This window comes from Hordeum vulgare, chromosome 6H, assembly GCF_904849725.1.
Source record: "Hordeum vulgare subsp. vulgare chromosome 6H, MorexV3_pseudomolecules_assembly, whole genome shotgun sequence".
NCBI classification, from domain to species: Eukaryota; Viridiplantae; Streptophyta; class Magnoliopsida; order Poales; family Poaceae; genus Hordeum; species Hordeum vulgare.
Window position 1 is genome coordinate 413484777 of NC_058523.1, and position 144179 is coordinate 413628955.

At 45.2% G+C, this 144179-nt stretch overlaps 1 protein-coding gene across 1 annotated transcript; it reads right to left on the bottom strand.

Annotated features, from left to right (window-relative positions):
• Positions 1 to 134821: 134821 nt before the first annotated feature.
• LOC123402793 lies at positions 134822 to 135781 on the bottom strand. Its single transcript, XM_045096755.1, has 2 exons — positions 135536 to 135781; positions 134822 to 135426 (listed from the first exon to the last, which is right to left on the bottom strand). Exons 1-2 carry the CDS (start codon positions 135625 to 135627, stop codon positions 135171 to 135173), a joined length of 348 nt encoding a protein of 115 aa, XP_044952690.1. The 5' UTR covers positions 135628 to 135781; the 3' UTR covers positions 134822 to 135170.
• Positions 135782 to 144179: the final 8398 nt, after the last annotated feature.

Below are 144179 nucleotides of genomic sequence, written 5' to 3' on the forward strand. Positions count from 1 at the left end.
AGTCTCCATCTTCTCTCATAAAGCACCAACTAAGGGGCACTATGATCGTATTTGAGCATTGGGTATAGCTAATATTCGAGTGTGTTTCATGAATGGATCAATGATTGAGCATAATGGGCTAGGGATAACTTCCTTTAGTGTTGATATTTTGAAAGACAAGATTGCTTGCTGGTATGCTTGAGTATTAAAGTCTTCATGTCAAACTAGACTATTACTTTGAATGATATAAAAGTACAAATGTTAATGTTATAAAGAAAATAAATGTGATGAAAATGTTAGGCAACATTGCACATAAAAAATTCTGTTTTTATCATTTACCTACTCGAGGACGAGCAGGAATTAAGCTTGGGGATGCTGATACGTCTCCAACGTATCTATAATTTTTTATTGTTCCATGGTGTTATATTATCATTCCTGGGTGTTTTACAATCATTTTATAGTCATTTTATATCATTTTTTGGCACTAACCTATTGACATAGTTCCTAGTGCTAGTTGTTGTTCTCTGCATGTTTTTTACATCGCAGGAAATCAATACCAAACGGAGTCCAAATGCAGCAAAACTTTTTGTGGATTGTTTTGGGCCAGAAGACATCCAGTGTGCCAGGAACGCACCTGAGGGGAGATCCGAGGGGAGCACAATCCACCAGGGTGTGCTTGGGGGGCCAAGCGTGCCCCGGTGGGTTCTGCCCTCCTCGCTGGCCTCCCGCACCGCCTCTTTGCTATATTAATACCCCCAGTGTTCTAGAAACCCTAAAGAGGGGGACGAAAATCAATTCCAGCCGTCGCAGAGTCCAGAAACACCAAATCCAATCTAGACACCATCACGGAGGGATTCATCATGTCCATTGGTGCCTCTTTGATGATGCGTGAGTAGTTCTTTGTAGACCTATGGGTCCGTAGTTAGTAGCAAGATGGCTTCCTCTCTCTCTCTCTTGATTATCAATACAATGGTCTCTTGGAGATCCATATGATGTAAGTCTTTTTGCGGTGTGTTTGTTGGGATCCGATGAACATTGAGTTTATGATCAGATCTATGTTTTTATCCATGAAAGTTATTTGAGTCTTCTTTGATCTCTTATATGTGTGATTGATTATAGCCTCGTATTTCTTCTCCAATATTTGGGTTTTGTTTGGCCAACTTGATATATTTATCTTGCAATGGGAAGAGGTGCTTTGTGATGGCTTCGATTTTACGGTGCTTGACCCCAGTGGCAGAAAGGGAAACGACACGTATGTATTGTTGCTATTAAGGATAACAAGATGGGGTCTATTTATACATAAATAGATCTTGTCTACATCATGTCATCCTTCTTATTGGATTGCTCCGTTTTTCCATGAACTTAATACACTCGATGCATGCTCGATAGCGGTCGATGTGTGGAGTAATAGTAGTAGATGCATGCAGGAGTCGGTCTACTAATCTTGGACGTGATGCCTATATAATGATCATTGCCTAGATATCGTCATGGATTATTTGAAGTTCTATCAATTGCCCAACAGTAATTGTTTTCCCACAGTTTGCTATTTTTCTCGAGAGAAGCCACTAGTGAAACCTACGACCCCGGGTCTCTTTTCATCATATTTGCCTTTGCGATCTATATTTCTTTGCATTTATTTTCAGATCTATTAACCAAAAATACAAAAATACCTTGCTGCCATTTATTTGTTCCGCGATCTGTTTATCCTATCTACTGCTTTTACCTCACGTTATTTGCCTATCTTGAGGCGCCGTACCCGAAAGGGATTGACAACCCCTTTAACACGCCGGGTTGCGAGTATTTGTTATTTGTGTGCAGGTGCTGTTTGCGTGGTGTGAGAAGGTTCTTCTACTTGTTCGATACCCTTGGTATCATCATTGAGGGAAATACCTACCGTCGCTATAGTGCATCATCCCTTCCTCTTTGGGGAAATACCGAGGTAGTTCTAGCAAACATCAGCAATGAACTAAGAAAGAGAGGCACGAGCCTCGAAAGAAATATTACCCTGCGCCAAGGGGGATCTAGCAGGGCCTTCGCCTAAGCCTCCTCTGCACTGCGGAGGGGTGCCAGCTGGCAGGACTGCCGACCTAGTCTTCTTCGGCGGGCGGGACATCGGTCAAACAGTCGGACGACCGCTTATCACGGCGGCGCTCTTCCGCCGTCTGGCGACGGGCCGGCTGGGTGACAGCCAGCCAGCCTCCAGCTGGTAGCTCCGTGCTCCTTCCGTGGCATGGGGCCGTGGGCGGCCCCGTCATAGTCGGCGGCGCCGTCTCCAGCACATCCAACTCATCATCATCATCCGTCCAGTCCTTGATGGATCTTTCGGGGAGCATGACACGATGTCCCTCCCCGCCAGCCGCGGCGCCGGCCGGCTTGTACGTCTCGTCGTCCTCGTCGTCGTCCTCCTGCTCATCCTCCTTGGCCTCATCCTCGTCCGAGCCTATGAGGCCATCGGGGCCATCCCCGTCTGACTCAAAGTTCTCGGCGTCGGACCCCTCCAGGTCTGTGTCGAAGCGCTCCGGGTTCGGGCCGTTCGGGGTGTTCTGCCGAACAAAGATCTGAGGGGTGTCATGGTCATGCGTCAAATATTACTAACAAGAAAAAAGGTTACAACCCCAGCTGGCCGAGGACTTACCGCCAGTCCCATGTTGTCGCGGTGGTACGACCCCACTTGAAAGCTCCACTCCTCCTCGTCGAGCTGGAAATTGGTGATTTTGTTCACCCGAGCGGCCACCTTATGCAGCGGCAGCTCCACCGTCGACAGCCGACTCGGATCTTTGCGGCCACTCATGTTACACATCCGGTGCGGCCCCGCCTGCAGCAACAACACTCGGCGGGCGATGAAGGCCGCCACCAGGTCCGGGGCCACCAGCCCCAACGAAGACACGAGCTGCTGCATCCGGCCGGCGATGACTGCCAGTTCGTCATTGTGTAGGTCGAGGTCCCAGTGCACCATAGTCGGCGGCTCATCGGAGAAGGGAGGGAGGTTGACCCAATCGTATCCTAGGACGATGTTGCGGACGTAGAAAAAGATACACTGCCACTTCTTGAAGGATTCCTTGAAGGGCATCCTCGGAAGCAGCCCGCTGACCCGTGTGTACACCATCACGCCGCCGTAGGAGTACGGCCCGAGGCTGTGTGTCTGGGACCGGAAATGGAAGAGGTGGCAAAAGAAAGATGGGAAGGGCAAGAAGCCCAGATATGCTTTGCACGGCGTCTCGAAGACCGCAAGGTACAAGACAGGATCGGGCACCAGATGGTGCATCTGGAGCTCCCCGGCAGCCCGAAGCCAACCAAGAAGTGTGTACCGAAGATGACACGTTCGCCGGGATGGGGCTCCGGCACGATCTCTTCCCCGGGTGCGCGAGCCTCGACGAGCTCCACTGACGGGAGCTTTCGCGTTCGCCGGAGGTGGTCGATGTGTGCCTCGGTGATGACGGACCCCTCCCACGAGCTGGAGGGAAGCTTCGGCATCTCGCCGCCCATCGCCAACGAGTTGAGCGAGAGAAGACGGGAGAGACGCCCCCAGCGGACCGACCGCAGGGAAGCGCTGCAGATGCGAGGAGGAAGGAAGGAGGCGGAGAAGCAATGACGTGAGAGAAGAAGTGCGGGAGTAAGCGGAGACAATGGCGAAACCGGCCTCCCCCATCCCCTTTTTAAGCCCCGGGGAGACGGGGGGGGGGGGTGTGGGATCGGTTGTGTCCATAACCCCCCACTTCCCCACGACCCCCATGCATTAAAACCGCACGGGGAACCCAAACCGACGGCCTGCGGCCGAAGTAAATCCGCGTGTGGGACGAAGCGCGTCTAGCTGGGCTTGTAGCGTCATCCCATCGCGCGGGTAGTGACGGGCCCGCCGTCTGTCGTGGGCCGGCACATGGCGTGCCCGAGCCGGTGCTAGAACCGAGGCGACACTGCGGAGCTCGAGGCGCTGCGGCGGCCGGCTGGATCACGGCCAGCTGCAGTCGTAGCCAACTGTCACACCAATCGAACGGAAGACACTTCGCCGCCGGCCAGCTCCAGCAGGCCGGCCGGCCACGACAAATCCCTTCGGGTGCATGGCTAAAACCGTTGGCCCCCTCGTCCGGAAGCCTCCGGACCCCAACAGTTTTGGGGGCTACTGATGGGGATACTACCCGTGGGTATACCAAAGACGGAGATTAGCTGTCTCCAAGACATTTGGGGGGCGCGTGCCCCCCCAAGCCGGCCGGCGATAGGTGGCCCTATAAGCCCACGTGTGCACGTTCGGCTGGCAACAACCGGCCCTCTTGACCGACGCACACACGGCCGACTGGCGATAGCCGACCCACCTATCCAAAGCACCCCGGCCGACTGGCGGGATTCAGCCGGACGGTTGGCCCTGTCCCATCCGGTCGTACCATTGTACGTAGACAAGACAAGACAGATGATTCAGAGCCCATCACGGCAGCAGTGCGCGCTGACACGCGGCATGGTCGTGGCGTGATGATGAAGGGTCAGCAAGGCTACACGGGTGACAGGGGCCATGTAGCCACGCTCCCCCTTTTCCCGCGCCCTGACGACTCGGCGCGTCAGCCACTGATGCACACGGCTGGCGAGCCCCGCGAGAAGACTCGACAGCCGGCGGGCCCCGCATCCAGCCGGAGAGGCTGCCAGCCGGACCCCACCTTCTGTCCTACCCATACTACTGTACCCCCTGGCTACACTATAAAGCCTCACTCCTGCCTACCGAGAGAGGCAGGTTCCCTCAGGTCACAACGGTGCAACACATCTACAACACACACATGTAGAACACCATAAAGGTAGTGAGGCCGGCAGCCAGAGCTCCGTCTCCCTCCTCTCAAAACAGCTCTAGGAGCACCATTTGTATTGTGATTCTCATATAGTCACAAAGGCAGGACCAAGGATTTTACCTCACCGGAGAGCCCTGAACCTGGGTACATCGGCGCCATGTGCGTTACGCCTAAACTCGCTCCCACACGCTGCCGGCGCTCATTGGTCCCAAACCACGAGCTAAGCCACCCCTTGACATCTGTCCCGAAAATACCATGACACAAAGCCGTGGCGGGGGATCGATGGTATACGATGACGGGTGACACGCGGTTCATTCGGTGACCCGTAGTAACGTCAATCTCACCTTGTTTTCTACCATTGTTCATCACGGGAGTCGAAGCTGCGTTGCCTAGTATGGGTTGTTTCGAGTGTTAGGCTGCAGCTTTTTAGGGCTGCTATTTTTCTTTTCTTTGATCTTTGGATCTTTTGGTCCTAGTACCTTCACCACCTTGTTGTTTTCTGTTGCTTCCTGCTATTACCAATGAGTGCCAACGATGTTGGATTAAAGAAACGTCTACCACCTTTAATAATAGAGAATTGTCAAACAAAAGTATAAATCGAATCAATCCATCACTTTTCTGGATGTGCCAACCAGATCCATCACTTTTTATCTCCCACATCCATAGCGTCAACCTTCCATCTGGACTCTCGAGTCGTTACACCAAACACGAACAATAGGAACATCACAAGACTTGTCTCTCGAGTCCTAGTTAAACTCGTCCATTCTTCCCGATTACTATCGCATCACATCGCCGGACGGTTCATGCTTATCCTTCCAACTCCGGCGCAGGGTTTTACGTGTGAGCGATGACTGATGCTGTCCACTACATCGTTCATCCCCGCGGTACGCCATGCATCGATCCATCGCCTAGAAAAAAGAGTGGCCACTGTAATGACTAATGAGTATTTGATCAATTTAAAACAATGTGTACGCAGTTGAAGCAGGTGACTATGAAATTTTATTAATATGGATAACATCATAGTCCTTGAATCAATTCAACACCATCTTTACTATAGACATAATATCGAAAAAGCTAGCTAGCTATCTGGGCATGTGCAAGTGTTGTCCTCGCACGTTTGGCAGTGAGGACGTGTACGTTCCATCGTACCGATCACCTCCATCCATCACTCCGATGGACGCTTCACGCATATGACATGACCGGCTGTGGCTGTTCAGGGCCTCGTTTTCTGTTTCGTTTCATGGCGATCGACATGCATGTCGTGGCGCGTGCACGCACGTGCGTGAACCGTCGTCCACCATACAACCATCTGGCCCCGCTGCTACGCGTGTAGGGGTGGAAACTGCGCTGCGATGGCTGGGCTAGACGGGTACGTGTAGACTAGAGAGTTGTGGCTGTCGGCCCCGAGCGTGATGGTCCAGACGTCCGGATCGACCGGTAAAATGATCTTTAGTTAATTGGAGGAGAATGTGCAGATTTCGTTTGTTGCACATGGGTGAGGCCTCTCGTCTACTAGCTACCCACGTTGCACTGCGTGGACAGCAAGTCTTTCTTTGGGGCGACGAAGAAGGTCCGGCCGGCCGGTCGCACAGATCTAGAGATCGGCTGAAAAAAGGATGGGAAATTAACTTCAATAAACCTTCGAAGCTCGGTCCTTTTGACCAGACTTTTGCCACGTATAAAGTTGTATTGGCCAGATCATCATGTGCATGGTAGGCCCATCAATCACCATATTGTGTAAAGTAGAACAGATCTTCATGCCACGCACCACCGGCAAGAACAGAACATGGTTTGAGTTTTGGCCCTTGGGGCTGTACAAGCATGTGCCGTGTATGACGTGTAAAGCATCTACCTCAAGACCTAGCAATTCCAGGCATTCAAACGCCTGATCGGACATGTCCTATATGTTGGCTTTTACATCCACATTTCTCTTATTCCAGACCTTAAAATCATGCAACACATACAACGCTATGTACAATACGACCAAACAATTTATCGGATCAACATTTCATTGCTGGACAAAGAAAAACATAGTCCATCAGAGTTCAAAGACAACTGCAAATTCATACTACAAGCTACTTAAAATATAGATAAAATATAAACAGAACGGGAAGGGCGAGGAAATCATCATTGCCTCATCAGCCCTTTCTCCTTCCGGTCGTCGGCGTGGCTATGACCCTCCTCCATGTAGGCGTTAGCGTGCAAAGGTGCGTCGTTGTCGAATCTAGAGATGGAGCCGTCCGTCACGTCACAATCGGAGATGCACCTTTTGCCTGACAGCATGCAGAGCAGGCGGTCCTGCTCCTTCGCATGGCGGGCCGTCTTTGTCTTCGCCGCCGCCTCCTTACTTGCCTCGCACTCCGACAACTCGATGGCGAGTCGGAGCGCCTTAGCATTCTTGCGTCAGAGGCGCCACACATTCTTCTCTGATATCATGAGAGAGCAGTAGAGGATCGACACGAGGAGTGCGGCCTTGGGATCGACCGACATGCTCGTGCATGACCAGCGCATGGGCAACGACTCCCATGCCGCTGCCTTCTCTCTCGCCCGCTCCTGCTCACGCAGGGCTGCTCGTGTCTTGGACTCGGGTGTCCTCGTGTGCGCTATCCCCTGTCGGTGTCAAAATAGGAAGATCTCGAGTAGGGGGTCCTGATCTGTGGACCTTGGATCGATGGATTGCGGGAGAAAAGGGGAGACCGTATTTACTCACGTTCGGGCCCTCGTGAGGAGGTAAAACCCTACGTCCTGCTTGATTATATTGATGTGGATGATGATTACAGAGTTGATCTACCTCGATATCGTATGAGCTAAACCCTAGATGAGTCAACCTGCCTACACGCATGAGAACCTCTGGTTTATATAGACACCAGGGTTCCTAGGGTTACATATTACCGACCTCAGCCGGGGATAAATGGGCCGATCTGGTCTTCTTAACTTGGAGTGCACGCCAGTCTTCGGAGCATTCCATCTCGATCATAAAGTCGTCAAACAATCCGATCTTTAATGATGTGGCACATATGGTCGGTCCATAAGGGATAAGCCCACTGCCCGAGGACCCCTTAAACCAGGACTCCCTTAGTAGACCCCGAACTGGCCTCCAACGCCGATGCGTACGGTCTTCGGTAGCCGTACACTTAGAATAATCGGCTTGCATGGCGAGTTCCCGTTATGTTCGCTGGCTTTGGTTTGGTCGCTCTAGTGACAACATGTTCTAAAGGCTTAAAAGCCCAGAGGTGAACAGTCCCTCATCTAGCAACCCTTCTGACAAAAAGTCACGATAACCAATTGCGAAAAAACTCGAACCGCGGCTCAAGGCCACTTTACCTTGGGCACGTCCTATCAACAAGGAGATCGTGTTCCGTATTTAAGAGGATTCAAATAATGACCCGAGCTAGCCCACACACGTTCAACGGTGTGGTCGTTTCGGGAAGTGGCGGTGCGAGCGGTGCAGTAAGTGGGAACCCTTGGTTTTACGACCTCCCATAAAAGGGGAAAAATATCCAAAGCCCACCACAGGCATTCCAAACTGGACTCCTCATTCTTTCAAGCTGGAGTGCCCAGTACCATTTCATCTCCCACCGTTTCCAGCCGCCCCTTTTCCAAGCTCAACAATGGCCAGCTCGGGCTCTCAAGGCAAGTGGGAGATCTCCAATGTCTTCGACGAGGACATCTAGGAGCTGAAGCGCTCCGGCTATGTCCCGGCCGACATCGCCCACCGTGCACCGGAGAAGGGCCACGTGGTGCCTACACCATGGCCTAGTGAGCGGGTGGTATTCGTCCCCCACTTCATCCGAGGGCCAGGCTTCCTGCTCCACCCCTTTGTCAGGGGCCTGATGTTCTACTATGGATTAGATTTTCACGATCTTCCCCCGAATTCAGTCACGCACATCTCCACCTTCATTACTGTTTGCGAGGTCTTCCTGCGGGTTCATCTGCACTTCGGCCTTTGGCTTAAAACCTTCAACCTAAGGCCGAAGTCGGTCAACAATCAACATGCCAACTCCGGTGGGGCCGTGATAAGCAAGCTTTGCCATGTGGTGTGGCCGGAGGGCACCTTGATTGCACCATCAAGGGCTGGCAGAAGGAGTGGTTCTACATCACTGAGCCACGATTGGAACCTTCTCTATGTGGATCCACCTTGTCATTGCAATGAGAGCCTATGCATGTGTTATTTCATGTGTCACCTTGTTTTGTTCTTCCTTTGCATGCATGCATTCCATCCATCTCTTGTCTTTGTGTTTGTTTCCTTGTGATCATATGTGATGGTGTGGTCCATGTGATGTGGTGGTGTGATGTTGGAGGTGTGGAATGATGTGAATGCATTTGAGTGTAGGAGCACTATATGGATTTTCCCTAGGGTTTTAAAAACTTCCTCCTCTCTTTTATCTCAAGGTCAAGTTTCACTTGTTCCTTCCCTGTTTAAAAAATGCCCATGATTTAGGATATTTTATGGTGGATGTGAAGTTATGTATTTGCTGTTTTTTATCTATATTTTAAAGGTGCAAATATTCCCAAAATAGATCATATAAATGCTGTTTTGTAAATATTTAAATGCTCCAAATATTTCTTTCTATTTTATTCAAGTAGGTCATAATTTCTTATGAAGAGGGGTATGTTTGCTTTATTTTTTAGCATCATCACATTTGCCTAGGGTTTATTTTCCTTTCTCTGTTTGTTTAAATTAGTAAAGCCCCAGGAAATTCTTTTCTCTCTTGTTTGGCGCCACTGGTGGGCTTCCTCCCCCCTGCGTGGCCCAACTCCCTCTCTGTCTCCCGTGACAGCCCACGTGCGCGTTCCTTCGTCCTCCTCCTGACGGCGTCTACCCCGTGTCCGCTTTCCGTCTGAGAACAGAGAGAGAGAACGAGAGGCATGATGGCGCCGTCCCGTCGAGGCCTCATATAAGACTTGTCGTCCGTGCCCCCTTCCCCTAGGGTTCCGCGCTTCCCTCTTTGCGCCGCCACCATCTCCCTCCATCTCTCTTCCTCCCCTAAGGTAAGCTCTATAGTACATCTAGCATAGAGAGAGAGAAGTGAGCTGCCGTCGATCCCGTGCTGCCGTCGTCTTCGGCGCCGGCCACCATGTCCAGGGGCTCGGGGCAGGACCCCGCGCTCCATTCCCGCCTCGCTGAGGTCGGGGAGTGACCACACTAACGGCCAGCTCCACGTCTACGGCGAGTTCCCGGCGGCCCAGCTCCTACTTCCGTTCGGCGACAGTACACCTACATCCGCTTCAGATCGTCTCCGTTCATCTTCGTCAGGCTTCGTCCCCGATCGGATCGGCCCTCTTCTTCTTCCCTAGGTGAGCCTAGCCCGTCCTCCCTTCCCCCTTCGGTAGATCCGACGATGATCGAGGCCGTGCCTCTCTGTTCGGAGAAGAGCACGAGGGCAGGTGATGTTGCATGGTTGATCCTGTGTAGGTGCTAGGGCTCGTCCCGGTGCTCGGGACAGTGGCTTCCAACGGTTAGGAGCAGTAGGCGCAGTTGTTTCCCCACGACGCAATAGCTATAGTAGAGACATTCAGGCGCTCGTCGCTGTCGTCGTCTCTGTGTGCAAGCACAGCATCTCTTGCCCGTGGTAGATTACCTTGGTGAGTTCCTGTGTTCTGTCGAGATCCGAAGCGTATCCCAGTGGTTTGCAGTGCATGTGTGGTATGTGTGTTGGCCTGAGGGTGCTGGGTTCGAGTCCCGTAGCGGCCACCCCCCTTTTTGTGTTTTTTCTCTCGACACAGTAGCTTCCGCAGTGGGCATATACTGCTTACCCTGCTCCTTCTGTCGAGCCAGGGTGATGTAGCAGAGTGGTGTGCTCGTGTGTTGTGATACAGGGGATCTAGGGTTCGAAACCCACCCCAAACTTTTATTTTTCTTTTGCATTTTCTTGCTGTATTCCTTTGGCTTGATATATTTGTTGCTGTGGTGTGCTATACACAATGAGGGGTATTTTTATTTCTCTCACAGGAACATGTTGTTCCTAGTGTTTGATGCTAGCAAGTGTAGAGTGCATGTGTAGATGTATCTTGGTAGAAATGCATGTGTAGGTTGTATGCATATGTGTTTTATGAGCTAGTTGCCATGGATGTGAGAGTGTGTGTATGTGTGTTTTGCACTAGCCTAGTGTGGTGCATGTGTGTGTGCTGTTTATCCTCATGGTGATGATTTTTGGGCACTAGTGAGTGCAAGTGTGATGTGAGTATGCGTGTGGGTTCCCCCCCCACATACCTTGTGTTGATGTGTGTGTGTGTGTCTCACACATGCCAAGGCATGATGTGCCTTGATGTGCATGATCAAGCTTGTGTGTCTAGGTGTTGGAATCATGATGTGAGTGAAGTTAGTGTATGTCCTAACTAGCATGTGTAGGACTTGCTATATGATGTGCATGATGCATGTGAGTGTGTGGTGGTGTGCTAAGGCACATGAGCATGAGGTCTACCCCTCATGTGCACCATTGGTGTTGTGGACATGTGAAAGAGCATGTATAAGTGATGAGCTAGTGGAAGCACATGTGATGATGCACTATTCATCTCTATGTGATTCCATGTAGATTTTCTTTTCAAGTTTGTGCCCATTTGTTCTATGCAAGTGCCCATGTATTATATATGTTTTTGGGGTAGAATCATCCCAGGAATCCAATGGGGGTTCAGATTCCACTTTGGAACACTTTCTGGGAATGTCATATTTCAGTTTTGTTCCATGTTTAGAGCTTGGTTGCATGTGATGTGATGAGCCCAAGAGGTTGATTCTTTGTGTTGGGGAACGTCGCATGGGAAAGAAATTTTTTCCTACTCGCACGAAGACCTATCATGATGATGTCCATCTACGAGAGGGGATGTGTGATCTACGTACCCTTGTAGACCGTACAACAGAAGCGTTAGTGAACGCGGTTGATGTTATGGAACGTCCTCACGTCCCTCGATCCGCCCGCGAACCGTCTCGCGATCAGTCCCACGATCTAGTGCCTAACGGACGGCACCTCCGCGTTCAGCACACGTACAGCTCGACGATGATCTCGGCCTTCTTGATCCAGCAAGAGAGACGGAGAGGTAGATGAGTTCTCCGGCAGCGTGACGACGCTCCGGAGGTTGGTGGTGATCTTATCTCAGCAGGGCTCCGCCCGAGCTCCGCAGAAACGCGATCTAGAGGAAAAATCGTGGAGTTATGTGGTCGGGCTGCCGTGGAAAAGTCGTTTCAAATCAGCCCTAAAACCTCCGTATATATAGGGGGAAGAGGGGGAGCCTTGCCTTGGGGTCCAAGGACCCTCAAGGGCTTCGGCCGAGCCAAGGGGGGCAACCCTCCCCTTCCAAACCGAGTCCAACTAGGTTTGAAAGGAGGAGTCCTTCCCCCTTTTCCCACCTCCTTTTTTTTCTCTTTGATTTTCTTCCTATGGCGCATAGGGCCTTCTTGGGCTGTCCCACCAGCCCACTAAGGGCTGGTGCGCCACCCCAAGGCCTATGCGCTTCCCCGGGGTGGGTTGCCCCCCCGGTGAACTCCCGGAACCCATTCGTCATTCCCGGTACATTCCCGGTAACTCCGAAAACCTTCCGGTAATCAAATGAGGTCATCCTATATATCAGTCTTCGTTTCCGGACCATTCCGGAAACCCTCGTGACGTCCGTGATCTCATCCGGGACTCCGAACAACATTCGGTAACCAACCATATAACTCAAATACGCATAAAACAACGTCGAACCTTAAGTGTGCAGACCCTGCGGGTTCGAGAACTATGTAGACATGACCCGAGAGACTCCTCGGTCAATATACAATAGCGGGACCTGGATGCCCATATTGGATCCTACATATTCTACGAAGATCTTATCGTTTGAACCTCAGTGCCAAGGATTCATATAATCCCGTATGTCATTCCCTTTGTCCTTCGGTATGTTACTTGCCCGAGATTCGATCGTCAGTATCCGTATACCTATTTCAATCTCGTTTACCGGCAAGTCTCTTTACTCGTTTTGTAATACAAGATCCCACAACTTACACTGAGTCACATTGCTTGCAAGGCTTGTGTGTGATGTTGTATTACCGAGTGGGCCCCGAGATACCTCTCCTTCACACGGAGTGACAAATCCCAGTCTCGATCCATACTAACTCAACGAACACCTTTGGAGATACCTGTAGAGCATCTTTATAGTCACCCAGTTACGTTGCGATGTTTGATACACACAAAGTATTCCTCCGGTGTCAGTGAGTTATATGATCTCATGGTCATAGGAACAAATACTTGACACGCAGAAAACAGCAGCAACAAAATGACACGATCAACATGCTACATCTATTAGTTTGGGTCTAGTCCATCACGTGATTCTCCTAATGACGTGATCCAGTTATCAAGCAACAACACCTTGTTCATAATCAGAAGACACTGACTATCTTTGATCAACTGGCTAGCCAACTAGAGGCTTGCTAGGGACAGTGTTTTGTCTATGTATCCGCACATGTATATAAGTCTTCATTCAATACAATTATAGCATGGATAATAAACGATTATCTTGATACAGGAATTATAATAATAACTATATTTATCAATGCCTCTAGGGCATAATTCCAACAGTCTCCCACTTGCACTAGAGTCAATAATCTAGCCCTCACATCATCATGCGAATTACATTGTAATAAATCTAACACCCATACAGTTCTGGTGTTGATCATGCTTTTCCCGTGGAAGAGGTTTAGTCAGCGGGTCTGCTACATTCAGATCCGTGTGCACTTTGCATATATTCACGTCCTTCCCTTCGACGTAGTCGCGGATGAGGTTGAAGCGTCGTTTGATGTGTCTGGACTTCTTGTGAAATCGTGGTTCCTTTGCTAAGGCAATGGCACCCGTGTTGTCACAGAACAAGGTTATTGGATTCAGTGCACTTGGCACCACTCCAAGATCCGTCATGAACTGCTTCATCCAGACACCCTCCTTAGCCGCCTCCGAGGCAGCCATGTACTCCGCTTCACATGTAGAATCTGCTACGATGCTTTGCTTGGAACTGCACCAGCTTACCGCACCCCCATTAAGAATAAATACGTATCCGGTCTGCGACTTAGAGTCGTCCGGATCTGTGTCAAAGCTTGCATCGATGTAACCCTTTACGGCGAGCTCTTCGTCACCTCCATACACGAGAAACATCTCCTTAGTCCTTTTCAGGTACTTCAGGATATTCTTGACTGCCGTCCAGTGATCCACTCCTGGATTAATCTGGAACCTGCCTGCCATACATATGGCCAGGCTAACGTCCGGTCTAGTGCACAGCATTGCATACATGATAGAACCTATGGCTGAAGCATAGGGGACGGTGCTCATATGCTCTCTATCCTCATCAGTTGCTGGGCACTGAGTCTTACTCAATATTGTACCTTGTAAAACTGGCAGGAACCCTTTCTTGGACTGTTCCATTTTGAACCTCTTCAAAACTTTATCAAGGTATGTGCTTTGTGAAAGTCCTATCAGGCGTTTTGATCTATCCCTGTAGATCTTAATGCCTAGAATGTAAGCAGTTTCTCCTAGGTCCTTCATAGAGAAACTTTTATTCAAGTAATCCTTTATGCTCTCCAAAAACTTTACGTTGTTTCCAATCAGCAATATGTCATCCACATATAATATTAGAAACGCCACAGAGCTCCCACTCACTTTCTTGTAAATACAAGATTCTCCAACCACTTGTATAAACCCAAATGCTTTGATCACCTCATCAAAGCGTTTGTTCCAACTCCGAGATGCTTGCACCAGTCCATAAATGGATCGCTGGAGCTTGCACACCTTGTTAGCATTCTTAGGATCGACAAAACCTTCGGGTTGCATCATATACAACTCTTCCTTAAGGAAACCGTTAAGGAACGCCGTTTTGACATCCATCTGCCAGATTTCATAATCGAAAAATGCAGCTATTGCTAACATGATTCTGACGGACTTAAGCATCGCTACGGGTGAGAATGTCTCATCGTAGTCAACTCCTTGAACTTGTGAAAAACCCTTTGCCACAAGTCGAGCTTTATAAACGGTCACATTGCCGTCAGCGTCCGTCTTCCTCTTAAAAATCCATTTGTTCTGAATAGCATTGCGGCCCTCAGGTAGTACTTCCAAAGTCCACACTTTGTTCTCATACATGGATCCTATCTCGGACTTCATGGCTTCTAGCCATTTGTTGGAATCTGGGCCCACCATTGCTTCTTCATAATTTGCAGGTTCATTGTTGTCTAACAACAGGATTGACAAGACGGGATTACCGTACCACTCTGGAGCAGCACGTGGGCTCATCGACCTGCGTGGTTCGACAGAAACTTGAACCGGAGTTTCATGATCATCATCATTAACTTCCTCCTCAACCGGCATCGCAACGACAGAGGTTTCCCCTTGCCCTGCGCCACCATCCAGAGGGATGAGAGGTTCGACAACCTCATCAAGTTCTATCTTCCTCCCACTCAATTCTCTCGAGAGAAACTCCTTCTCGAGAAAAGCTCCATTTTTAGCAACAAACACTTTGCCCTCGGATTTGAGATAGAAGGTGTACCCAACTGTCTCTTTTGGGTAACCTATGAAGATGCACTTTTCCGCTTTGGGTTCCAGCTTTTCAGGCTGAAGCTTTTTGACATAAGCATCACATCCCCAAACTTTAAGAAACGACAACTTTGGCCTTTTGCCATACCACAGTTCGTATGGTGTCGTCTCAACGGATTTTGATGGTGCCCTATTTAAAGTTAATGCAGCTGTTTCTAATGCATAACCCCAAAACGATAACGGCAAATCGGTAAGAGACATCATAGATCGCACCATCTCTAATAAAGTACGATTACAACGTTCGGACACACCATTACGCTGTGGTGTTCCAGGCGGTGTCAACTGTGAAACAATTCCACATTGTTTTAAGTGAGCACCAAACTCGAAACTCAGATATTCACCCCCACGATCAGACCGTAGGAACTTGATCTTCTTGTTACGATGATTTTCAACTTCACTCTGAAATTGCTTGAACTTTTCAAATGTTTCAGACTTGTGCTTCATTAAGTAGACATAACCATATCTACTCAAATCGTCAGTGAAGGTGAGAAAATAACGATATCCGCCGCGTGCCTCTACGCTCATCGGACCACACACATCGGTATGTATGATTTCCAACAAGTCACTTGCACGCTCCATTGTTCCGGAGAACGGAGTTTTAGTCATCTTGCCCATGAGGCATGGTTCACACGTGTCAAGTGAATCAAAGTCAAGTGACTCCAAAAGTCCATCGGCATGGAGTTTCTTCATGCGCTTTACACCAATATGACCCAAGCGGCAGTGCCACAAAAATATGGCGCTATCATTGTTAACTCTAACTCTTTTGGTCTCAATGTTATGTATGTGTGTATCACTATCAAGATTCAATATGAACAATCCTCTCACATTGGGTGCATGACCATAAAAGATGTTACTCATAGAAATAGAACAACCATTATTCTCTGACTTAAAAGAGTAACCGTCTCGCAATAAACAAGATCCAGATATAATGTTCATGCTCAACGCAGGCACTAAATAACAATGATTCAAGTTCATAACTAATCCTGATGGTAACTGAAGTGAAACTGTGCCGACGGCGATTGCATCAATCTTGGAACCATTTGCTACGCGCATCGTCACTTCATCTTTCGCCAGCCTTCGTCTATTCCGCAGTTCCTGTTTCGAGTTGCAAATATGAGCAACAGAACCGGTATCGAATACCCAGGCACTACTACGAGAGCCGGTTAAGTACACATCAATAACATGTATATCAAATATACCTGATTTTTCTTTGGCCGCCTTCTTATCAGCCAGATACTTGGGGCAATTGCGCTTCCAGTGACCCATACCCTTGCAATAGTAACACTCTGTTTCAGGCTTAGGTCCAGCTTTGGGTTTCTTCGTCGGATTGGCAACAGGCTTGCCGCTCTTCTTTGAATTACCCTTCTTGCCTTTGCCGTTTCTCTTGAAACTAGAGGTCTTATTCACCATCAACACTTGATGCTCTTTACGGAGTTCAGACTCTGCGACTTTCAACATCGCAAACAACTCGCCGGGAGACTTGTTCATCCCTTGCATGTTGTAGTTCAACACAAAGCCTTTATAGCTTGGCGGCAGTGATTGAAGGATTCTGTCAGTGATAGCTTCTTGCGGGAGTTCAATCCCCAGCTCAGCTAGACGGTTTGAGTACCTAGACATTTTGAGCACATGTTCACTGACAGACGAGTTCTCCTCCATCGTGCAAGCATAGAATTTATCGGAGGTCTCATACCTCTCGCTCCGGGCGTTCTTCTGAAAGATAAACTTCAACTCCTGGAACATCTCAAATGCTCCATGACACTCAAAGCGACGTTGAAGTCCCGGTTCTAAGCCATACAAGACTGCACATTGAACTACTGAGTAGTCCTCCTTATGTGCTAACCAAGCGTTCTTAACATCCTGATCAGCCGTAGCGGGTGGTTCATCTCCTCGCGCAGCATTAAGGACATAATCCTTCTTCCCAGCTTGTAAGATTAGCTTAAGATTACGTGCCCAGTCTACAAAGTTGCTTCCATCATCTTTCAACTTAGCTTTCTCTAGGAACGTATTAAAATTCAGGGTGACTGTCGCGTGAGCCATGATCTACAACACAAATATATTCAAAGTGGACTTAGACTATGTTCAAGATAATTAGAGTTTAACTTAATCAAATTACTTGCTAAACTCCCACTCAAAAAGTACATCTCTCTAGTCATTTGAGTGGTTCATGATCCACTTACACTAGCTCAAGTCCGATCATCACGTGAGTTGAGCATAGTTTCAGTGGTAAGCATCCCCATGCTAATCATATCATCTATATGATTCATGATCGACCTTTCGGTCTCATGTGTTCCGAGGCCATGTATACACATGCTAGGCTCGTCAAGCTTAACCCGAGTGTTCCGCGTGCGCAACTGTTTTGCACCCGTTGTATGTGAACGTTGAGTCTATCACACCCGATCATCACGTGGTGTCTCGAAACGACGAACTGTAGCAACGGTGCACAGTCGGGGAGAACACAATTTCGTCTTGAAATTTTAGTGAGAGATCACCTCATAATGCTACCGTCGTTCTAAGCAAAATAAGGTGCATAAAAGGATTAACATCACATGCAATTCATAAGTGACATGATATGGCCATCATCACGTGCTCCTTGATCTCCATCACCAAAGCACTGACACGATCTTCTTGTCACCGGCGCCACACCATGATCTCCATCAACGTGTCGCCATCGGGGTTGTCGTGCTACTCATGCTATTACTACTAAAGCTACATCATAGCAAAATAGTAAATGCATCTGCAAGCACAAACATTAGTATAAAGACAACCCTATGGCTCCTGCCGGTTGCCATACCATCGACGTGCAAGTCGATATTATCTATTACAACATGATCATCTCATACATCCAATATAACACATCACATCATTGGCCATATCACATCACAAGCATACCCTGCAAAAACAAGTTAGACGTCCTCTAATTTTGTTGTTGCATGTTTTACGTGGTGACCATGGGTATCTAGTAGGATCGCATCTTACTTACGCAAACACCACAACGGAGATATATGAGTTGCTATTTAACCTCATCCAAGGACCTCCTCGGTCAAATTTGATTCAACTAAAGTTGGAGAAACTGACACCCGCCAGTCATCTTTGAGCAACGGAGTTACTCGTAGCGATGAAACCAGTCTCTCGTAAGCGTACGAGTAATGTCGGTCCGAGCCGCTTCGATCCAACAATACCGCGGAATCAAGAAAAGACTAAGGCGGGCAGCAAAACGCACATCACCGCCCACAAAAACTTTTGTGTTCTACAAGAGAAGACATCTACGCATGAACCTAGCTCATGATGCCACTGATGGGGAACGTCGCATGGGAAACAAAAATTTTCCTACGCGCACGAATACCTATCATGGTGATGTCCATCTACGAGAGGGGATGTGTGATCTACGTAACCTTGTAGACTGTACATAAGAAGCGTTAGTGAACGCGGTTGATGTAGTGGAACGTCCTCACGTCCCTCGATCCGCCCCGCGAACCGTCCCGCGATGAGTCCCACGATCTAGTGCCGAACGGACGGCACCTCCGCGTTCAACACACGTACAGCTCGACGATGATCTCGGCCTTCTTGATCCAGCAAGAGAGATGGAGAGGTAGATGAGTTCTCCGACAGCGTGAAGGCGTTCCGGAGGTTGGTGGTGATCTTATCTCAGCAGGGCTCCGCCCGAGCTCCGCAGAAACGAGATCTAGAGGAAAAACCGTGGAGGTATGTGGTCGGGCTGCCGTGGAAAAGTCGTCTCAAATCAGCCCTAAAACCTCCGTATATATAGGGGGAATAGGGGGAGCCTTGCCTTGGGGTCGAAGGACCCTCAAGGGCTTCGGCCGAGCCAAGGGGGGCAACCCTCCCCTTCCAAACCGAGTCCAACTAGGTTTGGAAGGAGGAGTCCTTCCCCCTTTTCCCACCTCCTCTTTTTTTTTCTCTTTGATTTTCTTCCTATGGCGCATAGGGCCTTCTTGGGCTGTCCCACCAGCCCACTAAGGGCTGGTGCGCCACCCCCAAGGCCTATGGGCTTCCCCGGGGTGGGTTGCCCCCCCGGTGAACTCCCGGAACCCATTCGTCATTCCCGGTACATTCCCGGTAACTCCGAAAACCTTCCGGTAATCAAATGAGGTCATCCTATATATCAATCTTCGTTTCCGGACCATTCCGGAAACCCTCGTGACGTCCGTGATCTCATCCGGGACTCCGAACAACATTCTGTAACCAACCATATAACTCAAATACGCATAAAACAACGTCGAACCTTAAGTGTGCAGACCCTGCGGGTTCGAGAACTATGTAGACATGACCCAAGAGACTCCTCGGTCAATATCCAATAGCGGGACCTGGATGCCCATATTGGATCCTACATATTCTATGAAGATCTTATCGTTTGAACCTCAGTGCCAAGGATTCATATAATCCCGTATGTCATTCCCTTTGTCCTTCGGTATGTTACTTTCCCGAGATTCGATCGTTAGTATCCGTATACCTATTTCAATCTCGTTTACCGACAAGTCTCTTTACTCGTTCCGTAATACAAGATCCCGCAACTTACACTAAGTCACATTGCTTGCAAGGCTTGTGTGTGATGTTGTATTACCGAGTGGGCCCCGAGATACCTCTCCGTCACACAGAGTGACAAATCCCAGTCTCGATCCATACTAACTCAAGGAACACCTTTGGAGATACCTGTAGAGCATCTTTATAGTCACCGAGTTAGGTTGCGACGTTTGATACACACAAAGTATTCCTCCGGTGTCAGTGAGTTATATGATCTCATGGTCATAGGAACAAATACTTGACACGCAGAAAACAGTAGCAACAAAATGACACGATCAACATGCTACGTCTATTAGTTTGGGTCTACTCCATCACGTGATTCTCCTAATGACGTGATCCAGTTATCAAGCAACAACACCTTGTTCATAATCAGAAGACACTGACTATCTTTGATCAACTAGCTAGCCAACTAGAGGCTTGCTAGGGACAATGTTTTGTCTATGTATCCACACATGTATATAAGTCTTCATTTGATACAATTATAGCATGGATAATAAATGATTATCTTGATACATGAATTATAATAATAACTATATTTATTATTGCCTCTAGGGCATAATTCCAACACTTTGTTGTCATAGTAGAGGGTGAACCCCTCTACCACATGTTGGTTTTGTTTCATGCTTAGGAGTTCATGTGTGCAAGTTGTGTCTAGTCAAAGTAGGCATGTGGCTGAAATTCAAGTTTAGTGAAAATCTGTGATTTTCACGAAGTGTGAGAATCTGCTTATATTTTCTTCTCCTGTTGTTGTGCTTGTAGAAGTCCATGTGTTGAAAATCAGCCTTTGCTATCAACTGAGAAGTTGTAGATTTTGTGTTTGTCTAGCTCTCTGTCAATTTTCATTCCATTTGGAGTCCTGTAGATTTTGTTTTGGGTGCTGTCAAAATGCTTCAGAGCATAAATCGCTAGTGAGAATCTGGAATTTTCACTAAGTCCCTGAAAACAGATATTTTTGTCCAAGTTAGCAGCTGTGTAACTTTCTGTGTGAAACTCCTTTGTATTATCTTTTTGCTCTTGCTTGTAGTAATATTGAATAGCTTCTGCCACATATCCTATTTGGCATATTTGGGTGGCTGTAGGTGCTTTGCATGTAGGCCTCAAAGTGCTATGATGCTGTTTAGGACAGATTGCATAGTTTTGATGTTTTGATGCTTGTGAGTGCATAGTTGGTGGTGTGGTGATATTCCTTGCACCACCCCATCCATTCTTGTTTGTTTTATGTCTTGGCAACCTGGGAATACCAGAAGTATGCCATTGGAGTGTGTGGTGTTCGATTTGATACGTAGGACTTCATTTCTTGTTTCGTTGTTTCCCGTTGATCCGTAGCTCCGATCGTTACGTTCTTTATATGTTTTTGCATCATTTTCACGTGACGCATCTGTTCATGTCATCCTCATGCATCTAAAGATAGCTTAGATTCCATTTCTGTCCAGGAACTTGTATTTTCTTCTCATGCTTGTTCTAGTGACTAGAATAGAGATGCATGTTCATTTCATCTCATGCATCATGTGCTTGTTGCATCTTGTTGTGCTGTTGTTCATTGGATGCTATTTTTATGTTGGGTAGCACCGGGATCGGAGAACAAGTTCGTGGATCCGGGAGAGTACGTGCAGGACGAACAAGAGCAGTTCCAAGCTGAGGACATCACAAGCAAGATGATATGACCTTGATTCCATCTGTAGACTTGTTATGCTAGATTCATGTTTCTTCGTCATATGCTCGCTGCCTACCACTAAAATAATTGCCTCCTGATATTGCCATGAAACCCAAACACTTCCCCCTCCTAGCAAATCTTGAATGGCTAAGTAGGCTTTGCTCAGCTACTAATGTTAGCGCTGCTAGTTGGAGGTGCTTTGTCTCATGTGATAACATGAGTTGATATCATTATGTTAAATCTGTTATTTAATTAATGCACCTATATACTTGGTAAATAACGGAAGGCTTAGCCTTTTGCCGGTTGTTTTGTTCCGTTATTACCGCCATAGTTACCGGCTACCGGTGTTTGATTCCATAACTGATCTCTCCTAACACGTTCGGGGTTGTTATGGGGACCCCCTTGATAAATCGCGTAGTGTTAAGACTTCTCCGACAGGACCCAACCTTGGTGTTAATTTGCTAATCACTTAATAATAATCTGCATAGGGAATGGCCTCCCCGAGGAATTTAATCAACAACCCGGTCCAGTGCTCCTCATGAGTGTTGGTCCAAACTAGAGCACTATGCGGGGCCAAATCAGGGCAACTTGAGAGATTTGTATCAGGCCACTGTACGCATCGCTCATCCGTCGTGTCCTGAGACTGAGATATGCGGCTCTTATCGGGGTGGTCGACACGACGGAGGTCCTTCTAGTCTTGTCTTACCTTAGCGATATATCTTGCGTATAGGAATCCCGGTGAAGCTTTGGTTCTCCCCAGAGTTGAGGTTTTCCTCTAAGGCATCCGATGAGATCACGAGATTCGTGATAGAGGATTACTTTACGGCCCGTGACCGTTTGTGATGGACTAGTTGGAGCACCCCTACAGGGTTTAATCTTTCAGAAAGCCGTGCCCGCGGTTATGTGGCAACTTGGAATACTTGTTAACATCCGGTTATAGATAACTTGAACATAATCTGATAAAATTGCCAACTGTGTGTGTAACCGTGACTGTCCCCTTCGGAGACGTCTCTTCGATCGGGAACACGGTGGGGTTATGATTGACATAAGTTGGTGTTCAGGATCACTTAGTGATCAGCTATCATTGACCGCTAGTATAGACCACCTTCAATACTTGTTCTACGTAAGTTAGCCACCATACATGCTTAGGATGCTGCTGCCTAAACACTGAACCTTTCTTACCTAATAACTTGACTAGTTCTGGCACCGGGGTCAAAGATTGCTGAGTCCCCGTGGCTCACAGATTCCTTCAACACCCCAATAGGTACAGGTACCCCCGACACAGATGATCCCGATGGCACGCAGCTGGCTTGGCAGTACGATGAGGAGAACGACCTTCTGTACGTGAACTATCCAGAAGACTGAGGCGTGGTCGTGATCATGGGCAAGCATGCAGGGTAGGATAGCTATATCTTATGTTTTGTAGTCCATAGCGGAACTACCTTGTTTGAATGCGTGATGTAAACTCTGATATTATTTATGAGATGGCAGTTGAATCCCTTATTTTCATTTTATTATTATGTATGTGCTATGTTACCGTGCTAGCGAAACGCTTAGATGCGCTTCTTTCCTCTTTGGGGTCTCGTTCCCCTAAACCGGAAAGGACCGCATCTTAGTCGTTACAAGTTGGTATCAGAGCCTTACGACCATAGGAGCCTTTGTGTGATCGTACTTGGCCGAGTCGAGTCTAGTAAAATGTTTTGAGTCTTAGTTATATCGGAGAGTAGGATTCTTTTTTCTCCTCTTCCATGCTCTAGTGAGGTTCCCGACTTAGGAATCTTAATTATACTCCTCTTCTCGCTCAAATTTTTTTAGGATCACGCGGGTATTTTTGAAATCTATATGATTTCGATGTGACGGAGTTCTGTCTTTGTGCCTCCTGTCTGCCTTGATTTCTTCCGGGGAGTTGAGCTCCAGGGGAATCTTGCGCACATCACCATCATTCAGATTTCTGAGTATCTAAGAATGAAGGATGTTTGTAATTGCTTCAATACTAGTAGTGGCGAGATAACCCCGATGTCCCTAGTACTGGTGCAGATTGTTCTGGAGTACTCCCATACTTTGCATCGTTGTGATTGATACGTCTCCATCGTATCTACTTTTCCAAACTCTTTTGCCCTTGTTTTGGACTCTAATTTGCATGATTTGAATGGAACTAACCCGGACTGACGCTATTTTCAGCAGAATTGCCATGGTGTTGTTTTTGTGCAGAAATGAAAGTTCTCGGAACGTCCTGAAAATTTACGGAGAATATTTCTGGAAAATATGAAAAATACATGCGCAAAGATCCACCGGAGGGGACGGGCCAGTGGGCCACAAGCCGTGTAGCCGCGGCCTCCCCCCTGGCCGCGGCTACCAGGCTTGTTGGGCCCATGTGGCTCTGCCGCCCCCAATTCGAGCGCTATTTATTCCCCTTCGTCCCGGAAAAAATCAGGAGAGAGGAGTTCATCGCGTTTCATGATCCAGAGGCATGGCCACATCTCGTTCTTGCCCTGGAGGGCAGATCTGGAGTCCGTTTTGGGCTCCGGATCAAGGAGATCGTCGCCATCGTCATCATCAACCTTCTTCCCTCTCCAATTCCATGAAGCTCTTCATCGTTCGTGAGTAATCTATTCGTAGGCTCACTGGGCGGTGATGAGTAGGATGAGATCTATCATGTAATCGAGCTAGTTTTGACGGGGATTGATCCCTAGTATCCACTATGTTCTGAGATTGATGTTGCTACTACTTGGCTTTGCTTAATGCTTGTCAGTAGGGCCCGAGTGCCATGAATTCAGATATGAAAATATTATGTTGTCACCAATATATGTGTGTTTTAGATCCGATCTTGCAAGTGGTAGTTACCTACTATGTGTTATGATCCGGCAACCCCGGAGTGACAATAACCGGAACCACTCCCGGTGATGCCCATAGTTTGAGGAGTTCATGTGTTCACCAAGTGCTAATGCATTGGTCCGGTTCTTTATTAAAAGGAGAACCTTAATATCCCGTAGTATCCATTTGGACCCCGCTGCCACGAGAGGGATGGACAATAGATGTCATGCAAGTTCTTTTCCCTAAGCACGTATGACTACACACGGAATGCATGCCTACATCACATTGACGAACGGGAGCTAGCCACATATCTCTCCGTGTTATAACCGTTGCATGATGAATGTCATCCGACAAATAACCGATCCATTGCCTACGAGTTTGTCCCACTGCTACTGTTACTCGCTGCTACTGTTACTTGCTTTGTCCTGCTGCTGCTGCCACTACTGTTGCTACTACTGTTACTTGCTACTGCTGTTACTTGCTGCTACTGTTACTTGCTTTGTCCTACTGCTGCTGCCACTACTGTTGCTACTACTGTTACTTGCTAATGTTGCTACTTGCTACTGCTGTCACTACTGTTGTTCCTTGCCATTGTTGTTACTCGTTACTCTGCTACTACCTGCTGCAATACTTATCTGGTGCCATTGATACTTCAGTTAGGAATAATCTGCCGTCAACAGATTCTTTCCTAGCACCGTTGCTATCATACTACCTTTGCTGCTTATACCCTGCTTGCAGGTACTAATCTTTCAGGTGTGGTTGAGCCGACAACTCAACTGCTAATACTGGAGAATATCCTTTCACTCCCATCTTGTCGAACCAACAAATTTGGGTTGAATACTCTACCCTCGAAAACTGCCGCGATCCCACACGCTGGTGGGCCATTGCAAGACAATTGCTAATTGTTGAGCAACTGGAAGCAGCTCTTTTCTGGCGCCGTTGCCGGGGAAGGATAGCTATATTCTCTGAGTCACTTGGGATTTATATCTGCTGATCACTATGAAGAATCTGAAAGATCCAAGAACCAAAGTCTTGCCCTCAACTACGAGGGGAGGTAAGGAACTGCCATCTAGCTGTGCACATGATTCACCTTCAGTTATGAGTAAGTTTGCGACACCACCTCCTGCTAGAAATCTTGATATGTCGCCTGTGCTAGATGATGCTAGAGATGCTACTGCTATTGATGATGCTTATGATGCTACTATGCCTGATACTGCTAGAGATGCTATGCCTGATACTGCTAGAGATACTATGCCTGATACTGCTATCCATGATGCTATGCTTGATACTGCTTTGCCTGATGATGCTAGAGATGCTATTTTGCCTGATGATGCTATGCTTGATATTGCTAGAGATACTACTTTGCCTGATATGCCACTAGGGGTATTCCTTGATGCTCATATTGCTAGAGTTACTGCCAATGCTCGTGATGCTTCTAAAACTTCCAATACTATTGAGATAGAACCTGCTTTTGCTCCTGCTAGATCTAGCTCTCCTAGATATGAATTGCCTGATATACCTGAGGGTTATGTTATGGAGGGAGAGATAGCTGAGGATTTTCTTGCGTGTAAGGATGCCTATGACGCTGAGAAGTTACTTCTCAAGTGGAAGGAAAAATCTCTGAAAGCTAGGATGAAATATGACCCGAAGTTTGCCACTTCACCTATCTTTATCACTGATGAGGATTATGAATTCTCTCTCGACCCTGAGATAATCTCTCTAGTAGAATCTGATCCTTTACACGGTTATGAGTCTGAGACGGTCGTAGCCCATCTTACCAAACTACACGATATAGCTACCTTTTTCACTAGTGAGGAGAAGATCCGCTACTACTATATCCTTAAGTTGTTTCCTTTCTCTCTAAAGGATGATGCTAAAGCCTGGTTCACTTCTCTTGCTCCTGGATGTGTGAGTAGGCCCCAGGATATGGTATATTACACCTGTGAGAAATATTTCCCTGCCCATAAGAAGCAAGCTGCCTTGCCGGAAATATACAACTTTGCTCAACTCAAAGAAGAGAGTCTCCCACAAGCTTGGGGGAGGCTCATCCAGCTACATAATGCTTTGCCTGATCACCCTCTTAAGAAGAACGAGATACTTGATATCTTCTATAACGGACTTACCGATGTTTCTAGAGACCACCTAGATAGTTGTGCGAGTTGTGTTTTTAGGGAACGAACTATAGAACAAGCTGAGATTCTACTGAATAACATCTTGATCAACGATAATGCTTGGACTATCCCTGAACCACCTCCTAAGCCAACTCCTAAGAAAAGAGGTATTCTATTCCTCAGTCCCGAAGATATGCAAGACGCCAAGAAATCTATGCAAGAGAAAGGCATTAGATCCGAAGAAGTAAAAAAATCTACCGCCCATCAAAGAGATCCATGGTCTCGATAACCCGATACAAGTAGTAGAGGTGAATTCTCCGCGTAGATTCAATGAGAGTGATATTCCTTTTGACAAACCTGCTAGCCTATGCTTTGATGAATTTGACAACTTTGTTGCCAAACAACAGAGTTTCAATGATTATGTTAGCAGACAATTGGAACAAAGTACTCGTATGCTTAGTCATTTAAGTGCTTGTGTAGACAGAAATGTCAATGATCTGAAGCTTCTGAGAGGCAAAATGACTCAGGAACCTTTGTATCCTGAAGGCCATCCTAAGAGAATTGATCAAGATTCTCAAGGAATTAATGCTGATTCACTCAGTCATCCTAAGAATAAGAAGAAGGATGATAGAAACTTACATGTCAGTTCACGAAATACTGTCACACCTGAAGAACCAAATGATATTTCTGCGTCTGATGCAGAAACACAATCTGGTGATGAACATGAACCTGGTGAAAATATGGACAGCGATGTTCATTATAATGCTCAACCTAGCAATGATAAGGATGTGGAGATTGAACCTACGGTTAATCCTGATAACCCACAACCTAAGAGATACGATAAGAATGACTCCACTCCTAGGAAGCATGGTAAAGAAAGGGAGCCATGGGTTCAGAGACCTATGCCCTTTCCTCCTAAGCCATCCAAGAAAAAGGATGATGAGGATTTTGAGCGCTTTATTGAAATGTTGAGACCCGTCTTTCTGCAGATGCGGTTAATTGATATGCTCAAAATGTCTCCATATGCCAAGTACATGAAAGATATCGTGACCAATAAACGGAAGATACTAGATCTTGAGATCTCCACCATGCTTGCCAATTACACTTTCAAAGGTGGAACTCCTAAGAAACTTGGTGATCCCGAAGTGCCCACTATACCTTGCTCCATGAAAGGAAACTACGTAAGAATTGCCTTATGTGACCTTGGAGCCAGTGTTAGTGTTATGCCTCTCTCTCTTTATCGTAGACTTGAACTGGATAAGTTGACACCCACTAAAATTTCTCTGCAAATGGCCGACAAATCAACTGCTTTCCCTGTCGGCATTTGCGAGGATGTGCCTGTTGTGGTTGCTAACACCACTATCTTAACAGACTTTGTTATCTTGGATATTCCCGAGGATGATGCCATGGCTGTCATCCTCGGAAGACCCTTTTTAAACACTGCAGGGGCTGTTATAGATTGCAACAAAGGCAATGTCACTTTCCATGTCAACGGTAATGAGCATACAGTGCACTTTCCGAAGAAATGATATTAAGTACATTGCATCAATGCTGTCGAAAAAACTTAATCGATTCTTATTGGGAGCTTTGAATGCCCTATTCCTTGTGTTAAGATGAAGTATGTTTTCTTGTTGGGGAGATTCATATCCCCATTGAGGTGACTTAGTGGCTATTCGACAATTTTCCGTTTCCTTTTGCGATTTGAAAAAGTTTTGTTATCAGGATTTGATCAACCCCATTGACGGATTTCTTTCGATGACCATGAAATGGATGAATCAAGGAGTCACATACCTCTGTTTTAAGCTTTCACTTTCTGTTGCTTAGAAGAAAAATGATAGATTTAGTTTAGTTTTCCCTGTTTCCTGTTTTAGCGTCCCGGAGAAAAGTACCCCGAAAATAAAAGTTCTCCGATGGTCCTGAAAATCAAATATGATTTTTTTTGATTTTTTTGAAAAATACTGGGACTGAGAGCTGGCCTGGGGGGCACACCAGTGGGCCACAAGCCCTATAGCCGCGGCCTCCCCCTGGTCGCGGCTACCAAGCTTGTGGGGCCCACAGGGACCCCCTCCACTCATTGCAGCTCCCATCCTCTTTTTCTACCTCTAGAAAAAATCGTTTCGCAGCTCAAACCCGTGTTCTTGCTCATTTGGCTGTGATTTTCGATCTCCTTGCTCAAAGCACCATTCTCCGAACCGTTTTGGGGAAATTACTCCTTGGTAAGTGACTCCTCCATTGGTCCAATTAGTTTCTACTCTAGTGCTTTATCCTTCGCGTATTCTTGTACCTTGGAGACCCTGTTCTTGAGCTTGAAATGTTGATTTTAGCTGGTCCCAAGTAGTTTTAGCGTGTGATACGATCTCTAGGCACTAGTAGGCGTAGTTGCTACGAGTTGGATTAATCCTTACTCACTTTTCTTTTGAAGTCTCTAAAAATTTCAGAATTTTTCAGAGTTAGGAAAGGGAAAAGATGAGGAGGTTCTTGAGAGGCTCTTCAAGCCGTAACCCCAAGGAGGATGAGAAGAACCACCGCAAGTACGTGGTTCCTCGAGTCACACAAGTTCGAGCGTGCGAGTGTACAAGTGATGAATGTTTGCGTGCCGCTTGGCTTTATGAAGACTTTTATTACTTGGTGGAGAACGCAGGTCTTACCGCGTTCGTTGAAGATAAGTGCCCACAGTACCTCCTTATCACCAATATTTTTGTTCAAAGCTTCAAGTTTTATCCGAGGAAGAATCCTCCTATGGTTGAGGTGATGTTATACGATATCCCCGAGCGCATGACACTACAGGATTTTTGCGATGTGTGCAAATTACCTTATATTGGGGATATTCATGATCCTCGTCCACGGGAGTTGGAGGCTTTCGTAGATACTATTGCTGTTGGAGAGGAGAGAGGAGTGTCTCGTGCTAGAATTGCTAGCATACATTTTTCTGTGCTTCGGTACTTCTCATTATTTGTGGGAAAATGTTTGATTGGTCGTGGGGAGGCTGGATCACTTAGCTCTCCAGACCTTGCGGTTTTGCGCCAAGGCCTTTATAAAGACACTTTGAGATACCTATTAGACTTCGCGAGGAAGAAGAAATGCTTCTTCCTGAGAAATATCTAGATTATGACAGCATGGTTCGCCATGATTTTCTGGATAGAGATGCTAGTAGATGGATGATTTATAACCTGGTATTTAGTCAGGGTACTCGAGAGACTATTACTTTGCATGTTCCTTCTTTGTTCAACCTCTATGCAGGCAGGTACATTATTATGCCCTCGGACATCTACGCGTATTGGGGCTTGGCCCAACCACAAGTGCCTATGCCCGAGCCGCCAGTCAAGTACCAGACGCCATTTTATCAGTGGGAGCCAGAGGAGCTCACACAGCAGTGGCATCCACAGTCCGCTCCGGAGTATCCCGGAGCTGGTTATTTCCCTCCTTGGGAGTAGACCAAGCTAGGCCAAAAGCCTAAGCTTGGGGGAGTACATGTTTGCACCAACTTTACATTCTTGCTTATGCTTTCACTTTGTTAGTCGGTGTTTACACTTTTCCACTGTATTATCCATGCTAGTTTATTTTCGTTTTCTTGTTTTCTTGTTTTGTGTCCTTTTGAGAAAACCCAAAAAGATTTTCCTTTCTTCTTTTGCTTGTTGGGAGCTTTCCCATGTAAATAGTTTTCTTTTTCTTTGAGTCGAGGTAGAAGACCATGGTTACAATGTTTAGTGGCTCTCGCATGCATACCTGTTCATTTGTTAAAGAGCCATATTACTTTGTCTTCTCCTTTGTGTTTGCCTGCAGATTCTGTTTAGTCCAATGCACGAGCACTCTTATTATTGTTCACACCATTCGATCGTGCAAGTGAAAGGCAATAAGGATGATATATGATGAAGTGACTGAGACTGGAAAAGCTGGTATGAACTCTATCTATTTTGTTTTTGTAAATATGACTAGCTTGTCGTCCCAGATTCAGCTTTGTTGAGAGAGAACCATGTTTGCAATGACAACTTAGAGATCATAGTTACTGATGCCATGCTTAATTAGCTAGGAGCTTATAATGGTTTGTCTTGAATGCCAACATAGATTTTTAGATGACTATGATGTAGTATGATAGGATGGTATTCTCCTTTGAATGATTCAAGTGGCTTGACTTGGCGCATGTTCATGCATGTAGTTGAAACAAAATCAACATAGCCTCTATGATGTTCGTGTTCATGGTGATTTATATCTTGCTCATGTTTGCACTCAATGTTAGTCAAACTCATTGCATCTTGATGACTGTTGTCGCTCTCTAGTTGGTCATTTCCCAGTATTTTGCTAGCCTTCACTTGTACTAAGCGGAATACTGCTTGTGCATTCACTTCCATAAACCCAAAAGTTTTTCCATGAGAGTCCACCATACCTACTGATACGTCCATTTTGCATCATGCTTTCATGTTGATATTTATTGCTTTTTGAGCTGTTATATTACTTGTGGTACCATATTTATGCCTTTTCTCTCTTATTTTGCAAGGATTATTTGAAGAGGGAGAATTCAGGCAGCTGGAATCCTGGACTGGAAAAGGAGCAAATCCTAGTCCACTATTCTGCACATCTCCAAATGCCCTGAAAATTTACGTGGATTTTTTCTGGATTATATTAAAAATATTGTGCGAAAGAACTACCGGAGGGGGGCCACCAGGGCCCCACAAGCCCCCACTTCGCCACCACCCCCTGTTGGCGGTGGGCAGGCTTGTGGGCTGCCTGAAGGCCCACTAGCCCCCTCTTTTGCTATATGAAGCGTCCTGGTCTGGAAAAAATCAATAGGGAGCTTTTCGTGGTTTCGCCGCCAATACGAGGCGGAACTTGAGCAGATCCAATCTAGAGCTCCGACAGGACGATCCTGCCGGGGAAACTTCCCTCCCGGAGGGGGAAATCGTCGCCATCGTCATCACCAACACTCCTCTTGTCGGAGGGGAGGCATCTTCATCAACATCTTCATCAACACCATCTCCTCTCCAGTACCTAGTTCATCTCTTGTAACCAATCTTCGTCTCGCAACTCCGATTGGTACTTGTAAGGTTGCTAGTAGTGTTGATTACTCTTTGTAGTTGATGTTAGTTGGATTACTTGGTGGAAGAGTTTATGTTCAGATCCTTGATGCTATTCATTACACCTCTGGTCATGATTATGATTATGTCTTGTGAGTAGTTACTTTTGTTCCCGGGGACATGCGATAAGTCATGCTGATAAGGGTCATGTGAATTTGATATTCGTTCGGTATTTTGATATGCTGTATGTTGTTTTTCCTCTAGTGGTGTTATGTGAACGTGGAATACATAACACTTCACCATATTTGGGCCTAGAGGAAGGCATTGGGAAGTAGTAAGTAGATGATGGGTTGCTGGAGTGACAGAAGCTTAAACCCCAGTCTATGCGTTGCTTCGTGAGGGGCTGATTTGCTACTACTTGTTACTTGTTACTTTTTGCGCGCTACGTTTCACCTCGCTACACAATTACTTGTTACCGCTACTTTCAGTGCTTGCAGTTATTACCTTGCTGAAATCTGTTTGTCAGAGCCTTCTGCTCCTCGTTGGGTTCGACACTCTTACTTATCGAAAGGACTACGATTGATCCCCTATAATTGTGGGTCATCAAGACTCTTTTCTGGCACCGTTGCCGGGGAGTGAAGCGCCTTTGGTAAGTAGAAATTGGTAAGGAAACATTTATATACTGTGCTAAAATTTATTGTCACTTGTCACTATGGAAACTCTTCTTTGAGGAGTTTGTTCGGGGTATATTCACCACGAATGGAAGCACGAGGAGTTGCTCCTCAACCTGAGGTACCTACTGAAAATATCTTTTATGAAATTCCTTTGGGTATGCTTGAGAAACTGCTGGCTAATCCTTTTACAGGAGATGGATCTTCACATCCAGACTTTCATCTAATCTATGTAGATGAAGTTTGTGGTTTATTTAAGCTTGCAGGTTTGCCCGAGGATGAGGTAAAGAAGAAAGTCTTTCCTTTATCTTTGAAGGATAAGGCGTTGACATGGTATAGGCTATGTGATGATGCTCGATCATGGGGCTACAATCGGTTGAAATTGGAATTTCGTCAAAAGTTCTATCCAATGCATTTAGTACATCGTGATCGGAACTTTATTTATAACTTTTGGCCTCGTGACAGGGAAAGCATAGCTCAAGCTTGGTGGAGGCTTAAATCAATGCTATATTCATGCCCCAATCATGAGCTCTCGAGAGAAATCATCACTCAAAACTTTTATGCTCGGCTTTCTCATGAAGATTGTACCGTGCTTGACACTTCTTGTGCCGGTTCTTTTATGAAGAAGGATATTGATCACAAGTGGAATTTATTGGAGAGAATCAAACACAACACTGAAGATTGGGAGCTGGAGGAAGGTAAGTACTCAGGTATGAATTTCCAGTTTGATTGTGTTAAATCTTTTGTTGAGACAAACACTTCTAGAGATTTTAGCGCTAAGTATGGACTTGATTCTCAGATAGTAGCTTCTCTTTGTGAGTCTTTTGTTGCTCATGTTGATCTTCCCAAAGAGAAGTGGTTTAAATATCATCCTCCTGTAGAAAGCAACATAGCTAAAACCAATCTAGTTGAGGAGAAAATCATAGCTTTTAGTGATCCTGTTGTTCCTTGTGCTTACACTGAGAAACACCATACCCTGCTAGGATAAATGATTATTCTAAAGCTCCAACTGTGATACGTAGGGGTTACATTAGACCACTTGCACCCCCTGAAGAAATTAGAGTTGAACCTAGTGTTGCTATTATCAAAGATCTCTTAGCCGAAGACATAGACACGCATGTTATCAAAATCTGTGAGGACTCCGCTAGAATTGCTAAACCTCACGCAAAAGACAAACATGAACCTGTAGTTGGTCTGCCCGTTGTTTCTGTTAAGATAGGAGATCACTGTTACCATGGTTTATGTGATATGGGAGCTAGTATTAGTGCAATACCCCGTTCTCTTTATGATGAAATCAAAGATGAGATTGCACCTGCTGAGTTAGAATCCATTGATGTCACTATTAGGCTAGCCAATAGAGACACTATCTGCCCTCTGGGAATTGTGAGAGACGTAGAAGTCCTGTGTGGTAAGACGAAGTATCCTACTAATTTCCTTGTCCTTGGTACTGGAGAAGATAGCTTTTGTCCCATCATATTTGGTAGACCTTTTCTCAACACTGTCAATGCTCACATTGATTGCATTAAGCAGAGTGTCACAGTAAGTTTCGAGGGTGTGTCTCATGAATTTAACTTCTCCAAGTTTGGAACACAAACCCATGAAAGAGAGTTGTCTCGTAGAGATGAAATAATTTCTCTTGCCTCTATTGCCGTACCTCCTACGGATCCTTTAGAGAAATATCTGCTTGAGCATGAAAATGATATGCATATGGAGGAGAGAGATGAGATAGATAGAATTGTCTTAGAACAATATCCTATTCTCAAGAATAATCTGCCTGTTGAACTGCTTGGGGATCCTCCCCCACCGAAGGGTGATCCTGTTTTCGAGCTTAAACAGTTGCCTGATACTCTTAAGTATGCCTATCTTGATGAGAAGGAGATATATCCTGTCATTATTAGTGCTCTCCTCTCAGCGCTTGAAGAGAAGAAGTTACTAAAAACTCTGAGGAAGCACCGCGCTGCTATTGGATATACTCTTGATGATCTTAAGGGTATTAGTCCTACTCTATGTCAGCACAAGATTAAAACCGATCCTGACTTTAAACCAGTTGCTGATCATCAAAGGAGATTGAATCCTAAGATGAAAGAGGTTGTTAGAAAAGAAATATTAAAGCTTCTGGAAGCAGGAATCATTTATCCTGTTGCTCATAGTGATTGGGTAAGTCCAGTACATTGCGTACCTAAGAAGGGAGGTATCACCGTCGTTCCTAATGATAAGGATGAACCAATCCCACAAAGGATCATTACCGGTTATAGAATGGTGGTAGACTTCCGGAAACTGAACAAGGCAACCAGGAAAGATCATTATCCTTTGCCGTTCATCGACCAAATGCTAGAAAGGCTATCAACGCACACTCACTTCTGCTTTCTAGACGGTTATTCAGGTTTCTCGCAGATACCTGTTGCACAATCTGATTAAGAGAAAACAACTTTCACCTGCCCTTTCGGTACCTTTGCCTATAGACGTATGCCTTTTGGCTTATGTAATGCACCTGCCACCTTCCAAAGATGTATGATGGCTATATTCTCTGACTTTTCTGAAAAGATTGTCGAGGTTTTCATGGATGACTTCTCCGTTTACGGGTCTTCCTTTGATGATTGCCTCAACAACCTTGATCGAGTCTTACAGAGATGCGAAGAAACCAACCTCGTCTTGAATTGGGAGAAGTGCCACTTTATGGTTAATGAAGGTATCGTCTTAGGACACAAAATCTCTGAAAGAGGCTTTGAAGTTGATAAAGCTAAGGTTGATGCAATCGAGAAAATGCCTTGTCCCACAGATATTAGAGGTATATGAAGTTTCCTAGGTCATGCTGGTTTCTGTAGAAGGTTCATTAAAGACTTCTCTAAGATTTCTAGGCCTCTTACCAACCTCTTGCAGAAGGATGTTCCTTTTGTCTTTGATGAGGATTGTGAGGAAGCCTTTGAAATACTTAAGAAGGCTTTGATAACCGCACCTATTGTTTAACCACCTGACGGAACTTGCCCTTTGAAATCATGTGTGACGCTAGTGATTATGCTGTTGGTCCTGTTCTGGGACAAAGAGTTGACAAGAAGTTGAATGTCATTCACTACGCTAGTAAAACTCTAGACAGTGCCCAAAGAAACTATGCCACTACGGAGAAGGAATTTTTAGCAGTCGTGTTTGCATGTGAAAAGTTCAGATCTTACATAGTTGACTCCAAAGTCACTATTCACTCTGATCATGCTGCTATTAAGTACCTCATGGAGAAGAAGGACGCTAAGCCTAGGCTTATCAGATGGGTTCTCCTGCTACAGGAATTTGATTTGCACGTCATTGACCGAAAGGGTGCTAATAACCCTGTAGAAGATAACTTGTCTAGGCTAGAGAATGTCCTGGATAACCCACTACCTCTTGATGACAGCTTTTTGATGAGCAATTAAATGTCATCCGCACTTCACATAGTGCACCATGGTATGCCGATTATGCAAACTATATCGTAGCCAAATATATACCACCCAGTTTCACCTATCAACAAAAGAAGAAATTCTTCTTTGATTTGAGACACTACTTTTGGGATGATCCGCACCTTTATAAGGAAGGAGTAGATGGTGTTATTAGACGTTGTGTGGCTGAACATGAACAGGGACAGATCCTGCAGAAGTGTCATTCCGAAGCCTACGGAGGACACCATGCTGGAGATAGAACTGCCCATAAGGTATTGCAATCAGGTTTCTATTGACCCACTCTCTTCAAGGATGCTCGCAAGTCTGTCTTTTCTTGTGATGAATGCCAAAGAATAGGGAACATCAGCAAGGGTCAAGAAATGCCTATGAACTATTCACTTGTCATTGAACCATTTGATGTCTGGGGCTTTGATTATATGGGACCCTTCCCGAGTTCCAATGGGTATACTCACATCTTAGTTGCTGTGGATTACGTTACTAAGTGGGCAGAAGCTATCCCCACTAAAAATGGTGATCACCACACCTCTATTAAGATGCTTAAAGAAGTCATATGCCCAAGATTTGGAGTCTCTAGATATTTCATGACTCACGGCGGTTCACACTTCATTCATGGTGTTTTCCGCAAGATGCTAGCTAAGTATGATGTCAACCATAGAGTTGAATCTCCTTATCATCCTCAGTCTAGTGGTCAAGTGGAGTTGAGTAATATGGAGATCAAGTTGATCCTACAAAAGACCGTCAATAGATCTCGAAAGAACTAGTCTAGAAAACTTGACGATGCACTATGGGCTTATAGGACTGCTTATAAGAATCCCATGGGACTGTCACCGTATAAAATGGTTTACGATAAGGCCTGTCATTTACCTCTTGAGCTGGAACACAAAGCTTATTGGACAATCAAAGAGCTCAACTTTGATTTCAAACTTGCCGGTGAGAAGCGGTTGTTTGATATCAGTTCGTTAGATGAATGGAGAGCCGAGGCATATGAGAATGCCAAGTTGTTCAAGGAAAAGGTTAAGAGATGGCACGACAAACGAATACAGAAATGAGAGTTAAATGTAGGTGATTATGTCTTGCTATACAATTCTTGTTTGAGATTCTTTGCAGGAAAGCTTCTCTCTAAATGGGAAGGTCCCTATGTTGTCGAGGAAGTATATCGTTCCGGTGCCATCCAAATCAATAACACGGAAGGAAATTTTCCTAGAGTGGTAAATGGGCAAAGAATCAAGCATTGCATCTCTGGTACTCCCATAAATGTTGAGACCAATATCATCAATGTCATAACTCCAGAGGAGTACATAAGGGATGTCTATCAACCTGTTTCAGACCTTGAAAACGAAGATGTATCTGTTTCGACAAGAAATTGGACTCTGATACTTTTCCAATAGGAAATTCCTTCCGTTTTGGAATTTTTGGAAAATTTGAAAAATAAAAAGCAGTCCGGAGAGCGAACAAGGCAGCCACAAGGGCCCACTCCGCCACCACCCCCTGGTGGCGGTGGGCAAGCTTGTGGGCACCTCATGTGCCTCCCGGACTCTGTTTTCTTGCGGAGGACTCCTTCTGGCCCAGAAAAAATCAATATATAGTCGCCCGAAGGTTTTGGTCTACGTATCGCGTAGTTTTCCTCTGTTTTCGTTTCGAGCCTGTTTCTGTGACAGATCTAGATCATCATGACTTCCCCAAATGCTCCTAAGGACAAGATCTTCGAGAAGGTCATCAATCCCTACCTCACGGAAGTGCTGAAACACCCTCAATCTATCAAGATGAGCGAGGGGATGTTGCACATCTGTGATGTTGAAGGGCCTTAGAAAACCGGAAGCATGGAGACGAGGCTCGAAGCAATGGAGCAACAAGTCTTCAAGTGCCAAGGGATGGTGGAGCGTGGACTTAACGCCAACCACACGATGATCACGGAGTTCACTAGCAATCACAAGATGGATGCCATTGATATCGGGAAACACCTCTCTAGGCTCTACAATAGGGTCGACCAACTTCAGGGCCAGATCTATGACCTGCAAAATCAAAACTGTGAGTATGAGTACAGATTTAAGTCAATAAGGTTGGCTGCGGATTTGGGGATTCAGGTGACTCGTTCATCCTTCCATGATGGAGCACCTATGCCTTGGAAGACGGAGGATCAGACTACTCCAACAACACCACCATCACCACCAAAGGAAGACAACTAAGTATTGGTATGGGCAATCCCCTTGGCTTGTGCCAAGCTTTGGGGAGTTGCCCTGGTATCGTATCACCTTTATATCTTTTTCTTTTACCTTTGTTTTAGTTCTTTCCTTTTCAGTTTTTATTTCTTCTTTTAGAGGAATAAGTCTTTAGTTTTTAGTTTGAGTCTTTTGCTTTTGTCTCTCCCCCGATGTATTCGAGCTTACGAGCTATATAATAAAGAGTGTCTTAGTCAAGGGCTTTGCTTTGTGCCATGATCAATAGTATGAAAAGAACGATAGCATGAAAGATCATGAGACGATCTTATGGAAAGTGATAACTTCACTTATGACACGTATGATGATTGAAACTTGTTGAGAATAAATAAACATAGACCTCAGTCATTGTTGCAATTAATAAGAAGTAATAAGGAAAGAGAGGTTCACATATAAATATATCATCTTAGACACTTTTTACAATTGTGAGCACTCACCAAACTATTACATGCCTAGGAGTAGATGTGGGACAAGGAAGACAACATAATGAATTGTGTTTGCTTGGTTCCAAACAATGTTATATGATTAGAGATCCCTTAGCATGTGACGATTGCTTCCACCTCGTATTAGCCAAAACTCCCGCACCAAGTAGAGATACTACTTGTGCATCCATAACCTCCAACCCAGTTTTGCCATGAGAGTCCACCATGCCTACCTAAGGATTGAATAAGATCCTTCAAGTAAGTTGTCATCGGTGCAAGCAATAAAAAATTGCTCTGTAATATGTATGATCTATTAGTGTGTGGAAAATAAGCTTTGCACGAACCTGTGATGAGGAAGACATAAAAGCGACAGACTGCATAATAAAGTTCTGTGTCATAGGAGGCAATATAAAGTGACCTTCCTCCGCACTAAGAGGACACGCATTCAACCCTCAAAAGCTCATGACAACCTCTGATTCCCTCTGCGAAGGGCCTATCTTGTACCTTTACCTTTTGCCCTTGTAAGAGTCATGGTGATCATCACCAATTCCCTTTTTGCCTTTGTCTTGGCTACCGTCACATGTTTGGGAAAGACCTATATTCATATATCAACTTGGAGTTGAGTACTTATGCTTTATTATTGTTGACTTTACCCTTGAGGTAAACCGTTGGGAGGGAAAACTATAAGCCCCTATCTTCCTCTGTGTCCAGCTGAAACTTTGACACCATGAGTACCACGTGAGTTGTAACAATTGTGGAAAACAAAAGAGATGATCGAGTATGTGGGTTTGCCTTACAAGCTCTTATTTGACTCTTTCTGATGTTGCGATAAATTGCAATTGCTTCAATGACTATGGATTATAGTTGGTTACTTCTCGGTAAGTTTTTTGCTTCATGCTTTGCTTTGTGAAGGAATTGTTACTTTCCCATAAGAATCTCTATGATATATTGCTGTCCTATGTGTGATCATGATGCCCTCATGTCCGTATTATATTTTATCGACACCATCGTCCCTCAACATGCGGACATGTTTTTGAAACTTGGTTTTCGCTTAAGGACAAGCGAAGTCTAAGCTTGGGGGAGTTGATACGTCCATTTTGCATCATGCTTTCATGTTGATATTTATTTATTTTTGGGCTGTTATATTACTTGTGGTACCATACTTATGCCTTTTCTCTCTTATTTTGCAAGGATTATTTGAAGAGGGAGAATTCAAGTAGCTGGAATTCTGGACTCGAAAAGGAGCAAATCCTAGTCCACTATTATGCACATCTCCAAATGCCCTAAAAATTTACGTGGATTTTTGATGGATTATATTAAAAATACTGGGCGAAAAAACTAGCGGAGGGGGGCCACCAGGGCCCCAAAAGCCCCCACTCCGCCACCACCCCCTGGTGGCGGTGGGCAGGCTTGTGGGCCGCCTGAAGGCCCACTAGCCCCCCCTCTTTTGCTATATGAAGCGTCCTAGTCTGGAAAAAATCAATAGGGAGATTTTGTGGTTCCGCGGCCGCCACAAGGCGGAACTTGAGCAGATCCAATCTAGAGCTCCAGCAGGACGATCCTGCCGGGGAAACTTCCCTCACGGAGGGGGAAATCGTCGCCATCGTCATCACCAACACTCCTCTCGTCCGAGGGGAGGCATCTTCGTCAACATCTTCATCAGCACCATCTCCTCTCCAATCCCTAGTTCTTCTCTTGTAACCAGTCTTCGTCTCGCAACTCCGATTGGTACTTGTAAGGTTGCTAGTAGTGTTGATTACTCTTTGTAGTTGATGCTAGTTAGATTACTTGGTGGAAGAGTTTATGTTTAGATCCTTGATGCTATTCATTACACCTCTGGTCATGATTATGATTATGTCTTGTGAGTAGTTACTTTTGTTCCTGAGGACATGGGATAAGTCATGCTGATAATAGTCATGTGAATTTGATATTCGTTTGGTATTTTGATATGCTGTATGTTGTTTTTCCTCGAGTGGTGTTATGTGAATGTCGACTACATAACACTTCACCATATTTGGGCCTAGAGGAAGGCATTGGGAAGTAGTAAGTAGATGATGGGTTGCTGGAGTGACAGAAGCTTAAACCCCAGTCTATGCGTTGCTTCGTAAGGGGCTGATTTGGATCCACTAGTTTAATGTTATGGTTAGACTTTGTCTTAATTCTTCTTTTGTAGTTACGGATGCTTGCGAGAGAGGTTAATCATAAGTGGGATGCTTGTCCAAGTAAGGGCAGTACCCACGCGCCGGTCCACCCACATATCAAACTATCAAAGTAACGAACGCGAATCATATGAACATGATGAAACTAGCATGCCAGAAATTCCCGTGTGTCCTCAGGTGCGTTTTTCCTCCTATAAGACTTTGTTCAGGCTTGTCCCTTTCTACAAAAGGGATTGGGACACTTGCTGCACCATTTCTACTACTTGTTACTTGTTACTTTTTGCTCGCTACGTTTCACCTCGCTACACAATCACTTGTTACCGCTACTTTCAGAGCTTGCAGTTATTACCTTGCTGAAATCCGTTTGTGAGAGCCTTCTGCTCCTCGTTGGGTTCGACACTGTTACTTATCGAAAGGACTACGATTGATCCCCTATACTTGTGGGTCATCACCTACCTATTTGCGGTATCTACCTGCCGTTCCAAGTAAATTTGCACGTGCCATTGTCTAAACCTTCAAGAAATAATCTGTTTTGCATGCCCGAACCGCTCATGTGGTGACAGGGGGCTATTGGTATCTTCCATGTTAGGTGTGTTATCCTCGACATGTGTTTATTCACTGTCATTCACGAGAAAGGGGTCGGTAATTGGAATGCCCAGTTCCACGCTTAAATCGAAAAAATAACTGTAAAACAAGACTCCCCCCGGATTGATGTTAGTATGGATGGTACCCGGGAATTCGGCTAGCCGTGGAGTGTGATTGATTGGTGGTGGGGGAGTTAAAACTTTACTTTTCTATTTGGGAACCACCTATAGCATGAGTAGCATGGAAGATATTGAGAACTCTTGGTCATTGCATTGACAATGAAAGCATGCCACCCAAAATTATTATCTCTGTTTTCAAAGCTTGAGCTCTGGCACCTCTGCAAATCAATGCTTCCCTCTGCGAAGGGCCTGTCTATTTATTTTCCTGTTGAGTCATCATCTTCTTATTTAAGCACCAATTAGAGAGCACCTCTGTCATTTTTATGCTTTGCTTTTGATTGATATTGAGTATGACTATGACTGGATCTTCGTTGCTATGAATTACAATGTTTAGTCAGCCCTTGATCTTTGAAAGTGCTCTGCATTTATGTTTTGCAGTCTCAAAAACAGCTAGCGAGATACCACCTATTCATATTGCTTCATGCTTGTTTTGATTGAATTGTTGGTATCTGAAACTCATTATTATTTGCTAGCTAGCTGTTTATGCCATTGATATTAGTTTACCGTGAGACCTATGTGTCACTTACTTATGTGGTTAACTTGTGATCTTGCTGAAATTCTAGTTTTGAGTTAGACATAGTTGCAACAACAAGATCAAACAGAGTTTTTCAAAGTTTTTTTTCTCTTTCAGTTTGTCAACTGAATTGCTTGAGGACAAGCAAGGTTTTAAGATTGGGGGACTTGATACGTCTCCATCGTATCTACTTTTCCAAACTCTTTTGCCCTTGTTTTGGACTCTAATTTGCATGATTTGAATGGAACTAACCCGGACTGACACTGTTTTCAGCAGAATTGCCATGGTGTTGTTTTTGTGTAGAAATGAAAGTTCTCGGAACGTCCTCAAAATTTACGAAGAATATTTCTGGAAAATATGGAAAATACCTGCGCAAAGATCCACCGGAGGGGATGTGCCAGTGGGCCACAAGCCATGTAGCCGCGGCCTCCACCCCCTGGCCGCGGCTACCAGGCTTGTGGGGCCCACGTGGCTCTGCCCCCCCAATTCCAGTGCTATTTATTCCCTTTCGTCCAGGAAAAAATCAGGAGAGAGGAGTTCATCGCGTTTCACGATCCAGAGGCGCCGCCACATCCCGTTCTTGCCTTGGAGGGCAGATCTGGAGTCCGTTTTGGGCTCCGGATCAAGGAAATCGTCATCATCGTCATCATCAACCTTCTTCCCTCTCCAATTCCATGAAGCTCTTCATCGTTCCTGAGTAATCTATTCGTAGGCTCGCTGGGCGGTGATGAGTAGGATGAGATCTATCATGTAATCGAGTTAGTTTTGATGGTGATTGATCCCTAGTATCCACTATGTTCTGAGATTGATGTTGCTACTACTTGGCTTTGCTTAATGCTTGTCTGTAGGGCCCGAGTGCCATGAATTCAGATCTGAAATTATTATGTTGTCACCCATATATGTGTGTTTTTGATCCGAACTTGCAAGTTGTAGTTACCTACTATGTATTATGATCCGGCAACCCTGGAGTGACAATAACCGGAACCACTCCCAGTGATGACCATAGTTTGAGGAGTTCATGTGTTCACCAAGTGCTAATGCGTTGGTCCGGTTCTTTCTTAAAAGGAGAACCTTAATATCCAGTAGTATCCATTTGGACCCCGCTACCACGGGAGGGATGGACAATAGATGTCATGCAAGTTCTTTTCCCTAAGCACGTATAAATACACACGGAATGCATGCCTACATCACATTGACGAACGGGAGCTAGCCACATATCTCTCCGTGTTATAACTATTGCATGATGAATGTCATCCGACAAATCACTGATCCATTGCCTACGAGTTTGTCCCACTGCTACTGTTACTTGCTTTGTCCTGCTGCTGCTGCCACTACTGTTGCTACTACTGTTACTTGCTACCACTGTTACTTGCTTTGTCCTGCTGCTGCTGGCACTACTGTTGCTACTACTGTTACTTCCTACTGCTGTTACTTGCTACTGTTGCTACTTTCTACTACTGTCACTACTGTTGTTCATTGCCACTGCTGTTACTCTTTACTCTGCTACTACCTGCTACAATACTTATCTAGCACCATTGATACTTCAGTTAGGAATAATCTGCCGTCAACAGATTCTTTCCTAGCACCATTGCTATCATACTACCTTTGCTGCTTATACCATGCTTGCAGATACTAATGTTTCAGGTGTGGTTGAGCCGACAGCTCAACTGCTAATACTGGAGAATATCCTTTTCACGCCCATCATGTCGAACCAAGAAATTTGGGTTGAATACTATACCCTCGAAAACTGCCGCGATCCCACACGCTGGTGGGCCATTGCAAGACAATTGCTAATTGTTGAGTGATGACCCACAAGTATATGGGATCAATCATAGTCCTTTCGATAAGTAAGAGTGTCGAACCCAACGAGGAGCAGAAGGCTCTGATAAACATATTTCAGCAAGGTAATAACGGCAAGCACTGAAAGTAGCGGTAACAAGTGATTGTGTAGCGAGGTGAAACGTAGCGAGCAAAAAGTAACAAGTACCAAGTAGTAACAATGGTTCAGCAAGTTTCCCAATCCCTTTTGTAGCAAGGGACAAGCCTGAACAATGTCTTATAGGAGGAAAAACGCTCCCGAGGACACACGGGAATTTCTATCATGCTAGTTTCATCATGTTCATATGATTCACGTTCGTTACTTTGATAGTTTGATATGTGGGTGGACCGGCGCTTGGGTACTGCCCTTACTTGGACAAGCATCCCACTTATGATTAACCTCTCTTGCAAGCATCCGCAACTACAAAAGAAGAATTAAGACAAAGTCTAACCATAGCATTAAACTAGTGGATCCAAATCAGCCCCTCACGAAGCAACGCATAGACTGGGGTTTAAGCTTCTGTCAATCCAGCAACCCATCATCTACTTACTACTTCCCAGTGCCTTCCTATATGCCCAAATATGGTGAAGTGTTATGTAGTCGACGTTCACATAACACCACTAGAGGAAAAACAACATACAACATATCAAAATACCGAACGAATATCAAATTCACATGACTATTATCAGCATGACTTATCCCATGTCCTCAGGAACAAAAGTAACTACTCACAAGACATAATCATAATCATGACCAGAGGTGTAATGAATAGCATCAAGGATCTGAACATAAACTCTTCCACCAAGTAATCCAACTAGCATCAACTACAAAGAGTAATCAACACTACTAGCAACCTTACAAGTACCAATCGGAGTTGCGAGACGAAGATTGGTTACAAGAGATGAACTAGGGATTGGAGAGGATATGGTGCTGATGAAGATGTTGATGAAGATGCCTCCCCTCCGACGAGAGGAGTGTTGGTGATGACGATGGCGACGATTTCCCCCTCCAGGAGGGTAGTTTCCCCGGCAGGATCGTCCTGTCGGAGCTCTAGATTGGATCTGCTCAAGTTCTGCCTCGTGGCGGCGGCGAAACCACGAAAAAGCTCCCGATTGATTTTTTTTCCACACCAGGACGCTTGATATAGAAAAAGAGGGGGGCTAGTGGGCCTTCAGGCAGCCCACAAGCTTGCCCACCGCCACCAGGGGGTGGTGGCGGAGTGGGGGCTTGTGGGGCCCTGGTGGCCCCCCTCCGGTAGTTCTTTCGCCCATTATTTTTAATATAATCCAGAAAAAATCCACGTAAATTTTCAGGGCATTTGGAGATGTGCAGAATAGTGGACTAGGATTTGCTCCTTTTCCAGTCCAGAATTCCAGCTGCCTCAATTCTCCCTCTTCAAATAATCCTTGCAAAATAAGAGAGAAAAGGCATAAATATGGTACCACAAGTAATATAACAGCCCAAAAAACAATAAATATCAACATGAAAGCGTGATGCAAAATGGACGTATCAACTCCCCCAAGCTTAGACCTCGCTTGTCCTCAAGCGAAAACCTAGTTCCAAAAACATGTCCACATGTTGAGGGACAAAGGTGTCGATAAAACATAATATGGACATGAGGGCATCATGATCACACATAGAATATCAATATATCATAAAGATTCTCATGGGAAAGTAACAATTCCTTCACAAAGCAAAGCATGAAACAAAAACTTTACCAAGAAGTAAGCAATAATAAACCACAGTCATTGAAGCAATTGCAATTTATCACAACATATGAAAGAGTCAAATAAGAGCTTGTAAGGCAAACCCACATACTCAATCATCTCTTTCGTTTTCCACAATTGTTACAACTCACGTGGTACTCATGGTGTCAAAGTTTCAGCTGGACACAGAGGAAGATAGGGGCTTATAGTTTTGCCTCCCAACGGTTTACCTCAAGGATAAAGTCGACAACAATAAAGCATAACTACTCAACTCCAAGTTGATATATGAATATAGATCTTTCCCAAGCATCTGACGGTAGCCAAGACAAAGGAAAAAAGGGAATTGGTGATGATCACCATGACTCTTTCAAGGGCAAAAAGTAAAGGTACAAGATAGGCCTTTCGCAGAGGGGAGCAGAGGTTGTCATGCGCTTTTGAGGTTTGAATGCGTGTCCTCTTAGTGCGGAGGAACGTCACTTTATATTGCCTCCTGTGATAAAGAACTTTATTATGGAGTCTTTCGCTTTTATGTCTTCCTTATCACAGGTTCGTACAAAGCTTATTTTCCACAAACTAATAGATCATACATATTAGAGAGCAATTTTTATTGCTTGCACCGATGACAACTTACTTGAAGGATCTTATTCAATCCATAGGTAGGTATGGTGGACTCTCATGGCAAAACTGGGTTCGAGGTTTATGGATGCACAAGTAGTATCTCTACTTGGTGCGGGAGTTTTGGCTAATATGAGGTGGAAGCAATCGTCACATGCTAAGGGATCTCTAATCATATAACATTGTTTGGAACCAAGAAAACACAATTCATTATGTTGTCTTCCTTGTCCAACATCTACTCCTAGGCATGTAGTAGTTTGGTGAGTGCTCACAATTGTAAAAAGTGTCTAAGATGATATATTTATATGTGAACCTCTCTTTCCTTATTACTTCTTATTAATTGCAACAATGACTGAGGTTTATGTTGATTTATTCTCAGCAAGTTTCAATCATCATACTTGTCATACGTGAAGTTATCACTGTCCATAAGATCGTCTCATGATCTTTCATGCTATCGTTCTTTTCATACTTTTGATCATGGCACAGAGCAAAGCCCTTGACTAAGAAACTCTTTATTATATAGCTCGTAAGCTCGAATACATCGGGGGAGAGAGAAAAGCAAAAGACTCAAACTAAAAACTAAAGACTTATTCCTCTAAGAGAAGAAATAAAAACTGAAAAGGAAAGAACTAAAACAAAGGTAAAAGCAAAAGATAAAAAGGTGATACGATACGAGGGCAACTCCCCCAAGCTCGGCAGAAGCCAAGGGGATTGCCCATACCAATGCTTAGTTGTCTTCCCTTGGTGGTGATGGTGGTGTCGTTGGAGCAGTCTCGAGCTTGTCTAATTTCCACTTGAGCAAAAAGTTTTGCTCCCTTAGATCGTCATTTTCCTCCTCAAGTGTCAAGACTCTATGGCAAAGCTCCTGCTTACTCTCCTGCAAGAAACGACAAGGGATAAACAAGGTCTTAGGCTTCTTCCTATGGCCAGGGAGGCTTGACTTCTTGAACTCCACATGGGTGTTTGCGGTTGAGGTAGAGGAGTCTCCTCTTCATCGGAACTCGTTTGCTCCTTCCCTTTGGGCTCATAGTCCTCTTCCTCATCAGTTGTCCAGCCATATGGTTACAAATCCCCATTAATCCTAGAGTTAGCACGATCATCAGCCACACAGATCTCTTCTGCTGAATCTTGAGAAGACATCTTGACCTAAATCTTCGGCAGACAACAAGCTCGAAACGAAAACAGAGGAAAACTACATGAAACGGAGATCAAAACCTTCGGGCGACTATATATTGATTTTTTTCTGGGCCAGAAGGAGTCCTCCGCAAGAAAACGGAGTCCGGGAGGCACACGAGGTGCCCACAAGCTTGCCCACCGCCACCAGGGGGTGGTGGCGGAGTGGGCCCTTGTGGCTGCCTCGTTCGCTCTCCGGACTGCTTTTCATTTTTCTAATTTTCCAAAAATTCCAAAACGGAAGGAATTTCCTATTGGAAAAGTATCGGAGTCCAATTTCTTGCCGAAACAGATACATCTTCGTTTTCAAGGTCTGAAACAGGTTGATGAACATCCCTTATGTACTCCTCTGGAGTTATGACATTGATGATATTGGTCTCAACATTTATGGGAGTACCTTCCGTGTTATTGATTTTGATGGCACCGGAACGAGATACTTCCTCGACAACATAGGGACCTTCCCATTTAGAGAGAAGCTTGCCTGCAAAGAATCTCAAACGAGAATTGTATAGCAAGACATAGTCACCTACATTGAACTCTCGTTTCTGTATTCGTTTGTCGTGCCATCTCTTAACCTTTTCCTTGAACAACCTGGCATTCTCGTATGCTTGGGCTCTCCATTCATCTAACGAGCTGATATCAAACAACCGCTTCTCACCGGCAAGTTTGAAATCAAAGTTGAGCTCTTTGATTGCCCAATAAGCTTTGTGTTCCAGCTCAAGAGGTAAATGACAGGCCTTACCGTAAACCATTTTATACGGTGACATGCCCATGGGATTCTTATAAGCAGTCCTATAAGCCCATAGTGCATCGTCAAGTTTGCTAGACCAGTTCTTTCGAGATCTATTGACGATCTTTTGTAGGATCAACTTGATCTCCCTATTACTCAACTCCACTTGACCACTAGACTGAGGATGATAAGGAGATGCAACTCTATGGTTAACATCATACTTAGCTAGCATCTTGCGGAAAACACCATGAATGAAGTGTGAACCGCCATCAGTCATCAAATATCTAGGGACTCCAAATCTTGGGAATATGACTTCCTTAAGCATCTTAATAGAGGTGTGGTGATCAGAATTTTTAGTGGGGATAGCTTCTACCCACTTAGTAAAGTAATCCACAACAACTAAGATGTGAGTATACCCATTGGAACTCGGGAAGGGTCCCATATAATCAAAGCCCCAGACATCAAATGATTCAATGACAAGTGAATAGTTCATAGGCATTTCTTGACGCTTGCTGATGTTCCCTTTTCTTTGGCATTCATCACAAGACAAGACAAACTTGCGAGCATCCTTGAAGAGAGTGGGCCAATAGAAACCTGATTGCGATACCTTATGGGCAGTTCTATCTCCAGCATGGTGTCCTACGTAGGCTTCGGAATGACACTTCTGCAGGATCTGTCCCTGTTCATGTTCAGGCACACAACGTCTAATAACACCATCTACTCCTTCCTTATAAAGGTGAGGATCATCGCAAAGTAGTGTCTCAAATCGAAGAAGAATTTCTTCTTTTGTTGATAGGTGAAACTTGGTGGTATGTATTTGGCTACGATATAGTTTGCATAATCGGCATACCACGGGGCACTAAGTGAAGTGTGGATGACATTTAATTGCTCATCAGGAAAGCTGTCATCAATAGGTAGTGGGTCATCAAGGACATTCTCTAGCCTAGACAAGTTATCTGCTACAGGGTTATCAGCACCCTTTCGGTCGACGATGTGCAAATCAAATTCCTGTAGCAGGAGAACCCATCTGATCAGCCTAGGCTTAGCGTCCTTCTTCTCTATGAGGTACTTAATAGCAGTATGATCAGAGTGAATAGTGACTTTGGAGTCAACTATGTAAGATCTGAACTTTTCACATGCAAACACGACTGCTAAAAATTCCTTCTCCGTAGTGGCATAGTTTCTTTGAGCAATGTCTAGAGGTTTAGTAGCGTAGTGAATGACATTCGACTTCTTGTGAACTCTTTGTCCCAGAACAGCACCACAGCATAATCACTAGCGTCACACATGATTTCAAAGGGCAAGTTCCAGTCAGGTGGTTGAAAACTAGGTGCGGTTATCAAAGCCTTCTTAAGTATTTCAAAGGCTTCCTCACAATCCTCATCAAAGGCAAAAGGAACATCCTTCTGCAAGAGGTTGGTAAGAGGCCTAGAAATCTTAGAGAAGTCTTTAATGAACCTTCTGTAGAAACCAGCATGACCTAGGAAACTTCGTATACCTCTGATATCTGTGGGACAAGGCATTTTCTCGATTGCATCAACCTTAGCCTTATCAACTTCAATGCCTCTTTCAGAGATTTTGTGTCCTAAGACGATACCTTCATTAACCATAAAGTGGCACTTCTCCCAATTCAAGACGAGGTTGGTTTCTTCGCATCTCTGTAAGACTCGATCAAGGTTGTTGAGGCAATCATCAAAGGAAGACCCGTAAACGGAGAAGTCGTCCATGAAAACCTCGACAATCTTTTCACAAAAGTCAGAGAATATAGCCATCATACATCTTTGGAAGGTGGCAGGTGCATTACATAAGCCAAAAGGCATACGTCTATAGGCAAAGGTACCGAAAGGGCAGGTGAAAGTGGTTTTATCTTGATCAGATTGTGCAACAGGTATCTGCGAGAAACCTGAATAACCGTCTAGAAAGCAGAAGTGAGTGTGCTTTGATAGCATTTCTAGCATTTGGTCGATGAACGGCAAAGGATAATGATCTTTCCTAGTTGCCTTGTTCAGTTTCCGGAAGTTTATCACAATTCTATAACCGGTGTCTATAGGCAAAGGTACCGAAAGGGCAGGTGAAAGTGGTTTTATCTTGATCAGATTGTGCAACAGGTATCTGCGAGAAACCTGAATAACCGTCTAGAAAGCAGAAGTGAGTGTGCTTTGATAGCATTTCTAGCATTTGGTCGATGAACGGCAAAGGATAATGATCTTTCCTAGTTGCCTTGTTCAGTTTCCGGAAGTTTATCACAATTCTATAACCGGTAATAATCCTTTGTGGGATTAGTTCATCCTTATCATTAGGAACGACGGTGATACCTCCCTTCTTAGGTACGCAATGTACTCGACTTACCCAATCACTATGAGCAACAGGATAAATGATTCCTTCTTCCAGAAGCTTAAATATTTCTTTTCATCTTAGGATTCAATCTCCTTTGATGATCAACAACTGGTTTAAAGTCAGGATCGGTTTTAATCTTGTGCTGACATAGAGTAGGACTAATACCCTTAAGATCATCAAGAGTATATCCAATAGCAACGTGGTGCTTCCTCAGAGTTTTTAGTAACTTCTTCTCTTCGCGCTGTGAGAGGAGAGCACTAATAATGACAGGATATATCTCCTTCTCATCAAGATAGGCATACTTAAGAGTATCAGGCAACTGTTTAAGCTCGAACACAGGATCACCCTTTGGCGGGGGAGGATCCCAAGAAGTTCAACAGGCATATTATTCTTGAGAATAGGATATTGTTCTAAGACAATTTTATCTATCTCATCTCTCTCCTCCATATGCATATCATTTTCATGCTCAAGCAGATATTGCTCTAAAGGATCCGTAGGAGGTACGTCAATAGAGGCAAGAGCAATGATTTCATCTCTACCAGACGACTCTCTTTCATGGGTTTGTCTTCCAAACTTGGAGAAGTTAAATTCATGAGACACACACTCGAAACTTACTATAACAGTCTGCTTAATGCAATCAATGTGAGCATTGACAGTGTTGAGAAAGGGTCTACCAAATATGATGGGACAAAAGCTATCTTGTGCAGTACCAAGGACGAGGAAATCAGTAGGATACTTCATCTTACCACACAAGACTTCTACGTCTCTCACAATTCCCAGAGGGCAGATAGTGTCTCTATTAGCTAGCGTAATAGTGACATCAATGGGTTCTAACTCAGCAGGTGCAATCTCATCTTTGATTTCATCATATAGAGAATGGGGTATTGCACTAACACTAGCTCCCATATCACATAAACCATGGTAACAGTGATCTCCTATATTAACAGAAACAACGGGCAGGCCAACTACATGTCCGTGTTTGTCTTTCGCGTGAGGTATAGCAATTCTAGCGGAGTCCTCACAGAATTTGATAACATGCCCGTCTATGTCTTCGTCTAATAGATCTTTGATAATAGCAACACTAGGTTCAACTCTAATTTCTTTATGGGGTGCAAGTGGTCTAATGTAACCCCTAAGTATCAGAGTTGGAGCTTTAGAATAATCCTTTATCCTAGCAGGGTATGGTGGTTTCTCAGTGTAAGCACAAGGAACAGCAGGATCACTAAAAGCTATGATTTTCTCCTCAACTAGATTGGTTTTGGCTATGTTGATTTCTACAGGAGGATGATATTTAAACCACTTCTCTTTGGGAAGATCAACATGAGCAGCAAAAGACTCACAAAGAGAAGCTACTATCTCAGAATCAAGTCCATACTCAGCGCTAAAATCTCTAGAAGTGTTTGTCTCAACAAAAGATTTAACGCAATCAAACTGGAAATTCATACCTGAGTACTTACCTTCCTCCAGCTCCCAATCTTCAGAGTTGCGTTTGATTCTCTCCAATAAATTCCACTTGTGACCAATATCCTTCTTCATAAAAGAACCGGCACAAGAAGTGTCAAGCATGGTACGATCTTCATGAGAAAGCTGAGCATAAAAGTTTTGAGTGATGATTTCTCTCGAGAGCTCATGATTGGGGCATGAATATAGCACTGATTTAAGCCTCCCCCAAGCTTGAGCTATGCTTTCCCTGTCACGAGCCCAAAAGTTATAAATAAAGTTCCGATCACAATGTACTAAATGCATAGGATAGAACTTTGGATGAAATTCCAATTTCAACCGATTGTAGCCCCGTGATCCAGCATCATCACATAGCCTATACCATATCAATGCCTTATCCTTCAAAGATAAAGGAGAGAATTTCTTATTTACCTCATCCTCGGGCAAACCTGCAAGCTTAAATAAACCACAAACTTCATCTACATAGATTAGATGAAAGTCTGGATGTGAAGATCCATCTCCTGTAAAAGGATTAGCCAGCAGTTTCTCAAGCATACCCAAAGGAATTTCATAAAAGATATTTTCAGTAGGTACCTCTGGTTGAGGAGCAACTCCTCGTGCTTCCGTTCGTGGTGAAGATACCCCGAACAAACTCCTCAAAGGAAGAGTTTCCATAGTGACAAATGACAATATATTTCAGCACAGTATATAAATGTTTCCTTACCAATTTCTACTTACCAAAGGCGCTTCACTCCCCGGCAACGGCGCTAGAAAAGAGTCTTGATGACCCACAAGTATAGGGGATCAATCGTAGTCCTTTCGAAAAGTAAGAGTGTCGAACCCAACGAGGAGCTGAAGGCTGTGATAAACGGATTTCAGCAAGGTAATAACTGCAAGCACTGAAAGTAGCGGTAACAAGTGATTGTGTAGCGAGGTGAAATGTAGCAAGCAAAAAGTAACAAGTAACAAGTAGTAGCAATGGTGCAGCAAGTGGCCCAATCCCTTTTTAGCAAGGGACAAGCCTGAACAAAGTCTTATAGGAGGAAAAACGCTACCGAGGACACACGGGAATTTCTGTCATGCTAGTTTCATCATGTTCATATGATTCGCGTTCGTTACTTTGATAGTTTGATATGTGGGTGAACCGGCGCTTGGGTACTACCCTTACTTGGACAAGCATCCCACTTATGATTAACCTCTCTCGCAAGCATCCGCAACTATAAAAGAAGAATTAAGACAAAGTCTAACCATAACATTAAACTAGTGGATCCAAATCAGCCCCTCACGAAGCAACACATAGACTGGGGTTTAAGCTTCTGTCACTCCAGAAACCCATCATCTACTTACTACTTTGCTATGCTTCCTCTAGGCCCAAATATGGTGAAGTGTTATGTAGTCGACGTTCACATAACACCACTAGAGGAAAAACAACATACAACATATCAAAATACCGAACGAATATCAAATTCACATGACTTTTATCAGCATGACTTATCCCATGTCCTCAAGAACAAAAGTAACTACTCACAAGACATAATCATCATCACGACCAGAGGTGTAATGAATAGCATCAAGGATCTGAACATAAACTCTTCCACCAAGTAATCCAACTAGCATCAACTACAAAGAGTAATCAACACTACTAGCAACCTTACAAGTTCCAATCAGAGTTGCGAGACGAAGATTGGTTACAAGAGATGAACTAGGGATTGGAGAGGAGATGGTGCTCATGAAGATGGTGATGAAGATGCCTCCCCTCTGACGAGAGGACTGTTGGTGATGACGATGGCGACGATTTCCCCCTCCGCGAGGGAAGTTTCCCCGGCAGGATCGTCCTGCCGGAGCTCTAGATTGGATCTACTCAAGCTCCGCCTCGTGGCGGCGGCGAAACCACGGAAAAGCTCCCAATTGATTTTTTCCAGACCAGGGCGCTTCATATAGCAAAAGAGGGGGGCTAGTGGGCCTTCAGGAAGCCCACGAGCTTGCCCACCGCCACCAGGGGGTGGTGGCGGAGTGGGGGCTTGTGGGGCCGTGGTGGCCCCCCTCCGGTAGTTCTTTCGCCGAGTATTTTTAATATAATCCAGAAAAAATCCACGTAAATTTTCAGGGCATTTGGAGATGTGCAGCATAGTGGACTAGGATTTGTTCCTTTTCCAGTCCAGAATTCCAGCTGCCTGAATTCTCCCTCTTCAAATAATCCTTGCAAAATAAGTGAGAAAAGGCATAAATATGGTACCAGAAGTAATATAACAGCCCAAAAAGCAATAAATATCAACATGAAAGCATGATGCAAAATGGACGTATCATTGAGCAACTAGAAGCAGTGATCACGAGGGTCTGTTGTAGATGAAGGTCTGAGATTCTGGTTATGTGTTGACGGATGTGATACAGGTGACGGTTTAGTACAGAAGTTGTGTAAAAGTTACTCCTTATATCCGTGTACCAGATTGCATGACCAGATATTTCGGGAATTCATAGGTGAGATATCAAGTAGTAACTTATAGGGCAATCTTCCTATAGATGCATGATGTGAAGTTGGGATTCGATATTCAGTGGGTGTGTTTGTTCACGGTCGTCTTACAGTGGTTCTCGTTGTGTCTTAAAGAGTCCTTGTAGCTCGCTACGACTCGGGGATACTTCATAAGTCGTGTGCACTACCTTGCATAGGATGGCTACTGTAAATTCGAGCCTGTGCGATCTTATCCATGAAGATATCGGATGAAATCTCGATCATATGTTTGTTTCGACCAGTTCTAGCTCATACTTGTTTGCAAGTGGTCTTAATCAGAATTTTGTCGACCGTCACTTTGAGGAAGCATTCTTACTATTTTGTTCGAGTGCAATTGCTAATATTCCTGTTCAGTTATTCCTTCCTTTTTGATTCAGCTTTATAGTCAATTTATTATGTGGGCTAGTGTGTTGTCCGTCTTCAGGATGGCTCCACCAACTCGTCAGAATCCAGGGCTTGAGGATGTGCCGCCACCACCTCCTCCTCCGGAGAATCCTCCTCCGCCGCCGCCTCCTCCTGCAGAGGCTTGGCAAGCGGTGATGACTGCTATAAATTCAAACACTCAAATGCTACTACAGTTGTTGCAAGAGAGGGGTAATCAGCAGCAAGGCAATTTCCAGCATGGTGGCAATCAGTTTGCTAATCTGAGTCAGTTCGTGTCAAGTCAGCCGAAGACTTTCACTTCCTGTGATCAGCCGTTTGATGCCGAGGATTGGATCCGTGACATGAACAAGCACTTTGAATGTAGCAATGATCATCCTGAGGATTTTGTCAAATTTGCTACATTCCAGCTGAAGGGGAAGCATCTATCTGGTGGCAACAGTTGAAGGATTCCAGGGGTGCTAGAGTGATCACTTGGGATGAGTTCTGCCGTGACTTCAGATCCCACTACATTCCGTCCAGCTTCTTGGAGGAAATGCATGAGAAATTCAGGCGCTTGAAGCAGGGTGGTAACTCTGTGTACAAGTACAACGTCGAGTTCCACGAGCTAGCCCGATACACCTTGCAGGATATCCCTGATCAGAAGAGCAAGATTTATCAGTTCAGAGGTGGCTTGAAAGAAGATTTGCAGTTGGCTCTCGCTTTGCACGATCCTGAGGAGTTCGATAAGTTTTAAAACTTAGGTCTTAGGGCTGAGGCAGCTTTGCTCAGGGTGGAGAATTCTAAGAAGCACTTCAGAGATTCCAGCTCCTCTTCCTCTACTCAGGTGGTTCAGAAGCAACAGAAGTTTTGGGTGTCTCCTCCTCCTCCTCGACACACGCAACAGTTCAAGCATTCTGGTGGTCGTGGTTCTTCCCACCCACCCAACCCAGCCTTTCAGCAGAGATTCCAGCAATAGAAGCAAGGGCCTTCCCAGACACAGTACCGTCAGCCACCATAGGTTACTTTTCACAAGTGTGGGCAGAAGGGTCACTATGCCAACAAGTGCACTTCTCAGCTCCGTCTGCCGCCTCCTCCTCCAGGAAAACCTCCAAGCAATGGTCTCGTGAAGTTCAATGCCAGGTCAGCTCGAGTCAACATGGTGAATGCGGCTGAGGCAGAAAACTCGTCAGATGTGATCATGGGTAACCTCCTCGTTAATGATAAGCCTGCTAAAGTGTTGTTTGATTCTGGTGCTTCTCATTTGTTCATGTCTAGAATGTTCTTTGCCGAGCATGATTTTGATCCTGAGTATTTGAAGAAGGCATTACGTGTGGTGTCACCCGGTACTCTTATGAGCGCCAACAAAGTGGTTCGTCATGTCTCTATCAAGATAGGGAGTTATTCTTTTCTGGCGTCTCCTATTGTCTTGGGCAATTCTGACATTGATTTGATCCTTGGTATGGACTGGTGGGCCATGAACAAGGCATCGATTGATTGTGAAGCTAAAGAAGTGAAGCTTACCCACTCTTCGGAGGACGTGATTATATTCGCGGGGCGCGATGATACAATCCGTCTGTTCTCATTGAATGAAAAGGGTGAGATTAATCCTATTTCGCAACACTACTCGAAAACAATTTTTTTCCATCTGCCTAGTCTTTGCCGTCTGCTAGCTGATGGCAAAGAGTGTCTTCGCCGCCAGCTTCAGCAAAATAGACGGCAAAGCACAAGATGATGGCATAAAGTCTTTTTGCCATCTGTCACATCTTTGCCGTCTGCTAGCGGACGGCAAAGAGTCCAAAGGCAGACGACAAAGATATAGATGGGCCCACCTAACTGCGGGGTGGCTAGGTCAAACTGGAGTCGGACCTTTGCCATCTTCTTGCGGACGACAAAGAGTCCGGAGGCAGACGGCAAAGAGTCTAGACTCTTTGCCTACCGCCGGCAGACGGCAACGCGCTAACACCGTTAACGGCTCCTCCCCCCACCCCGCCCCTCTCTCTCTTTGTAACGCTCACCCCGCGCGCCCCTCTCCCTCCCCACCCCGCGCGCCCATCTCTCTGTAACGGCCGCCGCCACCACCGTCGCGCCGCCGCCCCCGTCGCGTCGCCGCCCCTGTCGCCCCTGTCGCCCCCGTCGCCGCCCCTCTCTATCTCTCCCTACCTCGCCCCCGCTGCCGCTGCCCCACCATCGTCGCGCCGCCGCCCCTGGCACCCCCGGTGCCGCCCCGCCACCCCCGCCACCCCGACCCCTCCACAGCCGCCCCTCCCGATGAGCCCACACACCCCCACCCCAACCCCCACCCCCACCCGCATTATTTTTTAGTAGTTTTATTATTTTTTAGTAGTTTTAGTAGTTTTTGTAGTTGTTATTGTTAGTAGTTTTGGTGGTAGATTTAGTTAGGTTAGTAGTTTTAGTTAGGTTAGTTAGTTAGTTTGGTTAGTTAGGTGGAGGAGGAGAAGAGGAGAAGAGGAGGAGGAGGACAAGAAGAGGAGAAGAAGAAGAGGAGTAGGAGGAGGAGGAGGAGAAAAAGAAGAAGAAGAAGAAGAAGAAGAAGAAGAAGAGGAGAAGAAAATAAATAAGAAGGAGAAGAAGAAGAAGAAGAAGAAGAAGAAGAAGAGAAGAAAAAAATAAGAAGGGGAAGAAGTAAAGAAGAAGAGAAGAAGAAGAGAATAAGAAAAAAATAAGAAGGAGAAGAAGAGAAAAAAGAAGAAGAAGTTGATTTTTCATTGTTTGGTATTTAGTGGTAGCTAGATTCTTTTTTAGTTACTTAGTGGTAGATTCTGTTTTTGTTATAGTGGTAGATTTTGTTTTTGTTATTTTTTTGCTGTTTAGTGCTATCTAGGTTTAGCGATAGGTTTAGTTAGCTTGGTTAGTTAGGTTAGTTAGTTAGTTAGCTTAATAGAAAGAATAGGAAGAAGAAGAAGAAAAGGAGGAGGAGAAGAGGAGAAGAGGAGGAGGAGAAGAAGAAGAAGAAGAAGAAGAAGAAGAATAGGAGGAGGAGGAGAAGACAAAAGTAAGAAGGAGAAGCAGAAAATAATAAGAAAAGAAGAGAAGAAGAATAGAAGAAGAGAAGAAGAATACCTTCTCCTCCTCCTTCTTCTCCTCCTTCTTCTCCTCCTCCTCCTCCTCCTTCTTCTTGATTTCTTCTTCTTCTTCTCCTCCTCCTCTTTCTTCTCCTCTATCTTATTGTCCTGACCTTATTTTCCCCAACAATGAGATAATTAGCCCATTTAGCTACAAAATGGCATAAAAACCTTGGTTAGATCATGAATATTATATTCTTAACTTGTTTTCCTCTAAAATGACATAATTAGAATATTTCTGTTGATCGGGTGGATTTTCATGTGATAGTTGTCTCGTCGCTGTGAGGTCTGGTGTGCGAAGACCTGCCCGTGCGTTGTACGAGCTCCGCCCCTGCATTTGTGGGCCAGTACAAATTTCATCTCCTCCCCGCCCCTTCATTTACTGTGGCTCGGTTTCCGGATGAAACTTTCTAGATTTAGGTAATTCAATTAATTTATCAGTATGCGTGACCAGTATGCGTCTCCCGTTCGAAAGGGGACATCTATAAGTATGCATGTCTTTGCATATTTATAACCGCCATCCTTTTGAATTGTCCAACATTATCCATGGACAGCCAGAGTATGTGTAGATTTGGTTCATTTTCCCGTATGATGTGCACTGGATCCGATGCGGAATTTCGTCAGTGCCTCCCTGTTGTTCTCCGGATGCACATCTTCTCTATTTATTGCGGAGACGTGTATCAGGAGAACAGCGGGGAGGTGCTGCCGAAATTTTGCGTTGGATCCGGAGTAGATCATGGTAAAACGAACCCAATCTACACATACTCGGGTGGGATTAGGACCTATCTTTTCCTATTAGCGTGTAGGTTGCCTGGACGTAATAAAAATGACGAACCTGATTAACCGATGAATATAAATGCTAAATTATATATAAATATATTTCTTCTGTCTTTAGTAGCTACGCAAGATGAGTGATCGTGCGTGGATGTATACCGGTCACCCTAGTCAGAAAGAGATGACGAAAGAATGGTTTGTAAAAACAAAGGAATTTGTGAAAGCCGCATTCGCAAATGGCCAGGAAAGAAACTATTGCCCCTATCCTGGATGTGACAACTATAAAAAGACGACAGAGGCTGTAATGATTAAACACCTGCAGAGGAGGGGTTTTAAGCCTAATTATACGGTGTGAACATTTCATGGTGAGTCTATACAACGCACAAGAGCTGAGGTGGTCCGTCGTTGCACGGACGAGCATGGTACCGGGATCGAAGACATGGTGCAAGACTTTGATGATGCTCGGGATTTGGAAGATGAGATGGAGGAATCTGCAAAGGCCTTTTATGAAATGTTGAGTCTTCAAAACGTCCTCTCCATGAGCACACTGAGCTCTGTCAGCTGGATGCAATTGCACAAGTAATGGCTCTGAAGGCTCAGTTCAACTTGGGAAGAGAATGCTACGACGCGATGATGACACTATTTGGATGTTTCCTACCCAAAGGCCATGTCATGCCTGCAAACCTGTACTAGTCGGGCAAAATACTTCGTGTACATAAGATGCCCTATGAGAAGATAGATGCATGTGAGAAAGGATGTGTCTTATTTAGGAAGGAGTATGCACACTTGGACTTTGTCCCAATTGCGAGTCTTGCAGGTATCTTGTGGTAGACAACGGTATGGGTGAGAAGAGGCAGACCAAAATCGCAGTTAGTGTTCTTCGGTATATGCCAATCGTACCAAGACTTCAACGTCTTTTCATGGTCGAAGAGACAGCCAGACAGATGACATGGCACAAATTGGGAAAAATAACTGAACTAGATGCGGATGGGAATAAGATGATGGTACACACATCGGATGGGGAAGCGTGGAAACATTTCGATGGATTGCATCAGGATAAAGCGGCAGATCCAAGGAATCCTCGAGTCTGCGCCGCCACGGATGGTTTTAATCCCTTCGGCATGACGGCAACCCAATACAGTTGTTGGCCTGTATTTTTCATTCCACTAAATCTCCCCCCCCCCGGGCAGATTATGCAAAGAAAGAACATATTTCTGACGTTGATAATTCCAGGGCCCAATTATCCGGGGAAGAATATGAATGTGTACCTACAACCTCTTAAGGATGAATTGGAAGAAGCTTGGGATAATGGGGTCAAGACATATGATGCCGCTAGAAAAGAAAACTTCAAAATGCATGTGTGGTACATGTACTCTATGCATGACTTGCCAGCGTATGCGCTATTCTCTGGATGGTGTGTGCATGGAAGGTTCCCGTGCCCCCAATGCATGGCAGCTCTTTAGTTTCATTGGTTGCAGGAGGGTCGGAAGTATTCTTGCTTTGACTTGCATAGACAGTTCCTGGATCCTGACCATCAGTTCAGAAAAGACAAGAAGAACTTTGCCAAAGGTAAAGTTGTCAAAAACTTGGCACCACCTGCGTTCACAGGCCAACAGATCCTGGATCCGTTAAACGCCCTCAAGCCTGATCCTGAGCGTCCAGGGTATAATTCAAAACACGCCTGGACTCACAAGCCATGCTTCTGGGATCTGCCTTACTTCAAAGACCTCCTTCTTCCACACAATATCAACATGATGCACACTGAAAAGAATATCAGAGAGGCTATTTTTCGTACATTGTTTGACATAGATGGGAAGACAAAGGATTATATTAAGGCTAGAGTCGATCAAGAGACACTATGTCATAGACCGTTACAAAACACGCGAGAAGGCAAAGGAAAGCAGAAGTGGTCGAAGCCAAAGGCCTGGTTCAATCTTGGAAGGCCAGCTATGAGGGAAATTATCTTGTGGGTCAAAATGCACTTGATGTTCCCCGATGGGTATGCAGCGAATCTAAAGAGGGGAGCGAGTCTTGAAAAATTAAAAATCTTTGGTCTCAAGAGTCATGATTGGCACATATGGCTAGAGCGGGTAATGTCGGTGATGTTACGTGGCTTTATTCCTGAGGATGAATGGCTAGTACTGGCGGAGCTGAGCTATTTCTTCCGTGTTCTTTGTGCGAAAGAATTGTCGCTTGGCCTGGTAGAAGACATGGAGGAGTTTGCACCGGAGTTGTTGTGCAAGTTAGAGAAGATCTTTCCACCGGGCTTCTTTAATCAAATGCAGCATTTGATTTTACATCTACCCATCGAGGCAAGATTGGGTGGGCCCGTGCAAGATCGTTGGTGCTATGCAACTGAGAGGATGCAGAAGACCCTTCGAGCTAAATGTAAAAATAAGCGTAGAATTAAAGCATCGATGGCTGAGGCATTCATTACTGAGGAGGTGGCAAACTTTGTGACAGCACACTACGAAGCCAAAAATCATCATTTGCATAATCCGAAGCCTCGGCACAATGAAGCAGACCCTAAAAAAGGTGGGTCCAACCTCAGCCTATTCAAAGGGAAGCTCGCACCAGCCGGTGCTTCGAAACCAATAACGTTGGATGTCGAAGAATGGCAGAACATTTCGTTGTATATCTTCAACAACCTAACAGAAGTGCGGCCGTACATCGAGTGAGTTCTCGGCACATTTTCCCGTAACTTCTAATTCATTTGAACTGCTCTTATTCCCGGATATTTCAAACAGCCGTTACGTCGTCAAATTCTCGGATGGAGCGGTGATCGAAAATGATTCCGTCGAAGAGTATGAGATTTTGTCAAAGACGGGAGGGGGCTATCCCGGTTTCATCTCTTGGTTCAAACAAATGGTAATTATCAATAATGGACCATTTCATTCTTGGTCTAACTTGCGGCTAATGCAACAACCATTTCGTATTAAACTTGTAGGCTAATTCAGAGTCTATGGATGCCGAATTGAGACAAGTCGCTAATGGTTTTGACTATAAGGTCCGTTCATTTGAGAAATACAACATCAACGGGTATCTCTTTCGTACCTTTGGCAAAGAGCTATGTATGCCCGACCAGAAATCTACAAATTGTGGTGTCTCTGCTATCGGCGAAGGTTTTATCGAGTATTATGGAAGAGTTGAAGCAATTTATGAACTTCAATTCTATGGTGAAAACCCACCGAACGTCGTAGTCTTCAAATGTTATTGGTTCCAGCCGAAAAAGACTAGAAGGACTCATGAACATATAGGACTAGTTGAAATCAATCCAAACACCCATTTAGATGTTCCCGATGTCTATATTATGTCTCAACAGGCGACCCAAGTTTTCTATCTACCGTGGGCATGCCAAACGGATTAGAATCTGGAAGGTTGGTATGTTGTTTATGAAGTGCCGCCACATGTCAGACCACCTGTCCCAAATGAACAGGATTATGAACCTCACATTAACCTAGACACATATGATGGAGAATTCTTCCAAGAAACACGTCTTTCCAAGAAAAGTTTCAAGAACCGCCGTGCTTCACCCAAGAACATGGAAGTAGACAGCGACAATGAATTCGACTCCAGCCCTGAGCCGGAACCAGAAGACCTGGAACTCGTAAAGGTTACTGATGCGGATGACCTGTCAATGCTTCAATGATTAAAGGAAGGCCTTTCACAACTTCACGCCATTGAACCCGACAAGCACGTCATTCATGAAGACATGCGTGATAGTGATGATGATGATGCAATTATTGATGATGATTATTAGTTTGTAAGATTCACAACTTAAATTATATATATTTTAATCTTTATTATTCATGTCAGTTATTCAATTTTTTTATGTTGTACTAATTTATTTTTATCTTTATCATGGCAGGTCACCAGGTGTGGAAAGATGGTGGGCGCTGGTCCAGATCGCTCGACAGGTTCTTCCTAGGCGCCCCGCACGAGGGGTGGTACTTCCCTTCCACCCGTATCTCTCCGTAGAGCCTTGGCAGACAGTCTGTCGACACCACCCGTGGGTTCTTCTTCGTCGGCAGCATTGCCCACTGGGAGAGGTGCTGGCCGGGTAGGGAAGAAGGGGAAGGGTACAGGGAGCGGTGGTGGCCGCGGAAGATCCAGGAGGACTGTTGAGCCGTCCTCGCCACCACCACCAGCTCATTCACCCGAGCATAGGACTAGTACGGTAGACCCGTTTGCAGAGGAGGCTACGGGGACTCCGTTCCAGGAGCCTGTTATTGACGGGCATTTGTCCCATGAGACTCCGGTCCAGGAGCAGCCTCGGGTCGAGGTGCATTCGGCCGAGGAGCAGCCGGAGGAGACTACGGTTTCGGAGGCTTCACCCGACGTGGAGAGGCCCGGATGGGAGACCTGGACGGATCGTACCGAGTTGCCGAATCGGACCGAGGGTCCGAGTGGCTCAGGGGGCGGGGATGGCGGGGATGAGCTTACGGATATGGAGGGCGATGTGCAGGTAGACGGGGCCGCCGTGTACAAGCATGGTAGTACACGTCTCCCCGTCGCGCCGGCTACCCGCGAGCAGAGGCCGGTCATTAAACCTGAAGGAGATAGGTAAGTACATTTACTCTTTTTTTAGCTTTTGCCTTCAAGTTTGTTCAAATATCTAATGTGTTGACCTTATCATACTGCAGGGGATGGGTACAGCCTCTTGGAGTCCGCAGGCCGAACTCCGTCCTCGGTGTGCTTTGCCGGACAAATTTTCCGGGGTTTGTCACGTTGCCTGGTGAGGGTCAGGTTCCTACACTAGGATTTTCCTGGGAGCACTACCAGGCTGCGCAGGCCCCGCCGGAGGAGATTATAGATGGTGTCTTGTGCGACACGAGGGCCGAGATGGTGATCAAGAGCTTTTGGGTAAATTATCCTTTTACAGAATCTAAAATTAACAATATAGCTAATTATTGTACTAATCGGTGTTTTCACGTTTGATTGCAGACCTTCTATAGGTGTGAGGATGGATATGAGGAGGAAGCGGCCAGGGTTCTCGAGGCCGAGTGTAGGCGGTTACTACACAGCTTGCGCCATGAGGCTCGGCCGCAGGCTATTCGAGATTACTACGCCACGCGTGGTATTAAGAAGCAGAAGAAGGATTGCCGTGGAAAGTTTCTGAAGAAGGAGCAATACATGAAGGTAATTACCTATTCTTAAGTCCTTCTACGTAGTTTTCTTGATTTCATTCATAAGCGTAGCGCTGAAAATTCTTTCTAAGAACTTATAGGTGCCCCCGAGATGGTGTGCGGATAAGATGGATTGTTGGCAGGCATTGGTTGATGAGTGGTGCACACGCAGCCGGCGAGCCGTCCACGAGAATGCGAAGGATCGGCGTAGCCAAATGGTTGGTGTGCCACATCATCAAGGCAGCGCCAACTTACTTCAGTTTGGACGAAATTGGGTATGTGATTTGCTTCATGATTCATGTAATTCATTCTTGATGCTAATATTTTGTTCCTCTCTTTTAGGCGCATCACAATAAGATGGAGATGCCACACTTGTACGACCTTTATGGCATGGCCCATACTGCCTCGTACAAGAAGGCGAAGGCATTCTTTGAGTCTGACCTGGATGATCCCAATAACTTCACCAACATATCATCCCACCAGAAGCTCGTGGCATACAGGGACGCGGGGAAGGCTATGAAAGGGGATGACTTTAACCCTAGCCAGGAACCTTTGGATCCAGAGCTGGTGATGATATGTGGTGGCGGGAGGCCCCATGGCTCGATAGCCATTGGAGATGGGATATTACGTTGTCCACTCACTCTTCCGGAGATCAAGGCGCGCCAGTCGAGCAGCTGTCCTGAGATAACGCGTCGTCCACGGCTAGTCGAACTTGCCATCGAGGTTAGTTGTACGGACTAAGAACACTTTCATCCATTTCATTATGTGTGTCACCATAGATCATTACTGTGGTAACGAGGAATGGTGTTTCAGGCTGGTCTTCAGAAAGAGAGAGAGGCAAACCAGGCTGCTCTTGAGAAAGAGAGATTGGCAAGCCAGGCTGCACTTCACACTGCTCTTGATGAGAGGGACCAGACCACGGCACGATTGATTGAGGAGGAGAGGGCCCGGAATGAGGCGGGTCAACGGGCCCTGTACGAGCTTTTTGTGGAATGTTTTTTTTTCACATTAGCCAAATTATGTTTGTAATGTCTGTTTCATTACTAACTAATACGGCCCACTCTTCACGGTCTGTGCGAGAAGAGCGGTCAAGTCCCTCCGCCGATGCCCGTCTTCTCTTCGATTGGCACGGTGAGTTTCATTATAAACTAGTATTAATAATTGAGTGTCATCATGCTAACTGAGATATTGCAAATTATATTTTCTGCAGAATAACTCCCGAGCAGCATCGCACGACCCTTCTCCAGGGCAACTGTCTCCAAACGAAGCCGCCGCGAGCAACCATGGTGTTTCTCCTCCTTGATGACCACTACGGTAAGTTTCTCTTCTCCTCTTTCATATTATCCTTGCTTTAATTTCCCCAAAAATACATAATTAGCCCATTTAGCTCCAAAATGCCATAATAACCTCAAAATGGCATAAGAACCTTGGTTAGCTCATGAATATTATATACTTAGCTTGTTTTCCTCTAAAATGAGATAATTAGCCTATTTAGCTCCAAAAAGACATAATTAGGTAATTTAGCTCCAAGAAGAGGAGAAGAGGAGAAGAAATAGTAAAAATGAAAAGAAAGAAGAAGAAGAAGAAGAGAAGAATGAGAAGGAGGAGGAGGAGGAGGAGGAGTAGATGGAGGAGAAGGCCAAGGACCTTCTAGTCCTTCTCCTCCTCCTCCTTCTCCTCGTTCTCCTCCTTCTTCTTGATTTCTTCTTCTTCTCCTCCTCCTCCTCTTTCTTCTCCTCTTTCATATTATCCTTGCTTTAATTTCCCCAAAAAGACATAATTAGCCCATTTTGCTCCAAAATTCCATAATAACCTCAAAATGGCATAAGAACCTTGGTTAGCTCATGAATATTATATACTTAGCTTGTTTTCCTCTAAAATGACTTAATTAGCCCATTTAGCTCCAAAAAGACATAATTAGGTAATTTAGCTCCAAGAAGAGGAGAAGATATAGGAAAAATGAAAAGAAAGAAGAAGAAGAAGAAGAAGAAGAGAAGAATGAGAAGGAGGAGAAGGAGGAGGAGGAGCAGGAGAAGGCCAAGGACCTTCAAGTCCTTCTCCTCCTCCTCCATCTCCTCCTTCTCCTCCTTCTTCTTGATTTCTTCTTCTTCTCATCCTCCTCCTCTTTCTTCTCATCTTTCATATTATCCTTGATTTAATTTCCCCAACAATGACATAATTAGCCAATTTAGCTCCAAAATGCCATAATAAGCTCAAAATGGCATAAAAACCTTGGTTAGCTCATGAATATTATATACTTAGCTTGTTTTCCTCTAAAATGGGATAATTAGCCCATTTAGCTCCAAAAAGACATAGTTAGCTAATTTAGCTCCAAAAAAGGAGAAGAAATAGGAAAAATGAAAAGAAAGAAGAAGAAGAAGAAGAGAAGGAGGAGAAGGAGGAGGAGGAGGAGGAGGAGGAGAAGGCCAAGGACCTTCTAGTCCTTCTCCTCCTCCTCCTTATCCTCCTTCTCCTCCTTCTTCTCTTCTTCTGCTTCTCCTCCTCCTCCTCTTTCTTATCCTGTTTCATATTACCCTTGCTTTAATTTCACCAAAAAGACATAATTAGCCCATTTAGCTCCAAAATGCCATAATAACCTTGGTTAGCTCATGAATATTATATACTTAGCTTGTTTTCCTCTAAAATGAGATAACTAGCCCATTAGGTCCAAAAAGACATAATTAGGTAATTTAGCTACAAGAAGAGGAGGAGAGGAGAAGAGGAGACGAAATTGGAAAAATGAAAATAAAGAAGAAGAAGAGAAGAAGGAGAAGGAGGAGGAGGGGGAGAAGGAGGAGAAGGCCAAGGACCTTCTAGTCCTTCTCCTCCTCCTCCTTCTCCTCCTTCTCCTCCTTCTTGATTTCTTATTCTTCTCCTCCTCCTCCTCCTCTTTCTTCTCCTCTTTCATAATATCCTTGCTTTAATTTCCCCCAAAAGACATAATTAGCCCATTTAGCTCCAAAATGCCATAATAACCTCAAAATGGCATAAGAACCTTGGTTAGATCATGAATATTATATAGTTATCTTGTTTTCCTCTAAAATGAGATAATTAGCCCATTTAGCTCCAAAAAGACATAATTAGGTAATTTAGCTCCAAGAAGAGGAGAAGAAATAGGAAAAATGAAAAGAAAGAAGAAGAAGAAGAAGAGAAGAAGGAGAAGGAGGAGAAGGAGGAGGAGGAGGAGGAGGAGGAGAAGGCCAAGGACCTTCTAGTCCTTCTCCTCCTCCTACTTCTCCTCATTCTGCTCCTTCTTCTTGATTTCTTCTTCTTCTCCTCCTCCTCCTATTTCTTCTCCTCTTTCAAATTATCCTTGCTTTAATTTCCCCAAAAATGACATAATTAGACCATTTAGCTCCAAAATGCCATAATAAGCTCAAAATGACATAAGAACCTTGGTTAGCTCATGAATATTATATACTTAGCTTGTTTTCCTCTAAAATGGGATAATTAGCCCATTTAGCTCCAAAAAGACATAATTAGGTAATTTAGCTCCAACAAAAGGAGAAGAGGAGAAGAAATAGGAAAAATGAAAAGAAAGAAGAAGAAGAAGAAGAAGAAGAAGAAGAAGAAGAGAAGAAGGAGAAGGATGAGGAGGAGGAGGAGAAGGCCAAGGATCTTGTAGTCCTTCTCCTCCTTCTCCTCCTTCTTCTTGATTTCTTCTTATTCTCCTCCTCCTCCTCTTTCTTCTCCTCTTTCATATTATCCTTGCTTTAATTAACCCATTTAGCTCCAAAATGCCATAATAAGCTAAAAATGACATAAGAGCCTTGGTTAGCTCATGAATATTATATTCTTAGCTTGTTTTCCGCTAAAAATGACATAATTAGGTGAAAAACATCATATTTTGTTCTTCTTCTGACTTTCTTATTCACATTTTGCAGATTGGATATACTACATGCATGGGAGCTGGCATTCATGGAGTTGAACAATGTCGATGGATGAATTTTATATGTATACCATCTAGTTTTCATTTGAGTTGATAAACAATGTCGAACTATATGTATATGTATATATGGATAAACAGTGCAATACTTTGTATGTTGGTTCTTTCGATATATGGGGATGTACATTGATTTATATGTATATCATATATGTGTGGTGAATTATATATATGTGTTGGCAAGTATATGTGTGGTGAACTATATATCATATATGTGTGGTGAATTATATAAATGTGATGTCAAATATATATATATATATATATATATATATATATATATATATATATATATGTATATATATATATGTGCTGTGAAATAATATTAAAAAACAGGTACTATATGGGCTCTTTCCCGTCTGCCAGCTGATGGCAAAGACCTGTGCCATCAGCTGGCAGATGGCAAAGGTGCCACATGGCACCCAGCTGTGCATCCTGGGGTGTCTATATAGGCTCTTTGCCATCTGCCTCCAGGGTGGGCGGACGGCAAAGAAGAGGGCACAGAGGAGGGGGGAGGAGGAGGAGGCAGACGACAAAGAGTGGAGGGGGGGAGGAGGAGGTGGCAGATGACAAAGAATAAGGGGGAGGCAGACGGCAAAGAATAAGGGGGAGGCAGACGGCAAAGAATAAGGGGGAGGCAGACGGCAAAGAATAAGGGGGAGGCAGACGGCAAAGCCTCCATTAACCACTAACGGAGGCAACGCCTGTCGGCTGTCATCTCGAGCACTTTGCCGACTGCTCCTCAGGAAAGCTGACGGCAAAAAGCTTTGCCGTCCGCTTTGGGGGGACAGACGGCAAAGAAGGTCCTATGCCATCGTAGGCTGACGCAGAAATTTTGCCGGCCGTGAGATTCTTTGCCGTCTGTGGTTTTCTCTTTGCCGACCGGGAGTTAGTCTTTGCCGTCTGTGAAGGCAGACGGCAAAGAAGCTGATTCTTGTAGTGCAAGTCCCAGTGGTCTGTGAATATGAAGATGTGTTCCCAGAAGAGCTTCCAGGAATGCCTCCGCACCGTGAAGTTGAATTTATTATTGAGCTTGAACCAGGTACTGAGCCTGTGTGCAAACGGCCGTACAAGTTGGGTCCAGAAGAGTTGAAGGAACTTAAGAGGCAACTCGATGTGCATGAGTGTTTGGGTCTGACCAGACCGAGCTCGTCTCCGTGGGGCTGTGGAGTTATGTTTGTCAAGAAGAAGGATGGCACGGACCGGTTGTGTGTCGATTACCGTCCATTGAATAAGAAGACAATCATAAACAAGTATCCACTTTCGAACATAACTGAGTTGTTCGCACAGTTAAAAGGGGCTAAGATCTTCTCCAAGCTCGATCTCAGAATGGGCTATCATCAAATTCGCATTCGCGAAGAGGATATTTCAAAGACTGCTTTTAGGACTACTTTTGGCTCGTATGAGTATACGGTCATGTCTTTTGGTCTGGCAAATGCTTCTCCGACATTTTGTCGATTGATGAACTACATATTCTCTCCGTTCAAGAGTGACTTCGTCTTGCTGTATCTCGATGACATTCTGGTCTTTTCGGAAACTACGGAAGAACATGAAGAACTTCTCAGATTGGTGCTTGATAAGGTGAGGGAGTACAAATTGTATGCCAAGTTTTCCAAGTGTGAGTTCTGGTTGAAAGAAGTCGTCTATCTTGGGCACATTATCTTTGCCGAGGGCATCAAAGTTGATCCGTCAAAGGTGTAGGCCATTGTTGAATGGGAGCCTACGCAGAATGTGAAGCAGCTTCGAAGCTTTCTCGGGCTCGCAAGCTATTGCAGAAGGTTCGTTGAGAACTTCTCCAAGATTGCTAAGCCTCTCTCAAGTCTTCTTGAGAAAGGTGTGAAGTATGCTTGGTCTCCAGGGTGCCAGTTGGCCTTCGACACACTCAAAGAGAAGCTCACCTATACTCCAGTCTTGGTTCCTCCTGATGATTCCAAGCCTTACCAAGTGTTCTGCGACGCCTCTCTTCAGGGTCTTGGTGCAGTTCTGATGCAAGAGAAGAAACTGGTTGCTTATACTTCCAGACAGTTGAAGCCAGCGGAGAAGAATTATCATGTGCATGATCTTGAGCTAGCAGCTGTGGTACACGCTCTGATGACTTGGAGACACCTCTTGTTGGAATGAAAGGTTGAAGTGTTCACCGATCACAAGAGTCTCAAGTACATATTCACCCAGCCTAACTTGAATCTCCGACAAACTCGTTGGGTGGAAATGCTCCAAGAGTTTAATCCGAGTGTTGAGTACACGCCAGGCAAAGCTAATGTCATGGCAGATGCTTTGAGCAGGAAGGCTTACTGCAACAGTCTATTTCTGAAGTCTCTCCAGCCTGACCTTTGTGAGTCTTTCATGATGCTCAACCTTCAGTTAGTACCTCAGGGATTTCTTGCAAACCTTCAGATCTCTCCTACCTTGGAAGATCAGGTCCGAGCAGCACATCTTCTTGATGCAATGGTGAAGAACGTTAAGATTGGCGTGGCAAAGGGTCTTCCCAAATATAAGTGCTTTAGTGTTGATGCCAGAGATACGTTGTTCTTTGAGGATCGTCTTGTCGTTCCGAAAGGTGTTCTCAGAAAGGTAATCATGGAAGAAGCTCATAACTCTCTGCTCTCTATACATCCTGGAAGCTCCAAGATGTATCAGGACTTGAAACAGAGATTCTGGTGGACTCGCATGAAGCGTGAGATTGCTCAGTTCGTAAATGAATGTGATGTATGTCGAAAGGTGAAAGCAGAGCATCAACGTCCAACAGGTCTTTTGCATCCTTTGCCCATTCCCGAGTGGAAGTTCGATCCTATTGAGATGGATTTCATCACCGGGTTTTTGAAGTCCAAGAAGGGTAATGATGCCATCTTCGTCGTCATCGACAAGTTGAGTAAAGTGGCTCATTTTCTTCCAGTCAAGGAATCCATTTCGGCAGTTCAGCTTACAGAGTTGTACACTTCCAGGATAGTGTCTTTGCACGGCGTGCCTACGATGATTTCTTCGGATCGCGGAAGTATCTTCACTTGCAAGTTCTGGGACTCTTTTCAGTCTGCGATGGGCACAAAGATACGCTTGAGCACAGCTTTTCATCCTCAGACTAGTGGTCACTTGGAGAGAGTCAATCAAGTTCTTGAGGATATGCTGAGATCCTGTGTTATCTCTTTTGGCATGAAGTGGGAGGATTGCCTGCCTTTTGCTGAGTTCTCGTATAACAACAGTTATCAAGCTAGTTCAGGCAAAGCACCATTTGAAATTCTCTGTGGCAGGAAGTATCGTACCCCGCTCAACTGGTTTGAGATCGGCGAGCGTCAGATTCTTGGGAATGACTTGATAGAAGAAGCTGAAGAGATGTGTCGGGTCATTCGGAACAATCTCAGAGCAGCTCAATCCCGTCAGAAGAGCTATTATGATAGCAAGCATCGTGACATGTCTTGTGAGCTTGATGACTTCGTCTATCTCTAGGTGTCCCCTGTGAAGGGTACGCAGCGCTTTGGCATCAAAGGGAAGCTTGCGCCTCGTTTCCTGGGTCCTTTGAGAGTGGTTGGCAAGAGAGGCGACCTTGCGTATGAGCTTGATCTCCCATCAAACTTTGCAAATGTGCATGATGTGTTCCATGTCTCTCAGCTCCGGAGGTGCTTCAAGACTCTCGAGCGCACTGTTCATCTTCAAGACATCGACCTTCAACCCGACCTATCCTATCGTGAGCATCCAGTTGCGGTTCTCGAGGCGACTGAGCGCAAGACCCGCAACAAGACTGTCAAATTTCTCAAAGTGCAGTAGTCACACCATTCCGATAAAGAGGCTACTTGGGAACACGAGGATCACCTCTGTTCTGAATTTCCGGAGTTCTTTCAGTCATAGATCTCGGGGCGAGATCTTTTTGTAGTGTGGGAGAGTTTGTAATGCCCCAAGTGTGTAACTTGCCATAATTGGAACCTTCTCTATGTGGGTCCACCTTGTCATTGCAATGAGAGCCTATGCATGTGTTATTTCATGTGTCACCTTGTTTTGTTCTTCCTTTGCATGCATGCATTCCATCCATCTCTTGTCTTTGTGTTTGTTGCCTTGTGATCATATGTGATGGTGTGGTCCATGTGATGTGGTGGTGTGATGTTGGAGGTGTGGAATGATGTGAATGCATTTGAGTGTAGGAGCACTATATGGATTTTCCCTAGGGTTTTAAAAACTTCCTCCTCTCTTTTATCTCAAGGTCAAGTTTCACTTGTTCCTTCCTTGTTTAAAAAATGCCCAGGATTTAGGATATTTTGTGGTGGATGTGAAGTTATGTATTTGCTGTTTTGTATCTATATTTTAAAGGTGCAAATATTCCCAAAACAGATCATATAAATGCTGTTTTGTAAATATTTAAATGCTCCAAATATTTCTTTTCTATTTTATTCAAGTAGGTCATAATTTCTTATGACCAGGGGTATGTTTGCTTTATTTTTTAGCATCATCAGATTTGCTTAGGGTTTATTTTTTCCTTTCTCTGTTTGTTTAAATTAGTAAAGCCCCAGGAAATTCTTTTCCCTCTTATTTGGCGCCACTGGTGGGCTTCCTCCCCCCTGCGTGGCCCAAGTCCCTCTCTGTCTCCCGCGACAGCCCACCTGCGTGTTCCTTCATCCTCCTCCTGACGGCGTCTACCCCGTGTCCGCTTTCCGTCCGAGAACACAGGGAGAGAGAACGAGAGGCATGACGGTGCCGTCCCGTCGAGGCCTCATATAAGCCTTGGCGTTCGTGCCCCTTCCCCTAGGGTTCCGCGCTTCCCTCTTTGCGCCGCCACCATCTCCCTCCATCTCTTTTCCTCCCCCAAGATAAGCTCTGTAGTCCATCTAGCAGAGAGAGAGAGAGAAGTGCGCCGCCGTCGATCCCGTGCTGCCGTCGTCTCCGGCGCCGGCCACCATGTCCAGGGGCTCGGGGCAGGACCCCGCGCTCGATTCCCGCCGTCGCTGAGGTCGGGGAGCGACCACACCGACGGCCAGCTCCACGTCTACGGCGAGTTCCCGGCGGCCCAGCTCCTGCTTTGGTTCGGCGACAGTACACCTACATCCGCTTCAGATCGTCTCCGTTCATCTTCGTCAGGCTTCGTCCCCGATCGGATCGGCCCTCTTCTTCTTCCCTAGGTGAGCCTAGCCCGTCCCCCCTTCCCCCTTCGGTAGATCCGGCGATGATCAAGGCCGTGCCTCTCTCTTCAGAGAAGAGCACGAGGGCACGTGTTGTTGCATGGTTGATCTTGTGTAGGTGCTAGGGCTCGTCCCGGTGCTGGGGACAGTGGCTTCCAACGGTTAGGAGCAGTAGGCGCAGTTTTTTCCCCGCGGCGCAGTAGCTGTAGTAGAGACGCTCCGGTGCTCGTTGTCGTCGTCGTCTTTGTGTGCAAGCAGAGCATCTGTTGCTCATGGTAGATTACCTTGGTGAGTCCCTCTGTTTTGTCGAGATCCGAAGCGTATACCAGTGGTTTGTAGTGCATGTGTGGTATGTGTGTTGGCCTGAGGGTGCTGGGTTCGAGTCCTGCAGTGGCCACCCCCCTTTTTTGTGTTTTTTCTCTCGGCACAGTAGCTTCCGCAGTGGGCATATACTGCTTCTGTCGAGCCAGGGTGATGTAGCAGAGTGGTGTGCTCCTGTGTTGTGATACACGGGATCTAGGGTTCGAAACCCGCCCCAAACTTTTATTTTTCTTTTGCATGTTCTTGTTGTATTCCTTTGGCTTGATATATTTGTTGTTGTGGTGTGCTATGCACAATGAGGGGTATTTTTTCCTCTAAGAGCACCATGTTGTTCCTAGTGTTTGATCCTAGCAAGTGTAGAGTGCATGTGTAGATGTATCTTGGTAGAAATGCATGTGTAGGTTGTATGCATATGTGTTTTATGAGCTAGTTGCCATGGATGTGAGAGTGTGTGTATGTGTGTTTTGCACTAGCCTAGTGTGGTGCATGTGTGTGTGCTGTTTATCCTCATGGTGATGATTTTTGGGCACTAGTGAGTGCAAGTGTGATGTGAGTATGTGTGTGGGTTCCCCCTCACATACCTTGTGTTGATGTGTGTGTGTGTCTCACACATGCCAAGGCATGATGTGCCTTAATGTGCATGATCAAGCTTGTCTGTGTAGGTGTTGGAATCATGATGTGAGTGAAGTTAGTGTATGTCCTAACTAGCATGTGTAGGACTTGCTACATGATGTGCATGATGCATGTGAGTGTGTGATGGTGTGCTAAGGCACATGAGCATGAGGCCTACCCCTCATGTGCACCATTGGTGTTGTGGAAATGTGCAAGAGCATGTATAAGTGATGAGCTGGTGGAAGCACATGTGATGATGCACTATTCATCTCTATGTGATTCCATGTAGATTTTCTTTTCAAGTTTGTGCCCATTTGTTCTATGCAAGTGCCCATGTATTATATATGTTTTTGGGGTAGAATCATCCCAGGAATCCAATGGTGGGATCAGATTCCACTTTGGAACACTTTCTGGGAATGTCATATTTCAGTTTTGTTCCATGTTTAGAGCTTGGTTCCATGTGATGTGATGAGCCCAAGAGGTTGATTCTTTGTTGTGATAGTAGAGGGTGAACCCCTCTACCACATGTTGGTTTTGTTTCATGCTTAGCAGTTCATGTGTGCAAGTTGTGTCTAGTCAAAGTAGGCATGTGGCTTTCTGTGTAACTTTCTGTGTGAAACTCCTTTGTATTATCTTTTTGCTTGTGATTGTAGTAATTTTGAATAGCTTCTACCACATATGCTATTTGGCATATTTGGGTAGTTGTAGGTTCTTTGCATGTAGCCCTCAAACTGCTATGATGCGGTTTAGGACAGATTGTATAGTTTTGATGTTTTGATGCTTGTGAGTGCATAGTTGGTGGTGTGGTGATATTCCTTGCACCACCCCATCCATTCTTGTTTGTTTTATGTCTTGGCAACCTGGGAATACTAGAAGTATACCATTGGAGTGTGTGGTGTTGGATTTGATACGTAGGACTTCATTTCTTGTTTCGTTGTTTCCCGTTATCCGTAGCTCCGATCGTTACGTTCTTTATATGTTTTTGCATCGTTTCGCGTGACACATCTGTTCATGTCATCATCATGCATGCCAAGATAGCTTAGAGTGCAGTTCTATCCAAGAACTTGTATTTTCTTCTCATGCTTGTTCAAGTGACTAGAATAGAGATGCATGTTCATTTCATCTCATGCATCATGTGCTTGTTGCATCTTGTTGTGGTGTTGTTCATTGGATGCTATTTTTATGTTGGGTAGCACCGGGATCGGAGAACGAGTTTGTGGATCCGGGAGAGTGCGTGCAGGACGAACAAGAGCAGTTCCAAGCTGAGGACATCACAGGCAAGATGATATGACCTTGATTGCATCTCTAGACTTGTTATGCTAGATTCACGTTTCTTCGTCATATGCTCGCTGCCTACCACTGAAATAATTGCCTCCTGATATTGCCATGAAACCCAAACACTTTCCCCCTCCTTGCAAATCTTGAATGGCTAAGTAGGCTTTGCTCAGCTACTAATGCTAGCGTTGCTAGTTGCAGGTGCTTTGTCTCATGTGATAACATGAGTTTATATCATTATCCTAAATCTGTTATTTAATTAATGCACCTATATACTTGGTACATAACGGAAGTCCTAGCCTTTTGCCGGGTGTTTTGTTCCGTTATTACCGCCATAGTTACCGGCTACCGGTGTTTGATTCCATAACTGATCGCTCCTAACACGTTCGGGGTTGTTATGGGGACCCCCTTGACAAATCGCGTAGTGTTAAGACTTGTCCGGCAGGACCCAACCTTGGTGTTAATTTGCTAATCACTTAATAATAATCTGCATAGGGAATGGCCTCCCCGAGGAATTTAATCAACAACCCGGGCCAGTGCTCCTCATGAGTGTTGGTCCAAACTAGAGCATTGTGCGGGGCCAACTCAGGGCAACTTGAGAGGTTTCCATGAGGCCACTGTACGCGTCGCTCATCCGTCATGTCCTGAGACTGAGATACGCGGCTCATATCGGGGTGGTCGACAAGGCGGGAGATCCTGCTAGTCTTGTCTTACCTTAGCAATATATCTTGCGTATAGGAATCCCGGTGAAGCTTTCGTTCTCCCCAGAGTTGAGGTTTTCCTCTAAGGAATCCGACGAGATCACGAGATTCGTGATAGAGGATTACTTTATGGCCCGTGACCTTTCATGATGGACTAGTTGGAGCACCCCCGTAGGGTTTAATCTTTCGTAAAGCCGTGCCCACGGTTATGTGGCAACTTGGAATACTTGTTAACATCCGGTTATAGATAACTTGAACATAATCTAATAAAATTGTCAACTGTGTGCGTAACCGTGACTGTCCCCTTCGGAGACCTCTCTTCAATCGGGAACACGGTGGGGTTATGATTGACGTAAGTAGGTGTTCAAGATCACTTAGTGATCAGCTATCATCGACCGCTAGTATAGACCACCTTCAATACTTGTTCTACGTAAGTTAGCCACCATACATGCTTAGGATGCTGGAGCCTAAACACTGAACCTTCCTTACCTAATAACTTGACTAGTTCTGGAACCGAGGTCATAGATTGCTGAGTCCCCGTGGCTCACAGATTCCTTCAACACCCCAACAGGTACAGGTACCCCCGACATAGATGATCCCGATGGCACGCAGCTGGTGTGGCAGTAAGATGAGGAGAACGACCGCTTGTACGTGAACTATCCAGAAGACTGAGGCGTGGTCGTGATCGTGGGCAAGCATGCGGGATAGCATATCCATTTCTCATGTTTTGTAGTCCGTAGTGGAACTACCTTGTTTGAATGCGTGATGTAAACTCTGATATTATTTATGAGATGGCAGTTGAATCCCTTATTGTCATTGTATTATTATGTATGTGCTATGTTACCGTGCTTGCGAAACGCTTAGATGCGCTTCTTTCCTCTTTGGGGCCTCGTTCCCCTAAACTGGAAAGGACCGCATCTTAGTCGTTACACCCGGCCTAAAGGTATGGAATCCGATCCTTTATTTAGCGGAATTACACCGGGTTTTTGTTAGTAACGAGAAACGAGTTGTTCTTGTTACAGCCCTGTTCGAGACCTCTCGACAGACCAGGTCTCACAGGGGGCTTCACCGCCAGCCGAGTGGGCGGAGAGCGGGAATGCATCCTGCACTACCCTTCCCCAGGCCACGGATGAGGCGGCCGAGGTGGTATCCCACCACGCGCCGCCAACCAGAGACAAGGTGGTGATGGCCGAGGCGGGTACATGGGACGCCAAGGACCGAGAGGTCCCGACCGAATGTCGGCCCAAGGCATCATGCTATGAAGGAATGTCGGCCCAAGGCATCATGCTATGAAGGAATGTCGGCCCGAGGTCGATGATGTCGTCCATGATGTCGAAACACAGATGCACCATGATGTCAAAGAACGTGGGCGGGAAGTACATCTCACACTCACATAGTTATGACAATGATCTCTTCCTGTAGCCTTCGGAGCTGCTTCAAACTGATGGACTTTCGAGAGATAACATCGAAGAAGTTGCAAAGACCAGTAAGCGTCTCACGGACGTGCTTGTCCATTATCCCTCTAATGGCAACCGGGAGTATCTACGTCATCATTACGTGACAGTCATGAGACTTCATCCCGCTGAACCTTTTGTTCTTGGTGTCTAGAAATTTGCTTATCTTCCCACAGTAACCGGAACTGAATTTGATTCCCGTAAGACACTTTGTTCGGGCTTAAGGTGAAGCAAGAAGGGGGGCAACAATGCTGCTCCTTCTTGTTGACTTTTCTTCCCCTTGGCCCCGTCTTCGTCTCCGTCTCCGTCTCCTCCATCGACTTTTTACGGGGCACGTGGAGATCCCCCTGATCTCCAAATCCTCCAAGTCTTTCCTTGCCTTCGACCCATCCTTGGTCTTCTCCGGCATGTTCATGGGTGTGCTAAGCAAGCTTTCGAGGACATTCTTTGTTATATGCATTTGATCAAGGCAATGAGGTGTGTCGTGATTGGACCAGTACTCCAAGTCCTAGAAAACAGACCTCATTTTTCATACCTTCAGCAGCGGATCCGGTGCCTTTTCCATCTTTCCCGGCACGGGGCACTGTTGCCAGTTATTCAACAGCTCGTTGATTTCGGTGACGCTCCTCTTACGTGGAGGTCCTCGATGCTCAGCCAAACCATTGAATAGATCTCCAAGTTTTCTCCACGAGTCATCCTTTTCAAGCCATCTACGATGCCCCATGTACATGATTTTCCCAGACCCGCCATCTTTCGCTGACGTAAGTTGCTGAGACGTTGTATCATCCATGCACCTCGTGCATCCACTGTATCCATGGCACACCTGGCCTGAGGTGTACCCGTAACCGAGATAGTCGTGCACTGCTACGGCGACAGAAAGAAATCTTCTGTCATCTCTTGAGCTTGCGTTGGTTTTTCCCTTGAAGAGGAAAGGGTGATGCAGCACAAGAGCAGTAAGTATTTCCCTCAGTTTGAGAACCAAGGTATCAATCCAGTAGGAGAATCTCGTCAAGTCCAGAGTACGTGCACAAACACAAAAGAGCTTGCACCCAACGCTATAAAGGGGTTGTCAATCCCTTCAAGATTGATTGCAAAGTGAGATCTGAAGGCGGAAAGTGCAACGAAGAAAAAGTGTAAGGCTGAAAATATGGTGTGAAGTAGACCTGGGGGCCATAGTGTTCACTAGAGGCTTCTCTCAAAATAACAAATATTACGGTGGGTGAACAAATTACTGTCGAGCAATTCATAGAACCGTGGAAAGTCATGACGATATCTAAGGCAATGATCATACATATAGGCATCACGTCCGAGACAAGTAGACCGACACTTTCTGCATCTACTACTATTACTGCACACATCGACCGCTATCCAGCATGCATCAAGTGTATTGAGTTCATGACGAACAGAGTAACGCCTTAAGCAAGATGACATGATGTAGAGGGATAAACTCAAACCAATGATGAAAACCCCATCTTTTTACCCTTGATGGCAACAACATGATGCGTGCCTCGCTACCCCTTCTGTCACTGGGTGAGGTCACCGCACGGTATGAACCCAAAACCAAGCACTTCTCCCATTGCAAGAATCATAGATCAAGCTGGCCAAACAAAACCCACAACTCGAAGAGAATTACAAGGATATGAAATCATGCATAAGAGAGATCAAAAGAAACTCAAATAAGATTCATAGATAATCTGATCATAAGTCCACAATTCATCGGATCTCAACAAATACACCGCAAAAGAAGATTACATCGGATAGATCTCCATGAAGATCATGGAGAACTTTGTATTGAAGATCCAAGAGAGAGAAGAAGCCATCTACTTACTAGCTATGGACCCGTAGGTCTATGGTGAACTACTCACGCATCATCGGAGAGGTCATGGTGTTGATGAAGAAGCCCTTCGTATCTGAATCCCCCCTCCGACAGGGCACCAGAACGTGCCCCGGATGGGATCTTGCGGAGATAGAAGCTTGCGGTGGCAGAAAAGTACTTTCGATGATCTCTTGATATTTTCTGGAATTATTGGGAATATATAGGCGAAAGACCTAGGGCAGAGGTGGCCCAGGCAGCCCACAAGCCTGGGAGGCGCGGCGCCCCCTGGCCGCAGCTAAGGGGCTTGTGGGGTCCCTAGTGGCCCCCTGCCTTGGTTCTCAAGTTCCCCGACCTTGTTCTGTTTCGGAAAAAATCTTTTTGGAAGTTTCGTTCCGTTTGGACTCCGTTTAAAATCCTCCTATGAAAGGGGTCAAAAACACGGAAAAAATAGGAACTGGCACTTGGCATTTAGTTAATAAGTTAGTCCCAAAAAGATATAAAAGGCATACAAAACATCCAAAGTTTGACAGGATAATAGCATGAAACCATCAAAAATTATAGATACGTTGGAGACGTATCATGAACCGCCGTCATCAGCGCAACTCTCATATAGAAATTATCTCTTGTGCTGGCGTCCCATGTCTTGACTCGCGATTTCCATAACGTGTCTAGCTCCTCTTTCAGAAGCCCCATATATAGGTTAATATTATTTCCCAATTGTTTCGGCCCTTGAATCAACATGCTCATGTGTATGTACTTTGTATTCATGCACTTCAATGGGGGGAGGTTGTACATCCATACAAAGACTAGCCATGAGATGTGGTTGGTGCTCTAGTTTCCAAACAGACTCATTCCATCGGTACACGCACCAAGCATGATGTTCGTTGCATCTTTTTGGAAAAAACGATATTTCACATTGATTGCTCTCCACTGGCTACCATCTGTGAGGTGTCTCCGCTTCGGATCATCTCCATCATCGGGCTTCTTCCTCTTCACGTGCCAACGCATGAGCTTTGCTTCCTTAGGATCTATGAAATACCGCTATAGTCGGGGAGTGATCCGACAGTCCCATACAACTTTTTGAGTAGCTTCCTTTCCCGCCTTCTTGTATCGGGAAGCACTGCACATTGGACACCTGGTTTTTTTTCGCGTGGTCACCCCGATAAGTGATGCAATTGCTGGTGCATGCGTGGTACCTAATGTGCGGCAGATCCTGAGGGCAAACGATTTTCTTGGCCTCATCGACACTAGTAGGACACAAGTTCCCTGTGAGAAGAACTTTATTTTGTAGATACGTCAAGTGCTCATCGAGGCTTTTGTTTGTCCATTTGTTTTTGGCCTTCGTATTTAGAAGTTCGAGCGTGAAACTCAAGTGGGTAACCTTGGGATCGCAACCATCATATAATAGAGTCTTCGAGTCTACTTCAAGTTGCGCCAGCTTGGCCTCCTCTCTAGAAGTAAATGTGTCGCTATTCGTACTCTTGCGAAGGAGGTCTCGAACATGAGGGTCATGCACGATTGAACTTAGTACCGTCGAAGTCTGTGGCGTTGCCATCGACTCTTCTCCGCCATGTGCGGACTCTGCTTCTTCGCCGTGTCCAGAATCTTCTCCGACGCCATGTACGGACTCTTCCCCGCCACCGCGTTCGGACTCTTCACAACCGTCATGTCCGGCGCCATCGTCTTCGTGTCGATCGGTCATCTCTTCGTCTAGACCCATGTCATTATTCCCTGCCATGTGGACGTCCTCATCAGCATCTTCACTTATCCAAAGAGTATAGCCATCCATGAAACCATTGATCAGCAAGTGGGCCTTCGAATTGCCACGATCGAAAGGGTCCAAAATTAATCCTTCTTTGCATCTTGTACACGAACATCTAATCCTAGTCCATTTATTTGCATACATGTCCATCACCACGGATTGCAAGTATCGCTCCACCTTCCTACCACTCACCTTCACGACTGCAAGGTATAACAAGCAAAAGGTTCATAAAAAATGCATGCATATAAAATTTTGGCAATGACCTTGCCTAAAAATAGGACATATCGAGTTTGCTCGAAATTCGCTGAAACGGAAATAAATCGACATTTCGGCAAAACATAAGCAACTCACGGGTCATGTCACTCACACAAATTCCTTCATATCACAAACAGACATATTCCCATTATTGAAACGCAAAACTTTTTACTCACCTATATATATCCCGAGAGAGATTGTGCACGGCTAAATAGTGGAGAAGTAACAATGGTGGAGAAGTAACTTAGGGAGAGGAAAGGAGAAAGGAGGGGATAGGGCAAAGGGGGGGGGGGGGAAGGGGGAGAGGGGGATGTGTGGGTGAAATGTGGGCACCAATGGTGGAGGAAAGGAGAAAGGAGGGGATAGGGCAAAGGGGGAGGAAGGGGGAGAGGGTGTGTATGTGGGTGATAGGTAGAAGGAAGAGAGAAGAGGGGCAAGAATGGTGGATAAGTAACAATGGAGGAGGAAAGGAGAAAGGAGGGCAAAGGGGGAGGAAGGGGGAGAGGGTGTGTGTGTGTGGGTGAAAAGCTGCCCACAACCACGTGTAGAAGTAGCGCTCGTTCCACAGGAGAGCTACTGCTATTGCACTTAGCAGTAGCACTTTTCCCAAGCCAGTGCTGCTACTACATCTGCTGTTGGTGGCCTTGTTGGGCCCCTTTTATAAGTAGTGTTGGTTCCAGGGAAGCGCTACTGCTATGGAACTTAGCAGTAGCGCTTTTTACAGTCCAGCGCTACTACTACATATACTGTGGGTGGATTCGTTGGGCCCCGTTTAGCAGTAGCCCTGTAAAGGCATCCAACGCTACTACTACGGATGTTAGCAGTAGCGCGTACTGTTTCGAGCGCTACTGCTAAGTAGAAGCAGCGCGTGATGTTTTCCGGCGCTACTACTAGGCTCCTACTTATAATGTTTTCCCTACTAGTGTTAGTTTAGTATTGTTTATTTCGAGCAGCATTGGAAGTGATTGGAGGCGACAGTCATTGGGTCGAACACCTTGCGTGCGTCCTCTGGGCGTACCCAGAGCACACGTTTTGCATGCGTGTTAGGAGCCGCCGTGTCCGCGCACCCCCTTGCCCTCTCGCCAGCTGCAAAGTCTCGTCAACACCTTCCCACGATTGATGGTCGCCCTACCCTGAGCCGCGCAGCGCTTCGGCTTGCAGCTATGGCAGCCTGCCGGCGGCAGTGACTCGCCCAAGCAGTGGACGGCGCCGCCCAAGCCTCCCCCATGCGCCAGGTGCCCCGGTCCCCTCCCTGCCTCGTCTTCTTGCTGCCCCGCTGCCCCTGCTGCCGACCCTGCTGCCTCCCCTGTGCTGTCGTATGGTTCTCCCCGACCAGCTTATCTTTGGCACCACGGTAACCGCCTCTCCCCGTCTATTTAAACCCTGAGCAAGCTCACCGAGCCACGTGCACCATCTCGAGAAGCCCCCCTCGCCAAAGAAATCAAGCCCTACGCTCAATTTCGTCGCCGTCGGCCATCTCTTCCTTAGGCAGCTCCAGTCGATTCCGGCGGTCTAGGGCGTCCTTCGAACCACAGTGGCTTTGGCTATCCCCTCCAAAGCCTCTGGAACCCATTCCCAGTGTTTACTCGAGCCATAGACGCTGTAGGCCGAAGTTGTCATCGCTGGAGTCTCCGGTCCGCCGTGGAGGAAAGGGCACTCACCCAAGAGCCTCTCCGCAGCTCGTGTGCCTCCTGGGGATGGAGTTATCACCCCTGAACTGACCGGCGCATGCTCAGCTCCAGGAACGAGGCCTCCTAGCACCAGAGAACATCGCTAGAGCTCGTCCCTGAGTCTGTTTCCTGTGTGCAAGAGGAGGAAGGAGAACCCGACAGGTGGGACCCGCCAATCAGCGAGTCAGCCGATGCCCCGAGTGGCGCAGCCCCCCCCCCCCCCCCCCCCCCCGTTCTGCACTTTTCCACTTAGAAAACGCCCTTCTGTGAGTATGCCTCCCACTGAATACGTTTTCAGCTTCTAGAAAGTGTATTCCTTTCCGAAATGTTTTCTTTTACAATAGACTGTTCAAAACAGATTTGACCAGGTTCTTCAAATGGCTCTAACTTTTTATACAAACTCCAAATGGACTGATTCTTTTCCCTACCTCTTTAATATTACCTCTAGTTTATTTAAATATTTATTTAAAACATATTCAAACAACATTTATTTACTGTTTCAATTTGTGTGTTAATTTATATATTTTCAAAATAGGATTTTGGAGAGAGGAGACTCACTTCAAGTATTTTGTGGTGCACATCAACCTCCTCAAACTCCAAAGGCAAGCATCTTGAACTCTAATTTGCATAAAGTTGTGGGATGTTTGTGGTGGTGCATCGATTGCGTGATTTTAGGTTATGTTGATAAAAATGTAACAGAAAATCATACCTTGCATAAGAGCATGTGATGGATATTTTTGTTGATAAGTTTGTTGAAGGCAAGTGGTGAGTGGTTACTGCCTCATACCTCGTATGCTATGTTGGTCCGGAAAACCTCGGAGTAAGGTGTGTCGTGGTGGAAATGAGACCATGGGCTAACATCTAGCGGGACGAGAGTGGTCAGTGAAAGCATGTCGGGGTGTGATGGTAGTAACCCTGAGATAATTTCCTTTAGCAAGATTATGTGGTGCTAACCCTTGCAGGAAAATATTAAACCTCCTAAGTCGACCGTAGATCGAGTCTTGTTCGTGTGTCACCTTACCTTCGTGCTGCCGCAGGTGTTCCTGAAAGGGAATACAGTCTAGTAGGTCGGAAACCTATTACCAGGTACACACCCAGTGGAGAGGCCAGGATGAAGGTATCCATGGCCCTGGACTAAATCCAGTCATACGGTCATGGGACATGGGTGTTTCCAGTCTAGGACCGAGAGGGAAGAGCTCTTCCCTTTTAGCGCGCAGTATAAATTTGATCCCATGCTAGTCGAGGTCGGAGCCTCCCCGCCTTATGGTTTTTCCCTGGCAACGTAGCCCGGGTGAAGCCGGGTTTCGCGGGGGTTAAAATGAGTGTGTACTGGTTCTGAACGCTTACTTCTAAAATACCATACGTGGGATTAGTCCGAGTGACTATTGAGCAGAGTCATAACTATTCGAGTAGCCGTGTCCACGATCAAGGACGACTGGTTGACTAGTCAAGTGTCGGTGTGAGTGTCGGTCTTCGGAGGAAGTTAAAGAAATCGCGAGACTAATCAGGAAATGTGGTGGATGACCATATTATTATTATTAATATGGACTAACCCCTATAATTATGATTGATGGATATCCGTGGGACGGTTCTACCTCCTGGATATTCCATATTTATTATATAAGCCCTTTCTTTGGTGTCGCTCAGACGCCCGACTGTGGGCATGCTCGTTATTATTTCTTATGAGGCCTTTCTGTAGTGTCGCTTAGATGTCCGAATGTGGCAACTGTTATTACTTACATGTGAGCCCTTTAGGCGGTGTTGGTGCGACACCGACTGTGGTAGACATGTTATTACTTATTCATTATTCATTATTACCTTCCTTGCTTGTTTATACAACATAGGTGGAGATTGGTTATCTGCATAAGTGCATCCATGAATTAAATTCTAATGGCATGGTAGAGTTATTAAGTGGATTATGCATGCATCTCACCTGCTTTAACTTATTTGTTTTCTTGATGTTTGCAAGTACATTCAAAGTACTCGTTGGCTTGTCCCTAGCTTTTGTCTTGGCCAGATTGCATACGGAGAGGAGCACGATGCCATCAACCCCTGAACCTAGGAGCCCCGGATAGCAACCTTGTGAGATAGGAATTTATCCAGGCCAGCTGTTCTTGTGAGAATGGAGTCCCACGGACACTAGAGAATTCCTCGAGTCGCTTCCGCCGTCAACCTCACACTTTTGTCTAAACTAGTAGACCTTCTGGTCTTGTAACCCAAATTTGTATTTTTCTTGGATATTCTATATCAAGTGAGTGTCTACCAGCTAACAGTTGTCCTGGGCTAGTGAACACAAAGACCTGTTTTCTGGAAACTATTTTCTGAAAAACCAGTCGCTACAACCTTGGTATCAGAGCCAGGTTGACCATTGGCTAAAACTACCTTATCCAAGTCGCTATCCCTACCCGCATGTTCATATATCCACAACCCAGCCTAGCCTACCCAATAGCCAACCAGAGTGTCCACCCAACACTTTTTGACAGTCGGTGCCTAACCTGTGAGCCCAGCCCTTAGGCTTTGTGTCTATGACCTACACCGGAGTTGTCACACTCCCTAGCGTGTGATGGAAGACCCCCTAGCCTATATAGTGAGGACTTGCCTCAACCTAGCAACCTGCAACTTTGAGACCACTACCCTAGTAACCCCTTTGACTTGCAAGATACCTGGTCGCATTCCTTGCAACGAGACCACCATGTCCGAGCCTGGAGGCTTCGTGGTCATCCTCGCCGACCTCAGCTGCCAAGTTTTTGGCATAGAAGAGCCTCCAGTATATGTTGCACATGTGGAGCCTATGAGTGATGCTATTTGTTACTTTTGGACCTCGTTGCATATCTATGGAGGGAGTCCCTCGTTGGAGTGCCATCACCAGTTCAATGGTAGAGCTGCCACCAGCGAAGCTCAAGCCCGCCAGCTAGCAGCCCGAGAAGCTATAGTCCAGCTGCAACATTTGTTGCCATGGATGAATAGCCGACCGTTCTGCTACTATCCTAGTCATGAAGGCTATGGTAGTCCCACGCAATTCGCTAGCGAAGACCTTGCGATAGACCCTTCCTTAGTGAAAACTGTGTGCTATTTAAGAGCGCAGGAGGTCCTCATTGATCAGATCACCTCTGACCTAGTCATGAACCGTGCGCCAACTACTCGTCGGACCCGACAAGCCATGAAGCCACAACCGCCTCCAGCAACCAGCCCATATTGGTTGGAAGATTGGTTGGATCTTTAAGGTCTGTCCCAGCCTTTATGATAGCCAGCCCGACCATGACCCCGACGGAGCTTCACCTTAGTTTGGATGCCTTCTATAATGAAGTTGTGCCAAGTGCACATCGTCCGAGACGTCGTTGCCACCGCAACCCTGCAGCCCCGTTCCATGGCCCAGCCAACTCTGGAGCCATGGTGAATGAAGGATCCATATTGGTTACTGTGCCCGTCCGCTCAGAGGCAAATGAAGGCGGAGCGAGTCCGTCAGACCAGCTGTCTGGCCTTAGTACCGAGTGTCGCTCTGTAACGTTGTATTCGCTTGTTGTAATAGACATTGTTTTAAATAAAATTGCAGGATGCTTGCACGCCCTTGTTTTTAAAGGTAGTATTGCGTGGAACAGTTCGCGTGGCCTTAGATTAATTTTTTGGGTGTGACCATCTAGCCACCAAGCTAGCTAAACAAGTGAGGCGTCACTTGGGAGTTGATATCCGAGTTTCCACCCTGATGACCCATGTCACACTAGTGTTTTATTGTGTGCCCCTAAACAGGTACCTAGTGAGACCACCCATGACTTCTCCTAGCACTTCTCACTAAGTGCGCTAACCAAAGCCAGTCCCCCCATGACTAAGCACTCGGATTCATCCGGAAATTCTGGATGCAACCCCACAAAGGTAACTGTGTTGCCTCGCAGCCCAGTATAGAGCAGCCCTAGTGTTCCCATCCCTTGTCCTTCAGGTCATCACCAAGGGTGTTGACCCATCAACGAGTGGATTAATTCCACACACAGACTAGTGGAAAATTTTCAGATCTTCCATTCATAGGTTGTTGTTGTTAGACCAAAGGGGGCATGCTCTCAAGACTCCTTCTAGGAGAAGTAGAATGTGTTTCCCCGACCGAGAACATCTTCTCGGGAGACCCTTGCACGTATCTCGTTGACCGCCCTCGAAGAGTATGTTAGTCCAGTAGTATGTTTTCCTGATGGTAGGTAAGTAGTGGTGTATTATATGATTACGCTGTTTGCACCTGCATATGAGTGACCGTGTGCCATATGATTGCTTTGTTTGCGCCTGCACTTGAGTAATCATGTTCCTTGTTTTCATGACTGAATTATTTTCTTTCCCTAAGAAAATCTCGGGGACGAGATTTATTTTTAAGGGGTGAAGTGTCTGTCACACCCCAAAAATTTAATAATATTTTTATAAAATAAAATATTTCCTAGAATATATTTTTTGAGAAATAATTTGTTTCATGACTCTTTTCAAAGCCTCTTTCCAAATACTTTTCATTTCAAGTGGCATTTTAAAGATCATTTAGTACATGAGCCCTTGCTGAGACCATTTTAAACTCGCCATTTAATTAAATGGGGATACTCATGTTGGTTTAAATCTGAATTTTTGAGTTTTCAATAGATTTTGAACCACTCCTTTTCCCTATTATAAAATTCTTTCCCAAGTAAATGTTTTTGAAAATTTATGTTGGAACGTGAGTGCTTGCATCAAGACATTTGTTTTCTTATAACTAATTCATTGGAGATTTTCAATTTTAATACTTTTCCAAGGTTTCTTTTATTCAAAAATGACTTTTATTTCTTTTAAGGGCCTGTTTTGCATTACAACCTTTTGATATTTTTTTCTAAAAATTCTATAAAAACTTTAAGATGACCTGTGATGTCTTTGGATCATATTTTTGTAAGAACTTAGCCAAGTGTTTTAAAAAATTTGAGCACATTAACTTCATTTCTTTTATGGCCCAAAGTGGAGTTTGTACTACAACCCCTAGATATAATCTTTAAAAAATTCCAAAAAAATTTGGGGATGTCAAGTGATGTAGGTGATTCACTTTTATGCAAAAACCTAACTTTGTACTTTGGAAGAACTTAGCAAAGAAACCACTTTTTTTGTTCTGGTCCAGTTTGGTACTTTGTACTGCAATCATGTTTTTCCTTGCTGTGATTGCCTTAAGATTTTGCATGCTTGCACACCACCCTACCCAAACCTTAACTCCATGAGTTGAGCCCCATTCAATGATTTTAAATGCATGTGATACTAGCCTCACCCTGCCGTGCAGATTTGTGCTTTTCAAATATTTTCAATACCAAGTTTTTCCTTTTGCCCAACTAACTTGACCTTCATGACTAACACCTAGGGAGAGTATGATCTCGAGTTTTTGGGTTGCAGAAAAGCTCATTCGAAGCCTCTGGCATTTCATCAAGCACCTGTGGTGCATGGCCAGACATGGCAACAGCATTGACCTGCACTATGAAATGGCCCCACTTCTCAGTTGGCATGTCTAATAAGTTTCCTATAAACCCTAGTTTAGTCATGTTTGTTTCGAGCATCATTGGAAGTGTTTGGAGGCGAGAGTCATTGGGTCAAACACCTTGCGTGCGTGCTCTGGGCGTACCTAGAGAGCATGTTTTGCATGTGTGTGACAAGTCGACGTGTCTGCACACCCCCTTGCCCTCTGCCCAGCTGCAAAGTCTCGTCAACACCCTCCCTCGACGGATCGATGCCCTGCCCTGAGCCACGCAGCGCTTTGGCCTGCAGCTCTGGCGGCCTGCCGGTGGCAGTGACTCACCCAAGAAGTGGACGACGCCCCCCGAGCCCCCCCCCATGCGCCAGGTGCCACGGTCCCCTCCCTGCCTCGTCTTCGTGCTGCCCCGCTGCCCCTGCTGCCCCTGTTGGCGACCCTGCTGCCTCCCCTTGTTGGGGAACATCGCATGGGAAACAAAAATTTCCCTATGCGCACGAAGACCTATCATGCTGATGTCCATCTACGAGGGGGATTTCAGATCTACGTACCCTTGTAGATTGCACAGCAGAAGCGTTAATAAACGCGGTTGATGTAGTGGAACGTCCTCACGTCCCTCGATCCGCCCCGCGAACCGTCCCACGAACCGTCCCGCGATCCGTCCCACGATCCGCTCCGATCTAGTGCCGAACGGACAGTACCTCCGCATTCAGCACACGTACAGCTCGACGATGATCTTGGCCTTCTTGTCCAGCAAGAGAGACGGAGAGGTAGATGAGTACTCCGGCGGTGTGACGACGCTCCGGAGGTTGGTGGTGATCTAATCTCAGCAGAGCTCCGCCCGAGCTCCGCAGAAACGCGATCTAGAGGAAAAACTGTGGAGGTATGTGGTCGGGCTGCCGTGGAAAAGTTGTCTCAAATCAGCCCTAAAACCTCCGTATATATAGGTGGGAGGGGAGGGGCCTTGCCTTGGGGCTCAAGGAGCCCCAAGGGGTTCGGCCGAAGGGGGGGAGGAGGAGTCCTCCTCCAATGCTAGTCCAACTAGGATTGGAAGGTGGAGTCCTTCCCTTCCTTCCCACTTCCCCTTTTTTTCTCTTTGATTTTCTTATCTCCCTGCGGAGGGTCCTCCTTGGGCTTTCCCACCAGCCCACTAAGGGCTGGTGCGGCACCCCTAAGGCCTATGGGCTTCCCCGGGGTGGGCTGCCCCCCCCGGTGAACATCCGGAACCCATTCGTCATGCCCGGTACATTCCCGGTAATTCCGAAAACCTTCCGGTAATCAAATGAGGTTATCCGATATATAAATCTTCGTCTCCACACCATTCCGGAAACCCTCGTGACGTCCGTGATCTCATCCGGGACTCCAAAAAACATTCGGTAACCAACCATATAACTCAAATACACATAAAACAACGTCGAACCTTAAGCGTGCAGACCCTGCGGGTTCGAGAACTATGTAGACATGACCCGCGGGACTCCTCGGTCAATATCCAATAGCGGGACCTGGATGTCCATATTGGATCCTACATATTCTATGAAGATCTTATCATTTGAACCTCAGTGCCAAGGATTCATATAATCCCGTATGTCATTCCCTTTATCCTTCGGTATGTTACTTGCCCGAGATTCGATCGTCAACATCCGCATACCTATTTCAATCTCGTTTACCGACAAGTCTCTTTACTCGTTCCGTAACAGAAGATCCCACAACTTACACTAAGTCACATTGCTTGCTAGGCTTGTGTGTGATGTTGTATTACCGAATGGGCTCCGAGATACCTCTCCATCATACAGAGTGACAAATCCCAGTCTTGATCCATAATAACTCAACGGACACCTTCGGAGATACCTGTAGAGCATATTTATAGCCACCCAGTTACGTTGTGACGTTTGATACACACAAAGTATTCCTTCGGTGTCAGTGAGTTATATGATCTCATGGTCATAGGAATACATACTTGACACGCAGAAAACAGTAGCAACAAAATGACACGATCAACATGCTATGTCTATTAGTTTGGGTCTAGTCCATCACATGATTCTCCCAATGATGTGATCCAGTTATCAAGCAACAACACTTTGTACATAGTCAGAAAACCCTGACTATCCTTGATCAACTGGCTAGCCAACTAGAGGCTTGCTAGGGACAGTGTTTTTTCTATGTACCACACATGTATCTATGTCTTCATTTAATAAAATTATAGCATGGATAAAAACGATTATCTTGATACAGGAATTATAATAATAACTTATTTATCATTGCCTCTAGGGCATAATTCCAACAGTCTCCCACTTGCACTAGAGTCAATAATCTAGCCCTCACATCACCATGCGAATTACACTGTAATAAATCTAACACCCATATAGTTCTGGTGTTGATCATGCTTTGCTCGTGGAAGAGGTTTAGTCAGCGGGTCTGCTATATTCAGATCCGTGTGCACTTTGCATATATTTACGTCCTCCCCTTCGACGTAGTCGCAGATGAGGTTGAAGCATCGTTTGATGTGTCTGGTCTTCTTGTGAAACCGTGGTTCCTTTGCTAAGGCAATGACACCCGTGTTGTCACAGTACAAGGTTATTGGATTCAGTGCGCTTGGCACCACTCCAAGATCCGTCATGAACTGCTTCATCCAAACACCCTCCTTAGCCGCCTCCGAGGCATCCATGTACTCCGCTTCACATGTAGAATCAGCTACGACGCTTTGCTTCGACCTGCACCAGCTTACCGCACCGCCATTAAGAATAAATATGTATCTGGTCTGCGACTTAGAGTCGTCCGGATCTGTGTCAAAGCTTGCATCGACGTAACCTTTTAGGGCGAGCTCTTCGTCACCTCCATACACGAGAAACATCTCCTTAGTCCTTTTCAGGTACTTCAGGATATTCTTGACCGTCGTCCAGTGATCCACTCCAGGATTACTCTGGAACCTGCCTGCCATACTTATGGCCAGGCTAACGTCCGGTCTAGTGCACAACATTGCATACATGATAAAACCTATGGCTGAAGCATAGGGGACGGTGCTCATATGCTCTCTATCTTTATCAGTTGCTGGGCACTGAGTCTTACTCAATCTCGTACCTTGTAAAACTGGCAAGAACCCCTTCTTGGACTGTTCCATTTTGAACCTCTTCAAAACTTTATCAAGGTATGTACTTTGTGAAAGTCCTATCAGGCGTTTTGATCTATCCCTATAGATCTTAATGCCTAGAATGTAAGCAGCTTCTCCTAGGTCATTCATAAAGAAACTTTTATTCAAGTAATCCTTTATGCTTCCAAAAACTCCACGTTGTTTCCAATCAGCAATATGTCATCCACATATAATATTAGAAACGCCACAGAGCTCCCACTCACTTTCTTGTAAATACAAGATTCTCCAACCACTTGTATAAACCCAAATGCTTTGATCACCTCATTAAAGCGTTTATTCCAACTCCGAGATGCTTGCACCAGTCCATAAATGGATCGCTGGAGCTTGCACACTTTGTTAGCATTTTTAGGATCGACAAAACCTTCGGGTTGCATCATATACAACTCTTCTTTAAGGAATCCGTTAAGGAACGCCGTTTTGACATCCATCTGCCAGATTTCATAATCGAAAAATGCAGCTATTGCTAACATGATTCTGACACACTTAAGCATCGCTACGGGTGAGAATGTCTAATCGTAGTCAACTCCTTGAACTTGTGAAAAACCCTTTGCCACAAGTCGAGCTTTATAAACGTTCACATTACCATCAGCGTCCGTCTTCTTCTTAAAGATCCATTTGTTCTGAATAGCCTAGCGGCCTTCAGGTAGTACTTCCAAAGTCCATACTTTGTTTTCATACATAGATCCTATCTCGGACTTCATGGCCTCCAGCCATTTGTTGGAATCCGGGCCCACCATTGCTTCTTCATAATTCGCAGGCTCATTTTTTTCTAACAACATAATTGATAAGACGGGATTACCGTACCACTCTGGAGTAGTACGCGGTCTCGTCGACCTACGAGGTTCGACAGGAACTTGATCCGGAGTTTCATGATCATCATCATTAACTTCCTTCTCAACCGGCGTCGCAACGAGAGGAGTTTCCGCTTGCCCTGCGCCACCATCCAGAGGGATGTGAGGTTCGACAACCTCATCAAGTTCTATCTTCCTCCCACTCAATTCTCTCGAGAGAAACTCCTTCTCGAGAAAAGCTCTGTTCTTAGCAACAAACACTTTGCCCTCGGATTTGAGCTAGAAGGTATACCCAACTGTCTGTTTCGGGTAACCTATGAAGATGCACTTTTCCGCTTTGGGTTCCATCTTTTCAGGCTGAAGCTTTTTGACATAAGCATCACATCCCCAAACTTTAAGAAACGACAACTTTGGTCTTTTGCCATACCACAGTTCGTATGGTGTCGTCTCAACGGATTTTGATGGTGCCCTATTTAAAGTGAATGCAGTTGTTTCTAATGCATAACCCCAAAACGATAATGGCAAATCGGTAAGAGACATCATAGATCGCACCATCTCTAATAAAGTACGATTACGACGTTCGGACACACCATTACGCTATGGTGTTCCAGGCGGTGTCAACTGTGAAACAATTCTAGATTGTCTTAAGTGAGCACCAAACTCGAAACTCAGATATTCACCCCCACGATCAGACCGTGGGAACTTGATTTTATTGTTATGATGATTTTCAACTTCAGTCTGAAATTGCTTGAACTTTTCAAATGTTTCAGACGTGTGCTTCATCAAGTAGACATAACCATATCTACTCAAATCATCAGTGAAGGTGAGAAAAAAACGATATCCGCCGCGTGCCTCCACGCTCATCGGACCACACACATCGGTATGTATGATTTGCAACAAGTCACTTGCACGCTCCATTGTTCCGGTGAACGGAGTTTTAGTCATCTTGCCCATGAGGCATGGTTCGCACGTGTCAAGTGAATCAAAGTCAAGTGACTCCAAAGGTCCATTGGTATGGAGTTTCTTCATGCGCTTTACACCAATATGACCTAAGCAGCAGTGCCACAAAAACATGGCGCTATCATTGTTAACTCTAACTCTTTTGGTCTCAGTGTTATGAATATGTGTATTATCACTATCAAGATTCAATATGAAAAATCCTCTGACATTGGGTGCATGACCATAAAAGATATTACTGATAGAAATAGAACAACCATTATTCTCTGACTTAAACGAGTAACCGTCTCGCAATAAACAAGATCCAGATATAATGTTCATGCTCAACACAGGCACTAAATAACAATTATTTAAGTTCATAACTAATCCTGATGGTAACTGAAGTGAAACTGTGCCGACGGCGATTGCATCAACCTTGGAACCATTTCCCACGCGCATCGTCACTTCATCTTTCACCAGCCTTCGCCTATTCCGCAGTTCCTGTTTCAAGTTGCAAATATGAGCAACAAAACCGGTATCGAATACCCAGGCACTACTACAAGAGCTGGTTAAGTACACATCAATAACATGTATATCTAATATACCTGATTTTTCTTTGGCCGCCTTCTTATCAGCCAGATACTTGGGGTAGTTGCGCTTCCAGTGACCCATAGCCTTGCAATAATAGCACTCCGTTTGAGGCTTAGGTCCAGCTTTAGGTTTCTTCGTCGGATTGGCAACAGGTTTGCTGCTCTTCTTTGAATTACCCTTCTTTCCTTTGCCGTTTCTCTTGAAACTAGTGGTCTTATTCACCATCAACACTTGATGTTCTTTACGGAGTTCTGACTCTGTGACTTTCAGCATCGCGAACAACTCGCCCGGTGACTTGCTCATCCCTTCCATGTTGTAGTTCAAAACAAAGCCCTTATAGCTTGGCGAAAGTGATTGAAGAATTCTGTCAGTGGTAGCCTCTTGCGGGAGTTCAATCCCCAGCTCAGCTAGACGGTTTGAGTACCCCTATATTTTGAGCACGTGTTCACTTACAGACGAATTCTCCTCCATCTTGCAAGAATAGAATTTATTGGAGGTCTCATACCTCTCGATCCGGGCGTTCTTCTGAAAGATAAACTTCAACTCCTGGAACATCTCATATGCTCCATGACGCTCAAAGCGACGTTGAAGTCCCGGCTCTAAGCCATACAAGACTGGACATTGAACTACTGAGTAGTCCTCCTTACGTGTTAACCAAGCGTTCTTAACGTCTTGGTCAGCCAACGGGTGGTTCATCTCCTAGTGCAGCATCAAGGACATAATCCTTATTCCCAGCTTGCAGGAGCAACTTAAGATTACAAGCCCAGTCTACAAAGTTGCTTCCATCATCTTTCAACTTAGCTTTCTCTAGGAACGTATTAAAATTCAGGGTGACTTTCGCGTGAGCCAGGATCTACAACACAAATATATTCAAAGTGGACTTAGACTATGTTCAAGATAATTAGAGTTGAACTTAATCAAATTACTTGCTAAACTCCCACTCAAAAAGTACATCGCTCTAGTCATTTGAGTGGTTCATGATCCAATTCCACTAGCTCAAGTCCGATCATCACGTGAGTTGAGGATAGTTTTAGTGGTAAGCATCCCTATGCTAATCATATCAACTATATGATTCATGATCGACCTTTCGGTCTCATGTGTTCTGAGGCCATGTCTGCACATGCTAGGCTCGTCAAGCTTAACCCGAGTGTTCCACGTGTGCAACTGTTTTGCACCCGTTGTATGTGAACGTTGAGTCTATCACACCCGATCATCACGTGGTGTCTCGAAATGACGAACTATAGCAACGGTGCACAGTCGGGGAGAACACAATTTCGTCTTGAAATTTTAGTGAGAGATCACCTCATAATGCTACCGTCATTCTAAGAAAAATAAGGTGCATAAAAGGATTAACATCACATGCAATTCATAAGTGACATGATATGGCCATCATCACGTGCTTCTTGATCTCCATCACGAAAGCACTGGCACGATCTTCTGTCACCGGCGCCACACCATGATCTCCATCAATGTGTCGCCATCGAGGTTGTCGTGCTACTCATGCTATTACTACTAAAACTGCATCCTAGTAATATAGTAAACGCATCTGCAAGCACAAACGTTAGTTTAAAGACAACCCTATGGCTCCTGCCGGTTGCCGTACCATCGACGTGCAAGTCGATATTAACTATTACAACATGATCATCTCATACATCCAATATATCACATCACATCGTTGGCCATATCACATCACAAGCATACCCTGCAAAAACAAGTGAGACGTCCTCTAATTGTTGTTGCATGTTTTACGTGGTGACCATGGGTATCTAGTAGGATCGCATCTTACTTACGCAAACACCACAACGGAGATATATGAATTGCTATTTTACCTCATCCAAGGACCTCCTCGGTCAAATCCGATTCAACTAAAGTTGGAGAAACCGACACTCGCCAGTCATCTTTGAGCAACGGAGTTACTCGTAGCGATGAAACCAGTCTCTCGTAAGCGTACAAGTAATGTCGGTCCGAGCCGCTTCGATCCAACAATACCGCGGAATCAAGAAAATACTAAGGAGGGCAGCAAATCGCGCATCACCTCCCACAAAAACTTTTGTGATCTACTCGAGAAGACATCTATGCATGAACCTAGCTCATGCTGCCACTGTTGGGGAACGTCGCATGGGAAACAAAAATTTTCCTACGCGCACGAAGACCTATCATGGTGATGTCCATCTACGAGGGGGATTTCAGATCTACGTACCCTTGTAGATTGCACAGCAGAAGCGTTAATAAACGCGGTTGATGTAGTGGAACATCCTCACCTCCCTCGATCCGCCCCGCGAACCGTCCCGCGATCCGTCCCATGATCCGCTCCGATCTAGTGCCGAACGGACGACACCTCCGCTTTCAGCACACGTACAACTCGACGATCATCTCAGCCTTCTTGATCCAGCAAGAGAGACAGAGAGGTAGATGAGTTCTCCGGCAGCGTGACGGCGCTCCGGAGGTTGGTGGTGATCTAATCTCAGCAGGTCTCCGCCCGAGCTCCGCAGAAACGCGATCTAGAGGAAAAACCGTGGAGGTATGTGGTCGGGCTGCCGTGGAAAAGTTGTCTCAAATCAGCCCTAAAACCTCCATATATATAGGTGGGAGGGGAGGGGCCTTTCCTTGGGGCTCAAGGAGCCCCAGGGGTTCGACCGAAGGGGGGGAGGAGGAGTCTTCCTCCAATCCTAGTCCAACTAGGATTGGAAGGTGGAGTCCTTCCCTTCCTTCCCACTTCCCCTTTTTTTCTTTCTCTTTGATTTTCTTATCTCCCTGCGCAGGGGCCTCTTTGAGCTTTCCCACCAGCCCACTAAGGGCTGGTGCGGCACCCCTAAGGCCTATGGGCTTCCCCAGGGTGTGCTGCCCCCCCCCCCCCCGGTGAACATCCAGAACCCATTCGTCATTCCCGGTACATTCCCGGTAACTCCGAAAACCTTCCGGTAATCAAATGAGGTCATCCTATATATCAATCTTCATTTCCGGACCATTCCGGAAACCCTCGTGACGTCCGTGATCTCATCCGGGACTCCGAACAACATTCGGTAGCCAACCATATAACTCAAATACGCATAAAACAACGTCGAACCTTAAGTGTGCAGACCCTGCGGGTTCGAGAACTATGTAGACATGACCCGAGAGACTCCTCGGTCAATATCCAATAGCGGGACCTGGATGCCCATATTGGATCCTACATATTCTACGAAGATCTTATCGTTTGAACCTCAGTGCCAAGGATTCGTATAATCCCGTATGTCATTCCCTTTGTCCTTCGGTATGTTACTTGCCCGAGATTCGATCGTCAGTATCCGTATACCTATTTCAATCTCGTTTACCGGCAAGTCTCTTTACTCGTTCCGTAATACAAGATCGCACAACTTACACTAAGTTACATTTCTTGCAAGGCTTGTGTGTGATGTTGTATTACCGAGTGGGCCCCGAGATACCTCTCCGTCATACGGAGTGACAAATCCCGGTCTTGATCCATACTAACCCAACTAACACCTTCGGAGATACCTGTAGAGCATCTTTATAGTCACCCAGTTACGTTGCGACGTTTGATACACACAAAGCATTCCTCCGGTGTCAGTGAGTTATATGACCTCATGGTCATAGGAATAAATACTTGACACGCAGAAAACAGTAGCAACAAAATGACACGATCAACATGCTATGTCTATTAATTTGGGTCTAGTCCATCACGTGATTCTCCCAATGACGTGATCCAGTTATCAAGCAACAACACCTTGTTCATAATCAGAAGACACTGACTATCATCGATCAACTGGCTAGCCAACTAGAGGCATGCTAGGGACGGTGTTTTGTCTATGTATCCACACATGTAAATGAGTCTTCATTCAATACAATTATAGCATGGATAATAAACTATTATCTTGATACAGGAATTATAATAATAACTATACATTTATTATTGCCTCTAGGGCATAATTCCAACAAATGTGTCATGCCATACAAGGATTTAGTGGAGCAGAAACTTGGGACGAATTCAAGAACACTCTGTTAAGAACCCGACTTATTCAGAAGTGCTATGATAAGCCCGATGAAGAAGACTTGTGCATGCAAGATCTATGGAGAAATAGGACACACCCAGGAAGAACAAAAGGATGGATGCCCTCATTGTGATGAAAATCACCCAGCTGAGGAATGCCTAACTAGTCAGGTGACTTGTTTCTTGTGTGAAGGAACAACCTACTACCCAGCGGCGTGTCACATTTACCCCAAGTATGCCTGAAACCCACAGACCCGGGGACTAACAAGGATCAAGTACTATCTTTTTGGAGAAGGAAACTTGTATCAGCAAACGTTTTCTTAGGAGCATACGACAACTTGAGAGTGGTGAAGAAACGATAGATGTTTTGTTCAGCTTGCAGAACCAATGGTTTATCCGAACTTCGTTCGTGGACAAGAGAAACTCTGCAACGCTTGTGAGGATGCCCAAGTGTTAGTATACGAGATTCACTAAACCTTATACAAGGTAATGATTTCAGTGCGACATGGCTTGGCCACCATGATGACTTACTCTTATCATTATCTTGTTATTCGGAATGGTAAATCTGAGAGACTTACCCATAGAGAGAGACGACGTTCTTTGAAGCTTTTTGTTTAAGCCTTAGAATGGTATGTTGGAAGCCCATGTACATGGCAATCGTTGTCACGTGTCGGACAATTTACGGTGAGGGTGAAGCCAAGACCCTTCTCTTTGCAGGATAACCACAAGTGGTAGACCACCATGAGAATCATCGATAGGTTATTTAGAATGGTCACGAGACTTGTCAGTTAAGAAGACCCAGTGACGGAAGAATCTTATATCAACAGAAGAACCCTCGATTTTGATGGAAACATTATGAATATAATGGAAGAACTTCACCAAAGAAGTTACCATGAAGAATGTGAGGAGTCAGATGCCAAGATCCCAGAGGATTGTTAAAAATTTGAGGAACTGGTAACTCTCATTTTAAGTGTGGTAGCACCCCACTTTGCACGAGATTGGATTTGTTAGAAGACCTCCAAAACCTAAACCTTTTCTTTCTAGCCTCTTCGAATCTCGAGGACGAGATTCATTTTAAGTGTGGTAGTTTGTAACATCCCAAAATAATAAATTTTGGAATGTTAATATAATTATTATATAGATTGTTTGTTTGTTTGAGTGATTGAAACTTGAGTGGAATTTGAAACTTCTCAAAAAAAATGAGAGCGAATAAAATGATATTCAAACTTCTTTTGATCATATCTTTTTATCCCTAGCTCCGTTTTAGATGAATCCAATTGCGTCGGATTCATATCAAAGTAATCTTCCCGTTTGTATCATTAGTTTTAACTTTTCAACTTATAATTTTGATCAAATCAGATTTATCTATTAGTGCCCAAAAGTGTTCACATCGTTCTAAGCCGATTCAATGTTATATTGAAGTATTTGTATCTTTTGATCCGCTATTTCAAATCTAGTAATTCTTTTTTCTACACGCTCATATTGATCTCCTATATCCAGTAGCATCATTAGTTTCGACATTTGAACCTTACAAATTTGAGCGATTCACATTTGTATTCGAACATTCATTTGATCTTATCTTGCAAATCGTACCACCTTTTCAATTGATTCCTTTTACCCCTAAACACTCATGTCATATATTTTTGTACGTAACCATCGTACTTCAGTTCAACTTCTCTTGACCTTTGAATGCAAATTCAATTCATACTTCAATTCGCTATAACTTGTGTTGTAGTGCTCCATTTTAAGAAATTCTTTCTACAAATAAATTCGTATGTCTTATACTATTTGTCAAATAACATTCATGTTGTTCTCCCAATATTGTTTATCATCTCCCATAGTGTATGCAAGTCGAGATTATATAGCAATAGTTCATCGTCCATTAACTCTTTTGATCTCATTCATGCACCTTCACTTTACAACACACCTAGGACCTTTTTATTAAACCTTGGTACGTTGTTATTTTGCACCAAGACATGCTTTGTTCTTAGGTTCTCTTGGTTCTTCCTTTTTGGCATGAATGTTTATTGAATGCTATTCGCTTACGATAGATTGCTCGGAGCGTGGCGAGTAGAATTATCAGGATTTTGAGAGCGACTATCTTCATCAAGTAATACCAGGCAAGTCATTTGATCATGTATCACCTATGTTTTATGCATCGTAGTTCTACCATCCTATGCCCAATTTCATGCTGAGTAGGTACTTGGAGATTATGGTTACATATTGTAGTATCATCTGGTAGGCTCCCAACAACCCCGTTACTTGGCCCGGGAGGACAAATTTCATATTGCTATGCTTGAGTAGACGGGATTCTGGTTGAGAGTTTATCACAAGTGATGCGAGAATAATTTAATAACCAAGACCGGTTAATTCAAGACTTTTCAAGATCTCGTGATGCAATGCAACTCTGGGTGAATGACAGTTGATCGGCTCCCTGGAGAAACCAGTGGATGACCCGGGATGCTGGAGACGTGCCATGACATCTTGCGGAAAGCTTCACCCAGGCTCAAAGAGACGGATGGATATTTTCAAGACCCAAGGCTTACCTGCACGGCCACAAGTCATTATGGGCTCTGGCTTGGTTGGACAACGTGACGACTCTGGACAGGCGGTGCTAGCAGATGTAGAAGAACGGTAGGATTGGATGGGCACCGACAGGGGATCAGAGGGACCCGTTGAAAGACCATGTTTTGATCATCCGGTCTTCAAAAACCCTAAAGTGCGAGGACATACACAGAGGCGACTAAATCCAGTCATACAGTGAGGGGGCATGGGTGTTTCTGGTCTGGGACCGAAAGGGAAGAGCTCTTCCCTTGTAGCGTTGAGTATAAATTTTATCCCATGCTAGTCGAGGTTGGAGCCTCCCTGCCTTATGGTTTTTCCCTGGCAGCGTAGTCCAGGTGAAGCCGGGCTTCGTGGGGGGTAAAAATGCGTGTGTACTGGTTCTGAGTGTTTATTTCTAAAATACCGTACGCGGGATTAGTCCGAGTGACTATTGAAACCCATGGCATGTGGCTAAAGAGTACACCCTCTGTAGAGTCAAAACTATTCGAGTAGCCGTGTCCACGGTCAAGGATGACTGGTTGACTAATCAAGTGTCAGTCTGAGTGTCGGTCTTTGGAGGAAGTTAAAGAAATCATGAGACTAATCAGGAAATTTGGTGGATGATCGTATTATTATTATTATTATTATTATTATTATTATTGTCGACTAACCCCTATAATTATGATTGATGGATATCCCTGGGACGGTTCTACCTCCTAGATATTCAATATTTATTATATAATCCCTTTCTGTGGTGTCGCTCAAACGCCCGATTGTGGCATGCTCGTTATTATTTCTTATAAGCCCTTTCTCTGGTGTCGCTTAGATGCCCGACTGTGGCAACTGTTATTACTTACATGTGAGCCCTTTAGGCGGAGTCGCTCAGACAACTGACTGCGGCACACATGTTATTTCTTATTCATTATTACCTTCCTTGCTTGTTTATACAACATTGGTGGAGATTGCTTATCTACATAAGTGCATCCATGAATTAAATTCTAATGGCATGGTAGAGCTATTAAGTGGATTATGCATGCATCTCACCTGCTTTAACTTATTTGTCTTCTTGATGTTTGCGAGTACATTCAAAGTACTCACTGGCTTGTCCCTGGCTATTTTCTTGGTCAGATTGCATACAGAGAGGAGCACGATACCGTCAACCCCGGAACCTAGGAGCCTCGGATAGCAGCCTTGTGAGATAGGAATTTATCCAGGTCAGCTGTTCCTGCGGGAATGTTGTCCCATGGACACTCGAGAATTCCTCGAGTCGCTTCCGCCATCAACCTCAGACTTTTTTCCAAACCAGTCGACTTTATGGTCTTGTAACCCAAATTTTGTATTTTGCTTGGATATTCTGTATCAAGTGAATGTCTACGAGCTAATAGTCGTCTTTGGGCTAGTGAACACAAAGACCTGTTTTCCGGAAATTATTTTCTGAAAAACCGGTTCCTACAAAAGGCACGACCGCTCTACAGAGTGCTCAAACGGACCAAAAAACTTTGAGTGAACCAACACGTGATACGTCTGCACCGTATCTACTTTTCCTAACGCTTTTGCGCTTGTTTTGGACTCTAATTTGCATGATTTGAATGAAACTAACCCGGACTGATGATGTTTTCACGAGAACTACCATGGTGTTATTTTTGTGCAGAAATAAAAGTTCTCACAATGGAAAGAAAGTTTTTGGAGATTTTTTTGGAATAAAAGAAAAATTCTGGAGTCAAGACCCACCAAAGGGGAGACCACACACGTCCACTAGACATTACAGTGCGCTAGGCCCCGTGGCGTGGCCTGGTGTCTAGTAGGGCCCACGTGCCTGTGCTGACCCTAATTCCAGCACTACAAAATCATATTTTCGAAGAAAAAACAGATAGGGAGTTTTATTGCGTTTCACTATACGGAGCCGTCGACACCTCCTGTTCTTCAACGGGAGGACTAATCTGGAGTCCGTTTGGGGCTCCGGAGAGGGGAATCTTCGGTCTTACCCGGGAGTGAGTAATCCCTTTGTAGTCTTGCTGTTTGGTGAAGAGCTGGATGAGATTCATCATGTAATCGAGTTAGTTTTGTTAGGGCATGATCCCTAGTATGGACTATGTTTGGAGATAGATGTTGCTATCACTTTCCTATGCTTAATGCTTGTCACTAGGGCCCGAGTGACATGATTTCAGATCTGAATCGTTTATGTTTTCACCATTATATCTATGTTCTTGATCCGATCTTGCAAGTTATATGCACCTACTACGTGTTAGGATCCGCATACCCCAAAGTGACAATAATTGGGATTCTTTCTGGTGATTACTCTAGTAAGAGGAGTTCATGTACTCACTTTGTGTTAATGCTTTTTTCCGGTTCTCTATTGAACGGAGGCCTTAATATCCCTTAGTTTCCATATGGACCCCGCTGCCACGGGAGGGAAGGACAAAAGATTTCATGCAAGTTCTTTTCCATAAGCACGTATGACTACTTACGGAATACATGCCTACATTATATCGATGAACGAGAGCTAGTTCTGCGTCGCCCTATGTTGTGACTATTATATGATGAAGTCCAACAATATCACTGATCCAATGCCTACGAGTTTTCCACATATTGTGCTTGCAAAGTTACTATTGTTGCTACTTCTGTTACAACTACTAAAAACTGCTATCACTCTTGTCGTCAGTGATGCTACTATTACCACTACTATCAAAACAATCATATTACTGTGCTACTAATCAATGTGCTATAGATAATAAATCCCCAAGTGCGGTTGAATTGACAACTCAACTGCTAATACCTGCAAATATCCTTTGGCTCCCCTTGTGTCGAATCAATAAATTTGGGTTGAATACTCTACCCTGGAAAATTATCGTGATCCCATATACTTGCGGGTTATCAACAAGGAAACAACCACACTAAAAGAAATTTAAACACTTTTAGCTAGTAATCCCATACTAGCAGCACCGGCTACAGGTGAACCAATGTTGTTGTACATATGGGCCACCAATCAAGTGGTCAACGCAGTTCTCATTATTGAACGAGAGGCTGAAGCCACTCTACTACATGTTATAAGTACTCATCGCCTCACCCTCTGCAAATCTAGGTATGTGCGCTACGAGAAGATAGCCTATACAGTTTTTATGGCATCTCGAAAGCTCCGACACTACTTTCAAGAGTGTTCAGTCACGGTAGCATTCGAACTACCCCTAAATGATATAATCAACAACAGGGACACCATGGGCCGCATAGACAAATAGGCCATTGAGATCCTACCTTTTGAAATCGTGTACAAGCCACACCGAGCTACTAAATCTCACGTGTTGGCTGATTTTCTCGTCGAATGGATAGAGGCCGAGCTCCCTAAAGAGTACATTACATACTCCGATTGGACGATGTACTTCGACAGCTCCAAAACACTTGTCAGACGAGGGGCTAGCGTTATACTTACATCCACCACCGGATACAACATGTAGTACGTACTAAAGATCATGTACACCCATTCCAATAATGTGTCCGAATCGAAGCTCTGTTGGATGCAGTTCGAATGACAACTTTAATGGGCGTACAATGGCTCGAGGTACGAGGAGAATCCAACCTCGCCATCTCCTAAATCAACGCTGAATTTGACGCCAAGAACCCCAAAATGGCGGCTAATAACTCACAAGTATAGGGGATCGCAACAGTTTTCAAGGGTAGAGTATTCAACCCAAATTTATTGATTCGACACAAGGGGAAGCCAAACAATATTCTCAAGTATTAGCAGTTGAGTTGTCAATTCAACCATACCTGAAAGATTTAGTATCTGCAGCAAAGTATCAGTAGCAAGGTAGTGTGATAGCAACAGTAGCAACAGTAACCAGTAGCAGCAGAGTAACAGTAACAGCAGCAGAGTAACAGTAGAGCAGTGACAGCAGTAGCAGCAAAGTAGCGTAGCAAGAACCAGTAGGAAAAACTCATAGGCATTGGATCGGTGATGGATGATTATGCCGGATGCTATTCATCATCCAACAGTTATAACACGGAGACACTTGTAACTAGCTCCAGTTCGTCAATGTAGTGTAGGCATGTATTCCGTATGTAGTCATACGTGCTTAGGGAAAAGAACTTGCATGACATCTATTGTCCATCCCTCCCATGGCAGCGGGGTCCTAATGGAAACTACGGGATATTAAGGTTCTCCTTTTAATAAAGAACCGAACCAAGGCATTAACACTTGGTGAATACATGAACTCCTCATACTATGGTCATCTCCGGGAGTGGTTCCGGCTATTGTCACTCCGGGGTTGCCGGGTGCTACTGCGACAACAGACCTTCCCTGGCAACGGGGCCAGGAATCCTGCTGCTACGGGCTACGCCTATAGGGACTTCCTTGGAAAATATGCAAAGGATTTCCCCGCGGCCTTGGAGCCTTGCGTTGGTGTTCCCTTGAAGAGGAAAGGGTGATGTAGCACAACGACGTTAAGTATTTCCCTTAGTTTGAGAACCAAGGTATCGATCCAGTAGGAGGATCGCGTCAAGTCACAAGTACCTGCACAAACACAAAGAGCTTGCACCCAACGCTATGAAGGGGTTGTCAATCCCTTATAGATTGTTTGCAAAGTGAGAACTGAAAGCAAAAAGGAAACAAAGCAAAGTAAAAATAAAAGTGGAGACGATAGTTGTGAGTAGACCCGGGGGCAGTATTGTTCACTAGTGGCTTCTCTCATGAAAGCAAGTAGATGGTGGGTGAAGGAATTACTGTCGAGCAATTGATAGAACCACGCAAAGTCATGACGTTATCTATGGAAATGATCATATCTATAGGCATCACGTCCAAAACAAGTAGACCGATACTTTTTACATCTACTACTATTACTCCACACGTCGACCGCTATCCAGCATGCATCTAGTGTATTAAGTTCATAAGAACAGAGTAACGCCTTAAGCAAGATGACATGATGTAGATGGACAATCTCAAAACTATGATGAAAGCCCATCTTGTTACCCTTGATGGCAACAACATGATGTGTGCCTTGCTGCCCCTTCTGTCACTGGGAAAGGTCACCGCACGGTATGAACCCAAAACCAAGCACTTCTCCCATTGCAAGAATCATAGATCTAGTTGGCCAAACAAAACACAAGACTCAGAGAGACTTACAAGGATATCAAATCTTGCATATAAGAAATCAGCAAAGGCTCAAATATAAATCATAGATAATCTGATCATGAATCCACAATTCATCGGATCTCAACAAACACACCGCCAAACTGTTGGGGAACGTCGCATGGGAAAAAAATTCCTACGCGCACGAAGACCTATCATGGTGATGTCCATCTACGAGAGGGGATGTGTGATCTACGTACCCTTGTAGACCATACAGCAGAAGCGTTAGTGAACGCGGTTGATGTAGTGGAACGTCCTCACGTCCCTCGATTCGCCCCGCGAACCGTCCCGCGATCAGTCCCACGATCTAGTGCCGAACGGACGGCACCTCCGCGTTCAGCACACGTACAGCTCGACGATGATCTCGGGCTTCTTGATCCAGCAAGAGAGACGGAGAGGTAGAAGAGTTCTCCGGCAGCCAGAGGTTGGTGATGATCTTGTCTCAGCAGGGCTCTGCCCGAGCTCCGCAGAAACGCGATCTAGAGGAAAAACCGTGGAGGTATGTGGTCGGGCTGCCGTGGAAAAGTCGTCTCAAATCAGCCCTAAAACCTCTGTATATATAGGTGGGAGAAGGGGGGGGCCTTGCCTTGGGGCTCAAGGAGCCCCAAGGGGGTCGGCCAAGCAAAGGGGGGAAGGTCTCCCCCCCCCCAAACCGAGTCCAACATGGTTTGGTGGGTGGAGTCCTTTCCTTTCCCACCTCCTCCTTTTTTTTTCTTTTCTCTTTGATTTTCTTCCTATGGCGCATAGGGCCTTCTTGGGCTGTCCCACCAGCCCACTAAGGGCTGGTGTGCCACCCCCAAGGCCTATGGGCTTCCCTGGGGTGGGTTGCCCCCCCGGTGAACTCCCGGAACCCATTCGTCATTCCCGGTACATTCCCGGTAACTCCAAAAACCTTCCGGTAATCAAATGAGGTCATCCTATATATCAATCTTCGTTTCCAGACCATTCCGGAAACCCTCGTGACGTCCGTGATCTCATCTGGGACTCCGAACAACATTCTGTAACCAACCATATAACTCAAATACGCATAAAACAATGTCGAACCTTAAGTGTGCAGACCCTGCGGGTTCGAGAACTATGTAGACATGACCCGAGAGACTCCTCGGTCAATCCAATAGCGGGACCTGGATGCCCATATTGGATCCTACATATTCTACGAAGATCTTATCGTTTGAACCTCAGTGCCAAGGATTCATATAATCCCGTATGTCATTCCCTTTGTCCTTCGGTATGTTACTTGCCCGAGATTCGATCGTCAGTATCCGCATACCTATTTCAATCTCGTTTACCGGCAAGTCTCTTTACTCGTTCCGTAATACAAGATCCCGCAACTTACACTAAGTCACATTGCTTGCAAGGCTTGTGTGTGATGTTGTATTACCGAGTGGGCCCCGAGATACCTCTCCGTCACACGGAGTGACAAATCCCAGTCTTGATCCATACTAAGTCAACGAACACCTTCGGAGATACCTGTAGAGCATCTTTATAGTCACCCAGTTACGTTGCGACGTTTGATACACACAAAGTATTCCTCCGGTGTTAGTGAGTTATATGATCTCATGGTCATAGGAACAAATACTTGACACACATAAAACAGTAGCAACAAAATGACACGATCAACATGCTACGTCTATTAGTTTGGGTCTAGTCCATCACGTGATTCTCCTAATGATGTGATCCAGTTATCAAGCAACAACACCTTGTTCATAATCAGAAGACACTGACTATCTTTGATCAACTGGCTAGCCAACTAGAGGCTTGCTAGGGACAGTGTTTTGTCTATGTATCCACACATGTAAATGAGTCTTCATTCAATACAATTATAGCATGGATAATAAATGATTATCTTGATACAGGAATTGTAATAATAACTATATTTATTATTGCCTCTAGGGCATAATTCCAACAGTCTCCCACTTGCACTAGAGTCAATAATCTAGCCCTCACATCGTCATGTGAATTACATTGTAATAAATCAAACACCCATACAGTTCTGGTGTTGATCATGCTTAGGTCGTGGAAGAGGTTTAGTCAGCGGGTCTGCTACATGCAGATCCGTGTGCACTTTGCATATATTTACGTCCTCCCCTTCGACGTAGTCGCGGATGAGGTTGAAGCGTCGTTTGATGTGTCTGGACTTCTTGTGAAACCGTGGTTCCTTTGCTAAGGCAATGGCACCCGTGCTGTCATAGAACAAGGTTATTGGATTCAGTGCGCTTGGCACCACTCCAAGATCCGTCATGAACTGCTTCATCCAGACACCCTCCTTAGCCGCCTCCGAGGCAGCCATGTACTCCGCTTCACATGTAGAATCTGCTACGACGCTTTGCTTGGAACTGCACCAGCTTACCGCACCCCCATTAAGAATGAATACGTATCCGGTTTGCGACTTAGAGTCGTCCGGATCTGTGTCAAAGCTTGCATCGACGTAACCTTTTACGGCGAGCTCTTCGTCACCTCCATACACGAGAAACATCTCCTTAGTCCTTTTCAGGTACTTCAGGACATTCTTGACCGCTCTCCAGTGATCCACTCTTGGATTACTCTGGAACCTATCGGCCATACTTATGGCCAGGCTAACGTCTGGTCTAGTGCACAACATTGCATACATGATAGAACCTATGGCTGAAGCATATGGGGACGGAGCGCATATGCTCTCTATCCTCATCAGTTGCTGGGCACTGAGTCTTACTCAATCTCGTACCTTGTAAAACTGGCAAGAACCCCTTCTTGGACTGTTCCATTTTGAACCTCTTCAAAACTTTATCAAGGTATGTGCTTTGTGAAAGTCCTATGAGGCGTTTTGATCTATCCCTATAGATCTTAATGCCTAGAATGTAAGCAGCTCCTCCTAGGTCCTTCATAGAGAAACTTTTATTCAAGTAATCCTTTATGCTCTCCAAAAACTCTATGTTGTTTCCAATCAACAATATGTCATCCACATATAATATTGGAAACGCCACAGAGCTCCCACTCACTTCCTTGTAAATACAAGATTCTCCAACCACTTGTATAAACCCAAATGCTTTGATCACCTCATCAAAGCGTTTGTTCCAACTCCGAGATGCTTGCACCAGTCCATAAATGGATCGTTGGAGCTTGCACACCTTGTTAGCATTCTTAGGATCGACAAAGCCTTCGGGTTGCATCATATACAATTCTTCCTTAAGGAATCCGTTAAGGAACGCCGTTTTGACATCCATCTGCCAGATTTCATAATCGAAAAATGCAGCTATTGCTAACATGATTCTGACGGACTTAGGCATCGCCAGGGGTGAGAATGTCTCATCGTAGTCAACTCCTTGAACTTGTGAAAAACCCTTTGCCACAAGTCGAGCTTTATAAACGGTCACATTGCCGTCAGCGTCCGTCTTCCTCTTAAAGATCCATTTGTTCTGAATAGCCTTGCGGCCCTCAGGCAGTTCTTCCAAAGTCCACACTTTGTTCTCATACATGGATCCTATCTCGGACTTCATGGCTTCTAGCCATTTGTTGGAATCTGGGCCCACCATTGCTTCTTCATAATTTGCAGGTTCATTGTTGTCCAACAACATGATTGATAAGACGGATTACCGTACCACTCTGGAGCAGCACGTGGTCTCGTCGACCTGCGTGGTTCGACAGAAACTTGAACCGGAGTTTCATGATCATCATCATTAACTTCCTCCTCAACCGGCGTCGCAACGACAGAGGTTTCCCCTTGCCCTGCGCCACCATCCAGAGGGATGAGAGGTTCGACAACCTCGTCAAGTTCTATCTTCCTCCCACTCAATTCTCTCGAGAGAAACTCCTTCTCGGGAAAAGCTCCGTTTTTAGCAACAAACACTTTGCCCTCGGATTTGAGATAGAAGGTGCACCCAACTGTCTCTTTTGGGTAACCTATGAAGACGCACTTTTCCGCTTTGGGTTCCAGCTTTTTAGGCTGAAGCTTTTTGCCATAAGCATCACATCCCCAAACTTTAAGAAACGACAACTTTGGCCTTTTGCCATACCACAATTCGTATGGTGTCGTCTCAACGGATTTTGATGGTGCCCAATTTAAAGTGAATGCAGCTGTTTCTAATGCATAACCCCAAAACGATAACTGCAAATCGGTAAGAGATATCATAGATCGCACCATCTCTAATAAAGTACGATTACGACGTTCGGACACACCATTACGCTGTGGTGTTCCACGCGGTGTCAACTGTGAAACAATTCCACATTCTCTTAAGTGAGCACCAAACTTGAAACTCAGATATTCACCCCCACGATCAGACCGTAGGAACTTGATCTTCTTGTTACGATGATTTTCAACTTCACTCTAAAATTGCTTGAACTTTTCAAATGTTTCAGACTTGTGCTTCATTAAGTAGACATAACCATATCTACTCAAATCGTCAGTGAAGGTGAGAAAATAACGATATCCGCCGCGTGCCTCTACGCTCATCGGACCACACACATCGGTATGTATGATTTCCAACAAGTCACTTGCATGCTCCATTGTTCCGGAGAACGGAGTTTTAGTCATCTTGCCCATGAGGCATGGTTCGCACGTGTCAAGTGAATCAAAGTCAAGTGACTCCAAAAGTCCATCCGCATGGAGTTTCCTCATGCGCTTTACACCAATATAACCTAAGCGGCAGTGCCACAAAAATATGGCGCTATCATTGTTAACTCTAACTCTTTTGGTCTCAGCGTTATGTATGTGTGTATCGCTATCAAGATTCAATATGAACAATCCTCTCACATTGGGTGCATGACCATAAAATATGTTACTCATAGAAATAGAACAACCATTATGCTCTGACTTAAAAGAGTAACCGTCACGCAATGAACAAGATCCAGATATAATGTTCATGCTCAACGCAGGCACTAAATAACAATGATTCAAGTTCATAACTAATCCTGATGGTAACTGAAGTGAAACTGTGCCGACGGCGATTGCATCAACCTTGGAACCATTTCCTACGCGCATCGTCACTTCATCTTTCGCCAGCCTTCGTCTATTCCGCAGTTCCTGTTTCGAGTTGCAAATATGAGCAACAGAACCGGTATCGAATACCCAGGCACTACTACGAGAGCCGGTTAAGTACACATCAATAACATGTATATCGAATATACCTGATTTTTCTTTGGCCGCCTTCTTATCTGCCAGATACTTGGGGCAATTGCGCTTCCAGTGACCCATACCCTTGCAATAGTAACACTCTGTTTCAGTCTTAGGTCCAGCATTGGGTTTCCTCGTCGGATTGGCAACAGGCTTGCCGCTCTTCCTTGAATTACCCTTCTTGCCTTTGCCGTTTCTCTTGAAACTAGTGGTCTTATTCACCATCAACACCCGATGCTCTTTACGGAGTTCAGACTCTGCGACTTTCAGCATCGCAAACAACTCGCCGGGAGACTTGTTCATCCCTTGCATGTTGTAGTTCAACACAAAGCCTTTATAGCTTGGCGGCAGTGATTGAAGGATTCTGTCAGTGATAGCCTCTTGCGGGAGTTCAATCCCCAGCTCAGCTAGACGGTTTGAGTACCCAGACATTTTGAGCACATGTTCACTAACAGACGAGTTCTCCTCCATCTTGAAAGCATAGAATTTATCGGAGGTCATATACCTCTCGATCCGGGCGTTCTTCTGAAAGATAAACTTCAACTCCTGGAACATCTCAAATGCTCCATGACGCTCAAAGCGACGTTGAAGTCCCGGTTCTAAGCCATACAAGACTGCACATTGAACTACTGAGTAGTCCTCCTTACGTGCTAACCAAGCGTTCTTAACATCCTGATGAGCCGTAGCGGGTGGTTCATCTCCCAGCGCAGCATTAAGGACATAATCCTTCTTCCCAGTTTGTAAGATTAGCTTAAGATTACGAGCCCATTCTACAAAGTTGCTTCCATCATCTTTCAACTTAGCTTTCTCTAGGAACGTATTAAAATTCAGGGTGACTGTCGCGTGAGCCATGATCTACAACACAAATATATTCAAAGTGGACTTAGACTATGTTCAAGATAATTAGAGTTTAACTTAATCAAATTATTTGCTAAACTCCCACTCAAAAGGTACATCTCTTTAGTCATTTGAGTGGTTCATGATCCACTTACCCTAGCTCAAGTCCGATCATCACGTGAGTTGAGCATAGTTTCAGTGGTAAGCATCCCTATGCTAATCATATCATCTATATGATTCATGATCGACCTTTCGGTCTCATGTGTTCCGAGGCCATGTCTGCACATGCTAGGCTCGTCAAGCTTAACCCGAGTGTTCCGCGTGCGCAACTGTTTTGCACCCGTTGTATGTGAACGTTGAGTCTATCACACCCGATCGTCACGTGGTGTCTCGAAACGACGAACTGTAGCAACGGTGCACTGTCGGGGAGAACACAATTTCCTCTTGAAATTTTAGTGAGAGATCACCTCATAATGCTACCGTCATTCTAAGAAAAATAAGGTGCATAAAAGGATTAACATCACATGCAATTCATAAGTGACATGATATGGCCATCATCACGTGCTCCTTGATCTCCATCACCAAAGCACCGGCATGATCTTCTTGTCGCCGGCGCCACACCATGATCTCCATCAACGTGTCGCCATCGGGGTTGTCGTGCTACTCATTCTATTACTACTAAAGCTACATCCTAGCAAAATAGTAAACGCATCTGCAAGCACAAACGTTAGTATAAAGACAACCCTATGGCTCCTGCCGGTTGCCGTACCATCGACGTGCAAGTCGATATTATCTATTACAACATGATCATCTCATACATCCAATATATCACATCACATCGTTGGCCATATCACATCACAAGCATACCCTGCAAAAACAAGTTAGACGTCCTCTAATTTTGTTGTTGCATGTTTTACGTGGTGACCATGGGTATCTAGTAGGATCGCATCTTACTTACGCAAACACCACAACGGAGATATATGAGTTGCTATTTAACCTCATCCAAGGACCTCCTCGGTCAAATCCGATTCAACTAAAGTTGGAGAAACTGACACTTGCCAGTCATCTTTGAGCAACGGGGTTACTCGTAGCGATGAAACCAGTCTCTCGTAAGCGTACGAGTAATGTCGGTCCAAGCCGCTTCAATCCAACAATACCGCGGAATCATGAAAAGACTAAGGAGGGCAGCAAAACGCACATCACCGCCCACAAAAACTTTTGTGTTCTACTCGAAAAGACATCTACGCATGAACCTAGCTCATGATGCCACTGTTGGGGAACGTCGCATGGGAAACAAAAAAATTTCCTACGCGCACGAAGACCTATCATGGTGATGTCCATCTATGAGAGGGGATGTGTGATCTACGTACCCTTGTAGACCGTACAGCAGAAGCGTTAGTGAACGCGGTTGATGTAGTGGAACGTCCTCACGTCCCTCGATCCGCCCCGCGAACCGTCCCGCGATCAGTCCCATGATCTAGTGCCGAACGGACGGCACCTCCGCGTTCAGCACACGTACAGCTCGACGATGATCTTGGCCTTCTTGATGCAGCAAGAGAGACGGAGAGGTAGAAGAGTTCTCTGGCAGCGTGACGACGCTCCGGAGTTTGGTGATGATCTTGTCTCAGCAGGGCTCCGCCCGAGCTCCGCAGAAACGCGATCTTGAGGAAAAACCGTGGAGGTATGTGGTCGGGCTGCCGTGAAAAGTCGTCTCAAATCAGCCCTAAAACCTCCGTATATATAGGTGGGAGAGGGGAGGCCTTTCCTTGGGGCTCAAGGAGCCCCAAGGGGGTCGGCCGAGCCAAGGGGGGAAGGTCTCCCCCCCCCAAACCGAGTCCAACTTGGTTTGGTGGGTGGAGTCCTTCTTTCCTTTCCCACCTCCTCCTTTTTTTCTTTTCTCTTTGATTTTCTTCCTATGGCGCATAGGGCCTTCTTGGGCTGTCCCACCAGCCCACTAAGGGCTGGTGTGCCACCCCAAGGCCTATGGGATTCCCCGGGGTGGGTTGCCCCCCCCCGGTGAACTCCCGGAACCCATTCGTCATTCCCGGTACATTCCCGGTAACTCCGAAAACCTTCCGGTAATCAAATGAGGTCATCCTATATATCAAACTTCGTTTCCGGACCATTTCGGAAACCCTCGTTACGTCCGTGATCTCATCCGGGACTCCGAACAACATTCGGTAAGCAACCATATAACTCAAATACGCATAAAACAACGTCGAACCTTAAGTGTGCAGACCCTGCGGGTTCGAGAACTATGTAGACATGACCCGAGAGACTCCTCGGTCAATATCCAATAGCGGGACCTGGATGCCCATATTGGATCCTACATATTCTATGAAGATCTTATCGTTTGAACCTCAGTGCCCAGGATTCATATAATCTCGTATGTCATTCCCTTTGTCCTTCGGTATGTTACTTGCCCAAGATTCGATCGTCAGTATCCGCATACCTATTTCAATCTCGTTTACCGGCAAGTCTCTTTACTCGTTCCGTAATACAAGATCCCGCAACTTACACTAAGTCACATTGCTTGCAAGGCTTGTGTGTGATGTTGTATTACTGAGTGGGCCCCGAGATACCACTCCGTCACACGGAGTGACAAATCCCAGTCTTGATCCATACTAACTCAACGAACACCTTCGGAGATACCTGTAGAGCATCTTTATAGTCACCCAGTTACGTTGCGACGTTTGATACACACAAAGTATTCCTCCGGTGTTAGTGAGTTATATGATCTCATGGTCATAGGAACAAATACTTGACACGCAGAAAACAGTAGCAACAAAATGACACGATCAACATGCTACGTCTATTAGTTTGGGTCTAGTCCATCACGTGATTCTCCTAATGACGTGATCCAGTTATCAAGCAACAACGCCTTGTTCATAATCAGAAGACACTGACTATCTTTGATCAACTGGCTAGCCAACTAGAGGCTTGCTAGGGATAGTGTTTTGTCTATGTATCCACACATGTAAATGAGTCTTCATTCAATACAATTATAGCATGGATAATAAACGATTATCTTGATACAGGAATTATAATAATAACTATATTTATTATTGCCTCTAGGGCATAATTCCAACACAAACAGGATTACATCGGATAGATCTCCATGAAGATCATGGAGAACTTTGTATTGAAGATCAAAGAGAGAGAATAAGCCATCTAGCTACTAACTACAGAGCCGTGGGTCTGAAGTGGACTACTCACGAGTCATTGGAGGGGCGATCATGTTGATGTAGAAGCCCTCCAGCTCCAAAGTCCCCTCCGGCCGGGCACCGGGAAGGGTCTCCAGATGAGATCTCACATAAACGGAAGCTTGCGGCGGCGGAAAAGTGTTTTCGTGGATGCCTCGATTTTTTCTGTGATTTTAGGGAATTTTTAGGCCAAAGAGCTAGGGCAGGGGAGCGCTAGGGAGGCCACAAGCTTGGTTACCGCGGGCCCCCTAGCCGCGGCAACAGGGCTTGTGGGCTCCCTGTGGGCCCCCTACCTTGGCCCTCAAGTCCCCCAATCTTCTTGTGTTCTGGAAAAAATTATTTCGGGGACTTTATTCCGTTTGGACTCCGTTCCAAAATCAGATCTGAAAAAAGTCAAAAACACAGAAAAAACAGGAACTGGCACTTGGCACTGAATTAATAAGTTAGTCCCAAAAAAGATAAAAAAGGTATATAAAACATCCAAAGTTGACAAGATAACTACATGAAACCATAAAAATTATAGATACGTTTGAGACGTATCAAGCATCCCGAAGCTTAACTCCTGCTTGTCCTCAAGTAGGGAAGTAATAAAGAATGAATTTTTGATGCTTTCATGCTACCTAGCATAGATGTCCTTTGTAACTCCTCTTATGTGAAGTGAATGTTCAGATCCATTAGATTCAAAACAATAGTTTGCTATTGACGTGGGGACAATAATACTTCAAGCAAACTAGCAAGGTAATCATGAACTTTCAAAACAACAAGGCCAAAAGAAAGTTATCCCTACAAAATCATATAGTCTGGCTATGCTCTATCATCCTTGCACAACGAATTTAAATCATGCACAACCTCGGTATTGGCCAAGTAATTGTTTTCACACCTTTACTTTCTCAAACTTTTCAACTCTCACGCAATACATGAGCGTGAGCCATGGTTTTAGCACTATAAGTGGAATGGAGTGAGGTGGAGGTTGCAAGGCAAACAAGGAGAAGATGGTCACATTGACTAGGCATTTCAATGAGCTATGGAGATGCTCATCAGTAGGTATCAACGTGAATGAGTAGGGATTGCCATACAAATGATACACTAGAGCTAAGAGTATGTGAAAGCTCTTAAAGAAAACTAGTGGGTGTGCATCCAACTTGCTTGCTCACGAAGACCTAAGGCAATTTTGAGGAAGCCTATCATTGGAATATACAAGCCAAATTATATAATGAAAATTTCCCACTAGCTATATGGTGGTGACAAAACGAGAGACTCTCAATCATGAAGATCATGGTGCTTAATAAGCACAAGTGTGGAAAGATAGTAGCATTGTCCCTTCTCTCTTTTTCTCTCACTTTTTTGGTGGACTCTTTGGCCTCTTTTTTTATTGTTTTTTTTTATTTTGGTGGGCATCTTTGGCCTCTTTTTTGTAAATGGGCTTCGCTGGCCTCTTTTATTTCCTCACATGGGACAATGCTCCATCAATGATGATCATCACACTTACAACTCAAAACTTAGAGCAATCATGACTCTATATGGAATGCCTTCGGTAGTGTACCGTGACAATGATCTAGCATGGCATAGACATCAATGGAAACATCATGCTAGCTATCTTATGATCATGCAATGGCAATTTAGAAGTGGTGGCACATGTCATGGTGGTAGTTTCATGGTAATATATCTCGGAATGGCTTTGAAAAAGCCATAGTAGGTAGGTATGGTGGCTGTTTTGAGGGAGACTAATGGTGGGTTTTGTGCACCGGCGAAAGTTGCACGACACTAAAGAAGATAGTAATGGTGGAAGGTGAAAGTGAATCTAAACCATGGACTCAACATTAGTCATGAAGAACTCATATACTTGTTGCAAAAGCTTTAGTAGTAATCGAAACAAAACATTCAACGCATACTCCTAGGGGAAGGGTTGGTAGGTATAAACCATAGCGCGATCCCGACCGCCACACAAAGGATGACAATCAGTAGACTAATCATGCTCAGACTTCATCACATAGCGGTTCACCATACATGCATGCTACGGGAATCACTAACTTCAACACAAGTATTTCTAGATCCACAACACCTTACTAATATAACTTCAATATTACCACAACCACAACTTAAAACTAATTGAGATGAATCAAACTTCTCTAACTATTCAATGCACATGAAGGTGGAAGTTTTCATATCCCTTTGGATAACTACCCCTTTTGAGACTACTTTCATAGCATAGATCAACTACCAAGCCATGCGCCGCCGTGCTCTAAAAGATATAAGTGAAGCACATAGAGCAAAATCAACTAGCTCAAAAGATATAAGTGAAGCACATGTGAGCTGAATTGTGTAACCAAAGGATATAAGTGAAGCTCGACAAAATCACGGTGAGTGCATGTCTCTCTCTCTAGGTGTGAAGCAAGGAAGATTGTGACACAACAAAAATAAAAGACTCCTATGATACAAGACTCTCCAAGCAAAACACATAACATGTGGTGAATAAAAATATAGCCCCAAGTGACGTTACCGATGGATTGAAGACGGAAGAGGGGATGCCTTCCCGGGGCATCCCCAAGCTTAGGCTTTTTACGGCATCCTTGAATCAACTTGGGGTGCCTTGGGAATCCCCAAGCTTGAGCTATTGCCACTCGTTATCTCTTGGTCCATAAGAACTTCACCCAAAATTTGAAAACTTCACAACACGAAACTTAAACATAAACTCGTGATAACATTAGTATAAGAAAGCAAATCACCACTTCCTTAGGTACTGTAGAAAACTTACATTCTACTTATGTTGATGTTGGGTTACTGTATTTTAAATCCTCCATGGCTAATACCCCCCGATAATATCCATAGTTTCATCAAAATAAGCAACCAACTCAACAAAAACAGAATATGTTAACAGCAGACCAGTCTGTAGCAATCTGTATACTTAGTATACTTCTGGTACTTCAAAAATTCTGCAAAATTACGACATTCTCACGAATTTGCGTAGCAATCAGAAGCAAAAATAATCAACTCAAAAGCTCTCACAGAACAAAAATGAAAATTCTTTTTGTGAGCAGAAAGTTTCTGTCTTTTCCAGCATGACCAAAGATCATCCCCAAGACTAATCATAACGGTTTTACTTGGCACAAACGCAAAAGAAACACAAAAAACACAATCATAACAGAATTATGAAAATGTGGAAAACACAAAACAGAAAGAAAAAGGAAAGATTCGTTGGGTTGCCTCCCAACAAGCGCTATTGTTTAACGCCCTTAGCTAGGCATAAGGATTTCAGTGATGCTCACATAAAAGACAAGAATTGAAGCACAACAAGAGCATCATAAAGTATATGAAAATAACATCTAAGTCTAACATACTTCCTATGCATAGGCATTTTATAGGAAAACGGATTGTCAACACAACCAATAGTTACCATATGCAAGGAAGAAGAAAGAGACAATAGCAATCTCCACATAACGAGAGGTAATTTGGTAACATGAAAGTTTCTACCAAAATATTTTCCTCTCTCATAGCAATAACATGTGGGATCATAATCAAATCCAACAAAATAGCTATCACAAAGGATATTCTTTTCATGATCCACATGCATGCAAAGTTGATGTTCTTCAAAAATAGTGGGATTATCATCAATTAAAGTCATGACTTCTCCAAACCCACTTTCAATAATGTTGCAAATATCACATTCATAATGAGGCTTAAAGAAATTTTGAATATCATAAGATAAATCATCGCCCCACTCATGATCATTGCAACAAGTAGTGGACATAGCAAAACTAGCATCCCCAAGCTTAGGGTTTTGCATATTTTTAGCATGATTGTCACTAATAGAATTTATAGTGAAACCATTGCAATCATGCTTTTCATCCAAGGAGCCCTCGTGAATCACTTCATAAATTTCTTCCTCATTATTTTCAGATTCACGCATCTCAAGCAAAACTCCATAAAGATAGTCAAGTGCACTCAACTTACTAGAAATTGGATCAACATAATTGGATCTCTTAAAGAGATTAGCAAGCGGATGAGGATCCATATCACTAGATTTTCAGCAAGCGAAGATGCAAGCATATTGAAGGCACATGGCACACAAGCGAACAGAAAGCAAGCGAGAGAACAGGGCGAGCGAAAAAGGCAAACAAAAAAGGCAAACGAAGAAAAGGGTAAATGAAAACGGCAAATGTGAAGTGGGGGAGAGGAAAATGAGAGGCAACTGGCAAAAAAGGTAAATGCAAGAGATGAGTTTGTGACACCTACTTGGATAGATCTTGACTTGATCTCTCCTCCCCGGCAACGGTGCCAGAAATACTTCTGCTACTTCGACAACAGACCTTCCCTGGCAACGGCGCCAGAAATCCTGCTGCTACGGGCTACGCCTATAGGGACTTCCTTGGAAAATATGCAAAGGATTTCCCCGCGGCCTTGGAGCCTTGCGTTGGTGTTCCCTTGAAGAGGAAAGGGTGATGTAGCACAGCGGCGCTAAGTATTTCCCTCAGTTTGAGAACCAAGGTATCGATCCAGTAGGAGGATCGCGTCAAGTCACAAGTACCTGCACAAACACAAAGAGCTTGCACCCAACGCTATGAAGGGGTTGTCAATCCCTTATAGATTGTTTGCAAAGTGAGAACTGAAAGCAAAAAAAAGGAAACAAAGCAAAGTAAAAGTAAAAGTGGAGACGATAGTTGTGAATAGACCCGGGGGCCGTAGTGTTCACTAGTGGCTTCTCTCATGAAAGAAACTAGACGGTGGGTGAACGAATTACTGTCGAGCAATTGATAGAACCGTGCAAAGTCATGACGTCATCTATGGCAATGATCATATCTATAGGCATCACGTCCAAAACAAGTAGACCGATACTTTCTGCATCTACTACTATTACTCCACACGTCGACCGCTATCCAGCATGCATCTAGTGTATTAAGTTCATAAGAACAGAGTAACTCCTTAAGCAAGATGACATGATGTAGATGGACAATCTCAAATCTATGATGAAAGCCCATCTTGTTACCCTTGATCGCAACAACACGATGTGTGCCTTGCTGCCCCTTCTGTCACTGGGAAAGGTCACCGCACGGTATGAACCCAAAACCAAGCACTTTTCCCATTGCAAGAATCATAGATCTAGTTGGCCAAAGAAAACCCAAGACTCGGAGAGACTTACAAGGATATCAAATCATGCATATAAGAAATCAGGAAAGACTCAAATATAAATCATCGATAATCTGATCACAAATCCACAATTCATCAGATCTCGACAAACACACCGCCAAAGAGGATTACATCGGATAGATCTCCATGAAGATCATGGAGAACTTTGTATTGAAGATCCAAGAGAGAGAAGAAGCCATCTAGCTACTAACTACGGACCCGTAGGTCTGAAGTGGACTACTCACGAGTCATTGGAGGGGCGATGATGTTGATGTAGAAGCCCTCCATCTCCAAAGTCCCCTCCGGCAGGGCACCGGGAAGGGTCTCCAGATGAGATCTCGCGGAAACGGAAGCTTGCGGCGGTGGAAAAGTGTTTTCGTGGATGCCCCATTTTTTCTGCGATTTTAGGGAATTTATAGGCCAAAGAGCTAGGGCAGGGGAGTGCCAGGGAGGCCACAAGCTTGGTTGCCGCGGGCCCCCTGGCCACGGCAACAGGGCTTGGCCCTCAAGTCCCCCGATCTTCTTCTATTCTGGAAAAATTTATTTCGGGGATTTTATTCCGTTTGGAATCCGTTCCAAAATCAGATCTGGAAAGAGTCAAAAACACACAAAAAAATCAGGAACTCGCACTTGGCACTGAATTAATAAGTTAGTCAAAAAAAAAGATTAAAAAAGGTATATAAAACATCCAAAGTTGACAAGATAACAACATGAAACCATCAAAAATTATAGATACGTTTGAGGCGTATCACCCGGTCATAACACGTAGTAGGTGACTACAACTTGCAAGATAGGATCAAGAACACACATATATTGGCGACAACATAATAGGTTCAGATCTGAAATCACGGCACTCGGGCCCTAGTGACAACCATTAAGGATGGCAAAGTAGTAGCAACATCAATCTCAGAACATAGTGGATACTAGTGATCAATCCCCGTCAAAACTAACTCGATTATATGATAGATCTCATCCAACCCATCACCGTCTAGCAAGCCTACAATGAGATTACTCACAAACGGTGAAGAGCATCATGGAATTGACGATGAAGGAAGGTTGATGATGGCGATGGCGACGATTTCCCCTCTCCGGAGCCCAGAACGGACTCCAGATCTGCCCTCAAGAGGAAGAACAGGAGGTAGCAGCGCCTCCATATCGTAAAGCGCGATGAACTCTTCTTCTTTATTTTTTCCGGACGAAAGAGGCTAAATAGAGTTGAGATTGGAGGCGGTGGAGCAACGTGGGCCCCACAAGCCTGCCAGGCGCGGCCAGGGGGGCCCGCGCCTGGTGGGCTTGTGGGCTCCACGCTCCACTTCCTCCTTTGATTCTTGGGCCAGTATTTTTTTATATATTTCACAAAAATTCTCTGTAAATTTCCAGGTCATTCCGAGAACTTTTATTTCTGCGCAAAAAGAACACCATGGCAATTCTGCTCAAAACAGCGTTAGTCCGGGTTAGTTCCATTCAAATCATGCAAATTAGAGTCCAAAAACAAGGGCAAAAGAGTTTGGAAAAGTAGATACGATGGAGACGTATCAACTCCCCCAAGCCCAAAACCTTGCTTGTCCTCAAGCAATTCAGTTGACAAACTAAAAGAGACAAAAGAAAAACTTTTACGAACTCTATTTGATCTTGTTGTTGCAACTATGTCTAACTCATATCCAGAATTTCAGCAAGATCACAAGCAAACCACATAAGCAAATGACATCTGGGTCTCACGGTAAACTCATATCAATGGCATAATCAACTAGCGAGCAATAATAATAAGTTTCAAATGTCAACACTTCAATCAAAACAATCATGAAGCAGTGTGACCACACGGTATCTTGCTAGCTCTTTCTGAGACCGCAAAACATAAATGCAGAGCACCTTCAAAGACCAAGGGCTGACTAAACATTGTAATTCACGGCAAAGAAGATCCAGTCACAGTCATACTCAACATCAGTCAAAAGCAAAGCATAAAAATGACAGAGGTGCTCTCTAATTGGTGCTTTTATAAGAAGAGGATGACTAAACAGGAACATAAATAGACAGACCCTTCGCACAGGGAAGCATTGATTTGCACAGGTGCCAGAGCTTAAGCTTTGAAAACAGAAATAAATAATTTTGGGTGGCATGCTTTCATTGTCAACGCAATGACCAAGAGTTTTCACCATCCTCCACGCTACACATGCTATAGGCGGTCCCCAAACAGAAAAGTAAGGTTTTGACTCCCCCACCACCGATCAATCACACTCCACGACTAGCCGAATACTCGGGTGCCATCCATACCAACATCAATCCAGGGGGAGTTTTGTTTGCAATTATCTTTTCGATTTGAGCATGGAACTGGGCATTCCAATTACCGGCCCCTTTCTCGTGAATGATAGTGAATAAACACATATCGAGGATAACGCGCCTAGCATGGAAGATACTGATAGCCCCTGTCACCAATGAGCGGTTCGGGCATGCAAAACAGATTATTTCTTGAAGGTTTAGAGAGTGGCACATGCAAATTTACTTGGAACGGCAGGTAGATACCGCATATAGGTAGGTATGGTGGACTCATATGGAACAACTTTGGGTTTATGGAAGTGGATGCACAAGCAGTATTCCCGCTTAGTACAAGTGAAGGCTAGCAAAAGACTCGGAAGCGACCAACTAGAGAGCGACAACAGTCATCAAAATGCATCGTGATTAACCAACATTGAGTGCAAGCATGAGTAGGACATAAATCACCATGAACATGAATATCATAGAGGCTATGTTGATTTTGTTTCAACTACATGCGTAAACATGCGTCAAGTCAAGGCACTAGATCATTCAAAGGAGGATACCATCCTATCATACTACATCATACTCATCTCAAAATTCATGTTGGCATCCAAGACAAACCTTTATAAGCTCCTAGATAATTAAGCATGGCATCAGAAACTATGATCTCTAAGTTGTCATTGCAAACATGTTTCTCTCACAACAAAGCTGAATCAGGCACGATGAGCTAGTCATATTTACAAAAACAAAATAGATCGAGTTCATACCAGCTTTTCCAGGCTCAGTCACTTCATCATATATCGTCATTATTGTCTTTCACTTGCACGACCGAATGATGTGAACAATAATAAGAGTGCTCGTGCATTGGACTAAGCTGGAATCTGCAAGCAAACACAAAGGAGAAGACAAAGTAATAAGGCTCTTTAACAGGTAAACAGATATGCATGCGAGAGCCACTAAACATTGTAACCATGGTCTTCTACCTTGACCCAAAGAAAAAGAAAACTATTTACAAGGGAAAGCTCCCAACAAGCATAAGAAGAACAAGAAAATATTTTTGGGTTTTCTCAAACTAGGCAAACACATGAAAAGAAAACGAGAGAAAAAGAAGAAAATAAACTAGCATGGATGATACACTGGCAAAGTGTGAACACCGACTAACAAAGTGAAAGCGTAAGCAAGAATATAAAGTCGGTGAGAAACACATACTACCCCAAGCTTAGGCTTTTGGCCTAAGTTGGTCTACTCCCAAGGAGGGAAATAACCAGCTCCGGGGTACTCCGGAGTATACTGAGAATGCCACTGTTGCGTGAGCTCCTCTGGCTCCCACTGATAAACTGGCGTTTGGTACTCGACTGGTGGCTCGGGCACGGGGACCTGTGGTTGGGCTATGCCCCAATATGCATAGATGTCCGAGGGCATAATAATGTACCTGCATGCATGAAGATTGAACAAAGAAGGAGTAGGCAAAGTAATAGTCTCACGAGTACCCTGACTAAATACCAGGTTATAAATCATCCTTCTATTTATATCTCTATCAAGAAAATCATGGTGAACCATGCTATCATAATCTAGATATCTCTCAGGAAGAAGAATCTCTTCTCCCTCGTCCAGTCTAATAGGTATCTCAAAATGTCTAGCAAGACGAGTAGCATAGATACCTCCATAGACAACGCATTTAGAACGGTTCGTGTTCAACCGTTGAGCTACTATAGCGCCCAAGCTATAAGTTTTATCATTATAAAGGGCTTCACGCAAGACCGCAAGATCTGGGGAGCTAAGGGACCCAGCTTTCCCACGGCCAATCAAACATTTTCCCACGAATAATGAGAAGTACCAAAGCACGGGAAAATGTATGCTAGCAGCCCTAGCGCAAGACACTCCTCTCTCCTCTCTTACAGGAATAGTATCTATGAAAGCCTCCAAGTCCCGTGGACGAGGTTCATGAATATCCCCAACATAAGGTAATTTGCAAACATTGCAAAAATCATGAAGTGACATGCGCTGGGGGACATCATATAACTTGAACTCAACCATAGGAGGATTCTTCCTTGGATAGAAGTTAAAGCTTTGCACGAAAATATTAGTGAGTAGGAGGTATTGCAGACACTTATCTTCAACGAAGGCGGTAAGACCTGCGTTCTCCACCAAGTAGTAAAAGTCCTCATAAAGTCCGGCGGCGCATAAGAACACATCGCTTGGCCACTCGCATGCTCGAACTTCTGCAACTCGAGGGACCGGATACTTGGGTTTCTTCTTCTCACTTCCATCATCCTTGGGGTCACGACTTGAAGAGCCTCTTAAGAACCTCCTCATCTTTTCCCTTTTCTATCTCTAAAAATTTCTAAAATTTTAGTGACCCTAAGGAAAAGTGAATAAGGCCCAACGAAACTCGTAGCAACTACTCCCACAAGTGCCTAGAGGCCATATCACGCATCAAAACTACTTGGGACCGGCTAAAATTAGCATGCAAAGCTCAAGAACAGGGTCACCAAGGCAGCAAAAATATGCGAAGTATAAGGCACTAGAGAAAAAACTAGTTGGACCAATAGAGGAGTCACTTACCAAGGAGCAATTTCCCCAAAACAGTTTGGTGAATGGTGCTTCGCACAAGGAGATCGAAAATCCCAGCAAGAAGAGCAAGAACACGGGTTTGAGCTGCGAAACGATTTTTTCTGGAGGTAGGAGAAGCAGATGGGAGCTAGAATAAGTGGAGGGGGTGCACGTGGGCCCCACAAGCCTGGTAGGCGCGGCCAGGGGGGTGCCCATGCCTCTAGGGCTTGAGGCCCACTGGTGTAGCCCCCTGACTAGCTCTCCGTCTCAGTATTTTTCAAAAAATCCAGGAAAAATCATACTTGATTTTTAGGACATTCGGAGAACTTTTATTTTCGGGGTACTTTTCTAAGGGACGCTAAAACAGAAAACAGGGAAAACTAAACTAAATATATCACTTTTCTTCTAAGCTACTGAAGGTGAAAGCTTGGAACAGAGGTTTGTGACTCCTCGATTCATCCATCTCATGGTCATCGAAAGAAATTCCGTCAATGAGGTTGATCAAGTCTCCTTGACAAACTTTTTCGAATCGCAAAAGAAGACGGAGAATTTTCGAATAGCCACTAAGTTACCTCAATGGGGATGTGAATATCCCCAACAAGCAAATCATACTTCATCTTAAAGGTAGGTATAGGGCATTCAAAGCTCCCAATAAGAATCGATGAAGTTTTTTCGATAGCATTGATGCAATGTACTCGATATTGTTTTTCGGAAAGTGCACCGTATGCTCATTACCGTTGGCATGGAACGTGACATTGCCTTTGTTGCAATCTATAACAGCCCCTGCAGTGTTTAAAAAGGGTCTTCCAAGGATGACCGCCATGGCATCATCCTCGGGAATATCCAGGATAACAAAGTCTGTTAAGATAGTGACGTTGGCAACCACAACAGGCACATCCTCGCAAATGCTGATAGGGAATGCAGTTGATTTGTCGGCCATTTGCAGAGAGATTTCAGTGGGTGTCAACTTATCCAATTCAAGTCTACGATAAAGAGAGAGAGACATAACACTAACACCGGCTCCAAGGTCGCATAAAGGAGTTCTAACGAAATTTCCTTTAATGGAGCAAGGTATAGTGGGCACTCCGGGATCACCTAGTTTCTTAGGAGTTCCACCCTTGAAGGTATAGTTGGCAAGCATGGTGGAAATCTCAACCTCAGGTATCCTCCTCTTATTAGTCACAATATCTTTCATGTACTTAGCATACAGAGACATTTTGAGCATATTTGTCAAACGCATTTGTAGAAAGACAGGTCTAATTATTTCAACGAATCTCTCAAAATCCTCATCATCCTTTTTCTTGAATGGTTTGGGAGGAAAGGGCATGGGTTTCTGAACCCATGGTTCCCTTTCTTTACCATGCTTCCTAGCAGCAAAGTCATTCTTATCGTATCTTCTATTCTCAGGCTGTGGGTTATCAAGATCAACAGGTTCAATCTCCACATCCTTATCATTGCTAGGTTGAGCATCATCATGAACATCACTATTGATTTTATCATTAGGCTCATGTTCATCACCAGATTGTGTTTCGGCATCAGAGACAGAGACATCGTTTGGACTCTCAGGTGTAACAGCATCAGGATTGCTAGCGTGCAGGTTCCTATCATCTTTCGTCTTCTTCCTAGGATGACTAGGTGCGTCAGTGCTAACTCCTTGAGAATCTTGTTCAATTCTCTTAGGATGACCCTCACGATACAAGGGTTCCTGGGTCATTCTACCGCCTCTAGTGACGAATTTGACAGAATTGTCATTCAACTCATTGAGCAAGTCATTCTGAGCTTTAAGTACTTGTTCTACCTGAGTAGTAACCATAGAGGCATGTTTACTCAGGAGCTTAAGATCATTGACATTTCTATCCACACAAGCACTTAAATGACTAAGCATGCGAGCATTATGTTCCAATTGTCTGCTAACATAATCATTGAAACTCTGTTGTTTGGCAACAAAGTTATCACATTCATCGAAGCATAAGCTAGCAGGTTTATCAAAAGGAACATCATTCTCATCGAATCTACGCACATAATTTACTTCTACTACCTGTATCAGGTTATCAAGACCATGGATCTCTTCGATAGGTGGTAGATTTTTGAATCTTCAGATTTAATGCCTTTCTCTTTCATAGATTTCTTAGCTTCAAGAATATCTTCAGGACTGAGGAATAGAATATCTCTTTTCTTCGGAGTTGGCTTAGGAGGTGGTTTGGGAATAGTCCAAGCATTCTCATTGCACAAGATGTTATTCAATAGGATCTCAGCTTGTTCTACGGTTCATTCCCTAAAATCACAACCAGCAGAACTATCTAGGTGGTCTCTAGAAGCATCGGTAAGTCCATTATAGAAGATATCAAGTATTTCATTCTTCTCAAGAGGGTGATCAGGCAAAGCATTTAGTAGCTGGACGAGCCTCCCCCAAGCTTGTGGGGGACTCTCTTGTTCAACTTGTGCAAAGTTGTATATTTCCTGCAAGGCAACTTGCTTCTTATGGGCAGGGAAATATTTCTCAGAGAAGTAGTAGATCATATCCTGGGGGCTACGCACACAACCAGGAGCAAGAGAAGTGAACCAAGTCTTAGCATCATCCTTTAGCGAGAAAGGAAACAGCTTAAGGATATAGTAGTGGTGGATCTTTTCCTCACTCGTGAATAGGGTGACTATATCGTGTTGTTTGGTAATATGGGCTACAACCGTTTCAGACTCATAACCGTGAAAGGGATCAGATTCGACCAGAGTGATTAACTCAGGGTCGACAGAGAATTCATAATCCTTATCGGTCACAAAGATAGGCGAAGTAGCAAACTTCGGGTTGTATTTCATCCTAGTGTTCAGAGATTTTTCTTTCCACTTGAGCAGTAATTTCTCAACATCATAGCTATCCTTACAAGCAAGAAAGTCCTCAGCTATCTCTCCCTCCATAACATAACACTCAGGCATATCAGGCAATTCATATCTAGGAGAGCTAGTTCTAACAGGCAAAATAGCAGGTTCTACTTCAATAGTATCAGTAGTTTCAGAAGTATCATCACATCTGGCAGCAACTCTAGCAATTTGTGCATCAAGGAATGCACCTAGTGGCGAAGCAGTATCAAGCATAGCATCATCATAAGCATCATGGGCAGCAGAAGTAGCATCATCAAGCACAGGCGACATATCAAGATTTCTAGCAAGAGGTGGTGTCGCAAACTTACTCATAACTGAAGGTGAATGAAGTGCAGAGCTAGATGGTAGTTCCTTACCTGCCCTCGTAGTTGAGGGCAAGACTTTAGTTCTTGGATCTTTCAGATTCCTCATAGTGACCAGCAAACGTAAATCCCAAGTAACTCCCAGAATATGGATGTGCCTCCCCGGCAACGGCGCCAGAAAATGGTCTTGATAACCCACAAGTATAGGGGATCGCAACAGTTTTCGAGGGTAGAGTATTCAACCCAAATTTATTGATTTGACACAAGGGGGAGCCAAAGAATACTCTCAAGTATTAGCAATTGAGTTGTCAATTCAACCACACCTGAAAGATTTAGTATATGCAGCAAAGTATCAGTAGCAAGGTAGTGTGATAGCAACATCAGCAAAGTGACAACAGTAGCAACAGAGTAACAGTAACAGCAGGAGAGTAACAGTAGCAGCAGTGACAGCAGTAGCAGCAAAGTAACATAGCAAGGACCAGCAGGAAAAACTCGTGGGCATTGGATCGGTGATGGATGATTATGCCGGATGCTATTCATCATGCAACAGTTATAACACGGAGAGATATGTAAGTAGCTCCAATTCGTCAATGTAATGTAGGCATGTATTCCATATGTAGTCATACGTGCTTAGGAAAAAGAACTTGCATGACATCTATTGTCCATCCCTCTCGTGGCAGCGGGGTCCTAATGGAAACTACGGGATATTAAGGTTCTCCTTTTAATAAAGAATCGGACCAACGCATTAACACTTGGTGAATACATGAACTCCTCATACTATGGTCATCTCCGGGAGTGGTTCCGGCTATTGTTACTCCGGGGTTGCCGGGTCATAACACATAGTAGGTGACTACAACTTGCAAGATAGGATCAAGAACACACATATATTGGCGACAACATAATAGGTTCATATCTGAAATCATGGCACTCGGGCCCTAGTGACAAGCATTACGCATGGCAAAGTATTCGCAACATCAATCTCAGAACATAGTGGATACTAGGGATCAATCCCTGTCAAAACTAACTCGATTACATGATAGATCTCATCCAACCCATCACCGTCCAGCAAGCCTACGATGAGATTACTCACGAACGGTGAAGAGCATCATGGAATTGGCGATGAAGGAAGGTTGATGATGACGATGGCGACGATTTCCCCTCTTCGGAGCCCAGAACGGACTCCAGAACTGACCTCTAGAGGAATAACACGAGGTGGCGGCGCCTCCGTATCGTAAAACGCGATGAACTCTTCTTCTTTAGTTTTTTTCCGGACGAAAGAGGCTAAATAGAGTTGAGATTGGAGGCGGTGGAGCAACGTGGGCCCCACAAGCCTGTCAGGTGCGGCCAGGGGGCCCTGCGCCTGGTGGGCTTCTGGGCTCCATGCTCCACTTCCTCTGTTGATTCTTGCGCTAGTATTTTTTATATATTCCACAAAAATTCTCCGTAAATTTCCAGGTCATTCCGAGTACTTTTATTTCTCCGCAAAAACAACACCATGGCAATTCTGCTAAAAACAGCGTTAGTCCGGGTTAGTTCCATTCAAATCATGCAAATTGGAGTCCAAAACAAGGGCAAAAGAGTTTGGAAAAGTAGATACGATGGAGACGTATGAGCGGCGTATAGAGACGTTGTTATATCAGCACGGATAAAAGGCCTCGAATTCGATCATGTCTCCACACACAACAATCAAGCTGTTGATGTCCTCGCCCGCATGGGTGCCAAACGTGACCTTGTTCCTAAGAATACCATTTTGGAATGGCTCTTCAAGCCATCCATGGTATGGCAGGATGAGGACAATGGCGCTGGAGCCAATGGTCAGGAATAGGTCACCCCTCTTGTAATCAAACTAGTTAAACAAATCATTGGAGGCTCATCACTTTAAGAAACGCCTTCAGTTCAAGAAGTCATGGAAGTAATTGCGTCATGGACCAAGCCCTTTATCGCCTATCTTCTATGCCAAGAGCTCCCCAATGACCAAATTGAGGCAAGACGAATAATTCGGCGATCCAAGGCCTACAAGGTCCATGAGGGTGAACTATACAAGAAAAGCACCATCGGAGTCCTCCAACGGTGCATATCCGAAGAAGAAGGTAAACAACTCTTGGCTCAAATACACGCAGGTATGGGTGGCCATCATGCAACAACTTGGGCCCTGGTAAGCAAGATTTTCCGACCTGGCTTCTTTTGGCCCACAGCTCGCGTAGACGCTCACACACTCGTCCAACATTGTGTTGGTTGTCAGGTCTTTGCAAATCAAAGCCACATGCCCGCAACGGCTCTTGGGACGATACCCGATCACCTGGCCTTTTGCGGTCTGGGGGCTGGACATGGTCGGACCACCTAAAGGGGGGACCAAGAAAAATAAATACTTACTGGTTATCATCGATAAATTCACTAAATGGATTGAAGACAAATGAGTAACTTTTGCTAAGTCCATACCGGTTATCGATTTTATATCCGACGTGGTTCACCCTTATGGTGTCCCCCATGGTATAATAATGGACAATGGATCCAATTTCACATGTCACGAGGTGAAGGACTGCTGCGCTAACTTGGGCATCAAGCTTGATTACGCCTCCATATATCACCCACAAACCAATAGGCAGGTTGAACGGGCCAACAATCTCCTTATGAGCGGTATGAAGCCTCGACCGGTCTGTTCTATGAAGGAATCTGATTGCCACTGGGTAGAGGATCTCGACTCCGTATTGTGGGGTTTGTGCACCACCCCGAACCGATCAATGGGATATACACCATTTTTTATTGTGTACGGGGCATAAGTTGTCCTCCCGTCCGATATCATCCATGACGCACCTAGAGTGCGCATGTACGAGGGAAAGGAAATCGAGCTAGATTGACAGGACGACTTAGACACATTGGAAGAGGAGCGCGATATAGGTCTCGCACGTTCCACCTTTCATGAACACCAGACTCGATATTACCGGAGTAGGGAAGTTCGGGCGAAAGGTGGGCGAGCTTGGGCTACACCTCCCGAAGAAAAAGAAAAATAATCTTTCCCTTAAATGGAAGGGCCCTTTCATAATTGATGAAGTACTTGCAGGAGGAGTTTATTGCATCCGCTACCCATTAGATAATCACCTCAGACCGAACCCATGGATCACAGCTCGTCTTCGACGCTTCTACGACTAGACTGGTGTCGTCAACATGACTAATATTTCTTTCTTCTTTTAGTTTTTTGCTTTGCTTTTTTATCTTTTAGATTGATTAGAATATCCAAGGTTATATTTGGCTAAGCCGAGATATGTTCAAAATTTCTTCAGCATACATCTTTAAAATGTATTATCCAGTAACACCTAGGGGCTTCTTAATAAAAGTCGACTAATATATTTTTATGCATCTATTTTTGCCTTTATCGTGTATGCATCCTTCCTAAATTAATTTGAAAGCCATCATATGCATCAATTTGACTTAATATTTGGCCATCCTGGGTTGCCTTGCTCCCGTGCTTACCCTCTATGTTCTCGATTGTTTGGCTAGAGGGTAAAGGCAGCACCTCTGCGATTGTTACGACTGGATCATCCGGATACGTACCTCAGACGGGTGAAGCCGAAAGGTAGCATTCTTAAGAAAACAATTGGTCGGGCACAAAGGAAATGAAAATAACTAGGTGATCATCACCAAAATCCGGGGTTATTTTCCTAGAGTAACCATCACCCGTGTACTGCAGATATCTGGTTATTGCGTCTACGATTAGCATAGCAACCCGAAGAAAGGAACCCATAGAGTAACTATTTTCTTCGGAAGATGTTTCTTACGTTAAAAAGGTAATATAACATAACTCCCCGATCAGGTTCTGTCTGTTAGCACCATATGGCCGGATTGCGTGGTACTCCGAAATGTTTTCCTGTTATTACAGGTTACATAGTACGGAACACTCCCCCACCATTGTCAGGGGAGGTACAAGCCGATGTCGAGTTAATACAACGTTTATAGTTCAGATGGAGTAATATTTGATGTAAAGTACATAGTTACATAGAATCAAACACCTGACTGTTGATCAAGATTATCTATTATAGTATCCAAGGTGTAGTCTTGTTGTGAGATACGCGCAATAGGCATCACTTGGTCATATACCAAATGGAGTGGTACCTGTTGACCATTTGGCCCTACCGGTCAACTCAAGTCGGTCAAGATTGGTGAATCCTCTCTTCGCCATTGTCCATGCCTCCCGTGCCCCTTCTTGACAGGCCTACGTCTTCCGTAGCTCAAACCGATATCGAGCTCCTTTAAAGCGATCTGCTAATTCGGCCATCCCTTCCGGAGGCTTCTCCTTCGGCCATAACGCCTTAATCATGCTCTTCATCGCCTTTCGACCTCGGTTATGCACAATGGACAATTCCTTTAAAAGGTTTCCCCCAAACAAGTTGGCCTCTTGTTCGGGGTGCCCAGTTAGGAGAGCTACCAAGAGACGTGGTATGCTTGTTAGTTCGGTATAGATTTCTAAAAATATGCAATAGATGATCATATGACATGTATCGGGCGCTAAACAGCTCAATAACAATCAAATACGGTCAATCTTCGCAGGTTGGATTTAAACCGCTAACCTGATTGTGCTAATTAATGAAAATAGGAAGACTTTATACTTGTTAAGGAAGAAAGGTAAAAGTGAACCAATTTATGATTGGATGATTAGACAGATTGTGGTATCCCAACCCGCGAGGATTCAAATCTTTGTACTCGTATTAATTCTTGATTTATTTCAGAATTTTCAACGATGCGTATTGAGTGGGAGGAGACGTTCCCATCGATCGACCCAGTCTCTCATAGGGTGAGTGTATGCGCATGTATATGAACGCTTTGTGTTTGTACTGTGTTAAAATAAGAAAGTTAAAAAAAACTGGCCATTGAGGGGTCAGGCCGAGTGGCGGAGAATAGGGGGCAGGAGGGCCTCCCATGATTTAAGCCTAGTATTAGTGTAAACTGTCATTTGTTTTTTCTAAAATGTTTTATTTTGATGAACTGGCCCCTCCCCAACAAAACATAACACTACTTGCTCCCCTCATTCGATTTTTCTGGCTTCATCACGGGGTCGGGCGGCCACTTGGCGTAGGAGTGCCGGCGACAGCAGGCGCCGAAGCCGGTGGTGCATGGGGATGGTTTCAGGGAAGAAGATGAACATGAGATGAGCCCGGCGGTACATGGGGTGGTTTCAAGGAAGAAGATGAACATGAGATGGGGCAGGAGGTTGAAGAACACAATCTGTCCATTCATTTCACATCCAATGGCCAAATTAGATTGACAGACCCAAATAAAAATTTCAGTTAGCTTACCCCTAGTTAGGGCATGTTTGGGACCGCTTCACTTCATTAAAATCAGCTTCACTTCATCAAATTCACTTTGGAGCAGTTTCATACACAAGCTATAGCACTATCAAGAGAATGTTTGGCTTCCATCTAACTCCAACTTCAAGAAGAGAAAATTTGATGAAAATAATCTATTTGATTGCTTGAGGGGAAAGAATTGAAGGGGTATCCATTTATTGGTGCCAGTGGTGGGTAATTTCCCCCCAACTCCAGCTTCTAGAGTTTTTGAAGCATCTTAAGAGTCTGTTTGGGACTGCTCTGCTCCTTAAAATTCAGCTCTGCTCCAAAAAAGACAAGCCAAACAAGGTAGCTCCACGATATGCTGCTCCGCAAAAAAACTAGAATCTGGGGTATAACTTCAAAGTTTATATGGAGCTCCTGAGAGCAACTCTAGCAGACCCCGCAAAAGAGGCAAATCCGCAAAAGTCCGGCGAGTATGCGGGTTAGTCCCATATTTTCGGCTAGAACACAGCCCGCATACTCGCCCGACCCGTAATTTTTTTTGCCGCGGCCCGCAAAATGCACGTCCCCACCACCATATCTACGGTTCCGCGGTTCGTTTGCGGGTCGAAACCCTATCCCCCGCCGCCGCCGAGCCCCCGCGATTCCCCACCCCTTCCCCACATTTCTCGTCGGCGGCGACCACCTCCCCCGCCTCCAGCCGCAATGTGGAGCTCCGGACGCGGCTCCGACAGCAGATCCGGCGGCGGAAGCGCCCCGAAGCGCGAGCAGCGCGTCCGGTCGGACACCGCGAGGAAGCGAGGGGCCCGGAGGTGGATCAACCACGGCATGTCGCCGTCGTTGAGCTTCCGCATCCGGGAGACGGAGGAGTACGACCGTCGACAGGTCGCCGCGGGCTCGTCCTCGGCCGGGGCTCCTCCTCTTCCGCGCGCCTTCCCCCTTTGAAGAGGCAATGGTCGGAGGAGCCGGAGGACGTCGTCGCCGTCAAGGAGGAGCCCGAGGAGCTCGGCCGCCGCGGAGTCCTCGGGCCGGAGGACTTCGTCGCCGACGTGGAAGCGGTTGCGGCAGCCATTGCCGAGCACATGTTGCACAAGGAGGCGGAGTGACGGCGCCATGACGAGGAGATCGAACACCTCCAGTGGCGGCAGGCGGTCGAGGCCAACATCGCCGCCAAGGCAAAGGACGACGAGTGTGGCGCATCCGCGAGGAGGAGAAGGCGACGTACATCGACCTCGGCAGCTCCGATGTAGTATGTAATCTATGTAGCATGTAGTTTGAACTTCCCATGAAACTATATTTTCAAATTATGCAGTTTCATTTACGGTTTCTGTTCGGCCGCGCTCATATTCGACCCGTAAACGAGATCTAAGTGAAACCGCAAATGCGTTTTGCGGGTCCAGATTTTGCGGGGTCTGCTAGAGTTACTTTGAGAGGGTGTTCTAAAAAACTCTAGAAGCTGGAGTTGAGGGAAAATTACCCACCACTGTCATCAGTAAGTGGATACCCCTTTATTTCTTTTCCCTCAACCAATCAAATAGATTCTTTCCATCAATTTTTCTATTACTGAAGCTGGAGCTAGATGGAAGCCAAACATTCTCTTGATAGTGCTATAGCTTATGTATGAAAATGCTCCAAACTGAATTTGTTGAAGTGAAGCTGATTTTGATGAATTGAAGCAGTCTCAAACAGGCCTAAGAGCTTCATAAAAACTTTGAAGTTGTACTTCAGATTCTATTTATTTTTTTGAAGCAGCATATCATGGAGCTATCCCGTTTGACTTGTCTTTTTTAGAGCCGAGCTGAATTTTAAGGAGCAGAGCAGTCCCAAACAGAATCAATCCCAAACAGACTCAGTCCCTTATAACTATCTAATACTGGTATCAGCCTTGGCAAGTTGTATTAAAACTTCTAAACTGATTCTTTTAATTAATGAAAATAGGAAGACTTCGTGTTTGTTAATTAATGAAAACGGCAATACCGTCGACCAGATTTGGTTGGCTCGTCGAGAAGGTGAAACCGGGACACCGGGAGGGGCGCTCCGTGGATTCTTGCTCCCACAAAGATCTGCCATCCTAGGCTAAGCTGCAAGTGGGGGCTTGAGGCTTGCTTTAACATGGGCGTGTCGGCCACTTTATAGGCTTTGCGTACGAGCCCCTGATTTGATTCCAATACATCGGCACCACCTACTGAAAAAGGCGAGGGAGCTGAGCATGCAACGTGATCACCTTCTAGAGCTTTCCGAGTTCTACATCATCCTAGTGGAGAGAATGAACAGTGCAACCGCGTGAAGGGATTTGAGACATGTTGTTGTGGTTCATGTCTCTCCAAGGTGATTTGAGACATGTCCAGGGGTTGAGCAGCCCGGGCTAGCCCACACAGTAACACATAGCATGTCGAACTAAACCATACGGTACACTATACCGACCTAATATGTCTCACATTTGTTTACGGAGGGAGTACATGCATCATTTCTGGCCAAGAGAATTGATGCGCTCACGCAAGCAAATATAAGGGGAGAATCCATCGATCATCCTATTTCAAGGGCGTCCGCATTTGATGAACACATATATACTTACTAGCACTAATCATACACTTGTGGAAACACATGTTGGAAAGTACTGACCACGACACACACGACAGCACGCAGTTGATGACAGAGATAAAGAGTAGCAGCTAGCACATATTTACATGCGGAAGTAGATCTCATTGTGACATGCAGACATTTGCACACAAGGATCGGTATGGAAGTAGAACCTCACCAGCTAACTAGGTACAACGACTATCGACTACCTAATTAAACAGCATCATTTTATAGTACACATGATGACGAGGTCCCGATCTAAGGAAAGGAGTGCTGTGACCCAGGCCAGGACCATGCATATGCATGCATCCGTTAGCTAGCACAGGACGTCCTTGAGGAGCTTGTACCTGCGGACGGCCGCCTTGGCGACTCTCCGGCCGCCCTCCTGCTCGCCGCCGCCGGTCACCTTGACTTTGCCGCACCCCATCCCGGTGGCAGGACCGCGGTGCTGGACGCCCGGCGGGGCCGAAGGGCGCCTGTTCTTCAGGAGGGGGTCGTCGCTGAGGCACCAGTCGCACACGCCGGCGCCCGCGTCGGCCGGGGCCGCGTCGCCGTAGTAGTTGGTGCAATAGCTGCTTGTACGAATGCAGGGAAACAAATTAAGATCCATCAAGATCTCGACAGTGCACGGAATAAGAGGCTCTCTCAAAGAGCTGCCAGTAGCTAGGAGAGGATACGTACGAGTGCTGGAAGCGGCAGCGGCAACGGGCGCAGCGGAAGAGTTTGTCCTGGAATCCGACGTCGCCGCACATGGAGCACACGGTGCCGGACATCAGGACCGATCGGGTGGCAGGCCGGCGGAGGGGAGCGAGCAGAGGCCGACGAGGTTATCTGTAGCTAGCCAGCAGTACGTCTCGATGGGTGCAGGAAATCAGGGGGCAGGAGAAGAGAAGAGAGAAAGGAGTGGCAGGAAGGAATGGATGTGGATTGTGCAGCAAAGAAGAAGGGCTTCCGGGCTTTAAATACTGGGAGGCGATAGGAGAAGATGAGATCGTGATCGTGGCAGCGGAACCGTGGGGGTGAGGCCGCGGGGCGGGGCCCGCGACGGGGAGGTTTTTGGTTGGGTACGGAGCCGGGCGGGTGGGAGACAGTCCACGTGTCTTTGTGGACGTGCGTGCTGCGTGCAAAGCGGAAAAAGAAAAGGAGTGGCGGGAGTTACTGGGTCGGTTGCCTCATAGGTTGATACCGGCCCTTCATTTTATATACTCACCGTTAAAAGAAAAATGGAAAAATCCGTTTTACTTACATTATGACTGGTACTTTCAATGGTTTGACCGGCCACTAGTTGTCCCTGATGGAATACGTCATGAGCACGAGGTCAGAATTCCTTTTCGTGGCCAGATGCGTAAGGGAAGTGTTTGGCGTTTAGTTGGTCGGTGCAGCGATTTTACATGCATTGCTTGTGTTTTAGTCGAGTCTAATTGAAAAAACTAGAAAACATCATCATATGCATGCATCGTTTGATTGTCCGTATTTAGAGCAACTTCAACGCATCCATCCAAACGGACGGTAATTTTGTCCGTTTTTTGTTCGTTTGGATCGGCCTTCCGTCCGGCTTTCGCCCTGTTTTAGATTTGGGTCAGCAGTGGATCTAAAGCGCCGACCCATTTCATGTCCGCAATCAGCATATTAAGAAAGGGCCCGTGGCCGGTTATGCTAGCGGTCATGTTTCATGATAGCACCATGCGAGCGGCCATGTTTTATGTCAACACCATGCCAACGCCCGCATACAATGCCAGCCTCAAAAAATAGCACCACAATTCATGCTGGCACACTCGCCAGCCAGCCAGCACACATGCCAGCACAGAAAAAGGGTGGGACTTGAGTTCGACCACGCCATCGCAGCCCCGTGGTCATGGCAGCACACCTGCCGACATCCAAAAAAGATGGCGCTCGTCGCTATAGATCACTCCTCGTCGAACTTGAGCATGTCCGCCTTCATCTTCTTGAACCGCGACCTCTTCCTTGGCGACACGGTGTTGAGATCCACCTTCATGATCTCCACCACGGTCATCATGCTCGCGAGAGCCACTTCTTTGGCCTTGGTCTTGGCATTGGCGGCCTCGTTCTCTAGCATCTTGGCTTGCTTCTCCGCCTCCATCTCAAGCATCCGTGCTTGTTTCTCTGCCTCCATGTCAAGCCTCCACCTTTGGATCTCCAAGAAGGCGGTTATTTGCTCTTCTCTTTCTTGTCGACGCTTCTCCTCCCTTGAGTCCTTCTTGGTGATCATGCCCTCCACGGTTGCGATCAAGGCGATTGATGCAGCATCCCGCTTGTCCTCCTTCTTGGAGTTGGTCTTCCCCCTCAGCCGAGCCTTCTCGCCGTCCCAACCTCCTCCACGGCTTGCTTCCCACCACGCGACTTGAGGCCGGCATATTGCGCCTTGAACTTCTCCTCGTCTTTGATCACCCTAAAGCAATTGTGGAGATGGAAGCACTTGCCATTGTGTTGGTCCTTTAATGCCTCCAAAGCTTGAAATGTCTACAAATGTATTTCATGCAAGCATATTGGCAAAATGATATGCGAACGAACAACCAAAAGCATGTACTTGATGACACAAAAATAGGGCGGCTTGCTAGCATATCATGTCTTGCACGTCGATGCCGCTCACGGGGCGGGCCTTGACGCTCTCAACAGTGGCACAAAATTTGTTGCACTCTTGTTGGATCACCCTCCAGCGCTTCAAAATGGACACCCACCCCCGTGCACTTGCTATTTGATACAGCGGAAACTTCTTGCACTAATGGAACTCGCGGTGAACACGAATTCAAAAGGTTGAATCCTTTTGTTCGGCACCCGTCTTGGGGTCTTGCCCATTGTCTCTCCAACACTCGCAAAGAAGCTTGTCCTCGGCCGCCGTGTATGCCTTGGTCCGCTTGCTCTTGCACTTCGGTGTCGTCCCGTCCGCTTGGTTGGCGAGCTCGTCCTCAAACAAAGGCTTCGCTTCGATGCCGCACTCGTCCTCTTCCTCTAGCCCGTATTCCTCCGGGAACTCATGGTCGAGAGGGAAGCCGTCCAGGTCCAGGGCGACCTGACCACGCATGAAGGCGGCCTGATCTTCATTGTAGCATCGGCCATCCTGGCTTTGTGTCTCGTCGGGATCGAAGCCAGCGGCCTGTGCACCACCCTCGAAGATCATCTTCTGCATGTAGTCGTCGTTGCCGGCGGCCGGCATTCCGTCGAACAGGTTGCGCGCGCCCGACATCTGGTCGGGTGACGTTTGCCACACGTGTTTCCTCGCACCTTCGGATGATGAGCCACCGGCCACCGTTGTGGCGTTGAGGTCGATGGTCGTGGTCGCGGGCATGGAAGGCGCGACCATGCTCACCTTGGGCGAGTACTCCCCCGGGAGGCGGTAGGCCTGCGGGTAGGCGTGGAAGCCGGGCACCGGGTTGCAAGCCGACGCGCGTGGCGAGTCGGGCAGAAGTGTCCGAGGGAAGGCGGATGAGCCGGGGCTGACCGCGACGGCAACGACGGCGTTGACGAGGCAATGCTGGCTAGGGTTTAACCCCAACATATAGAGCGCCTCCCTCGTTGCCGCCGCGACGCGAGCGTTGCTGACCTGCTGCTGCGCGGAGGCCGCCGCAATGGCTTCATCCCTCGCGCCCGCCGCGTGCCTCCAGTCCTTCCTCTTGGCCGACTCCTTTGCCCGCTGATCGGGCATCAGCACCTTCTTCGGCTTCGGCGCGGCGGCCTTCCGAGAGGCGCGGCGAGGAGAGGGAGGCCAGGACGGCGGCGGCGTCGAGGTTGAGGTCACCGTCCATGGCGGGCGTGGGGCGGGAGCGGGCGTGGGGCGGGAGTGCGCGCGGGCGGGAGGTTTTTTTGGGGGGAGGGGGGAATGGGGGAAAATGGCGGTGGACGCCACCGACTGGCGGGCCCGGGGAGAGGAGTAGGCACGCGCGCGCGTGCGTCTCGTTTCCGCACCGACGCAAATCCGGCCCAAAATTGGGCCGGGAATGGGTCGCTAGGTGGACACCAAGTGGACGCACGGCCGTTTGGGTCAGCGCGTTGGGCCGAGTTTTGTGTCCGCCGACCCAAACGGACGGCGGCGAACGAAATGGGTCGCCCCATTGGAGTTGCTCTTAGGTTACCTCCATTATTATTTTTACATCATAATACGTGTCTCATTCATACATAAAGAGTGAATTATAAGTTACGTAAAGACCGACATGACAGAATTGAAAAGATAGCAAAACATTTGTGACCTTTTCACCAATATCATCACCTACCTTCGGCACCACCACAACACACAACGAAGAACACAATGACGGGTCACCTCCTCACTCGAGCTCGACGTGGCTCTATCGCTGATATGCAGCTTTGCAGACTTGTAAGGTTTCTCACTAAAAAAAGCCCTTACCATCGAACGAATCAGACCGAGACAACACCCTCGACACGCCATCAAACTCCAGATCTTGCACCTCATCATTTCCAAGACGTCGAAGGAGGAAACCATATGTACCATCCACGAACCACGAACCCATCACACATTCCGTCTTCCAGATGTCGTCAATGCAGACCACAATCTGCATCCATTCTTGGACTACCTCCCAAGCTCCGCGCCGACGTTGGACGAAACGCCATAGCAACGATGAAGCCCTAGGAAACAGGTCCACCACGAGGATGTCGTCGCCGCCACGTCATCCTTGCTTGAACAGACTGGTTTCCAAATCCATTCCCCACCGTAGGACCAAAGGCCTCGTCAAGGAAGGATTCAAATAGTTTTTATTCAGCACTACCATTGTCACCACCGAAGCCAAGACTATGAATAACCTAAAAACCTAGACTACGAAACTAAAAATGATCCACACGAGTGAATTCGGCGACCCCGTCACCATCAATGACCGAGGTTACCCGCACAGGGGAGCCACCGGAGGACGGCGCTGGAAGTTGGCCTCTCGTGGCGATGGCTAGGGTTCCAGCCACCAGGGACGAGGAAAATGATTTGGTAACCCTATCCTAATTCAAGACAAGATTAGTATCTTCACATCTCTACAAAACTCGATCAGGGTTGCTCAAGCAATCATCAAAATAAGTCCCCTAAACGGAGAAATCATCCATGAAAACCTCAATAATCATTTCACAAAAGTCAGAGAATATAGTAGTCATGCATCTTCGGAAGGTAGAAGGTGCATTGCATAAACCAAAAGGCATATGTATATAAGCATAGGTTCCAAAAGGACATGTGAAAGTAGTTTTCTCTTGGTCTTCTTTTGTCACAAGTATTTGAGAGAAACTAGAATATCCATCAAGAAAACAAAAGTGTGTGTGCTTATATAATCTTTCTAACATTTGATCAATAAAAGGCAAGGGGTAATGATCTTTTCTAGTAGCTTTATTCAATTTCCTAAAATCAACTACCATCATATAACCAATTACTATTCTTTGTGGAATAAGTCTATTTTAATCATTAGGAACAATAGTTATACCCCCTTTCTTAGGAACAAAATGAACACGACGTACTCATCTACGATCAGCAATAGGGTAAATTATACCTGCTTCCATAAGCTTTAATATTTCAGTTCGTACCACTTCCTTCATTTTAGGATTTAAGCGACGTTGATGATCAACAACAGGTTTAGCATCTGAATCCATATTAATCTTGTGTTAACATAGAGTCGGGCTTATTCCCTTAAGATCATCAAGAGTATATCAAATAGTAGTCTTGTGCTTCATCGGAGTTATGAGAAACCTCTTTTCTTTATGATCTGAAATATTAGTACTAATAATGATAGGATATATCTTATTTTCATCAAGATAAGCATATTTCAAAGTATCAGGTAATATCTTTAACTCAAACACGTTATCTCCTTTTGGTGGAGGAGGATCCCCTAAGATATCAACATGCAAGTTGTGTTTGAGGATAGGTGTTTGTCTAAGGAATATATCATCTATCTCATTTCTTTCATTCATATGCATATCATTCTCATGGTCTATCAAATATTGTTCTAAAGTATCTATAGGAGGCACAACAATAGAAGCAAGACCAATAATTTTATCTTTACTAGATAACTCGTTCTCATGTGCTTGTCTACCAAATTTTGAGAAATTAAATTCATGAGACTCAATACCTAAAGCTTACTTTAACTTTATTTGTGGCACAACTAATTTGAGGATTAACAATATTCAAGAAGGGTCTATCAAATATGATGGGACAAAAGTTATCTTGTTCAAAACCAAGTACTAGGAAGTTAGTGGGCTATTTGACTTCTCCTCACAAGACTTGAATATCTCTAACAATCCCGAGTGGAGACAAAGTATCTCCATTTGCAAGTTTAATAGTGACATAATATATCTTTAATCCGAGAGGTTGGTATATCATTCATAATTTCTTTATATAAGGTAAAAGGTATAGCATTAATACTAGCACCCATGTCATATAAACCATGATAGCAATGATCTCCAATCTTAACAGAAACAACAGGCGTGCCAATAACTGGTTTGTTTTTATCTAGCTTATCCTACTCATTTCTAACATGCTTTGCAATACTAGGAGCTTCACTACAGAAGTAAATAACATGCCCATCAATATTATCAACAAAGATATCTTTAACTAAATCAATATTAGGCTCCGCATTTATTTGTTCTTAAGGTTTGGGTGTTCTAACATACTTTTATTAACCATTGTTGTAGCTTTCGCATGTTCCCTAATCCTAACAGGAAAAGGCGGTTTCTCAATACAAGTTGTAGGTACAACTAGATCAACACGATAAACAATTGCTTCCTCTTTAACTTTAATGGGTTCCTCTAATAATTTTTAAATGGGTGGATGATATTTATACCACTTCTCATTAGGAAGATCAACATGAGTAGCAACTGATTCACAAAAAGTAGCTACTATGTCGGAGTCAAGCCCGTATTTATTGCTAAACTTATGAAAAGTATCTATTTCATAAAAGATTTAACACAATCAAACTTAAGATTTATACCTGGCTCTTTACCTTTCTCGAATTTCTAGTCTTCAGAGTCGCGTTTCATTCTTTCTAGAAGATCCCATTTGAATTCAATAATCTTCTTCATATAAGAACCCATAGAAGAAGAATCGAGTTGTACTTGAACGTTATGAGAAAGACGAGCATAATATTTTTGTACAATCATATATCTTGAGAGCTCGTGATTGGGGCATGTGTGCATCATAGACTTAAGCCTCCCCCAAGCTTGAACGATGCTTTCTCATTCACAAGGTCAGCAATTATAAACAAAATTCTGATCAAGTTGAACTAGATGCATAGGATAAAACTTCTAATGAAGTTCTAGCTTCAAGCGATTTGAGTCCCATGATTCAATATCATCCAAAAGCATGTACCACATCAATGCTTTTCCCTCCAAAGATAAAGGGAAAAATTTCTACATAACTTTGTCTCCAAGAAAACCTGCCAGCTTAAATAATCCACAAATCTCATCGACATATATCAAGTGGTAATCAGGATGAGTTGTACCATCATAAGGATTAGCTATCAGTTTCTCTAGCATACCCAAAGGAATCTCATAATAATTTTTTTTGGTAGGTCTACTAGGTTGAGGAGTAACCATTTCAACTTATGTTCATGACAAAGATGCCCCGAACAAGCCACTCAAAGGGTGACCGCTGATACGTCCATTTTGCATCATGTTTTGCTACTGTTACTTATAGTGTTTTTACGCATTATACCACTTTATGGAGTAATTATAATGCCTTTTGTCTCATATTATGCAAGGTTTACACCAAGAGGGAGAATGTGAGTGATGGAATTCTGTACCTGAAAAAGCAACGTCAGAGATACCTATTCTGCACATCTCCAACTGGGCAGAAACTTCACGAGGATTTTTTTATGGCATAAATAAGAAAAATTGGGGGAAAGAAGTACTAGAGGGGGCTGCCAGGTGGACACAAGGCACCAGGGAGCACCAAGATCTAAATATTGGACCACCTAGCCCACTTTTGGCGACCATCCTCTGGTATATATTCAGTTTGGACCTAAAAAAATTAGGAGAGCACTTCCAAGATGGATCGCCGCCGTCTCGAGGTAGAACTTGGGCAGGAGCATTTTTTCCCTCCGGTCCTTCGAAGGAACTTCCCTCCCAGAGGGGTAAATCGAGGCCATCGTCATCACCAACAACCCGCTCATCATGGGGAGGCCAATCTTCATCAACATCTTAAACAACACCATCTCCTCTCAAAACCCTAGTTCATCTCTTGCAGTGTTGATTACAAATTGTAGTTGATGCTTTATGGTTTATTTGGTGGAACATCACATTTTTAGATCCAATATTCTATTTAATACCTCTCTCAGCATGAGCATGTTTATCACTTATGAGTAGTTACCTTTGTTCTTGAGGCCACGGGAGAAGTCATGTTGCAAATAGTCATGTGAAGTTGATATTCGTTCGATATTTTGATGATATGAATGTTGTGATTCCCTTAGTGGTCTTATGTGAATGTAGACTACATAACACTTCACTATCTTTGGGCCTAAGGAAATGCATTGTGTAGTTATTAGATGATGGGTTGCGAGAGTGACAGAAACTTAAACCCTTGTTTATGCGCTATTCTGCACTGGGCTGATTTGGATCTGTATGTTTATTGTTATGGTTAGAATTTATTCCTAATAATTTTCCAATAGTTGTGGATGCTTGCATTAGGGTTAATCATAAGCGGGGAGGCTTGTTCAAGTAAAAACAACACCCAAGCACCGTCCACCCATATATGAAATTATCAAGAGAAAATGGCTTCTATACCACTGAGACAAGCATCAATTGCTCATTTGCCATCGAACAGAGCTCCAGTTCTCATATACCAGACACAAACGAATTCTAGTGCTTATTTGCCATCGCGGTTAGTCCATCTTCAGAATCTCTTCATTTTCCTGTCAGTCAATCTAAGAATTCCAGTTTTACCCTCATCTTATCTCTTCTCTTAGAATAGAAAACAAAACGCAGAAGCAACACCACACCAGTTCACTCACGCACACAACAGCGGCCATGGCGGAACCGCCGCTGCCGCTCCCCCAGCCTTTGCCGACGCCGAAGGTTCCGCCGCTCCCCGTGTCCCAACCAATGGAGGCACCGCCAACGGCGGCGCTCCCCCAGCCCCGGCCTCTGCCGCCTCCCGTCGCGGCCCTCCTGCTTCCCTCCCTCCAGCCCTCCACGACTTCAACTGCCTTAGCCCAACTAGCAGCGCCGGCCTCTCCCCGCGACCATGTCGTGCAGAACCCTAGAATTGGGGATTCCGGCGATGTGGAGAGCGGGCCAGGGATGTCCACGGTCGATGCCCTCCAAGAGATCATCCCGTACGTGGGCACACTCGCTGCAGCTCCTCTGCCCCAAATTTCCAAGCTCCATGAGG

Bases quoted from the DNA above. Each gene is read 5' to 3' on its own strand.
- LOC123402793 (XM_045096755.1), bottom strand. From the start codon at position 135,627: ATGTCCGGCACCGTGTGCTCCATGTGCGGCGACGTCGGATTCCAGGAC. The intron at 135,427-135,535 runs GTACGTATCCTC...TCGTACAAGCAG, and splicing joins CGCTGCCGCTTCCAGCACTC to CTATTGCACCAACTACTACG.